The following is a 136,709-nucleotide window of genomic DNA, read 5'->3' on the forward strand; positions in this document are numbered from 1 at the left end:
TTTAGCAAACCATAATCCTTCACATTAAATTAATGATAATTTGAATTTTAGAATTCATATGGTTTTGTTTTTATTTCTTATATAAATCAATTTTTGTTCTTTAGTTGTATAAAAATTATAAGCAAAAGGAATTTATATATAGTTAAAGCTGATAATAGGGTACATATCATAATAAAAATAGGTAAGTCAATCCTGAAAAAGTCCTCACAAACTATTTCTATTAAAAGCATGCCTGTAATAATCAGATTTGAGAAACACTGCCTTCTACTTAGCAACCCACCAAGATAACCTGTCACCTGTTGCCTTTGGGTTAAGTCCAAACGCCTCTATAGGAAACGCGAGGTCCTTCACAATCCATCCCAAAAGTATCTTGATTTCTTTCTTCCCTTTATCCATTTGCCCCATGTTCTAGCCACCTTGAAGTTCTCCCCCATCTCTTCAGGAACTCCTCCTCTTCCTCAAACACCCATCTTAAATGCCATTTCTTCTGTGAAGTCTATCTGGATTCCCCAAAGAATTCTCTCCTCTGTGTTCCCACAGTGTATCAGTAGGGCCTGGCGGGAAACAGATGGCACAGTAAAAAGAATAATTTGAGGACATTTCCTGAAAGGAGCTGTGACCGGCCCACAGATGCAGGAAACCCCATGTGGAAGGAGCAGCGGGATTCAAAACCTCACCTCATGCTTATCCCTTCCTCTGATCTGCTGCTGGGGTCCCCACTGGCTGAGCTTAACCAGAAGCCAAAGGGCAAAGAAACCCATTGATATAGTCCATTCAGATCAGCCTCTCCAGGGAAAAATGCAAAGCAGAGAAGGAATATGGGGGTGAGGGAACAGAAGATATCCAGGTTTTTTATTTATACTTGAATGACATTCCATTGCTATGACCTGTTTTCATGAGCGCTTTCCCACTGGACTCTGACCCTGCCATTAATATCTCCATATTCTTTTCGCTTGCCAAACGATTTGGACCGCAGTAATCTCTTAATAAGTATTTATTGAATTGATGAATTAATAAGGGAATGACATAGATGAGAACGCTAAGAGCATCACTGGTGTTCTTGAATATACCTCAATTTTTATTTAAAATTTTTTTCTCTACAGTTGTTGTTTTATTTCCATCTTTTGGAATCCATTTTTTTTTTCCTAAAATAAGCTCTTGTGATTTTTTTTTTTCCTAAGTAAAGCAGCTATGTGTATTGTATTTTTGTTTGTTTGAATCTTGTTAGTGAGATTTTAGTGCTTTAAGCCAGTTAGGATTGTATCTTATAATAAAGCCCATTTTAATCTGCTTTATTTTTGTGTATATGATTGTGGAGCAATTTTAATTTATAAAACAGGACGCATTTATGGCACATGGTTTAAAAATTTCCCTTCAGTTTTGTACTGATTTCCTAAGTTCCTTTACACTATTTGTATGATCTTGTCAATCAAATTTATTCTGTATAAGAGATTAATAGAAGAATGCTACATTACAAGCCTTCCAGTTCCCTTGACTGGTTTTTAGTATTCTGTAACACTTTTTTGTAATTAAGATTTAAATACCCAATCCCTCAAGACTTGCCATACAGAGAGCTGTCAATCAAGGAATTGGCAAGCTCTATGAACCGCATGATGAAGTCTTTATCCCTACTCTCTGATGCCTTCAAGACCAGCTTTTGCGAGTTGATCCTTCATTTCACATGTCTTAGAACTCACTCACACTTCTTATGCTTGGAAATGTAACACACAGAGTGACAACGTAATCCACAGCTAATAAGTTAGCGGCTATAAAAATGAACATCCACGTTAACTTGCCAAGCATGGAGGATGGAGGTGTTATACCGTACTCGTGTATATATGTCTGCCAGGGCAATAGTACATATGCCTTTGAAGATGCTTCTAAGTTATGCAGAGAAGCTGACAATAATTCTTGAACTTTGCTGTCAGGATCCAGTTTCATTTAAGAGCCAAACCAACAGCATCAAAACACTTGGCCACGATTAGCCACAATCCAGCCGGCAAAGAAAACATATAAAACTAGCCCTTGGGTTGTAAATTTTGTGGAAATAAGGTTATCTCAGCATAGTCTGTTGTGAACTAGTTTAGGTTATGTGCTTTCACTGAAAAAATAATAACAGTGAAGGAGTTCAAAAATCTCTGCATAGCTCTTAAATCATTACACAGTCAAGTAAAATGAATAAATACTATTATTTAGAGAAGAATTTTGATCTAAAATTTATGTCACTATTACCAAGTATAAAAATACAATTCTATTGTCTTTTAAAATTTACATTCAAAATTTAAAATTTTAGGAGTTTATTCAGTTACAAACAATATTTAAAATAATGCACTGTAAAATTGAATAGCAGGCTAAAATTTGAGGCTCACACCAAAACTGAGCTCTGCCCATTAAAATCTAATTTTAAATTTACTTATCCTATACAGTAGGATAGGATATCTGACACACAGTGCTTTAAAACGTTTATAAATCCTCGATATATACATATTCTCTTAATGTGTTATACTTATGAATGTTTTGTAATAAATATAAACTCTCTTACCCTCTTCTCAATATGATTGTTTTAATCGTGTGAGCTTGTGCTCATACACGTGAGGGAGGAGCATCTTGAGTCCACTGGAAAGGTGAGCAGAGATTTATGTTAAATGGAAGCACAGCTGTGTGTTGGGAGAAAAGGGAAGCCAACATTATCCAGTACCAATTATGGTACATGTTTAATGTCTCTTATTTTATTACTTACAAGAACCCCATGAAGTAGACCTCTTTTATCACTATACTGATTCATGTGTTAAGTCTCAAGAAGGTTGGGTAAGTTATCCAAATTCACAGAGCTGGTAAATTGTAATGCTGGGATATAAATCCAGATCTCATTAAAAGTGTGTTCTTTTTGTTATTCCACATAGTCTTTCAATGTACAGAAATACTACAGACTACAAGCTCTTCAAAGACAGGAGCTCTGCACAAAGCACCACTGTGGATCTGTCAGTCTGTCTGCTTCCTTCATTTATTCAATAAGCATACATTCAGTGTCTACTCTAAGCCAGGTACTGTGCTTGGCCCTGGGAATACAATGGTGAACAAGACAGACAAGGGGTCCTGCCCTTAAGGAGCTTGCAGACTATAGAGGGTTCAGAAAAGCAGAAAGGCAATGGTGATATAGTGTGGTCACTGCTACAGGGAGAGGGGAGCAGACATGCGAGGGGGATTCACATTTGGGGGCTCTGGGAAGGCAACTTAGAGGAAGCAGCATCTAAGCAGAGACTTCACAAACAAGAAGGGATTACCCAGGTGCAGGAAATGGAAGATGCTGCTGCGGAGAGAGTGCCCGGAAATGGGTACTGAAAGACCAAAGGCCTGGAATGAATAACAGGGTCACACTGAGAAGGTGGCAGGAATGAAGGGGAAGGGAAGTGGTGTTACAAAGGAATTTATAGGCAATGTTCAAAGGATTGGAAGCGAAAGGACCAGTCTTGCATTTGAGGACAATCTCCCTGAGCTGAGTTTAGCCAGCTGGTGGAGAGGAGGGGGATGGGGGGCTGCCAGGAGAAGTGGTGGTGGCCTGCACTCTGAAGTGGTTCTGGGTACTGGAAAGTGAGAAGGCTGGAGTCTGAGGACTCGTGGGGAGGTAGGGAGAGGACCTCGTGGGCTGTCCATGAAGGTTTGTTAAATTTCTCAAGAATATTGAGAGGAAAGAACTAAGACAATTAATCTGGTCAACTCCCCTCACATGGAACTCCATAGGACACAATTATAAAAGAACACTCCCCATGGATGAAAGTGGAGACTTCTCAGGAGCTCTAAAGTATAACTCTTCCTTTAAAAACCTTAAACTGCAGCATCCAGAGGGAATATCTCTAATAATGAAAGACTCAAGAATTTTAAGGTGTTTATCTTTGAAGGGCCTAGAGGCCTTAATCTAACTTCCTATATTAGGAAAGGAGCAATTCTTCCCTCTCTAGTCAAGATGCAGTCTTTCTATGATTTTGAAACATTTTCTTGCTTTCCATATAAAAAGATGTACTCCACGATTAGTGAGCCTGTTAGTTTTTCCTCCTTCTGTTTACACTGCACCATGCCCTCAGATACTCATTATCTCCTTGGTTAAGACTGTCTATTCGATGCACACAAACAGAAGAAGAGCATTAGCTCTTTTGCATAATTCAGAGTTGCGAATTCTCATTGTACTGGGACCAAAATATAAAGGAGGGGATTTACTTTTGAACATTAGTCAGAACTTTTCAACCCCAAAATGTTTCATCTATTTCTTGAAATTCCCATTATTATAATTCATCAAAATTATCAATCATATTTGATTAATGTTACGTGGTAGCACATTGTATTCAGTACAGAGTAGTTAAAAAAACTGAAGCATTTTGAAAAAAACACATAGTCTTTAGTGAGATAAAGGAAGATTTCCCAAACGTCCTCAACGCAATTAACCTCTGACTCAAAGAACACAATAAAGAGTTTTTTCACGAAATGTTATTGACTTAAGGGTTTATAGTAAACTAATATATTTTTCATAATTATAAGGCTCATTTTTAATTACTGGGTATAAAATGACATAATTGTATCTTCTTTCATCCGCTACTGGTTTATTATCATATGGAATATGGTATCATGTTCCTATTTTGCAGCTGTATTTAGAACAATTTTTGAACTTTTGAATTTTTTTGAAGTGTACTCTATTACTATTAGAACGTCAGTTTTACATTGGACATAGTATAGAATGTATTGTTTTGTGAATAAGCCCTGGACATATTAAGTTATATTATGTAAAATCAGAATAACGTGGGTCAAAAATGGTCAAGGATCAGCAATATCATATGGTTCAAATCTAATCTTTCCATACCTGTTTTCTAACCCCTTTTCATTATCGGAGGAATTAGCAATAGTCACCCAATCATTAAGCGAATGCTCAAAGAAAGTCATATCTATACAGCACGTAGCTCATTAACCACTTGCTAAAAGTAGTTCACTCATCCATAAGAGTTCCCACAGGGAAAACTGGGTGGATGAGAGATCCAGAAATCTGATTCTGTGTATGTTTGAGTTAAGTTTATGATTTTCACTAAAATAATAAAGACTAATTTGTTTTATAGTAAATTCTGTGTTTGACTGAAACTTCAAAGGGCAATTGCTAAACATAAACGATCTCTTACTAGTGATCTCTTACAGCGCCTTTCAAAACAAAAGAGAGGAGAAAGGTACTGAAAGTTGTCCACCAGCAATGCCTTCAACAGAGTAGTGCAGGGAGAAACAGAGGCTCTTCTTGGGAAAACATGGACTTTAATCAGAGAACCTGTTTTTTCCAGGTTGATTTATTTCACTCCCTTCAAAAGTGAGAATGCCTTGGCCACACCTCTCTCAAAGCAGCTATAAGGCCTGAAGAGGATCGCAGGACCTCAGGGGTAGAGCGGCAGGCACACTGCATCCTTGAAACTCTGAGATCCAGGAAGGAGATTCCATCTGCAGGGTAGAGGTCTCTGCAGGGCTGAGGGGTGTTATATTTTGCCACCATGCGTGGTATACCAGGTGTTGCACAAAATTATTGGACAGAAAGAAACTCTTGACAATTATATCAAATTCTTGTCAAATATAATTTTATGAATTACATTTATATGAAATTCTACACATGTTTAGCAACACAAGTAACTTGAATTTCTGGATTTGGTTTATCAGTAAGTCCCTTCTTAGTTCCTCAAATCTCTGAGAAAGAAAAAGAAAGGTTATAAATACAAATTAGAAGACATTGTCCCTGCCCATAAAGTGTGTCCATTCTTCTTGGGCAGAAAAGATGAACTGTACTCAAAAGAATTAGAGAATACATCTTCTCATACAATTCCCTTCCTACCTTAGGGCATTAATTATTACAATACACTTATGGTACCTCCCTTCTCAAGAGCCCAAACACTGGCTGTGGAACAAACTTGAAAAACACACTTCTCACAATCCCCTTTTAGCCAGTGAGCCCACCTGGGAAACCAATTCAGTGTCTTCATTCTAATCATAAGCTCCTCTGATCTACCTTACTCAATTTTCCTCATGGTGAGGCAATACCTCAGAAACCTTAGCTGGAAAATTAAGAAAATAATGCTAGTCAAAAACAATACTAATGATAAACACACTCCCATTTGTGGAGCCTACCACTTGCCCTTTCGTAAGTGTGTTACTCATTTTCGATACCTCTTTAATCATCTTTGCAATACAGCTTGCAAAGTGCTGCTCAAAAGAAGACAAAGAGGGGCTTCCCTGGTGGTCCTGTGGTTAAGACTCTGCGCTCCCAATGTAGGGGGTGCGGGTTCCATCCCTGGTCCGGAAACTAAGATCCCACATGCCACGTGGTAAGGCCAAAACAAAAGAAATTAAAAAAAAAAAGACAAAGAGGCATATCCTGAGTAAGCCCTTGACCATTCTCTCACTATCCCAACTTGTCTTTCATATAATAACTACCAAATGAGCCGGAGATAAGACATGAAAATTGTTGGGGGTTTTTGGTGGCATGACCATGAAAGTCTGACCTGCTCCCCACCCCTATTCCACCCAAAGTTTTCAAAGTTTCTAGAGAAATTCTGCAATGCATGTAAAAAATCAATTGGAATCTTAAAGTGCTCATTTAGGGGGAAAAGTGCAAAATATACCTACTACCCAGGAAATACGATCATTACTTGTCACCTCCCTTCCTTCTGGGTAGGGTCACAAAGAACTCGAGGATATTCTTTTATAATGTTTTGCAGAAGCTCAGGTTGTCGTTCCCCTGGCAAAGTTGTTCCTTTCCCCCTGTCTCAGCCTCTCAAGGTCAGTCTAGGCCTGTTGCACAGTCCTCTCCTCCGCAAGGTCTGGGAACATCTGCTCAGCAGCTTTCAAATTGGAGCTCTCAGTCATGCATGGCCCCTCAGGGCACTGGAATGCTGACGCCAGCTTTCTTCTCTCCAAATTTGATTGCAACTATTTTTAGCTTGCAGATCATATTTTTCAACATTTAAATCCTTTTTATGTTTCTGCTTATTCTTTCCTATTTCTCCATGTCGTGTAATATTCCTTTGAGTTATCTTTTTCCAAGGAATTCAAAGAACTCAGTGATTCAGCCCTCCACCCACATACCCACACAAGGTAGGAGGTTCTCCCCGCCTGCTTCCCTTAGATACAAACTTGTTTGGCTCCAGTGTAGCTCTGTTTTTCCAGCTGTCAAGCAGCAGCTGACCAGATTTTTTTCTACACACTGAAAATTGACATGCAGCAAAGTGTGCTATGGCGTGGCAGGGTGGATGCAAGGTCTCAAAAAAGCACAAAGAAGTGGAATCTTGGAACTCTGAGTGGCAGTGAACCTATGCACAGAGACAAGCTTACTGATTTTCTTATGTAAGAGGTACCAGGCTAGCTGTTGGGAATACACAGAATGAAACCTAGTCCCTGGCCCTTCAGAAGGAAGAGACACAAATGAATTAGTATTTACTTATTCAGTGAGCCTGTAAACACTTTGTGAGCAGCTATTACATGCTAGACTTTATTCTTAGCCCTAGAATTACCTCAGTAAACAACATAGACAAAATCCTCAGAGATTATTGGATACAAAGATCCAGAGTGGATAATCATAGGGACTCTGGAGTCAGACCTCTTGGGTTCAAATGCTGGCTGTGTGATACTGAGAGAAATATTTACTTCTCTGTGCTTCCATGTCCTCATCTGCAAAGTGAGGATGATAACAGCACGTACTGCATAGGATTATCATGAGATTAAATGAGCTAATACAAGTAAAGTACTTAAAAGAACATCCAGCACATAACATAGTGTCCATAAATCTTAGCTATTATTACATTAGATAATTACATTATAGAGTGACAAGTGTTTTGTTAAAAAGAAGTGAGACACAAGCCTCTCTAGGAGCACAGAGGCAAAGCAACTCACTTGGACAGGTGGTAGACAAGGCTTCTTAGAAGAAATGACACTGGAGACTGGAAGGTTGATTGGAATTTAGCCAGATGAAAAACATGGGGAATGGAATACTAGGCAGAGGGAGTATTGTGTTTGAAGATCTGGAAGCAAAGGAGAGAAGGGCAATGCTTAGAAATGCAAGTCTCTTGGTGAAGCTGGGAGTTTGGGAAGGTGAGGTAAGAAGGAAGGTGAAGCAGAGACCAGCTCACAATAAGGAATTTGTACTTTATCCTGCAGCAGGAGAAGCCACTAATTTGAAACAAGAAAGTAATAGAGGCTGCACTGGAGTGAAATTACAAGAGGCCGTTCAGAGGATGCTGGTAGGGTGGTCTGAACCAGAAGAGAAGAAAGCCTAAAAAAAGGTGGAGTGAGCTTAGAGGGATGTGGACAAATAAAACAGATGCTAAAGAGGTCACTGTGTGGGGTAAGGAGTGAGTAGACATCAAGGAGGACCCCTAGGTTTCTGACTTGGGCAATATGGTGTCGATACCTCTCACTGAAATGGGGCATGAGGGAAAGGATGGAACTTTGTGGAGGGGGTCAGGGATGAGCTGGGGTAGCGCCAGCAATAATTAATAATTAACTTACTCTTGGCTAAATTACATTTGATAGGCCTCTGAGTCATCCGGGCGATGACTTCCAGGTGACTCAGAATCCAGCATAGAGATCCCAACTGAAGAGATACACCAGCATGTAGATAAATCTGAAAGCTTCGGGGAGTAGCCAAGATTACTCAGTTATTATCTCATTAAATCTCCACAACTCTCTGAAGTAGCTTTAAAGAAAAAAAGACCCAGGGCATATAGTAATTGGATGACAGACCCAGGCTTGTCAGACTTTAAAATATTTGCTCATTTCTCTTCTCCACGCTGCCTTCCAGGTCGTATGTTGATTGGCTGGGAGAAGCTGGTGTTTCTGTGTTTATAGCTTTGGTACTTTGCTGAGTTCATCCAAGTCCAACACTGTTGTAGTTTCTGGAAATACAAATATTAATAACACATGTCTGCCACAGTCAAAGCAGCGTAAGAGAGACAGAAAGTCAAGAGATCATTTCAATGTAATATGGTGTCGATGAAAAAACATTAGTTAGTTGATCTAAGAAAGAAATAGAGAATTTTACTCGAGCTAAATTGAGGGTTATAAACCAGGAACAGCCTCTCAGAAAGCTCCGAGAACTGTTCCTCCCATTAGAGGTCAAAGCACAGTTGTATTGCTTTTTGAGATAGAGGGCTATACATTAAATGTCGATAGTTTGCACAATCCAGATATGCAAGTACAAAGTGAGTAGTGGGTCATGGGTCATCATGGTCCCTTACAAGATTAAGAAGGTTATCTCCTAGGGAGTTATCTTACTGATGTTAGAAAATTGTTGCTCTTTATGGTTGAGCAGGTATTTTCTGGGGATGGGGAACTGTGGTTGATGCATATGCAGGTGTACAGTGCACAGTAGAGGGGAGAGAAGTGACCAAAGGACCGAGAAAACTATTATGCTTAAATTTTCCTTAACTTGCCTTAGAATGTGAATTTTTATTTCATCCACGGTAAGAGGAATGACAAAGGTATGCACCAGGTGTATCTGGCAAAACTTTTAAGAATCAAGTAAAGGCTTCTGACCTCAGAAGTCCTGATAAAATGCATATAGCTATCCTGTCAACTTCAGGTCAAAGCTGTTTACAGAATAGGTGGAATTTGAGAGAGGAGAAAGAGGTGGGGAGGCGGGGACTTCACCTCTGGGGACTGGTTTGAAAGAGATATTCCTGAAGGGGATACCGTGACACAGAAGAGACAGACAGTGGAAAAGAAGAGACAGCAAGACCTGGGAGGGAAACAGAAAGAAGGGTACTTACAGGAAGGAGCCAAGAGGACTGACTACCAAACTCCAAACATCAGATCCATAGCCCAGCGCATTCACGTGGCCCCTGGGAGGTCTAATCTCCCCCGCCTCCCCACCAGAATGCTTTTTGAGGGCCAGTAAAGCTTAATCATCTCTGACATTTGGTCTTAGTTTTGGTAGCAAGCTTGGATGGATTCGCAATGATCAACTTGTTTGTAAACACTGTGATCCCCCATTGGACCTGACTGTGATGTTCTCAGTACACTGCCTGGCAAAGTAGCATCTCAAGAAGTATGAACCTTGATTGAATTAAAGCTAAATGTAAATAATTAGTTACACTCAAAATAATTTTTTAAAAATCTGTAATAGAATAGTTTAGCATCCAATTAATGAAATAAAATTACAAAAAATAAGTCTAAAAGATCTGAACAAGTTTAGCAAATCTTTGATTTAGGTGACATTTTTAGAACAATATATTGGCTAACTAGAAAATACCCAATTTCTTTGAAGTTCCTAGTATATATTCACTAAAATAGACCACATGCTTGGCCATAGAATAAGTCTTAAAAACTGTTTTCTGATCATAACAAAATTAAAGTAGAAGTCAACAACGATATGAAAAAACTAAGTAAATAAGTAATGAAATAAAAATCTAAAATATATATTGTATTTTACATAATAGAATTGGCATATTGAAATTTTTTGGTCTTCCATTAGTAGAAGCCAGACTCATAAGTTACCCATTGAGGAGACTTTGATAAAGTTTTCTTCTCAATATTCATGGCCATCACCTAGTTTCTATCTAAAAGACTTTGGGTGGTCTTTGCATTGTTATTCAGAACCACATGACCTGATTTCAAATCAATCTTCTAAACATTCACAATTCATCTTTCTGTTACTGCTGAAATCTTTTTTAGTTTATCTGGCAACATATTAATGCTAATATACTGGTGGATGTGACAGAAAGTCTTAACTCTAAAGAGAAAACATTTGTAATAAAATCTTCAGGAAATAGTCACTTGAACACTGAGTCTTGGATTTTTTCAAAATCCAAGTTAACACATAACTATTCAAGAAACTAAGTAATAGAGTCTTTGTATGTATAAGACTCCTATTGAGTGATTTACCTAATTCTTTTGGCACCTGCCTACAGTTCCAGACATCTTTGAATGTTATCACTGCTGTAGCCAAATGGCCCCAAAAAAACCTTGAATTATTTAAATGGTGTGCTGATAAAGGAAAAGATAAAGAATGTTATAACAGCCTTTGGGGTGGTTGAAGAAAACAGAGACCAATGGATGAGCCATTCATGCTACTCAAACACTGGAATGGAGAAGTGGTTATTATCTATGGTGTCTTTTTAAGCATGTAAGGTCTTCCATGGCTGCAATCTTCATTCCATATAATGGAAATAAACAAAGATTATCCAAATGAGAACAAGCAAAGGCTATTTTTTCAGAGCTTAATATAGCAAGGGAGTCAGCCACCATAGCTTGACATTTGGACACAAAGGCTGGCAGGGGAGTGGAAATGCTTTACAGTGAAAAGAAGTGGGGCTTCCAGTATGCTCAAATTGGAGATTATTGGTATGGGAAAACAGGAGGCAGGCTAACTAGAAGTGGAGCATCTTATAAGATTGAATTATGGAGCATATTCATCTTTTTCTGAGTGGTTCTGTGTTGGAAGAAAGGGCAAAAATAGCAAAGCTGGCAATCATTGACCAAGTCCTGACCACTTTGGGCAGATTGTTGTAGAGGTTGTGAGTGAGAATCCAACTGTCTGGCCATTGTCTCTTTGCATGTTCAGTCTCTCAGCATTAAGATTACAGAGGTTAGCTTTCCCAGAGTGAACTCAGTATTTCTATCCTATGCTGGAACCAGTGCTCTAAAAGAGTAGTTATGGACTACAGGCCCTTTGGTGGGGCTAATGGCAGACTCTGGGAGGGTTCACACCAAGGAAGTACTTCCCAGAACTTCTGCTGCCAGTGCCCTTGTCCCTGCAGTGAGCCACAGCTGTCCCCCGCCTCTGCAGGTGACCCTCCATCACTAGCACAAGTTCCATATGCATTGAATTGAAAATACCTTCTTTCAGAAGCAAGAAAAACTACAATCCTGCAGCCTGTGGCAAAAAAACCACATTCACAGAAAGATAGACAAGATGAAAAGGCAAAGGGCTATGTACCAGATGAAGAAACAAGATAAAACCCCAGAAAAACAACTAAATGAGTGGAGATAGGCAACCTTCCAGAAAAAGAATTCAGAATAATGATAGTGAAGATGATCCAGGACCTCGGAAAAAGAAGGAGGCAAAGATCGAGAACATGCAAGAAATATTTAACAAAGACTTAAAAGAATTAAAGAACAAACAAACAGAGATGAACAATACAATAACTGAAATGAAAAATACACTAGAAAGAATCAGTAGCAGAATAACTGAGGCAGAAGAATGGATAAGTGGCCTGGAAGACAGACTGGAATTCGCTGCTGTGGAACAGAATAAAGAAAAAAGAATGAAAAGAAATGAAGACAGCCTAAGAGACTTACGGGACAACATTAAATGCAACAATATACACATTTTATGGGTCCCAGAAGGAGAAGAGGGAGAGAAAACAACCCAGAAAATATTTGAAGAGATTATAGTCGAAAACTCCCCTAACATGGGAAAGGAAATAGCCACCGCAGTCCAGGAAGCACAGAGAGTCCCATACAGGATAAATACAAGGAGAAACATGCCAAGACACACAGTAATCAAATTGGCAAAAATTAAAGACAAAGAAAAATTATTGAAAGCAGCAAGGGAAAAATGACAAATAACATATAACGGAAATTCCATAAGGTTAACAGCTGATTTTGATTTCTCAGCAGAAACTCTACAAGTCAGAAGGGAGTGGAATGATATACTTAAAGTGATGAAAGGGAAGAACCTACAACCAAGATTACTCTACCCAGCAAGGATCTCATTCAGATTTGATGGAGAAATCAAAAGCTTTACAGACAAGCAAAAGTTAAGAGAATTCAACACCAACAAACCAGCTCTACAACACATGCTGAAGGAACTTCTCTAAATGGGAAACACAAGAGAAGAAAAGGACCTACAAAAACAAACCCAAAACAATTAAGAAAATGGTAATGGGAACATACATATCGATAATTACCTTAAACGTGAATGGATTAAATGCGCCAACCGAAAGACACAGCCTCACTGAATGGATACAAAAACAAGACCCACATATATGCTGTCAACAACAGACCCACTTCAGATCTAGGGACACATATATACTGAAAGTGAGGGGTTGGAAAAGGATATTCCATGCAAATGGAAATCAAAAGAAAGCTGGAGTGGCAATACTCATATCAGATAAAATAGACTTTAAAATTAAAAATGTTGCAAAAGACAAGGAAGGACACTACATAATGATCGAGGGATCAATCCAAGAAGTGGGTATAACAACTATAAATATGTATGCACCCAACACAGGAGCACCTCAATACATAAGCCAACTGCTAACAGCTATAAGAGAGGTATCAACAGTAACACAGTAATACTGGGGGACTTTAACACCTCACTTACACCAATGGACAGATCATCCAAACAGAACATTAATAAGGAAACACAAGCTTTCAATGACACAATAGACCAGAGAGATTTAATTGATATTTATAGGACATTCTATCCAAAACAGCAGATTACACTTTATTCTCAAGTTAGCACAGAACATTCTCCAGGATAGATCACATCCTGGGTCACAAATCAAGCCTCAGTAACTTTAAGAAAATTGAAATCATATCAAGCATCTTTTCTGACCACAGCATTATGAGATTAGAAGTCAATTGCAGAGAAAAAAATGTAAAAACACAAACACATGGAAGCTAAAAAATACGTTACTAAATAACCAAGAGATCACTGAAGAAATCATAGAGGAAATCAAAAAATACCTAGAGACAAATGACAATGAGAACACGATGATCCAAAACCTATGGGATGAAGCAAAAGCAGTTCTAAGAGAGAAGTTTATAGCAATAAAATCCTACCTTAAGAAACAACAAACATCTCAAATAAACAATATAACCTTATACCTAAAAGAACCAGAGAAAGAAGAACAAACAAAACCCAAAGTTAGTAGAAGGAAAGAAATCATAAAGATCAGAGCAGAAATAAATGACATAGAAACAAAGAAAACAATAGCAAAGATCAATAAAACTAAAAGCTGGTTCTTTGAGAAGATAAACAAATTGCTAAACCATTAGCCAGACTCATCAAGAAAAAGAGGGAGAGGACTCAAATCAATAAAATTAGAAATGAAAAAGGAGAAGTTACAACAGACACCGCAGAAATACAAAGTATCCTAAGAGACTACTACAAGCAAATCTATGCCAACAAAATGGACAACCTGGAAGAAATGGACAAATTCTTAGAAAGCGATACCCTTCCAAGACTGAACCAGGAAGAAATAGAAAATATGCACAGACCAATCACAAGTAATGAAATTGAAACTGTGATTAAATTTCTTCCAACAAGCAAAAGTCCAGGACCAGATGGCTTCACAGGTGAATTCTATCAAACATTTAGAGATGAGCTAACACCCATCCTTCTCAAACTCTTCCAAAAAATTGTAGAGGAAGGAACACTCCCAAACTCATGCTATGAGACCACCATCATCCTGATATCAAAACCAGACAGAGATACTACAGAAAAAGAAAATTACAGACCAATATTACTCATGAATATAGATGCAAAAATCCTCAACAGGAAACCGAATCCAACAACACATTAAAAGTATCATACACCATCATCCAGTGGGATTTATCCCAGGGAAGCAACCATTCTTCAATATAGGCAAATCAATCAATGCGATACACCATATTAACAAATTGAAGAAGAAAAACCATATGATCATCTCAGGAGATGCAGAAAAAGTTTTTGACAAAATTCAACACCCATTTATGATAAAAACTCTCCAGAAAGTGGGTATAGAGGGAACCTAACTTAACATCATAAAGGGCGTATACGACAAACCTACAGCAAACATCATTCTCAATGGTGAAAAATGGAAAGCATTTCCTCTAAGATCAGGAACAAGACAAGGATGTCCACTCTCACCACTATTATTCAACATAACTTTGGATGTCCTAGACAAGGCAACCAGAGAAGAAAAAGAAATAAAAGGAATACAAATTGGAAAGGAAGCAGTAAAACTGGCACTGTTTGCAGATGACATGATACTATACATAGAGAGTCCTAAAGATGCCACCAGAAAACTACTAGAGATAATCAATGAATTTAGCAAAGTTGCAGGATACAAAATTAATGCACAGAAATCTCTTGCATTCCTATACACTAATGATGAAAAATCTGAAAGAGAAATTAAGGAAACTCTCATTTACCATTGCAACAAAAAGAATAAAATACCTAGGAATAAACCTACCTAGGGAGACAAAAGACCTGTATGCAGAAAACTATAAGACACTGATGAAAGAAATTAAAGATAAAACAGATGGAGAGATATACCATGTTCTTGGATTGGAAGAATCAATATTGTGAAAATGACTATACTACCGAAAGCAATCTACAGATACAATGCAATCCCTATCAAATTACCAATGGCATTTTTTACAGAACTAGAACAAACAATATTAAAATTTGTATGGAGACACAAAAGATCCAAATAGCCAAAGCAGTCTTGAGGGAAAAAAATGGAGCTGGAGGAATCAGACTCCCTGACTTCAGACTATACTGCAAAGCAACAGTAATCAAGACAATATGGTACTGACACAGAAACAGAAATATACATCAATGGAACAGGATAGAAAGCCCAGAGATAAACTCACGCAACTATGGTCAACTAATCTGTGACCAAGGAGGCAAAGGTATACAATGGAGAAAGGACAGTCTCTTCAATAAGTGGTGCTGAGAGAACTGGACAGCTACATGTAACTGAATGAAAGTAGAATGCTCCTTAACACCATATACAAAAATAAACTGAAAATGGATTAGAGACCTAAATTTAAGACCAGACACTATAAAACTTAGAGGAAAAGATAGGAAGAACACTCTTTGACATAAATCACAGCAAGATCTTTTTTGATCCACCTCCTAGAATAATGGGAAAAAACCCAAAGATAAACAAATGGGACCTAATGAAACTTAAAAGATTTTGCACAGCAAAGGAAACCATAAACAAGACCAAAAGACAACCCTCAGAATGGGAGAAAATATTTACAAATGAATCAATGGACAAAGGATTAATCTCCAAAATATATAAACAGCTCATGCAGTTCAATATTAAGAAAACAACAACCTAATCAAAAACTGGGCAGAAGATCTAAATAAACATTTCTCCAAAGAATATATACAGATGGCCAAGAAGCACATGAAAGCTGCTCAACATCACTAATTATTAGAGAAATGCAAATCAAAACTACAATGAGGTATCACCTCACACCAGTTAGAATGGGCATCATCAGAAAATCTACAAACAACAAATGCTGGAGAGGGTGTGGAGAAAAGGGAACCCTCTTGCATTGTTGGTGGGAATGTAAATTACTACAGCCATTCTGGAGAACAGTATGGAGGTTCCTTTAAAAACTAAAAATAGAATTACCATATGACCCAGCAATCCCACTACTGGTCATATACCCAGAGAAAACCATAATTCAAAAAGACACATACGCCAATGTTCATTGCAGCACTATTCACAATAGCCAGTTCATGGAAGCAACCTAAATGCCCATCGAGAGATGAATGGATAATGAAGATGTGGTACATATATACAGTGGAATATTACTCAGCCATAAAAAGGAATGAAATTGGGTCATTTGTAGAGACATGATTGGATCTAGAGACTGTCATACAGAGTGAAGTAAGTCAGAAAGAGAAAAATAAATATCATATATTAATGCATATATGTGGAACCTAGAAAAATGGTACAGATGAACTGGTTTGCAGGGCAGAAATTGAGACACAGATGCAGAGAACAAACGTACGGACACCAAGGGGGGAAAGTGGCGGGTGGTGGTGGTGGTGGTGGTGGTGGTGGTGGGATGAATTGGGAGATTGGGATTGACATGTATACACTGATGCGTATAAAATCTATAACTAATAAGAACCTTCTATATAAAAAAAAATAAAATTCAAAAAAATAAAGTAAAAGAAAAGAGTAGTTATATTCTGCTGAGTAATTGCCACCTTCATGTTGGAACCAGTGCAACTATAGAGCCTGCACTCTCAATGAGGGCAATATCTTCCCCTAGGGAGTGGTTCTTGGGGGCAAAAAAAAATATTTCTCTGATGTATAAAGCACAGATTTATATAGAACATATAATACATAAACAGATGTATAGTATATCTGTGGTATTCGAGTTGAATGTGGGTGTTGGTTAGGAAAAAAATATCTAAATAGAAGTGAGGGTGGGGGAACGTAGAGAATAAGGAAATAAAGCATTTGAGAAACAAGCTGTAGAGCCTAGGGAACTACTTCTACCTAAAACTGTGCTTTTCAGCCAGGGAGTTAAATAGCATTGGACCATCCCTCTTGGACTGCATTTAGCTTGTAATTTCTGGCTTTTCAAAGTTCTCCCTAGTTGTTTTAGTTTCTGTTTGAAATACTACAACTACTGTCCCTTCTCTTAAAGCACGAGGAATATCACCAGAATAAAGGTCTCTGTGTACACCCATAGCAAAGACTCCCATGTAGTATCACTAAAAAGATCCAATTCCCATGTAGTCCTTCTTTTCCATCCTATATCGCCTTTAAGAAGAGAAAATCAAGCCCCAGTAAACAGATGCTAATCTAAAAAATATACTATGAGAGTAGTCAAGTTTTATTCCACCATCTCGTCAAGAAAAAGGAGAATCCTACATAAATAATTTTAAGCTGTATGTTTAATCTGCTAAAATTACATTACAAACTTTGGACTATTCTAGATAAAAAAGAAATGACTGTATACTTTAAAATGGTTAAGATGTTAATTTTTTAAAATAAATTTATTTATTTACTTTTGGCTGCGTTGGATCTTCTTTGCTGCATGCAGGCTTTCTCTAGTTGTGGCGAGCGGGGGCTATTGCGGTGCACGCGCTTCTCATTTTGGTGGCCTCTCTTGTTGCCGAGTGCAGGCTCTAGGCGCGCGGGCTTCAGTAGTTGTGGCACACGGGCTCAGTAGTTGTGGTTTGCAGGTTCCAGAGCGCAGGCTCAGTAGTTGTTGTGCACGGGCTTAGTTGCTCCGAGACATGTGAGATCTTCCCGGACCAGGGCTCGAACCCGTGTCCCCTGCATTGGCAGGCGTATTCTTAACCACTGCGCCACCAGGGCAGTCCCAAGGTGGTAAATTTTATAGTATGTATATTTTACCACAATTTTAAAAAATGACAGCCTTATTTTTCACTCTAGTCCAATGCCAAGCATGAACCTTTTTTCCCCCTTATTATTGTTCTTAATAAAACAGCATCCAACGAATCTGAAGGCCCTTCCACATATAACTTTCTGATTCTGTGATCTACCATTCAAAAGAGAATAGGTTGTCCCCCCCCATGGCAAATTAGATCTCTCAGTTTAGTTAGAGGTCCCTAGCCTTGTTCTACTGGTCCTTGCTCCTTCTTTCCTTAAATTAGAGTAACCACTGTACAGCCTCTCCACTACTCCACTACTCCAACCTCATACACATACACCACCACCATCACATCACCTCACATTTACAGCTTGGAAAACACTAAAAAGGAGATGTCATCATAGCCACAGCCATTTTGTGAGAATCTAGCTCCAAGGATCTTAAACACATTTTCTCATAGAGTCGTACAATTATTTCTTAAGTCAGGAGCTAATATATGTAAATCAAGTAAATCATTGACATTTTTAAAAACCCACAGACTAGCCAAAGGATGCTAATCAAAGAAGAGCACAAAAGTCTCCTCTCTCTTTGGCTAATGTCTGTTCTAACAGGTAGCAAGAGAACTTTATTGGGTATTGAGCGTAAGAAGAACCCCTTACTTGGTATTACTGATCACTGGGGCAAGGAAAACACCCCAAACTACAGCTGGAAAACAGTTTTTAGAGATCTGTATGTAAACACATACAAATCAACATGATTTAAATTCTTTTATGACAAGCTCCACACAGAGAAGCACCTGCCCAATTAATTTTGCAACATAAAGTTTATGATTCTCATCCTATTTCTAGTTCTTTCATTTCTCAGCTATCCAGCCTATGCTATTGCCTGCTTCTCATATCTAAAGTTCAGTCTGATTGTGTTCCTTCCTCTGGAAAAAATTTTAAGTGGCTCCCTAGTACATACTGAATATTGAATTTAAGACTGAAGGATATGTCCAAGACCAACCCTATTTCCTGGTGAAACTAAACTAATAGATTTTCCCTAAAGATCTCCAGCTTTGTCAGACTTCGTGTAGCTATTTCTTGGGTCTGAAATCTCTTCTTTCCATACGTCTAAATCCATAGAATTATCTGTCTATCATCTCTGTATCATGTGGTAGAAATTAATTTTGTTGTAAATAACACAAGCAGAATAATCTTGCAAACACTGGTTGGTAGGGAAAGCAGAAAATGGAATGGAAACAGACGGGGCTATTTTTGAAGGTAATCTGAAAGAAGTGACTTTTGATCTGGACTCCAAAGGACGTGCTAAAAAAGTCATTTCCACACAGGTGGGCAGATTTCCCTGATTAGGTGGAGAGCAAGGAGGGCGCTGAGCAAAAGAATAAATACCTTTGTACTTCCTTTACTTATCCTGCAGAGCTGAGGGCAAAGAGTAAGATCTGTTCAGCTTCGTCCCACCCCCCCAGCCCTACCATCCTCCCTCTCTCCTTTCTTTCCACACGCAGCAAGATCCCGTTTTCCCCTCGCCTCCAGTTCCAGCAGGCAAGAAGGAAAAGATCTTATGTTACTTTTTCTTCATTTGATTTAATTTTTGCATTTATTCCACCAACACTTATTGACTACTGATGTGTTCCAGGCATTTTACTAGGCACTAGAGAGAGAAGGATGGAAGAGAAAGATAAAAGAATAAATGGGGGCTTCCCTGGTGGCGCAGTGGTTGAGAGTCCGCCTGCCGATACAGGGGACACGGGTTCGTGCCCCGGTCTGGGAAGATCCCACATGCCGCGGAGCGGCTGGGCCCGTGAGCCATGGCCGCTGAGCCTGCGCGTCCGGAGCCTGTGCTCTGCAACGGGAGAGGCCACAACAGTGAGAGGCCCGCATACCAAAAAAAAAAAAAAATTGGATAACCAACAAGGCCCTACTGTATAGCGCAGGGAACTCTGCTCAATATTCTGTGACAACCTAAATGGGAAAGGAATTTGAAAAAGAATAGATACATGTTGTTAGCCAACTACACTTCAATATAAAATAAAAATTAAAAAAAAAAAATCCCATGAGTAGTGAACTTAGACTCCATGGTGCTTCTCCCATTGTTCGGTGTCTCTCCCTCAACACACACATATAGCTACATAAGAGTTCGCCACAGCCAGGCAACAGAGGAGGGAAGAGGCAGCCTTATGCAAAGTAAGCTGGCACCTGTCAAAAGTGATGGCTGCTACCTTACGGCCCCTCTCAGGCATGCTCCGAAATCTAGTAGAAAGAGAAATCATCCTGACAGACAGAACTTGGAGTAGTACATCTGTTTTCCATTTTTCATGAAACAAGAGATGGCCTAATATAGGATTTACACTGACTCATAGGTGGCGGCTAATGTGTTGGCCAGCTGGTACCTTAGGGACTTGAAGAAAACAAGATTGAAAGACTAGTGACAAAGAGGTCGGGGGCGGTGGGGGTTGGATTTAGGAAAGAATCTCTTGAAGTTGGCAGTTGTGTTTTGTGGAATACTTTCCAGAGAACAAGATGATCTGCCCCCATGGATGCCAGCCATCTTCCCCCAGCTTCCTGGGGGCTTGCGGAAAGTATAGTGTCAACGGTGTAGGTATGGAGGTCAAGCATGCACTCAACTGTACTGACTTGCCTCCTGCATTTTGCTGAGTATAGAAACTGGTGAAAGCAGAGACCAACACTGAGCCCCCAGTGGCACCATTCCCTGTTGTCCTTGTCGGACAGCCTCTCTTCCCAGCTCACATGCTACAATAACACTATTGACTCACCTCCCCAGCAACTGTAAGAGGGAGGAGGAAATGGATTTGAGAAATACTTGTGAAGGCAGAAGAGAGGAATTGATGGTCACGTGAATGTAGCAGGAGAGTGGAGAAGAGAAACTGAGATGACTCAAGCCTTTAGTTTTTGTAACTGGTGAATGGGGTCACTTTTTTTTTTTTTTTTGAGCTGTGTTTTTATTTTTATTCTATTATTTTTTTAACATCTTTATTGGAGTATAATTGCTTTACAATGGTGTGCTAGTTTCTGCTTTATAACAAAGTGAATCAGCTATACAGATACATATATCCCCATATAATGAAGACAGAGAGGATCAGAGAAGGGGTGAGGCTGATGGAAAGGAGAAAGAGCTCAGTTCCAGCCTCTGGAGCTCGGTGTGAATGAGGGTGTGTGTCATAAGCAACTAGTAGCCAGAGGGGAAAAGATCCCTGAGCTCAGAAGCAATGTCTGGGTTGGATATAAAGGATGGAAACTGGAATTTATTCATAATCATGTGTTAATGTTCCATAGGACTTTGCACTTTTAACCTTTTACCTCTAACTTTGGACAGAGAGGTTTTGCAGCTGAGTGAGCAAGCAGAAGAGGCCTTTTAGGGAGTACTTAATCCACAAGAGAGGAAGTAAGCATAGAGGAAGAACCTAACTGCAAAGGTTCACCTGTGGTTTTCAGACTGAAAGTGCCAAGTGCACAAATATCATCTATCTTGGTCCCCCTTCTCTATCACCAGCATCTAGATGAGACTCTGACACTTTGTATCCACTCAGATATTTGTGGAATGGCTGAAATAAATAGGAGGGTGTGGGGATGAGTGAATGAAGAAAAAAAGGAAGGAGTGAAGGAACCTACAGGGCATCCTGGAGGAAGGGAGGAAGAAGCCACACCTGACCTTTTCCCTTTTCCCAAAAATCCTCTTTGCAGGACTGAAAGATGAAAGGCCCTGTGGAGTAGTGGTTAAGAACATGGACTCTGAATTCAGGCTCCACGACTTCCTAGCAGCCTGGACTTGGCCAAGTGACTTAACCTCCTGTGCCTAGGCTTCCTCCCTGTAAAATAAACACATAAATGCTTAGAGCAGCTCCTGGGAAAAAGTTAAGTTCCACATAAGTGTTAGTGTTATTATTTTTGGCATCTTGATGGGAAGGTAAGCCTGCAAGACAAGCCAGAAATCCCCTGCGGAGAATGAATCCAGACACAGCCTCTAAGTGCCACCCACAAGTGATCAATCACTTATTCTCTCTCTTGGCCTTCCAGAAGCTTTAAACACCCCAGAACTCCCCAGCATATCATTCACTGGCAAAGGACTGAGGCCTGGGTTTTAGCTTCAGCTGCCAGCAGTGAGCTGTGTGTTTGCAGAACCCCGTGCCCTCTCTGGGCTAGGTCCCCTTGCCTGCTCACGCGAGGTTGCGGGAACTGAGAGCAGGGGTCCCTTTCAGTTAAGGCCGACCATGGTCTCCCGCCGGGCGGCAGCAGGTCTGCAGCCTCAGGGCTCGGCATCGGATGCCAGGCGCTGGCTAGACGCTGCTCGGGCGGTCACACCCCTCCTGCGCGCCCAGCAGACATCCCGTGCCCGGCGCGCCCGTAGGGAGGTGCCTCTCGGGCGTCCCCCGGCCGGGACGCCACTGCCGGGGCCCGGCGTGCCTTCGCTCGCAGCCTGCCCGCGGCCCTTTATACCCAGCCGGACCGGCGCTCACTAATGTTTAACTCGGGGTTCAAACTTGGGAGCGCCGAGTGACTGCGCGCCCGGAGCTGCGGAGCCGCACGCGCGTCCGGGAGGCTCGCCTGACTTCTGCCTGCGCTCCCGCTCCGAAAGCTTAGCTCTGAGGAGACGCCGACCATGAAGGTGAGTGAGTAGCTGGCCTCCCCCCACCCACCCGTCCCAACAGCCCCAGGGGCGAGTTGTAGGTGCCTTTTCACCAAACTCTCCCCAGATTGCCCCCAAAGCTTCCGGGTCGAAACCAGGGGCTCTCATTAGGCGGAAGCTTCAGGGCCACGCTCTGACAGGTGAAGGGACGCCCCAGGGCTCTCGCCTGGCTCTCGGGCCCGCGGGCTTTCTGCTAGAACCCAGGCACCGAGCCTTGGAGAACCTGGAGGGCCACCCGCAAATCGCACGCCTGAACCCTCACTTGGCTTCTGAATTGTAGGCCTAGAGAAGCAAACAATTAAAGTGTCCAGAGGCCAAAAGTTCAAGGGAGACAGCTCTTGCAAGCTCCGACTCGCGCGCTCCAAACCCTCCCATCCCGCGGTGCCTCTCTCCCAGTGCGCGCCCGTCGGCAAACCCCGCTGCCTCGGGTGCAGCCCAGGCCCCGACCCTCTTACCCAGACCGGGGCCAAGCGGTTGGCTCTAACTGGACGTGATCTGCCCGGCTTGCAGACACCGTGGAAGGTGCTCCTGGGACTGCTGGGGATCGCTGCGCTCGTCACCGTCATCACCGTGCCTGTGGTTCTGCTGAACAAAGGCAGTAAGTTTAAAACATTTGAAAAAGATAAGACAGTTGGAGACCGGGATCAGGTTCTATTTTACCACACCAAGGAGACCTAGGGATTTTGCTGGGGACTGGGTGGGATCGGTGTGCCAGGTCGTCGCTGAGGCTTTGCTGGCGTGGTCGCCGCTAGATTCGCTTCGTTGGTCTCCAGTGTTTAGGCTACGAGAGCCTTGCACCTGCCACGTCTTGTGTATGGCAAATACATACTTCCTGAAAATAAAGAGCAGTTTTAAGATTTCTTTATGTTAAATTTGAATTTAGTACCTTTTGAATGTAAATTAAAAAAAAAACCAAAAACAACTTTCGTGGTTGTGATTTTCAAAGGAAAAAAGGCAGTGTTCAAAAATCCCAAACAGCAGTAAGGATGTCATAAGGGGAGGGAAAAAAATAAGAAAGCAAGTCCCCAAATAGTTTTGAGAAAAGATAGTGCTTGGGGAGCCCAGGGGGTTTTCCTTCAGGGATGATGGAAATCCATCAGTTGGAGAGTTGGGATGCCGGAAAATAACTATTTGACCACTTATAGAAGTAAGTATTTCAGAGTTAAATCATAAAGCTGGTATCCATGGTAATATTCAGAGGAGGTGGGATCAATGATGTTTGGTGGATTCTTTCATTTAAATCCACCTTGGTTCCTTTTAGCTTGCCTCACTGTTCCAGTTTAGTCCTAGCTCTTAATATAAAACATTCATATAATGAAATACACACCATTGGATGCAAACAAGTGAGAATAACTAGTTTGGGTCTCCACTGGCCCTACTTTCCTTTTAAATAGTAACTTTCATGTAAGTATTCACGTTCTAGTCAACCAACTGAGGTGTGTTCTCTGATGGTCTAGTCAACCAGGAAATGTGTAGACAGTGCTTATATACTGAGGGGTCTTATCTAGATTTCAGGTGACCATTCAGAATTAGTTTGTAGAACCATCAAAAATCACGTTTGGCCGGCAATTTCAGGGCCAGGGCAAAGGTGCCAGAGGTTAAATAACTGAGTGTGTTGACCTATTGATAATGATTTTCAGTTACTTAAGACAGCCATGGTTACCGCCAGTTTAGACTATTAAATGGCAGGCATCTGTCCACTCTTTTGACTCTTTGTTGTGAATTGTTAAAATATAACTGCTTTCATAAAGTGGTACTTTGTATATTTAAACAACCACACACACAAAGCCTTCCTGTGGAAAAAGGACGGGTCACCCATACAATCAGTAAATATTCACATGACCTACATTATGTTCCAGGAACTGAGCTAGTTGCTGCAAATCCAAAGATTAAATTTTATAAATAAAGAGAGCCCCGACCTCAGGAAGTTTATAATCTAGTGGGAAACAGATACGCAAACAAATCAGAGTAACCTGGATAATCCATTCGTCTCTAATACATTGCTGAGGCATCCTTGGAAGAAAGGGTAAAAGTGTAATTATCAGAACTTCCCTCCGGAAAGTTGAAAGGAACACTAAACTTGGATAAATAAGCCACTGAAGATGGCAATGTAATTGGTTAGGGGCCTGGGTCATCTATCTGCCTTCCATGGGGTTTGGTTAAGTTAACGACAGGGATTTAGTTTGGCTGGGTGGGGCATACAGACTTGGGAGGGGTTATCTTCCCATTTCCCTTAAACCATACTTAGCCTCTTCTCCAAAGGAAATTTGAACAAAGATTCCAAGGACATTCTCTTGACAGGGACTTCCAGAGAGGTTCACATGTCTAGGTCTAACTATTATTATGATTCAGTGAGAAAATTTAGGGAGGCTTAAGCAAACTTTCTCAGGGGTTAAAAGGATCACTTCTGGGAAAGTGTGGGAAGACTTCTCACAAGAGATTTTTTGTGTGTGTGGGGAGGCCTGAAAAGTTAGTATCAGTTCCTGGAGATAAGTTTTTCCAGAAAACGTGAATGAATTGTGAGTCATCATAGAGACACAAGATCACATCCTCTATCTGGGAACATAAGAGGACTCCTAGCAAGAGAGAAGTGTGAGCAGCAGGATGATGGATAACTCTAGCATGCCTGAACTGTGGGGTATGACAGTGGGAAGGTGGGCTGACATGGGGCAAGGCTGGAGAGGAAGGAAGGGAAGTATCCCAGGAGACTGATGGCACAGAGCAGCATTTGGAAGCTATAGAGCTACTCAGAAATGTGAATGATTAGACTTCCGTAATTGGAAACATAGGGAGTAAGGGGGTAGGGTGGCTAAGAACCACTCTTGGAATACTGGGTGGAGATGTGGTTTCACTGTGTGTTTTATTTACACTTACAAAATAAGTTATTTCTCTTCTCGCATTTCTTAATAGGAATGTATGTATATTTGAGGAGAAAAGGGAAATTATCTTGCTTCAACTCCAGCCTTATCATAAGGAACAAAGATAAAAGCTCAGGAATGCAGTATTTTTGCTAAATCAGCAATACCATTCCTGGGCTGTGCCACCATGAGGGACAATCTTTTTACAAAGGATCCAGAGTCATCACCCAAGAAGTGTCCTTCATATTGTCGACCTAGGTTTTCAAGTCAAACAAAACCAGAAAGGAAGAGAGGAAGGGAGGTGGGAGAGAGGAAATATAAATGGAAAGGAAAGGAAAGGGGGGGGGGGGGAAGAAGAGAAAGAAAGAAGGAGGAAAGGAAGAAAGATTTTGATAGAACAACAAAACAAAGTCTTAGATTGTGTGGAAAGCAAAGAAATAAAGAGCTAAGAAAAAAAGAGGAAGAAATGAGCAAACCCAGGCTCATCCCCTGAGAGGTTGGTTTAAAGGTTAAGTGTTTCCGTATGAAAAGCTGACTTTAGCAGGACTCTGGACACACCCAGAGTAGAGAGAGAGAGACCGAGACAGAGAGAGATGGAGGTGTAAGCTTAATACTGTTAATGAATTGTTTTAGAATAAAAACTCCTCGAGGTCAGGAATTATGCATTTCACAAAGCAAAATTAAAAGTTCATCTCCTTCTGTATATATGATAAAGGATCGTATTTTGTTTTAAATCCCTCAAGTATCCTAGTAGAGAAGGATATTGTGTATTTGGACATTCAGTTTCTCAGAGAATCAGCAATAAAATGTATAAAAATAATTTACTCACATTGGAATTGTAGAAATCTTCTTGGCCTAGAGGCAATAAAACCTTCTCAGTCAGCATTTGTGATCCCTTTAATTCCCTCTTTACATCATATTATAGGCTGAGTTTTTTGTTTGTTTGTTTGTTTTTTTTTGTGGTTCGCGGGCCTCGCACCGCTGTGGCCTCTCCCGTTGCAGAGCACAGGCTCCGGACGCGCAGGCTCAGCGGCCATGGCTCACGGGCCCAGCCGCTCCGCGGCATGTGGGATCTTCCCAGGCCGGGGCACGAACCCGTGTCCCCTGTATCGGCAGGCAGACTCTCAACCACTGCGCCACCAGGGAAGCCCTAGGCTGAGTTTTTAAAATAACTGTCAAATAGTTTCATTATTGAGTTTTGTCATTTGTCAAGAGAGTTTTCTTATTGGGTTTTGTTATGGGACAGAGACATATCTGTTCTTCTTGTGTTCTTTCCACTGCTGTAGCAGTAAATTTCCTCAATACCTTCTTTCAGCACATAGGAAATTTGACTGCTTAGCCATCCACCAGTAATAAAAGAAAACCCAAATGTGAAGGAGACAGGAATAATCAGAGAAAGAAAAGATAACATCTATGAAGTTTGCCTGAGGAAGTCCAGGATCTATTCCAGGTTTAAAAGCACAGAAATGAGCCTGAATGAAAGCTTTGTATATTTCAGAGGCCAGGTTCTAAACAGAGAGCCCTGTAAAAGCTCGAGTTGACTCCAGCTCGCTCAGTTATCAAGCTTTGCCGAGTGCTCCTGAGGTCAGTGGGTTGGTCTTTTTCAGGCCAGCTATTTTGGCTTTTGGTGCCCCAGCTATAGCATATCCTTAAATTTCTCTATCTTAGGCATCTTGCCTCTCATCTTAAAAGCGATCAGAGAGAAAAAGGGAAGACTCTTTGCCCAACTGATGCTTAGAGAAAAATGACATCAAGAGACTGGCTAGAGCTGCATCAGTGTACTTGAAATTTTAAGACTTAACAAAGTGCTGAGCCTAAGGAATGTAACTGTAAGTACCTGCAGGACCCCCTTCCTTGAGGAAGAGAAGGCACAAAGATGTAATAATAACCAACACAGATTCACTCTGTGCCAGGTATTGGGCTGAGGGCTTTCAATACACTTCTCCTTTGATCCTTATAGCAACGCTTTGAGAGAGGTTATTGTCTCCACTTTTACAGAAGATTTACAGAAACCTTGAGAGGGTGCTTTAGTTATTTATTACTGCATAATGAATTGTTCTCAGACTTAAAACAACAAATATGTGTTATCTCACAGTCTCTATGGGTCAGGAATCTGTCAGAGGCTTAGCTGGCTGTTTCTGGCTGAAGGTCCCTCATGCTGCTTCAGTCAAGATATCATCTGAAGGCTTGACTAGGGCTGGGGGATCTCCTTCCAAGCTCTCTCATGTGGCTGTTAGCCAGAGGCCTCAGTCCCCCGTAAAGGATGGGTTTTTCCAAAGGGTGCCAGGGCAGCTGTCTTCCCTTAGAATGAAGGATATAAGACAGCAACTGAGTAGGGAGCCTCAGAGCTTTTTTGACCTAGCCTCAGAGGTGATGTGCTATCACTTCTGCCGTATTCTATTGGTCACACAAAGCAACCCTGATACAAAGTGAGAGGGCGTTACACAAGGGCATGAATATCGGGGTGGAGATCATTGGGGCCATCTTGGAGGCTGGCTACCAAAGTTAAGGAACTTGCTCAAAGTTTCACAGAGTTGGCGTTTCACGCTAAGGCACCGTGCCTCTAGAGCTGGTACTTTGTGATCAGGTATAAAGTTAATGTGGCCATATTAGCATAAATGTTACAACTTCCTATTTATATGCCTATATTTAATTTCATGACCGCTAATCCCTGGGTGCCAGTGTTCTGGGAAAAAGTGTCTGCTGCTGCCTCTATTCCTACACAGAGCTGTAGAGGAGCAACAACTTCCAGCCCAGGACTGACATCCCACTCTTTTGACTGGTCTTATTAAGTGTTTTCAGTGGCAGTAGCAGATGCAGATTGAGTACTTGCACTGGATTACACTTGTTTTGTTTCCAGTGTATACTGTGTTATTTCATCTGATCCTCACAAAACAATCCACGTCAGAGGAGGTATTAATTTCCTGACTTGTTACCCTTAAGAAACTGAGGTATAAAAGTTTAGTGCTTTGTGAGGAAGTACTAGAACTTTGGGAATTCAAATCTTGTAACTTCTAGCCTTCCCTGAGTCTGCTGGTTTCCATGAATAACTGTTTTAGAGAAATGTTTTGGTGGAAACTTTTGTAACTTAAAGATTAATCAGGCTTCCCTGGTGGCGCAGCGGTTGAGAATCTGCCTGCTAATGCAGGGAACACGGGTTTGAGCCCTGGTCTGGAAGGATCCCACATGCCGCGGAGCCACTAGGCCTGTGAGCCACAACTACTGAGCCTGCGTGTCTGGAGCCTGTGCTCCTCAACAAGAGAGGCCGCGATAGTGAGAGGCCCGCGCACCGCGATGAAGAGTGGCCCCCGCTTGCCACAACTAGAGAAAGCCCTCTCGCAGAAACGAAGACCCAACACAGCAAAAATAAATAAATTAATTAATAAACTCCTACCCCCAACATCTTATAAAAAAAAAAAGGAACCTATTAAAAAAAAGATTAATCACTGCTTTATGGCTTGATGCTAACCCTTGCATTATTGTAAATCAATTATCTTGTAAATATTTTCACCTTTAGTCTTCACAGGTCCATTATGACTTCCCCAAAAGGGCGTGTCTCTCAGAGAGCAAACTGAAACCACAAAATTAGCACTTCTGTGTTAGCTGTTTTAGTTTTGCAGTTTTGTATGGTACTTCAAAATTATAACTTCCTAGGAGATTTCTTCAAACTTAATGATAAACCATTTGCTTTCGTTAACTGTCCACATTAATGAGCACATTTCTTCATTATTTGGTCCACTGGGGAAGCAAGTAGACCCATGAGCTTAGGTCACGTGTTTCAGCATCTAAGGTCCAGGAAGCCAAGGTAATTTAAGGCAGAGCCAAAGCCAGCAGGGACTTTGTTCCCAGCAACCTGAGGGCCAAGGTGGCTTAGGATGTGCAACAGAGAAAGAAGGGCAAGGGGGGTGAATATTAAGTGGGTAACACCACCCACCCCTTCCCTGACTTAACTGTGGGTCCCGCCAAACTGGCTGGGTGGCCCCTGCATCCTTAACACCGTCTCTGTGGGGCTGGGACCCCATCTTCTTATTTTCCTCAGTTGTTTTAAAGCCAGACCTGCTCAGGTCCATGAATATCATGGATGGCTCCCATTTCCCTATTATTTTCCTTTATTCTTTTATTCCAGGCAGGAAACTCTTGTTGTATGAGATTTAAAGCCTTTGAAGGGCTAAGGCCAGAGGCGATATTTGTGAACTTTCCTGTGTGTACTGAATGCTTACTGCATGGCAGCTGTTGTTGCAGGTACAAGGGATGAGGCTCTAAACAGTAGAGGCAAAGAGCCTGCTCCCATGGGCCTTTACAGTCCTGGGGCGGGCAGATAGTAGGCAAGCTGAGTACTGTCTGAGTACTTTCAGACAGTGATACAGGCTAGGACAAAAATAAAGTGTGGTCAAGAGGATGGAGGGACACAAGAAGGAGCTTCTCTGTTTCAAGCATGAGTGTGGCATGATCTTGTTTCTCTTTTAAAATGCCTCTGACTCTGGTATAGATAATGGTGGAGGGTGGGAAGTGGATTATCCAGGTGAGAGATGATGCCAGCTTGGACAGGGTGTTAGCACGGGAAGGAGCAGAGATAAGGATGACTCCTTGAACAGTTGGCTGGCTAGCCCAAGTGGAGACCTTTTTCTTGCCCTCATGGCTCTATCCTTCCCAGAAGAGCTAATCTGCAGTGGTCCCTCCAGTTCCCTCACCCTACTGGATACACTTCCTCTTTCCAAGGCAGGTCTCGGGGAGGGCCTTCTACATCATGCACCCAGCATGTCAGCAGAAGGTAATTCTCTAATTCAGCAAATATTTATTGAACATTTTCTACGTTAGGCACTTTGTTGGTCCCTGGAAATATAAAAATAATACGCATGGCCCTTGCCCTCAAATAATTCTTAATCTTAAAGGAAACATAAACATGAACTATAATAAAAAGAGCTAAGTGTCCTTCTAGTAAATGATCAAAGTGCTGTGGAAGCACTAAAGAGAACATGATAAATGCTGCCCAGGGAAGTTCATATATGGAAACCAACCAAGCTTAAAGGGTTAATAATTAATGGGCCTGAATACAACCTTTCCGATCTCGGAGCCATCAGACTGGCTCCCAGGCATGCAGTTCACCTACATGTTTAGCCCTCAACAGTTTACAGCCCCGACCCCCGATTCTGTATGCAGTTTACGTCAGAGAGAATACTTTTGGCTGCACGTAACAGAATACCTGGCCCAAAGTTGTTTAAACTATAGACTCTTATTGTTAACATCCGTAATTGGAAGTGCAGAGGTAGGGCAGTTCTAGAGTTTGTTAACGCAGTGGTCCCACAGCTTCCTCCAGCGCCCAGAGTCTGCGTCTTTCAGCTCTGCTGGTCTCACACTGTTACTTTCGTTCTCAAGCTTGCCCTCTCAGGTCGAGCATGACTGCTGCTGCAATGCCTCATTTGTCACACAGCCATTTCACAAGGCAGGGAGGATGCTGTTCCTCATTCATAGTCTGTTCTATCAGGGAGGAAAACTACTTCCACAAGTTCCCTGGCCCAAGGCAGACTTTCCCTCGTGTCTCCTTGGCCAGATTTGGGTCATTTGTCTATTCTAAACCCATCTCTGGCAAGGGGAAAGGATTACCAAGCTTGGACTAGATTAACCAAGACTCACCTTTCTGGGACCAGGAGGGAGCTCCTTCCTCAGCCCTTGGAAGGGGAAAGGGAATTACCTAAGTTGAACTGGAGATTCTAAAAGGAAGAGATGGGAGGTCTATGCAAGTGTATCAGATAGTTTATGATTGCTCATTTTTCATTACATTGGAAAAATTTAATTTACTAACAAAAGAAAATAGATGTCAAGCCAGCTCTGATCTCCAAAGAATCCAATCATATAACTCTCTCTCTCTCTTCTCACTTTCCTTCCTACCCAAACGAGTTTATTGTAAAGCAGGGTGTTTTGACGCTGCCTTTTTGGTCCTGAAGGCATTTTGAGCCCAGCACTTGCTTTCTGTTGTTATCCAAAATGATTGAGAATAGGGAAGAATTGAGTTTGCAACATTTAAGACACAAATCTGAGAAAATGGAGGGGGTCAGAAACATCTGAGGGAAACTGCTCTCAATTTTCTCATATAAACTGTTGTATTTTATCCAATTCATAATGGGAAAATGTGGCAGAAACAGTTAACATAAAACAAAACAGTCAACGTAAAGAAGTTTAAAAATACATGGTAAAAGTTAGACCTGTAAAAATTGACCCAGGAAAGTAGCATTTGAAATAATCTACATGGTAATCATTTCATTAAGATTAAAGTGGTTTGACTGGACTGAAAAGAAAATCCTGAACTCCACAAAAATCAAGCAGCCCCTTCGTACTAGCTGGTGATCCCCACGCCCCGACCCCTACCCCGTGCTCCCCGCTGCTCCCTCGGGTACTCATGTGTCTCCTTTCCCCAGACCTCCAGCACCTCCCCACGGTCATTCTCAGCTTACAGCCAACCTTGCTTTCTATTTTAAGGAGAAAACTAAGGCTATTAGGAGAGAAGGTCCTCAATTCCCACCAGCCCCCTCTCAGCACCTGCCCAAGGCCAAACCCTTCTTTGTACACTGACCTCATCCTCTTTCACTTACTAAGAGATGTGGCTGCAGCTATTTCCTCTGCCCACTGCACTGTCATTTCCCCCTCTCTATATAAATAAGCTGTAAATCTCTCACATCCTGAAAGAAAGGGAGGGAGGGAAGGAGGGAGGGAGGGAAGGAGGGAGAGAGGAAGATCCTCTCTGTACCCCACATCCCTGCCCACCTCCCAGTCCCTTGCCCTGCTCCCTTTACCAAAAAACTCCTGGAAGAGTTTTCTATTTTCTTTGTCTGCTGTTCCTCTCCCGCTCCCTCTTAAACTCACTGGCATGAGGTTTATCCTCACCCGTCACTAAAATGTTTGGCTCTGCTCGCGTCAAAGTCCCTAACCTCTGTGTTGCTGAGTCCAGGGCTCAGTTCTCCCTCTGAGTCTCCCATTCCCTGTCAGTTGATCATGCTTCTTCTCCCCTCCTCTGTGTTTCCACTCTCTCCTAGATTTTTCCTTCTGCACCTCCACATGCTCCCTCCCATTCTCTGTAGGGGCTCCTCCTCCTGTCTGACTTCTATTTTTAACATCTTTATTGGAGTATAGTTGCTTTACAATGGTGTGTTAGTTTCTGCTTTATAACAAAGTGAATCAGCTATACATATACATATATCCCCATATCTCCTCCCTCTTGCATCTCCCTCCCACCCCTCTAGGGGGTCACAAAGCACTGACCTGATCTCCCTGTGCTATGCAGTTGCTTCCCACTAGCTATCTATTTTACATTTGGTAGTGTATATATGTCCATGCCACTCTCTTACTTCGTCCCAGCTTACCCTTCCCCCTTCCCGTGTCATGTCTGACTTCTGACCTTGGACTCCAAGGCTTCATCCTAGAACCTCTTCCTTCTTTCCCCCAGGTGATCTCATCTACTCCCATGGCCTTAAACACCATCTATAACCTGACAACAACACCCAAATTTATATCTCCAGACCAGACCTCTTTCCTGAACTCTATATGCATACGTGCAACTATTAAGTGGACATCTCCATTTTGATGCTATTAGCATCTCAAAGTAACATCTCCCAAAACTTTTTAATCCCCTCAAACTTATTCCTCCCTTAATACATCTGGTCTCAGCAAATAGCAATTCATTTGTTTTTCAGTTACTGAGGCCAAAATGCATGCAGTTCTCAACTCCTCTCCCTTGTTCACACTCAACATCCAATCGGTCAGCAAATCCTATCACTTCTACCTTCATGTTCTTTCAGAATTTGGCCGTATCTCAGCACCTCCACTACTACCACCCTAGTCCAAGACGCCATCACCTTTCACCTGCATTATTGCAAAAATCTCCCTATTTCTCTTCTTACTCCCTGCAGTGTATTCTCAATACAGCTGGCAAGATAACTGTGATAGACAGAATTCTAAACTGATTCCCCAGATTTCCTCCCTGCCCCGTGTGCTAATCTCTACCTAATCTCTGAGATTGTGGATATAATGGATTTTATCCTGGTGGTTAGGTGACATTATATGATGGCATAATCAGCTTTAAGAAAGGAAGATGACCTGGCTGAGCCTGATCTAATCACATGAGCCCTTAAAAAGCAGAGTTTCTCTAGCACTTAACCGTGACACTTAACATCCTAACAAAGGCATTGTTTATTTACTGTTTGCTCCTATGTCTCCCCCCCATTAGAATGTAAGCTTCATGAGGGCAAGAATTTTTTGTTTTGTTCACTCATATCTCTAGTGCTCAGAACATTGAAGAACAGAGTGGGTGCTTTCCTAGAGCTGTCGTAACAAATACCATACACTGAGTGGCTTAAAACAACAAAAATTTATTCTTCCACAGTTATGAAGCCCAGAAGTCCAAAATCAAGGTGTCGTCAGGGCCACGCTCCCTCTGAAGGCTCCAGGGAAGAATGCTTCTTGGCTTCCTCCAGCTTCTGGTGGTTACTGGCAACCACCTTGACTTGTAGCTTTATGACTCCAATTTCTCCTTTCATTGTCACATAGCCTTCTTCCCCTTCTGTCTCCACATGGTCCTCTTCATTTTCCAAGTCAGCAAAAGCATATCTTTGCATGACCTTCTTATAAGGACACTCCCTAATCCCGTACGACCTCATCTTAACTAATTACATCTACAAAACCCCTATTTCCAAATAAGGTCACTTTCTGAGGTTCCCAGTGGACATGAATTTTGGGGGGTGGGGAAACCATTCAACCCAGTACAGCTTGACAAACATTTGGTGAATTAAAGAAATTATCTTAGAGCTCATGTAAAAACATATTTTTGATGAACATTTTTTAATGTTACTTTAATTCTGATTAAAATTCTTATATTCCTAACTATGGGGTCAAGTCATCCACTACTAGATCACGCATACCTATTTGTAGAGTATAGTGCCAGCAGCTGTTTGATAAAATAAATTCATCCTTTCAGCTTACTTACAGACCAGTGGAGACATGACTGTTCAGATTAAATATTTACCTAATGATAGAAGATTACTTGATTAATTGGCAAACTATATGGTATAGAAAATAAGCATTGAAGAAGATGTTGTTGTAGCAAAGTGTAGTGTACAGAGTGAGGGGTAGTTCCAGAGGCATGAGGAGGGACCATGAAAAACTGAAGGCCACAGATGCGGATTGTTTATTTGAGAAGTAGGCTGATAAATACAAGAAGAGAAATGGGAAGATGGCTGCCGGAGCCCACAGGGTCAGTAAGTATTTATTTGGTATGGGTACACCCTGTGCATGCTTATGGACGAAAGGAAGATACTGAGAAGAGATGGAGATGGAGGGAGAAGAGATGAAACAGAGCCCCTAAGAAATCAAGAGGGCCAGGATCTGAGGCCCGGGGCAGGTCCGCTTCTGCCACCGAGTGCTGAGGGAAGGGTTAGAGAGTGGAGGAAGGGACAGACAGGAGTGGAAAGCAGAGTAACAAACAAGCCCCTGTGGTGGCTCTAAAGGAGGAATCGCTGAATCTTTTCATCGGACAAGTTCCCACTCTTTTGAAAATGTGTACTGCAGGGCCTGAGTTATTCAAGATTTTATGTTTAAGATCTAGGAAACATGAAAAAAAAAAAAGGTGTGGGGGGAGAAAAGAAACCTATTATAAAGCTTGCATGGCTACTTTTTATGAGTGTAGGGAAAAGATGATGAGAGTTACCAGTTGTACCATGGAAGAGAGGAGGAGGGGAGTACAACCTTCTTTCTCAGAAAGTGTCACAGAGTTGCCATCCTTAATAACACTCCAGAGAGAAAATTCTAGGGTTTTCAGAAAGAATTGATGCCCCTCTGATTTCGGAACACTAGAACAAATTATGTAACCTACCAACTGTCCCAGGTCCAAATGATACTACCAAGCTGCCTGTTTAGATTATTTGCCAAGATTGAATCCAGACACTTCCAGAAAGTCTAATCCATCTATGCTAACTCACAAAAACTGCCAACAAGCATTTACCATGTACCTCACTCTGCTGCATACTTAGGTTGTTCAGAGCAGTGGTTATAACCGCAGGCTTCAGAACCCTATGGCCTAGGGCTTACTAGTCATGAGACTTGAGTCTGGTTACTATCTGCATCTCAGTTTCCTTACCTGTAAAATTGGGATGAAAATAAGTTAATAAGTGTACAATGCCTAGAATAGCCCAGCACATTGGAAGGTCTCTATAAGTATCTGTCATGACTACTTTTTATATATTTTTAATTAAAAAACATTTTGTTAACAGTCCCAGAGACAGGCATTATAATAATACTTGTTTCACACTCCTGAAAGTTCTGCTGGGTGAATGCTGGAAAGGGCAATTTCTATGGCAGTTTTGTTTTCCAGTGATCATTTTCCTCACCTCCTGGCAGACAAACAGTTGTCACAGAGAGTAGCCTTGTTGATAATGCCTGTAAATCTTTCTGGAAAGTTCTTCAGTGACTTGGTATTAGAGCTTTCAGCTTCCCCAAATGCTGATGTTCTCTAATCAGTTTTCTCTCCAAACTAATCATTTCTAGCTTGCACTGTGACCTCCCAGTGATGTCTCACTACAACTACTACTGCTAAAAACTAGCCCTTTGCTAAAATAGTTGCTTGTTTCACGGGCCTGTGGGTCATTTATTTATACAGTTAAGACGTTTCCACCTTTCAGCTGTTTCTCATCCCCTTGGATTACACTGGCTTAATGTCAGTGGACATAGTGGGGTGTAAAAGCCTTGTCAATAGTAATTATGGCCACTGTTATCCAGTCCTGATTATTCCCAGAAGAGTCCTAACAAGGGGTGAGGGAGTAACTATAATCAGAATAAAAAAACAGAGCAGGGCTTCCCTGGTGGCGCAGTGGTTGAGAGTCCGCCTGCCGATGTAGGGGACACGGGTTTGTGCTCCGGTCTGGGAAGATCCCACATGCCGTGGAGCGGCTGGACCCGTGAGCCATGGCCGCTGAGCCTGCGCGTCAGGAGCCTGTGCTCCGCAACGGGAGAGGCCACAACAGTGAGAGGCCCGTGTACCGGAAAAAAAAAAAATAGGGCAATTTCCATTTCAAAAAGGAATAAAGCCATCCTGATGCCCTGTTTAGTGCTGGCTTCCTATATGCGCTGAACCTCCTGGCTCTTCACTGGGGTGAGGGCAGGGTGAACTGGATTTAGTTCAGGCAGTCCCTTTGGCCTTGCATTTCTTCACCAGTGGCCGTAGACATCTTCATCTTGACCTGAAGTTTGAGACATGAATATTCTGCCCACTTTCACTTCTCTGCCGTATATATTGGAATCTTATGTTGATATTCATATTGTTTCAAGGCAGTTAGAATTTCAGTCTCAGCATCTGTCTTTCAAACTGGTCTTGGGAGCTTTTTGTTTTCGTGTTGCTGACCATTCTGAGGAATGTCTAGATGGGGTTGTCAAGCTACAGTCAGGGCTGGCTGCTTAATTTTGTAAATTGTTTTATTCGGAATACAGCCTTTTCTATTCATTTAGATGTTGTCTGTGGCTGTTTTCAGGCTACAATGGCCGACTTTAGGAGTTGCAAAGCTAAAATATTTACCATCTGGCCCTATAAGAAAAAGTTTGCCAACCCCAGGTCTAGATATTGTTATCTTACGGCCGAAAGAGACCTTCTTATTTTACAGGTAAGTTGTGTAAATCCTCACAGAGACGTGATGAACACTGAAATCACACTAGATGTTTCAGCAGAGAAATTTGATATAAAAATTGGTTACACAAATTAAAGAGCAAAAGAAAAAATTATGAGGTAAGTGAGAGACAGGAGCTGTAGGAATAAGCTATCTCTAGGGCTTGGGAAAAAGGAGAAGAGGGACATAGAAGTTCTGGGCTCTAAGCTCCAAGGTGTGTGAGGCATGCAACTGAGAGGCAGGATGCAACAGGTTCAGGTATAAAAAGAAAAGCAGGAGGCTGGGACAGGTGCTCCCTCGGGGCACCTGCTGACAGGACCAGCAAGATAAAGGGAGTCCCTCCTCCTGTCCTACTGACTACACTCCTCTGTGTTTCCCTATCGGCAGGACCTAACAGGAAGCCTACAGAGGAAGGGGTCTGGGAAACACAGCTGTAGACCCCCTTCCCAGCACTACTGAGCAAAGGATAGATGTGTGTGTTTGAGCTGATAGACAACAGGTAAATTACGGTCACAGGCGTAGAGAAGTGAGCATGCCTGGTGACAGCGAGTGGAAGTCTGGAGCCTGAGGCTCCTGTCCTCACTCTATTTAGACCCAGCTGGCCCAGTGCACTGCTTTCCTACTTACCAGTCTCTTGGAGTTCACGACGCTCACATCTAGAGCTGTGTTCCCGTGTTTGTGCTCTCCTGTTTATGTTGTCTGGCTTTTATCTTTTCATTTGACAAATATTTATGCCTTCTACAGCCAGGCACCATCTAGGCCGTGCTGAGATAACTAGCAAACAAAACGTAACAAAACACAATCCTCCTGGAGCTCACAGACAGTCAAGAGAGGCAGATGATAAACAGGTAAAAACTAGAGTACGTTAGATGGCATCACTGCTGAGGAAAAAAAATGTCAAGCCAGGAAGGGCGATACAAAGAGAATTTCTTAACCATGGGGTTGTAAATGTTAGTCCAGGAAAGGAAGGTGACATTTAAATAAAGACCTAAAGGAGGTAGGGAACAAGCTTTGGGCACATCGGAGGGGAAGAATATTCCAGGCAGAGGGTGTAGCAAATTCAAAGTCTCTGAGGCAGAAGTGGGCCCAGTGTGTCTGAGGAAGAGCGGGGAGGCCAGAGCAGATGGAGTGGAGGGAAAAGAGGAGAAGGAGGGCGGAGTCACGACACGGACAACCCCTCGTTGTTTCCTTTTTTCCAAATGTTTGCTATTCCGGAAAATGTGCATGGTACCAGTTGGTTGGCCTTTCAGAGTAGACCTTTGAAAATATAGCGATTACATCCCCAACAAAAGTTTGGTCATCTGACACTCTGATCTTTGAGTAAATGCTTAGAGCACACAGCCCCAGGTTCAAGGGCTCCAGCTCAATGGCAATGCATTTATCAGATGCACTTGATGTCCCTGGGATGTTTCTCTTATTGAGAAGGGAAATCTGGTGATAGTGATTATATTTTAATGTCTCCTGTGTATAGTAATCAGAGAAGTATCACTTTTCACAACTCCTCTAATTCCTCTCAAGTCCAACATGTTCCCTCCATGTGAACGCTGTGGATGGTATTAAACTTGTCGAAGGAGGAAGTGATGCTCGTCAGTACTTAGCAAATGATTCAATTGTACTTATCCTAGATGCTTTCTCAACGTGATGCTCTTATGCTTTCCTGTTAGGATCGTTTGGGATTTGAACACAGTGAAAGTTAATTAGCTATTATTTTATTGCAGTGAAATTCCTCATCTCAGCAGCACTGCTAGGTACTCCAAGGGAGAGACTCTTTCATCTTTGTATCCTGATTGCCTACCACGTGCTTGGAACAAAATAATAATAAACAGTTTGACCTATCTGGAGGGCTTCCTAAATTTTAAATCCTGAGCTAAGAACTTTGCATACGTTATCTCATTTCATCATGGCAGATCCCTAGGGGCTAGATAGTGCTATTATTATCATTTTATAGATTACAAAGTTGAGGTTTTGAAAGATTCAGTAACTTTCCTAAGGCTCCCGTGCAAGAATTAGGCCTGGGTTCAAATTCAGGCTCTCTGATTTCAAAGCCACCAGGGACCCAACCCCTTATTGGTATTTGTTGAATCATTGGTGATGGGTAGCAGCCCGCGTGTGCTGCTGCAGAATAAAGGATGTGAGCAGCTTTCCAGTCAATTTCTTCTTCTGCCTTCTTGATTTCTCTTCCTCTGTCCCAATGTCAAGGCTGCTATTTTGCTAGAGCAAATTGTAAAGTAACACTCATTTTATTTCCTTAGCATCAATATAAAATATTAACTGATTAGCATATGGAACACAAGAACTCTATAACCAGATATCTATTCCCCATGTTTAACAACTTTATGAGTTTATGAGCTATAAACAGCACTTCTCCTTTTAGTTGCATTTCATTAGCCATTTATTTCCCCAAACAGTTTCTCTCTCTGAGGTAGAAATATTTTATATCACAGTTTCATACAGACCAAAAAAGGTTATTATTAATGAATATAAAAAAATTCAAAATATCCTGTAATCATAAAATAACCATCGGTTAAAGCAAGACTATTCTGTGGAACGACACCACTCTCTTACTTAGAATTCTGGAATTCCTTTTATTCAGAAAAGAGTTTGATCCTACAACCAGGGCTCATTAAGATACCATACACTTTGATGAGAAATTATTGTTAAGTTGAACCATTTTAAAAGCTGTTATTCTGCCATTTTTGATTGATAAAAATGGCATTTTCATATGGTTCAACCTAATAGTTGGTCTCAGCAAAACAGTAAAGTATAAAGCTGTTAACCGTTTTTTGATTTTTAAATTCAAGGAGACATGAATCTAGGAGTTTCTGTGGAAACTGATGGGTAACATGATTAGCTGCTCTGCTTGGCTAGCATAATGCTTTAAACTGGTAAGTCAAATAAACGATATGTCCCAGGCCCACCAGGAAGACCACACTAGCAGCCCAAGACCTTCATCTGTTGTTGCACGGGTGCCCAGTCAGGGAGCAATCAGACAAGGAAAGGGAAATGTGGGCGTGTCCTCTGGTGTTTGACAGAATAGGTTGTAACTTGGCAGTAAACTATGAACTTGCTAAAGGTCAAAACCTGGACTTGGCACTCACGTCTCGCAGAACTCGCTTATCTAGATGTTTCGAAAGCATCTTCCAGTTTGCGCTGCTTTTCAAATGACAAGGCAAAAAACAAGGAACATTTATTGCTCTGCTTGTTCCAGTTTTGCAGTGGTGTTTGGGGTCTGGGGAGCCAGGATAGGGAACCCGGCTTGAAGGTCGTTGTAAAGGAGCTGAGAGAGGGTAACACAAGCCAAGGGTGGCCCGGGCCTTGCACCCATGTCCTGGGCCATAGCAAGAACACGGCCTGGCATCAGTATAGATATCTGAACATCAGCAGATGGATCGAAATCACGCTGAGCCCATTATGAGCAGAAGGGAGTCTGAATCTGGCAGAGATGATGGGTTTAGAAAGGCTGAGGCCTGATGAGAGGATGAGCCCAGTGACATTTGAGGCGAAGAGGCAGGAGAGGTAAGTGCCCAGCAAGGAAGAGCGGCATGCAGGGCAGCAGGTGACCTCACAGGGGATTTTTGTCTCCGTTATTTTATTATTCCAGATTGAAGTGTGTTGTCCTTTAAAACCTGGGCAAATACCCTCATGTGAGATAGCACTGTATCTGATCTATATTGGAGGTATGCAGTTCATTCTCACAAAATCAAGAGTCAGTGATAGACACTTTATGTTGATATGTCTGTCTTGTTATAGATATGTATGTCTTAGTATGTGTGGACTGCTGTTATAAAGATAGCAGAGATTGGGTGACTTAAACAACAAACATTTATTTCTCACGGTTCTGGAAGCTAGAAGTCCAAGATCAAGATGCCAGCAGATTCGGTGTTTAGTGTCTGGTGAGGACCCGTTTCCTGTGTCCTCACATAGCAGAAGTGGGGAGAGAGCTTTCTGGAGTCACTTTCTAAAGGGAACTAAACCCACTCATGAGGATTAGTACTCATGATCGAATTACCTACCAAGGGCTCCCCCTCCTAATACCATCATATGGCGGTTACGATTTCAACATGTGAATTTTGAGGGGACACAGACATTCAGTTGGTTGTAATATATGCGTGTGTGTATAAATTGATCTATTTCTATTTACAGATCTATCTAAACATCTACATCAGCAGATAATATTAGGATTGTGAATGTTTCTTACCACTGATACCTTGATTTGTACTAATTTGGGGATGTGTTTTATGTTCATTTTAGACTAATAGCTCTTGATAGCAGGGTATTTATCCTCAACAATGATACTCACTTTATAACTATTTTTATATAATAGGATGATTGGATGAATACAAACAACTGAGGGTGTTTAATGAACAAATCCAGATTTGTAATTTTGTAGTCCAACATGAGTTTCAAATATTATTTTCTGTAGCACAAGGCTTTACTTCTTATTTAAAGGTTAAACTCAAGGACTGGCTTTACTCACTTGCTATATTTTTGCTAATAAACACAAATATCTTATTAACTTTCAGGGGAGAAATGCAGGATTGAATTGAAAAACAAAAGTTTTTAAAAGAATATTTTACTTAACAAACTAGGCTTATACAAAATCAATAAAATAATAAAATAAAGGGTAGCAACTTTATCTATCGAAGCTGAAGTTTTTATAGGCAGAAACAAAACTATGTTATCAGATCAAATCCAAAGAAATAAAACCTTAAGAACACTTTTTTTCTTTTTGCGGTGCGCGGGCCTCTCACTGTTGCGGCCTCTCCCGTTGTGGAGCACAGGCTCTGGACGCGCAGGCTCAGCGGCCATGGCTCATGGGCCCAGCCGCTCCACGGCACATGGGATCCTCCCGGACCAGGGCATGAACCCACGTCCCCTGCATCAGCAGACGGACTCTCAACCACTGCGCCACCAGGGAAACCCAAGAACACTTTTTGAAAGAGCATTTCCTGTACGAGATCTACTTCTCCACAGGCTGTAAAAAATTAACACGAGAAGATACTGCTGGCTTTGAAATCCCTGAAAAGAGCTGCAGTTATAGGAGTGTTATGGTAGTGGCTGATTTTGTGAGTGTATGTTTACACGTACGTGGAAAATGTAGAGAGTTTGGAAAAAGACTTTAAGGTATTTGTCATCAGTGGAGGCTCTGGGATTGAGGAAGAGGAATCACACTGGCTTGACTGTGCTTATAGGATGATGCCCTACTCCAATCAACAAAAACTTTTTTTGTGTGTGTCTTTTATGCCATACAACTGTGCTGGATGCTAAGGTTGATGAAAAACAAAAACAAAAACCCCAAACCAATGAACAAAAACCCAAAGCCCTGTCTTCAAAAGAATACATGGCCCAGCTGAGCAGATTACACAGGCAGGCATGGAAAAATAGTTATCAACACAAGTTAGTAAGTGACAGGAGCCCAATGAGTAGCATGGGGGCAAAAGTCAGAGGCCGAATTGAGGTCTTCATGACAGAGGTGGGAAATGGAGGAGGGAGGCTTGTGACAGATGGGGAAGCCGTTGAGGACATGCCAGGAAGTGGCTTAGGACAAGGAGTAGAGTCAGACAAGCCTAAGAAGATCTGCTGGGTTCAGTAGGCAGATCAGTGTGACTAGGTTAGAAGGTTCTTGCAGGGATAGAGTGAAAATAAGCCTGGAAAGGTCTCACATCAGACTGTGGGGCTGCAACTGCCAGGCTAAGCAGTCTGAATATCCCTGTAGACAGTGGGGACTCATTGGAAGCTTTTGAGGAAGAGATCACCAGAATGATAGTGGCATTTTAGAAAGATCATTCCGGTGACGGTGCAGGGCAGGAATTGGATTGGGAGAACCTGATGGCAGGGATATCTGGAGAAGAGATTTCGTAGGAAGAGTCAATAGGGTTGATTGGTTGTAGGGGATGGTAAAAAAGAGGGAGACATCAAAATGATCTTCAGCCTTTGAATTGCCGTCTTCAGTAACAGAGTATAAAACCACACAAATTTCCTGTGGAAATCTAGTTTTGGAAGGAAGACAATTATTTTAGACAGGGTGTGTATAGGGTTAGAGTGGGGCAAGTCAACTAAGAAGCACTGGAAATGTAAGCGTGGGTGCGGTAGGCTAAGGTGGTGAGAGCAGATATTGTCATTCATCTAAATGGTAAGTATACCTGAAGCCCTGGAACTCACATTCTCTGGAGTTCCCTGGAAGGAAAACTGTAGAGAGAGAGGAGGAGAAAGCTGAAGACTAATATCAAAGCATTTCTGCCTTACAGGCCAGTGGAGAAAAATAGAGTCAAAGTAGGAGATGGAAAAATAATGGTCAGAGAGTTAGGAGAAGGACTGAGGCTGTCACAGAATCCAAGGGAAAGGCTTCACGTAAACTTTAATCAAATTCAAGGAAAAATGATGATAGAAACGAAGATCTCTGAACTGGGTGATCAGTATATCTTAAAGGTCTTTGCAGAGCAAGAGGGCTTAGAAGTGGACCTCAGGCCCTCACGAAAGGATAATCTAGCCTCGTGCCATCCACTGCATGATTGCATTGACTGGGAAGGTGCCCATTCAAATTGAGATACACTGTAATCATCAATTACATATCAGGTTTTAAAGACAGTATGAAAAGAAATAATGTGAAAGATCTATTAATAGCATATAAAGACCAATTACACACTGAAATGATAAAATATTTGATATACTGGCTAAATAAAATATGCAATTAGAATTAATTTCACCTTAAAAATTTTTAAATATGGCTACTAGAAAGTGTACTCACACTATATTTCCCTTGGACATTGTTGATCTAGACCTTCGAAATGAAGCTCACTAATGTAGCACCGTGAAAAACACACTCTCGCAAACACTTTAACAGCTAAATGCATTTTTACCCTTTTTCTCAGTCCGAACTCTTTCAAAATGTGTTTTGCATTTTGTCAGTGTATTTCTGTATTTTGTGACTAGTGTATATTATAGATATCCTTTTTTTTTTTTTTATATGCGAAACAGGTTATCCCGTCTTACTGAACATTTGGCTGTTTTTTCCAACCAGCAGGTGATGCTACAGCTGATAGTCGCAGAACCTACACTCTAACCGATTATTTAAAAAATACTTTTAGAGTGAAGTTCTACACCTTGCGATGGATTTCAGGTAAGGATTTTTGGTGGAGAGGGGGCTGATTTTTATGGTTATTTTCATTCTGGTTAGGTTGTGGGGCACTTTTATGGCACTGAGAAAATATTCTTATTTTTTTTTAACCGTATGGGAAAGTATTTTTTTTCTACTTAAGGGTGGAAAGGGGGATAAGACAGAAAGAAACTTGAGTATTTCTTTGATATGTACTATAAAAAGTTAAATGTAAATTGAACCCTTTACAATAATGATGGAAAAATGAAGGCATACTAGTGTAATATTCATCAGTTCATGTTTTTCCAACTTAGAAATGCCTTTTTAGTACTTGTGTGAATTTGTCTTAAATTTTTATTGCATGGTTTTTTAGCTTATGAAGATGTTTAAAAGCAACTTGAAATACTGATCTGGCCGTTTTCTCTCTTTAGATCATGAATATCTCTACAAACAAGAAAATAATATCTTGCTATTCAATGCTGAATATGGAAACAGCTCCATGTTCTTGGAGAACAGTACACTTGTATGTTTAATCACATAATTAATTCATGCTTTAAGGGAATTCTGGGGATTTTCTTTTTCATAACCTTTCAAATCATGAGTACTATCGTTTCTCATCCTGTTGGACTCTCTCTGCAGCATATGGCACAGTGGATCTTTCTCTTCTTCTTGGAATGCTCCCTGCCTTGGCTACTTTTTAGTCTCCTTTGACGATTCCTCCTCCTCTGCTCATACTCTTACGTGTAAGTGCTCTGCAGGGCCGTGTCTTCACTGCTACCCTCCCTCCTCACTTTGCATGCTCTCCTTCAGCGAATCCCATGCACTTCCACAGCACAGGTGCTTCTCAAATACATGCCTGTAATACTAACCTCCTCCCAAGATCTAGACCTCTGTTTCTGACAGCTTGCCGGTTCTGGCACACGGATGGCCTGCAGTCATTTTAAACTCAGTGTCCCAAGCTAAACTAGTTATTTCCCCTTCCCTCTCCTAGCAAACGGAAGGCATACTAGTCCTCTTCCTGAGTTCCCAATCTTGGTAAATAGCGCCCTCTTCAAAGTCACTTAAGCTAGAAACCTCAGAATCCTTGATTCCTCTGGCATTCCCCTTATTTAGCTACTCAACAGAACCTATCAGTCCTCCCTTGCAACGTCAAGTGTCTCTCGGATTTCCATTTCCACGGTATAGTCCTGGTTCGAAGCCTTGATTAATCTTGTGACAGTATTCTAACGAGTGTCCCTCTCTCCATTCTGTAAATCAGACCATGGCATTGCCCAAGTCCAGGGCTACTGTAACCCCTCCCCTCTCATCTCATCTCAGCCACTGGGTCACCAGAGCATCTTTGTAAAAGCCAGATAAGATTCTATCACATCCATGTGCAAAAAGTAGTTCAGGGCTTCCCTGGTGGCGCAGTGGTTGAGAGTCTGTCTGCCGATGCAGGGGACGCGGGTTCGTGCCCCGGTCCGGGAGGATCCCACATGCCGCGGAGAGGCTGGGCCCGTGAGCCATGGCCGCTGAGCCTGCACGTCCGGAGCCTGTGCTTTGCAACGGGAGATGCCACAATAGTGAGAGGCCCGCGTACCGCCAAAAAAAAAAAAAAAAAAAGTAGTTCATAGGTCTATTTCTTATATCTAGGCCTTGGCTATTTTTCTAATTTTATGTCTTCTCTTTGTCTGACACACCCTATACTGTATTCAGGTTACAACTAACCTTTAGGCAGTCTCTAAATATGCATGCCCTTTCTGCATCTGGGTTTTTACTCCTGCTGTTTCCCCTCCTGAGGAAGTTCTCTCTCTGTTCCTGATCCCCACCCACATAGCCATCTCTCCTTCATTAAAATAAATTCTTCCCTCCCTGATTCTCTAACCCTGATCACCACCCACCTTGCCTCATGGTCATTTGTGTGAGGGAGTGTGCCCCCTCTTCTAGACCGGAACCTCTCAAGCTACCAGCCACAAGTCTAGAACCGTACCCTCTACACAGTAAGTACTCAATAACGGCAGTTAAATGGAATCGTTCAATTGTTCTTTTTTCTACTTGATTGACAGGATGAATTTGGATTTTCTATGAATGATTATTCAGTATCTCCTGATAGACAATATGTTCTCTTCGAACACAACTATGTGAAGGTAAAAGAAATGCTTTTTTACTGTGACATTTAAAGAATCCTATGAGTTTGTTATTTTATAACTGATTTCAAGTCTGTGACTATTTAGGCTTGATACCTAAGTAAAAGAGTAGGCGCTAAAAACTCATTAATTCGGTATCAGAAGGAGAAATGGTCATTCTCATTCATAAAAGATAAGTCTAACGAATGTTTTAAAAGAAATTCATTTTCAGGGTTTTCAAATACTAAAAAGCTAAAGTAATATTATACATAGATACTAAAAACATAAGTTAATAAAATAGAACTTATAATTTAAAAGTATGTGTACATGTCTGACTTGTACATCCAGTAATAGAACCCTTTATTTCCTTTGTCTCAGTTCGACATATATTAAAACTCTCAAGCATTTGCTTTAAAAACAGTTAAACTTCTCATCCTCTAGAAGAGACTCTGCACGGTCCACCTCCCAGCCCCCAGGTCCCACCATATACAAACCGTTCCAAAGGGGCAGCCTCAGAACCGGTCACCAGTGCCCTGCAGGGAGCGCTCAGCTTCCTCCAGTTGCCCAGCCCAACATCAAATTCTCACACACTGAGGAAAGGTTACAGCCTAATCACACATCCTTCTCATGTTTAGGGTGGCTGCCGATCGCCAGTGACTTTCACTGCAGCTTTTTGATTATTCATGGATTTGACAACGGTTGTTGAGTATAGGAAGTTTTGAGACATACTGGAAAGATTAAAAACCTGTAGAGAGATTCTGCTTGAAAACAAAATACAAAGCTGGGGATCCCTACCTCTGCCTTTTTTCTCTAGAATAAATAGTAAATACTGAGTGACCTTATCCCACACACCAGCGCTCCTGTATTCAGGCCATGCCGACCAGCCCGTACTCCGTTTCCCATTTTGGGATGGTAACTCCCGCTCGTAATATTTGCCCTGATTCATTGTGCTGGGCTCCATTTCCTGGACATGAAGCCTTGCTGACTATATTCTGCTAAACCAATCCACCAGGAAGGAATCAGAAGCCTAAACCAACTTTAACACATCTGTTCCCAGTTGATGAATTAGTGTTTGTTTAATTCAGTGGTTCTTATTGCTGTCTACGGATTAAAATCATTTAAGGAGCTTTTAAAAATTCCTAGTGTCCAGGTCCAAGCCCCAGATAAATAAATTGAAGTCTCTGGGGTGAAGCTGTCATCAGTTTTCTTTTTTTGTTTTTGTTTTTTTAATACGTAGAGTATTTTAATGAGCAGCCAGGGTTGAGAACCACAGATTAACAATTTCCCAAGTTAAAGACAAACATATAAAGACTATGAGGTTAAGGTAGAAACAGCAAGGTAAATACCAGCTCAATTTGCTATTTAGCCAAGTTCAACAAGTGCCATATGGTGTGTACTAACGGATGTATTTCGCTGGTAGACCTTAGCTGGACAACCATCATTGGTAATTTGTATCTGTTGTATCACGGGAGTTTTCATGTGCGTTTAACTGCTTCTGCTGTTTTCATTCTGTCCCCTTCATCCTGCCACTCTGCCTTTCTGAACCCACCTCGCACCTCCCTCTCTGCACTCACCAAGCTTGGCCAGTGCTTCCCACCCCTGCCTGCTCCTTAGGATCAATCACCTGGGGAAGTTTTTTTTTAAATACAGATGCCTAGGGGCTTCCCTGGTGGCGCAGCCGTTGAGAGTCCTCCTGCCGATGCAGGGGACACGGGTTCGTGCCCCGGTCCGGGAAGATTCTACATGCCGCGGAGCGGCTGGGCCCGTGAGCCATGGCCGCTGAGCCTGCGCGTCCGGAGCCTGTGTTCCGCAACGGGAGAGGCCGCAACAGTGACAGGCCCGCGTACCGCAAAAAAGTATAAATAAATAATAAAATACAGATGCCTACAGCCTACTGCACACCAACTAACTCAGCATAGCTATGGATGGGGTCCAGGTGTGGGTAGTTTTAAGGACTCCCAAGTGATTCAGTGATCCAAAGTTAAGAACCTTTAAGTGCAAAGCTCTTCATATTTCTGAAGCATCACTTTCATTCCCATCTAAGGGCCAAAGCACTTGCTATTGCTTCATCCTGGCACCTTCTTCCCCTGCTCATCATATGCTCTCCCTTTTTAGTAATTCAGGTCCAGGCTTTGTTGATGCTACTCTGTCCCCCCCAACATTCACTCTCTATCACATTAGCTTACTTTCTTCATACGTTTTATTGCCGAGCATTAAATCAAAAGATTACTGAAATAGAGAACTCTATATTCTATTTTACTTCCCGGAGTATCCAGCAGAATTTTCTATACAGCGTAAATGTGTTGACTAATCAACTCTCAAGACACACATCAAGAACAAAGAAAAGTCTACTTTTATTCAATTTCCCTGGAGGTCTACTGCCAGTGCTCTTTAGATCCTACTGCATGGTTTCTCCATGACTGAGCTAGTCCATTCAGAAAGATCAATTCTTAATTTTAAGGTGTAGCTACAAAAAAAGGTAAGTGAGTCAGTGAACAAAACCAAATAATTTTTTAAAAATTAATTAATTAAAAAAAAAGAAAACATAAATAAGTAAGGACCATACAGCCTAGTATGGATGTTCTCATAGCATCTCGCCTCATCGCTTAATGCTGTACCGATGATAATAGTTGCATCGTCTGTGACTTGTTGACAATGTCCAGGAGTCCTGCTAAATACTTCACGTTCATTCTCGTGCCCCTGAGATTGTTTCTGTCACTATCCTCATCTTCCTAAAGAGAAAATTGAAGTCTAGAAAGAAACTTGCCTGATATTACATATTGGAGACTTGCCTTCGTCCATTTGGGTTGCTATAAACATCATAGACTGGGTGGCTTAACAACAGAAATTTATTTCTCAGAGTTCTGGAGGCTGAGAAGTCCAAGATCAAGGTGGCAGCAGATTCAGTATCTGTCAAGGTCTCACTTCCTGGATCATAGTTGACCGTCTTCTCCGTGTGTCCTCACATGGTAGAAGGGTCAAGGGATTTCTCTGGAGTCTCTTTTATAAGGAAACTAATCCCATTCATGAGAGCGTTCCCCCTCGTGACTTAGTCACTCCCCAGGGATCCCATCTCCAGAATACCATCACGTTGGGGGCTAGGATTTCAACATATGAATTGAGGGTAAGGGGGGAATACAAATATTCAGTCTAGAGCAAGACTTGAATCCAGGTTAGAAGACTCCAAAGTTTGTGCTCTTAAACATGATCTTTCCTATGTTCGTGCTTGAACCTCTTTCTGCTATGATGCTTTTTTTCCTTCTCTGTGTGGCAGTCCTCTGCCACTGAGACTCAGTCCAAGAGTCACCTTTTCCATAAGCCTCTCTCCCTCCCCAATTCCTAATTTATGATTCCTGCCTTTCCCCACCCACCTCCATTGCATGCTCTGTGATTCTTTTCTTGTAGTTTATGTCTCCATATCCCACATTCAACTATGAGCTCCTCAAAAAGAGGGAGCCTGTCTTATCCAGTAATGCCTAATCAAGAGGATAGGTGCCAATGTTTATAGCCTAAATAGACTGATGAGTCTGTTTCGGAAGATTCAGTGAATATACAAACATCTTGGATTTCCCTTTACAACCCATGATAGATCTGTCACCCTGAAATGATCTCAAAACTTCTTAAATCTCTTAATATTTTTAGCCTGTACCACAACTTTTGGCTCTAGTGAGTATTATACTCAGAGGTTTTCCAGAAACAAGCATGGAGTGTGTCAGAATAATTCAGGATTCAAAAAAGAATGTATGACTTGCAAAGAAGAGGAGACAATAAATATTTGTTGACATGAGAGGACAGGAGGGTGATGAATGATAAGTGGGAAATATTTTTCAAGATGAGGGACCTGACAGGTCTTAGCTCTGCTAATAGAGCTGGGGGTCTCGGGCTACCTATTTCATCTATTTCAGCCTCATAGGTAAACTTTGATTATTTTAGTTTGGTCTGTTTCTTGAATACCTACTATGTGGCTTGTACTAGACCAGACACTCCGGGTATTTAAAGATGAATAAGACACAATTTCTTATCTCTAGGAGTATGGTAGGGAAAACAGACATACAGACAAGTAATTTTGAAAAAAAAAATCTTTAATTTATATATGTATCCACATATAAACATAATATTTCATAAATGCAAATCTGTGATCATATATTTAAAAAATCTTCAGTCTTATTTTTTTACCATTTTTTCTTGACTCCCTACTCCTCACCCCTCTGCCTTTTCCCCAGGTATCCCATGTTGAGAATCTATTGTATACCCCTCCATATTTTATAGTTGTTTCTTTATTCATATAATTCTAGGAAGATAGAGATTCTTTTTAGTTATTGTTTATTTTATAAAAATAGAATCCTATTTTCCATACTTTTCTGTAAATTGCATTTCTCACTCAGTGGTACCATGTGGAACTTCTTCCAAGTCATCTGCTATGGCTCTAGCTCATTTATTTTTGAATTAATAGACTTTATTTTTTAGAGCAGCTTTAGGTTTACAGAAAATGAGTGGAAAGTACAGGGGGTTCCCGTATACTTCCTCACCACCACCCCCTGCCTCACCTCCACCCCTGTTATTTTCCCTATTATTAACATTTTGCATTAAATGTAGTAGTACGTTTGTTACAATTGATGAGCCAATATTGACGCATTATTATTAACTAAAGTTCATAGTTTACATTAGGGTTCACTCTCTGTGTTGTACATTTTATGGGTTTTGACACATGTAGAGTGTATAATGACTTTTATCTGTCATTATAGTGTCATGCAGAATATTTTCACTTTTCCTAAAAATCCCCTGTGCTCCACCTGTTCGTCCCTCCTTTCACCCGAACCCCTAGCAACCACTGATCTTTACTGTGTCTGTAATTTCGTCTTTTCTGGAATGTCATGTGGTTGGAATCATACAGTATGTTGCCTTTTCAGATTGGCTTCTCTCACTTGGCAATATGCATTTAAGTTTCCTCTATTTCTTTTCATGGCTTGGTAGGTCATTTCTTTTTATCACTGAATAATATTCCATAGTCTGCCTGGACCGTGGTTTGTTTATACATTCACCTGTTGAAGGACATCTTGGTTATGTCCAAGTTTTGGCAAACATGAATAAAGCTGCTGTAAACATTTGTGTGTAGGTTTTTCGTGTGGGTATAAGTTTTCAGCTCATTTGGATAAATGACAAGGAGTTTGCTGGTAAAATTATTTGAGCTGGGAGTTTTCTTTGTACAGAGGTTTTTTATGGATTCAGTTTTATATTAGATGTAAAACTATTCAGAATTCACTCTTTCGTCTCACTTTTGATAACTTGCTTTTAAAGGAATTTGTCCTTTTTTCTAACTTTTAAAATTTATAGGTAAAAAACATTTAAAATAAGGTCTTATAATCTTTTAATGTCTGTAGAGCCCATTGTGGTATCCCATTTTTCATTTCTGATATTATTCATTCATACTCTTTTTCTTACTCTGTGTTAGTAATTTTATTAGTCTTTTCAAAGAACCAGTTTTTAGCTTTGTTGGATTTTTCTCTATTGAATTTTTTTCTATTTGATTACTGCTTTGACCTTTATTACTTCTTTTCTTCTAATTTCTTTGGATTTGGTTGCTTTTCATGTTTTAGATTCTTGAGATGGTTATTTAAAATATTGATGGTATATGTATTTCAATTTTAAAACATATTGCCAGGTGGCTTTCAAAAAATCTGTAACACTTTATATTTTCATGATCAGTGTAGGAAAGTAAACATCTCTCCCCATCACTACCAGCAATAGAATTAGAGTTCTTTAAGATATTTTGCCAATAAGGTGGTTGAAAAGGGAAAATTTGCATTTTCTTAAACAGCTGAACTTAACATTACTGTGGTAAGTGCTGAGAATAATGTTTGCCACAGGAAACGGCACCTCAGCCCACTGTGGTCCTGGGAAGTCTCCTTTGCAGAGATGAGGCCAGAGAAAAGTTATAGGTAAAATCCAGAGGAGTTTGTACTAGATGATTTCTGAGATATTTTCTAATTCCAAAATTTTAAGAATCTAGATAGGGAATTATAAGATATAAAATTTGAGAATTATACAATGTTATACGGCTTTATCTCTCAGCTGGGCTCCTATAGCAAGTGGTCAAACTACCAAGAATCACAGAAGCCTGAAATGTTTGTTTTCTTTTGCAGCAATGGAGGCATTCCTACACAGCTTCGTATGACATTTATGACTTAAATAAAAGGTCAGCGACTTCCTCCCAAAATCTGTTATGCTTTTCTAGTATAATAATAATTTAAAAAGAAAAGAAATTCCACTGTGATTTATTCACTTGGAAATGTTTCTCTTTATCTTTTTCCAGGCAGCTAATTACAGAAGAGAGAATCCCAAACAACACACAGTGGGTCACATGGTCACCAGTGGGTCATAAATTGGTTAGTGAGTCTCTCCCCTTGTCAGAAAAATAATGGCTCAAATCTCTCACATGCAGAAGCTGCTAACCATGATACAGAGCAGATACTTAGGAAGCCAGTACATCACTATCAAACAGAGTTTTATTGCCTAAAATAATATTTTATTAGTCTAACAGAGTAAATACAATTCCTGAAAGTTTCTGAACTACTGTTAGGGAATTGTTTATTTACTGGGAAAATGTTCATTCAAGTCTTGAATTCTAATTCTGTTGCACTTTGGGTTTTGTTTTGTTTTGTTGAGGCATTCCTGCTTTCTGATAGTTCTGTGACTTTCTCTATGTTGTCACTCTAGATATACCTTCACGTGCTATAGTCTTAGGAGAATGTCAGAAGTCCAGAAGAATCTAAACAGGAAGACAGACTGTTTATCTGTAGTTGACTTCACCCTCTGGGCATGCAGCTGCCCAACATCTACTCACCTTCCCTGGAGAGAAATGCATAGCACACATCATGCTATAGAAGTGGTCAGTCTTCCCAGGCTTCGCATACACTTTAGTATCCAAATAGCGTGGTTGTGAGCTGCTTCTTGGGCTTCTGTATCTATACTTACAGTTTAAGAATGTGAGAGGAGGGAGTAAATGACTCTTCCTCCTGATCAATGGAATAAGCTTAGGTAATCATTACACTTGCATACCAATATTTTTTGAGGATAAAATAATTGGTAAGTTTTTTAAAATCCAGAATAAAATATATGATGTATCAATATTTTTTTCCAATCTTTCTAGGCGTACGTTTGGAAAAATGATATTTATGTCAAAAATGAACCAAATTTGCCAAGTCAGAGGGTCACATGGACTGGGAAAGAAGATGTAATCTATAATGGAATAACTGACTGGGTTTATGAAGGTAGAGACGTTAAAGCTTTTTCAAATCAGAAAATCTGTACGTTTTCAAAAACAGTTAAAATGGGGGGAAATTCAATGGCATTCAAAATAAGTTGCATTTTTAAAATGTCATCAAATCTCCTTTAGCACTCATAACACTAGGTATCTCATAGACCAAGAATCTCTTCACAGTGGCTACTGCTGCTACATCCTCACTGTCTCTTCAATGCTCCTATTGTCTTTGCTCTACTGCTACAAAAGGGCCTTTCTGTGTAGGTAGCTTTTCTGCTTTACTGGGGCATAAAAGCCTCCAGATTGATATCAGATGTTTCTTGAACCGGGCCTACCTAACCCAGAAGTTACTAAAGAAAACGAAATACTCCCAGAACATTCCAAAAGATGACAAACTATTGTCTGGAGATTGGGGAGTCAAGGGTAAGAAAATGCCTTTTTTTTTATAGAGGATTTGTGTTCATTGGAACTTGAACAAATTAGCATTTCCTGTTTCTAAAGAAGAAAAAAATAATTAGAAAGACTTAGGAAAAACTGGGTTCAAAAAACAGAACTGGAAAAGTTAAAAAGAATGATTCTCTCTTTAAGGATAAAGAGTTTTAGAAAATATTAGGAAAACATTATTCATGTCTGTAGTTGCCAAGGTAAAAAGCATTTTGAGGCTATTCCAAACCCTTCATAAGATTGTCTCATGCTTATTAAAGACTCATCCTTATTTTATCCTGTTATTTCTTCTTCATACTTATTAAAAAAAGGTTTTTCTTCATGACAATTTCGGTTCTTACTAGTTCAAATCGAGTTCAGTTAAGTGGATAACATTATAAGAACAGGAAACACTTTAAAAGAAAGATAAATTCCCATGGCCCAGAAACAAGTGTTTGATGAAAACGTACAATGAAATTTACTATCACTTGTCACTTAGATATTGAAAAACATCTTTAACGCTTGTTGGACAGCACAGCACAACCTCCAGGATCCCCAACGTGAGCTAGATAAAGCCTCTTCCCAAAGCTGTGACTGACCCTTCCTTGGAACAGCTGGGCAGCTCTAAGATAAAAACACTCCGACGCTAAGGTTCTTTCTAAGGTAGATAATAGCTGGAGGGATCTCATTTTGCCTGTTCATGACTAAGCCATTCACAAGCAGAAGAACGGCTTCACAGTTCCAATGTGGGCCTGTCTCTAAAAACGGGACTTTAGTCCCTACAGGGAAATTCCTACAATTGGTTTTGTACATTTACAAATGCTCCATACTTAGAAAAGGGCACACCTGCTTCTCCATACATGGGGTCACCTTCCTATTGGAGCCACCCTCTCCGCTGTAGCCATGAAGACCTGTTGGGATCAAAAGAGAGTCCATTTTGAGAATCTGTAGGTTCATAAGTAAATGGACAAACAAAGCTGCAAGGTCTAAACAGGGCCACATGCCACACTGAGGAGGGACACTCACAGAGGAGCCTATATTCTGGGACTTGGGCTGCCACCCCACCCTGGGTCCCCAAATAGCTTTCTCTCTCAAGTTTTCTCTTTTCACTTTATTTTATGATTTTCTAATTGATTATTATTTTACTTTAGTTAATAAGTGTTTTCTTTTTCCAAAAAAAAAGGATAATACTTTATCTCCTAGGATGAAGTTAATTACGTTACAGTCACTTTTGAGTATGAATGTAGTTTACCTAACCCAGAGCTGAAAATGCGGATTTTGGTGAGATGAGGGGATAGAGAAGGAAATAATTTAGGGAGATGGAGCATTTCTTACCCCCCTGAGGCAGTAGTGTTGACAGTGGCAGGGGTGGGGGCGGGGGTTGTGATTAATTCAGTGCAATTCACATTGAGTGCCAACCACCTACAAGGTGCTGTGCCAGGTGCTGGGGACACAGAGACAAATGCTACCCAACTGTTGCTCTCAGGGAATTCAGCCCAGAGAGAGACAAAGAAGCCAACAAAAACTGTCATGGAGTGAATTAAGTATCCTATTAGAGGGAGGAAACTAGGTCCCAGGGGTACCTAAGGAAATTCAGAGTAAGTGGCAGGATGGGAGTTATCACAGGATGGTGGTGGGAGTGCCATAGACACCCATCGTGTTCATAGCCAACTTCAGGAAGGGCTGGATATCTTTTCCTTCTTTCTTTGTTCTTCTTTCTCCTCACCCATGATCCCTTCATTCTTAGGACTTTGAGTTTGACCAGTGTAGTTTTATAATAATGGTTTTGACACATCATTGATATGGAAAAATGTGGTCAGTATTCTAGTAAGGCAGAAAGAGAAAGACAGATACCATATGCTATCACTTATATGTGAAATCTAAAATATGACACAAATGAACTTAGCTATGAAACATAAACAGACTCACAGACATAGAGAACAGACTTGTGGTCACCAAGGTTGGGGGGTGGGGGAGGGATGGATTGGGAGTTTGGGGTTAGCAGATACAAACTATTATAAATAGAATGGATAAACAACAAGGTCTTACTGTATAGCACAGGGAATTATATTCAATCTCCTGTGATAAGCCATAATGGAAAAGAAAAATAAATAAGTAAATAGATAGATAGATAAAGTGTTCAGTATTCTAAATAACTACTAATCCAAAACATAGACTCCTACCTGCCACCTGTACTTAAAAGTGATTTTACAAAGCATTACCTTGCTGTCATTGTATTCATTTTATGTAATTGCATCTTGATCTTAGATTAGAACCAATGGGTAGGAGCTATAAGGAATGAGACATGAACTCAGTATATGAAGAAGTTCTTAGTGAGAAACCTCCTTGGCTTAGAATCACAAGGCCTGCCTTCTTGTCTCTGTCAATTCACTCTATCTCTCTAAACCTTAGTTGTCCTCTCTGTAAAATAGCCTGTGAATAGACTTACCCAGGGTTCAATTAGATAAGTGGTTTGTAAATTCTAAATTGCTGCATAAATGTAACTCAGTGACATAGGTATAAAGCAGTCAAAGGGGGAGCAGGCTGCCTGATCAAGTAGAAGGTTTTCTGTTACTAGAAGTGCTGAAATAGGCAGGAAGGAACAGTAGAAGATGGACTCCAGCCAGACAAATCTGGATTCATTCTTGATTTTAGCAACTATTGGTCATGTGCTCCTGAGTAAATTGCTTACTCTCTTTAAGCCTGCCTGCCCCTTTGCTCATCTGCACAAGGAGTTACTGTGAGCATTAACCGAGATAATAGATGTCAGTTACTTATCAGTGTGTGGTCAGCAGGCATTAAATCGCAGCTGCTCATCATTATAATTATTATATTTTATTATTGTTGTTATTTTTATTACTGTTACTCCTACTACCATTACCATTGTCATAACTGAAAGCAAGCATTTGGAAGAAACTTGTCAAGAAGGCATAAGAATCAGAAAAGCGATTGGGATAAATGATTTCCTAACTCTAATATTCACGTTTTTATGCTTTTGCTTTTACCTTTCCTCTCGCAGCACAACATGAAATGTGTGGATTAACTCAAAGGATTAGGAGGCTCCATCAAGTCTACTTGAATCCTCTATTCCCAGTTGGTGAAAGAGGTTTTGGCATTTTAAGAGGCAGAGATGGGAAGTCCCATGAATGGACTCCATAATAAACATAGGAAGGAGCTACCTTTGCCAGAAATTGGGAACAAGTGCAACACTGTTCAAGAAAGAAAACCCTTTCCTTTCCTTTTGCTTCCATCTTACCGTCTTCCCTCACCCATCAGCTGATAGACCAGAGGAGGGTGTTAATCCAAGGGAGTCTTCAGTTTCTAGACTAGGCAAAGGAGATGTTTCTTGGTAGGGGTCTCATGGAGCTCCCTTCCATTCAAAATCCATCATTCTCAAGGCTTTTGTGCCAAGAGTAGTAAACTCTGGGCACCATATTGGTTCGATAGCCTGGAGCCACCCACCACCCACCAGTACCCTGCGGGCTCAGTACAAACTGAGCCCACTTGGGGAGCGTATGCTGGCATGGTGACTGTTTGAAAAATTAGAAAGGAGAATCAGCCCCTTGTGTGAAATTTACTTTTAGTATGTTTTGTGGCATAAATTTAGAGGATTGTAAGATAAGGGAAAAAATGTAGAGTTTATATTAAATATTGTGTGCTAAGATATTCAAAAATGGTCCAACGGGTTACTTATTTTTACAATCCAGCTCTATCCTTGAGGATTTTATTTTTATTCGTTTGTATTACTCTGATTTTGGAAGCCCAGCAAATGCAAAGTGGTTCATTAGTTGAACTCTACTGTAATTACTAAAGCTAATGAGAACAATATTTTGAATGCCAAAGCCAATTTATCAGCTACTTCTTGTAACAGAACAATTTCTGTCTTTTTTCAGAGGAAGTCTTCAGTGCTTACTCCGCTCTGTGGTGGTCTCCAAACGGTACTTTTTTAGCATATGCCCAATTTAACGATACAGAAGTCCCACTGATTGAATACTCCTTCTACTCTGATGAGTCACTGCAGTACCCAAAGACCATGCAGATTCCTTATCCAAAGGTCTGTGCTCCGTTTACATAGTGGTTCCGTGATTTGATGGGAAGAGAATGGTTTCATTTAATCCTTTCCTGCTAATGAAAATATTGTCAGTCTCTCTTCAACAGCTTGTGTGATTACTCTTGCTGAAGTCAACAGCATGTGGCAATTTTAAAGTATTTTTATTATCCCAGGAAAGAGTGTGATTTAAGGTTTTGTAATTTCTCCAAAAACTTTGAAGAATGACAAGCCGAAAAAGATGGGGAAAATGCTTTTGAAAGAAGTAGGGGGAATGAAAATGTTTGAAAGGAGGAAAAGAGAGGCTGTGACTGAATGACAAGCTCATCTCATTTGTAGACGTTGGATCGTGCCCTAGATAAAGTTGAAGAGCGGGGTTATATACCAGGTTGTATTACTAACTGATACAGGACGAGTTTTAGTAGTTCTATTATAGATTTGGCACTAATGTAAATTTCACCCGTCCTACATTTGGAATAATAGTGTCATGTCTTGGTTTTCAAGACTGTTTCCCCCTCTGGGATGCATGTTTATGAACACTGAAGAGCCTTATTAAGCAGTATAAGCCAAGGAAGAGGGAGGTTTAGGAGGGAACCAGGATTCTTCACTTCACTAGTGTCATAATAACAATGGCCACAGTATCATCTATAGGAAAATCTAATAGCAAAGTGTTTTTGCTGTAAGCAATTTGGGAGAAGGGGTTTTTATTTTTACTGACTCCCTCAATTTGCTTTATGAAGAGCTGCCATTTTAGGGAGACAGAGGAAGTTAAAAGAAAAAAAATCAGAGACTAAATATGGAGATGTATTTTCAGTGGAATGTTATTTTTTGAAGAGTGCAACTGGCAAAGAAATACCATAGAGTGTTCTCACTAAAAATATCATATTATTTCTAACTAATTTGTCAATTGAAAATCTATGTGTATATATAAAAAGATTTTATAGATTTCTGTCATAATATTGATTGTAAAACTCCAAAGTACTGAACCTGAATTTGGAGTGGAAGTGAAGGCTTCCTAATTAGCATTTTGGCTCTCGGCTCAGGTAAACTAATTTTCCTGGGGGATTGTGTCTTTGCCTGAACCCAGGGTATTCTTCCTAGTGGTCAGCCATCGGTCTTCTTGTCTTCGGGAGTCAGGGTATATTTACAAATTAAAAGAATTGATTTTAACAAGTTTATCCTTTTTTGCTCAAAGTGCATAAATTATGAGCATTCATTACTTAAACGGGAGTCATATATATATTTCTGCCTGAACATGAGAAGGCTGCATTTCATGACTCTCCCTTATGTTCATTTTATCTGTATTAAATTGTTTGAAAGTGTCTGATTGTTTATAAGTTTATGGCCATAATGCAGACATTTTTGTACAGCTCTAAACTTGTGTGATGTTGTTATGTATATATCTTTTGTCAATACCAATTCTGTGATTGTTTTTTTCCTAGGCAGGAGCTGTGAACCCAACTGTAAATTTCTTTGTTGTAAATACCAACACTCTCAGCCCAGACATCAATGCAACTTCCCAACAAATCATTCCTCCTGCTTCTGTGTTAATAGGGTAAGACTCTTGACCCAAATGCTTGTGTTGTAAACAGTTCCACAGCTCCCAGGGAGAACACTTTCAAAATGAATGGCAGAATCAATGGCAGTATCTCATGGTGTCACCTGGCCCTGCCCGTCATTCATTCTTCCATTCAACCACTCTGTTGGGCTGCACTTGCCCAGCTTTAAGACCAAAGAAAGAACCCAGAGTCAGCAACAAAGACATCCGTGGTTTAATGGGTGCGGGAGCTTACACATCTGAAGCAAGGTCCTGGAGTGACACCGCACAGTGTGCTGCTGTGGACAGTGGGCAGGACAAGGCAGCAGGCTTCGCTCCCAGGGGGAAGAGGAGATTGCCAGTTACAGGGAGGATTACATCAGGTTGGCTCATTATTTACCAAGGAAACCAGCGGAGAGGCACGCCCCTCACCTCCCTTTGTTAAGAATAGTCACTGGCTGGAGCCTGGGGCAAGTATGTAGGAAGGTTACTCAGGGGAGCAGGGGATGTACAGAGAGCAAGAGAACAGCCATCTTGGGGGGCCTGACCATACACACTCTGCTGAGTTCCAACTTCATGCCTTCATGCCGGGCATGGTTCCAGGGGTGAGGTTGCAGAATGAATAGAGCAGCCAGAGCCTCTGGTGTCCTGGAGCCTCCACTCAAGTAGGGGAGGCAGACAGCCACCAGGTAAACAAATAAAGTTACGTGAGATGTTGTGAAGACGATCAAAGGAGGGCAGCCGTGATGCTGATGGTTGGGGGGAGGCCAGGGAAGGTCTCTCTAATAAGAGGCCTGTGAGCAGTGATGTGAAGGAAGAGGGGAAGATCTAGCCACATGGAGAGCTGGGGGAGCAGTATCCGGGCAGAGGAAGAGCGGGTGCAAAGCCCCTGCAGAGGGAGCGTGCTTGGTGCAGTGGAGGCCCTGCGAGGAGGCCACAGAGTCTGGAGCGTCTGAGTGGAGAGGGGAGTGATGGGAGGAAGGTCAGATCACACGGGGCTTTGCGGGGCCTGGTAAGACCTAGAGTAATTCAGGGAAACCGTGGACTAATTTTAGGCACCCCCGCGACACCGATGTACCTCCAGACGTCCTTTGCTTGCATGATCCTTGGTGGTTTGAAACTCTCAGCCCCTCCTTTATCTTCCTGTAAACACCAAACTACATGAAACTTTTGGCCATCAGGTTGCTCTCTCTTCTTTTCCATTACTTGTGTTGGTTTTATCATTGCTTCTAAATGATGACTAGCCTCTATTGAGCACTCTCTGTGTGCCAGACACACGGCATCACGTGCTTTATCTTATTAGCCTTTAAGTAACTCTTTCCAGCAACTATTATTATATGGCTCTTTTACAGATAAGAAAATGAGGCCTAGAGGTTAAGAAAATGACCCGGTAGGGGGCTGTATTCAAATCTTTCTGACTTGAAAGAAGGAGCTCGTAAGCACTCTTCTTCGAGGTGCCTCTCTCTCCCTCTGTGTGAATTCAGCTGGTGCCCTCAGATGCCTGAAGTTATCATCAGAGCCATATGGAAGCATTTTCCTTCTCAGGGTTGCATTTACTACATCAGGCATGCTGGAGGCTTTGCTCTGTGGTTATTAATTCATTTACTTTCTCAGAAGTATCTATATTAACCTGTTTATTCCTAGGGAAAATTAATTATCAGTCAACTAAAAAGTATTTCTTTAGGTTCTAAAATCTGCTCTTTGGTCCCGTCCAGCCATCTCTTCCGTCAACATTGATTAAGCACCCGCTATTTACACTCATAGATGTCCTGTAGGGCTGAGTCTCCCTTCTGGCACTTATGATGCGGTGGGGGATATAAAACATGTCAATAAATGACTCCCAAAGCGCCTATGACAGAGGCATAAAAAAAAGGCTGGAGGCATTCTGAGGAGGGGGAGATGGGTTTTCTGTGACCCCGGGGATCAAAGAAAACATCCTGGAGGATGAGTGAATTGGACAGGGCATGGTGGGGCGGGGGGGGTGGGGAGGACTGCAGTGGAAGGATCACTGAGTGTGCACAAGCTCGGGGCTGCCCAGGGAAGAGAAGCAAGCCCTGCGTGCCCTCTTGGTATACGCCCAACATCTGTCCGAAGGGAGGATGAGCCGTGAGCTCCCACGCTGAAAGATTTTAGATCTGGAAGGGACTTTGGACCTTACAAATGTTTTTAAGGAGCGAGAAACCTTTGTGCAAGTGAGATACAACAGAGGTGGGGTGCCAGTAAGCCAATGGCAGATGGCTGCTCAGGTTCTAGGCCCAGCCCCTGTGCCTTCTCCTTCCCCCGTGCCTTCTCCTTCCCCCAGGCGTCTCACAATCGACAGAACCTACCGGGGTTCCAGAGCACACTGAGAACACCTCTGTGAGACACAGATGAGAGATCTGAGGCTCAGAGAAGTAGACCCATTTGCTTAAGATCACACAGCAACTTAGCATGGGAGCTTGGGAGTAGGACAGAGGCCCACACTTGCTGGGCCAGAGTAATAGAATAGTCGAATTAAAGTGTATTGGGTGCTTCCTATGTTGGGGACTGTGCCTGGTGCTCTGCTCACGTTGTCTCATTTATTACCCACATGCTGCCTATGGTGTCATTTTCACGGCCATTTCACAGATGAAGAGATGGCATCTTTCCCACTTAGAAATCACTTTCCAAGGCACAGTTGTGAATTTCGGAGCTCAGGAAACTTAAGCAGTTTAAGGACTTATTTTTCCCCCTATATGAATGAATCCTTAAGTCTTTGTTCTTTGCAGTTCTTTACGCCACACTCATGGTGAGGGTTGCCTTACTCACTGTGGGTATTTTCTGGGGAACGTATTTCACCAAAGAAGCATTTCTGGAAATGCTACAGGAATGTGCTGTGTATGAAACTGCAATCCCAGCTCTGGTCTCTGTTAGCACCAGTACAGCTGCAGCTTTGCTAAAACCAGGCCTGAGGGCCCCTCTGGAGAAAAATGTTCTCGTACACGGCGGTGCTTCGTTTTCTAGCCTCATGCAGAGCTCAGCAGGGCCAAGTTAATGCGGGCAAGTTATGCCTCTTCGGCTGCCCAGCACCTTCTGCTCTGTCCCGTAGTAATTCACTCGCTCCTGGAGCCAGGCCCTCCTCTGCCCGCGCACCCATCACTAATTTTCTCCTTAGGCCTCATCCTTTCATCACAGAGCATCCAGCAGCTGAAATCCTACAGGAAGATGAGGCTCTCCCCACACATGCACACGTTTTCCAAGGGTTGCTTTAGGAAAGTGGACTCCAAATAGCCTTCTTCTTTTCAAAGGGACCTAGTGGAAAGGGGCAGGTGAGGTGGGAAGAAAACCCTTTAACATGATTAGTGGGTCTCCTGGTACTAAATAACTTTATCTACTAAGAGCCAAGAATTATGCTTTAGGTTCAGCAATCAGCCATATAAAAGTAACTTTTCTCCATTCGAAAACATTGAGCGATGGAATTTGGGAAGCCTGCCAGGAAACTCACATGCATCTGGCATCTTCCCTGCCCATTTCTAGATCAAAGGTTCATGAACCTGTATCCTCCACTACCTTTGTCACTCTCCACAGCCCGAGGTGTACTCTGCACCCTGTGAGGGCTCCATAAAGGCGGTTCACCAGTGGAGCGGGCTCTAAATTTTGAATTCTTATATAAACACGCTCCTCTTCAATCAGTTTCTCTTTACGATTTGGAATTGAGGGGAGACAGAATGAGAGGGCATAACCCAGCCTGGAGCTGCGATCACACCAGGCCAGGATGTCAGTGAGTCATGAAAAAGATATAAGGAAACCAAGAGCTTAATTGTAGTTTTTACTGGAAGTTTTAAGTCCCCACTTAAGACCAGAAAAATCCAACAAGCAGGATCGTCAAGTATACTTTCCACAACACGCCAATTTTATTCTGTAAAAACAGAGAGGCACATACTGAATAGACTGGTTAGAGTGGTTGGGGGAGGGGTGGAAGAGGAACCAGGGACCATACGAGGCAGCCTGGCCTTCCCTTGAGACACTGACTGCCTTTCCCAGGTTAGGCACAGTGATTCAACAAGCTCTTCTAACTTCTGGAACAGGATTAGTCCAAGAGGAATACGATTGATTTTAATACTAAAGCAATGAAGTAATTTCTCTACATAAGGAGAGTTCACACCATGTGGAGTCTGCTCTGGGCCAGGAACTCATCTAAGTGCTGACATAAAGCTCATGATCACCTTATGCGGGAAGAATGTTAGAGTTCGTGTTTTGCAGACAAGTAAACAGAAGTGTAGAGAGGTTAGGTGACTCGTTCAAGGTCACACACTGGACAGGGTTGGAATCAGGATTCAAAATAAGCAGTTGGCTTCAGATTTCCTCCTCCCAGTCGTTCCCTCTGTAGAACCTCCACCCATCCCTCCGGTAAACATTCCTGGTTAGCTTCACCCTCTTAATTCTTTTCAGGATAAAGCTCCTCACTCTGTGAAATCTATTTATTCCTCGAGAGTGCATATAGACGGAATAACTGAATTTTATAAAGCAAATCATATTTGAATGCGCTGGGAGAGACTTGTGCTTGAGAGTCATATGACACAGGGTATCCCTTTGTAAACTGGCTGCTGCCTTGCAAAGAGTAGGCATGTAATAAAGGCCTGTTGTGTGATATTAATTCCCCTAATTTGTGTAAATGTTTCTTTGGGTATATTAAAGGTACTTAAAATAAGGTACCTATTACTACCTGGAAAGAAAACCACTACTAAGAGCAACTGCATACGGTGGAGTGATTAATTCAATGAACCACCCAGGGAAGAGGGCATCCTGCCGACGCTGGCCGCAGACTCCATGCTACCCTTTTTCCCCCTAGAGACAGGTACATAAAACAATAAGAACTACTGGTATAGAACAGGGCTTAGCACCCCTGGACCTGCCGGCCAAATCCTGCCCCCACCTATTTTTAGATGGTCCCCCAGGTAAGAACGGTTTTGACCTTTGTGCATGGTTGGGAAGAAGAATCATCAGAAGAGTAATACTGCATGACAGGTGAAATTTACATGAACTTCAAATCTCAGCATCTCGTTGGCACGCAGTCACACTCATACGTTACGCACTGTCTCTGGCTGCTTTGGTGCTGCCAAGGCAGTCGAGTAGCTGCGACAGAGAGCATGTAGCCCGCAAAGCTGGAACTATTTACTGGCTGGCCCTCTTCTGAAAAATTGTTCTGACCCCAGGTCTAGAGAGTTCATTTCAAAACCTTTTGTTTTCTATCTTGCGTTTCATTCTTCCATTCCCTTTGCAAGTATTTATCCCCTACCCCCCGGGATGACTGGTTTGCCTTTCCATTTTCTCACTTAACGCCTCTGCCTTGGGCTCAGTATCGGGCAGTTAGACTAGATGAGGCGCCCTTGCTCCTGGGCCGGTGAAGCAGCATTCACCCTCTCAGACTCCGCAGCCTGGCGGTTCGTGAAAAGCACCATGGGACCCGTGATAGTGGTGTAGAAGGAGGGGGTCTTCAAGAAAGCCTCACGGGCGGGGGATATTTGAGTAAATCCTGAAGAAGTTAAAGCATGACAGTCATTTCAGACGGAAGGGCAGGTTGACAAAGGGAGGCATGTGGAAAACCTCATAGGGTGTTCAGGGGACACCAGTCGTGCAGACTGGACAGTGTACAGTTCTTAATAAGCAAGAGAAAGGACTGAAATGGAGAGGAGTCCCTGTTTGTGTGAAGGTGGTGCTTTGCTGCTCGGTGAGGGGTTTTGGTCTTCTTTCAGTGCCTGTAGCGGAGACAGCCTGGAGGCCCGGGTACCCCTGGACGTATTAACACAGTAACTGTCCTGCCCCGCAAAGGGAGATAGTGAAGTGGTGAGGGGCTTAAAGTGCTTTATCCAGCACCTGATCCATCCTAAGCGCTCAAGAAATATTTGTTGTTTCGTTTAGTGTCTGTGAAGGGAGTGGGGACAGGAAGGGATCTGTGAATTCTGAGGAAGGACAGAGCTACTTAGGTCCCGAGGATGGGACAGGACTTCCCCTTCTGTTCAGTGCTACATTCCACAGAATTTTCGTGAGCACCTGCTTTGTGCCAGGTAGTCTGCTAGGCCCTGGAGATACCCTGTGAACCAGACAGCTGTGGCCCAGCCTCAGAGAGTTTGCAGTCAAGAAGGAGAGCATTGACAAGAGGAGGGGTGGGCACGGCCCGTGAATGAAAGAGCGAAGGAGCATGTTAGGGTGAACGGATAGGGTCAGATGGGAAGGGGTGGAACGAAAAATTTCCTTTGGAATTCTTCTGACCAAAGGGAGCAAGGTTTTGATCACACACTGGACAGGAATGATTTAAGAAGAGTCATACAAAAATCGCACTAGGGTGTGGGGAGCAAATAAAATAAAATAAATTATCCAGAGCAAATATTTAGGGAGGCTAGCAGAAAGGTAAATTAGGAATTCCATGCATCTCACTCATCTCTCAAAATGCAGTTCCAAACACTGTTAAAGGTTTTTGTTGGAGGAGGCTGTACTGCTCGAGATATCTCTATTTATATAAATTTATGTTAAAATACCAAAAGTTTCCTTAATTTCTTCACACGATTTATATTTTGACACTTGAGAAAAGATTTGTAGGATATAATTATTTGGTTTTCAAACTTTGCAGAGATGTGAGTCCATTTTTTCCCCTTTGAAAATGAAGTTGAGAAAAGGGTCAACTGTAGTTTCTCCCTAGTAGGAAGGATGTTTTAGAGAAACGTATCAAATTACCAGAAAAGAATAAAATCTCAACCAGTGTCCCTGGATTCCCTGTCATGGTCCCTCTAGACAGCAGAAAAGAGATAGGAAAATATCACCCCTGACACCCTGGCACCACCAAAGGCCAGTTGTGGACTTGCAAAGCCATGGTGAGGCATGGTGTGAGGCATGAGGCATGTATGTTACACCTCTGTGGGATGTTAGCTGTTGTTCTTCCTGTCAGATATATTTGCATTTCCATTCAAAATTAAATTACACTTTAAGCTTTAAGAAAGGGTAAAATACTATGGTGTTAAATGGCTTCAACAACTATTTACAATTGTATTCCTATTAAGATTGATTGCATTGAGCAGAATGTCTATTTGTACCAAGGTCTGGAAATAGTTATTCTCCTTCTCCCCTCCCTCCCTTTCCTCCTTGCCTCCCCTCCCTCCATCCCTCCATCCTTCCTTCCCTCCCTTCTTTCAGGGATTACTACTTGTGTGATGTGACATGGGTGACCAAAGAAAGGATTTCTTTGCAGTGGATCCGGAGGATTCAGAACTATTCAGTGATGGATATCTGTGACTACAATGAGACCACCGGAAGATGGATTTCCTCAGCGGTAAAGTTGAATCAGGATGTTCTGTTTCCAAAGCTACATGTGATCTGAGGGCTGTAGGAAAACAGGGAGAGTGTTATCAGGAAATACAGCTTGAATTTCTATTCTTTCTCTGTGTCTGACCCTGAGGCAGTGAGTAAATCTTGAGTGACTTTTAGATAACTTGATATTACCCGGTGGTACGTCTAGTTCATCTGCTCTCACTAGTCATACTGTTTTAGTTATGGAGACTATCACTTGGGAAAAGGGTGCTGGTGATTGGAAAGCCAGAAAATAGAATTTGATGTCAAAATTCACAAAGTCCGAGAAAGCCAGGGGCTGCAAGGTCAAGGAAGCGTGTTTCAGGAAATGAGGAGTGACTCGCTGAGTAGCAAAATAAATATCTAGAGGCCACAAATCTATTACCACACTGTGACTATCTTTCAGCAGTAAACAGCTTTAGAAAGTAAATAGATAACTTCCAGGCTGAGAGGGTGGCAACATTAAGGCAAAAGCAAGTGTTAATCTAACCTTGAAGTGCTGGGGGCGTTTCCAGCCCAGAGACCTCAAGGTATAGGTCGTGGATCAAAATTAAAGCCCCATTGGGACCAACAGCCTCAGGAGGGGTAGAGCCTGGGGGAGGCTTGCTGGCATATGTCAAGGACAGCTCTACAAGCCCTTTTCTGGTAATGGGCTCTGTGGCCACACGCCTCTTCTCCCTGCTCCACCCTGGTTGGGCACACGGCAGATTCTTGCCTCAGAAATCCTTCCCTCCGCCGCCTGCCCCTGTATCTTGATGCACTCATTCATTACTTATATAGCAATCATCGAATACCTATTTTGTTCCAAGTTCTGTGCATAGCTCTGGAGGGAAAAAAAAAAAAAAATTAGGCAGCATGCCTGTCCCTAAAATGTTTATTTTCTAGTAGGGAAGACTGTTATGAAAATCAATAATAATAGTTACCATTTCTTGAACACTCACAATAGCCAGACACTGTGGAGGTAGGTTCAGTAGGGTCAAGGAGCTTGCTTAGCTCACAGCGACAGCCAGAATCCAAAGTAAAACACCAGGCTCTTTGCTTCCTGCCAATTAGATCATCTCAATAGCACCATAATGTGCTCTAAAAGTGTATAAGCAAGGTACAAAGGAAATGTAGGACAAAAGAAGATAATCAACCTGCCTGGGGGGAGGCAGAAGGGGATGGGAGATGACATGGAGGAGACTAGAGCAGCCTGGGGTAAGTTGTCATATTCGGGGCAGCATGAAGGCAAGTGGACCCTATGAGCAGAGGCTGTGCAAAGGCATCTGGGGTGAAGAGCTTGGAGCCTGCAGGGTCTGGGGGTACACAGGACTAGGGGTTGAGGCGGAGGCACGATGATGAGAGCTGAGGTTTGAGGTATATGCTAAGGCCCAGGCACCATTCTGAGGAGCTTGACCTTACCTTGTAAGACACTCAGAGCTATTTCAAGGTTTTAAGTAGGAAAGAAATATAATGAGATAGAACTATCTGTTGCCTGATGAGGTCAGCTGTGGGTTGAGCAGGGTGGAGGGCAGACTGGAAGGAGAGCAGAGCAGCAGCATCTCCAACCAGGAGGTCAGGGCCATGGACCTGGGAAACCCGACAGGACACAAACTAAGGCAATAATGGTAGAGAAGAACAAGAGAAGTCAAAGGACTAGAAGACAGGGGCTGAGGGGGTTCGTGTGAGAAGAGCAGGGGTCTGGAGTGATTCCCAGGTCTCTGGCTTGGGTGAATGGTGCCACTAACCCAGAGAAGAACGAAGGAGTAAGAACAAGCTGGTGGGGATAAGGGAAAGATACTTCTGTACTTGCTGAATTGAAAATGTGGAGGAGCCTGCAGGACGGCTTACGTGGTACACATCCAGGACAGAGCTCTAGGCAAGAGAGGTAAATGTTCTAATGTAGCTATGTAAAAGGTACTATCATACATACAAATATGTGAATGGAGATAGCTTTCCTTTATTTTATTACAAGTACAATCTTGCTTATATTGCCACAAATTGCAGCTAAAGCGTAGAATTCATATCTCATTTCTCTCTGTATTTTTCCCTCCCTAGGAACAGCAGCACACTGAAATAAGTACCACTGGCTGGGTTGGAAGAGTAAGTTGTAAGAGTTACGGGGTTCTCTGTCGTATGGATCAGACACTCAGAGCTATTTAATATGCAGATATACCAAACGAGGCCTCTATGTTACTTGCTATTAATAGAGACAGCAGTTGACCTTTTATAACGTAATATTTTAATGTCCCCGGTAGAGATGTCTTTTTATAGAGAATATACAACATGCTTGGTTGGAAAAAGTAAAAGGACAAGTGAAAATTCAAGAGAAGAGCAGATAAAACAAAAGACATATTCTAGGCAAATTCTAGCTCCTGGAAAGTTAAAAAGCAACCGTTGCTGAAAGGCAGCCAAGATACCAGTTGTCTTCGTTGACCTCACGTTCGATGTTAGGCGCTTCGGCGGCAGAAAACATGGTTTCCGCCCTCAGCCTCTGCACAAACGCAGGGGACAGGACTTCCCCCGGCAGGGACACAGTGGCACTCACACCACACCCGCTATGCACCTCTCTCTGGAGGAATCATACACACGTGGGTTCACACTTTACTATACCCTGGATGCAGAACTTTCTCCAAGGAAGCACGTGACCCTCCGTGACTTCCCATGCCTCACGCTACACCTTGTGCAGACTTATACCAGCCACGTTGCTACAAGCCCGTGGAGTGAAGCAAACCGACGAAGGCACTGCAGCCATCATGGCACCTCGTGTGAAAGAGGAAGAATGAATCGCCCCTAATTTGTATGACCACTTCTATTAATCCCCTTTAAGAGGGAAACAAAGTGACATAAAAAAACGTAAGGATTTCTCGTCTCCCAAAACACAGAGGTGCAGCCCCCTGGTCCAGAAATGCGACCCCTTCCAGCTGGGCTCGGAGCCCCCTAGCATTCACACGTCCTTTTTGTTCAGGCATTGATTGGGCAGAGGGGAGAGGTTTGCCAACATGAAAAGTGGTTTCCTCCATGGCAAGAGACATGCTACACTTCCTCACGACTCTTTGAAAAAAATATGTTTTTTCCTCTCTGTATTTAACCAGACAGATGCCACTTTTCACACATTTCTACTAGGCACAACTCCATCCAGGGGAAACAGGGAAATGTATTAAAAAGATAAGGCTGTGAACACAGGTCTAGAGAGGGGAATGTGTTTCCGAGCTCTGTAATGAGAACACCAAGTGTACTGCACGCCTCGGCTTGCTCCATAAATGCATTCGTTTTGAATCACTAAATAGAAGAGGGAAGCATTTTTCTTCCCAAAATGGGAGCTGATGAGCGAGGAAACAGCGAGAGTGAAGTGAACCAACAGTTTTAAAAGACCATCTCCTACCTGCTCTCGAATGTAGTAAGGAAATCGAAGTCGTAAAGAGATATATTCCTTTCAGGCTGGGATAGATCCTCTTCTGCTTAAACGACATTATGTTCTGAGAACTATCTTTTATCGAACTGTAAAAAATGGAAATTTTGTTCTATATTTCCATACAACTATTTTTTTTGGGTAAATTGTTGATCCTATTTAGCAAAATGGAAAGGCTTATAATAGAGATGATAACTATATGAATGTTTCCGTATGAAATATACGACAGACATTCCTTATGGTATCTAGTCCAGAAATGATTAAAGAGTTTCTAAGTCTGACTTTCAAAAAAATTATGTATAAGAAACAGGGGGGAGGGGGAAATCCCTCAAATTACAAACCACCTCCAACTAGAAACAGTCAAAAATAATATTAGTCTGTTTCAAGAAAGCACATTGTGACATCGAGGAAATTGACTTCTTAGAACTGAAAGGCTAATGCTAATTTTCTCACACATATCAAGACACCATAGCGTTATCCTCCATAGACAGAAGATGCCTAAGGGTAACAATAACCACTGCTATGTGTTGAGTGTCCTGTGTAAACCTCTTCATGTTTATTCTTCCATTTACTCCCCATCAAAAATTCCCTAGGAGTTAGATCTTTTGTCTGCATTTTCTAGGAGGAGAATTTTCTATTGAGACCCTCTGATTGCAATCGGCAAGTAACTGAAATACGGGTTTTGAGCATAGGTGTTGGGAGGACTTTCTGAAGCTAAAGTTGTACTGAGATGAGGCTAATGTGCTTTAACATGTTTCGTGTTTCCTATTATTCTCTAGTTTAGGCCTGCAGAACCTCATTTTACCTCTGACGGGAATAGCTTCTACAAAATCATCAGCAACGAAGAGGGCTACAAACACATTTGTCACTTCCAAACAGATAAGAGAGTGAGTATTTTTAAATAATTTATTTCGGGTTGATCTCCTTTTTTTGAAACTAACTTGAAGTGGAAATCATTTGGTAAAGTCGATCACTGTACCAATAATCAGACTAATTCACATACCCCAGTGGTCTCTGCAGTAAGGTAGGATGGGGAAAAGAACCGAGATTATCCCAATTCCTGATGTAAATGATTTAATCCTCTCCTTAACTTTGATCAGAGAGAGAGTCTAATAAACCTCTTTTTTTAAAAATCCCATCAGAATTGCACATTTATTACAAAAGGAGCCTGGGAGGTCATTGGGATAGAAGCTCTTACCAGTGATTACCTGTAAGTATTCTAATAATCAGTAGTATATCAATATATTTGTCATAATCATGCCATTCGTTGCCCAGAAATAAGGAAAAATCTTCTACAAATAAAGAGTAGTCTATTTGGAATGTGTTCAGGACTTTTTTCTTTTTAACATACGGAAGCCTTAATGATTTTCACATATGCTCAGCAGACTTGATACCATGCCACCAAGCAGCTCTACCTCTTGCTCTTACCTGCTTTGCATTAGAAGAGCTGGAGCCTCTTTTTCTTAAACGTCTTGGAACACGGAACTAGCGTTCAGGGGCATTTTGTTAAATTTCAACTGATACTGGATTTTTGGAAGGCTTGGAGAGGCTATTGTATTTGTCCATGTCTCGGCCCTACTCTTTGGCGAATGGAAAGCTTTTCAGAGGCTGTCAGCTACCACGCATGAATTGATGGGATAGGGAGTGTTGTTTTTCATTAGAATCTTAGGCACTTTTTATAATTCTTTATTGGTTTCACCACGGAGGAGTTTTGCCATTGCTCAAAGCAGTTTTTGAAGGTCCTGTTTCGAAGTGGCTCTGCCACTCTTAGGAGGATGGGGCTCCTGCCACCGAGTGGTTTGTGTTGTGAAACAGAAAATATGGAAAACAGTGTAAATAAATGGGGTGTCAACTTTAGACTAGTTGTCCAGTCATATTATTCTGAAAGAAGACTTTCTTTGAGTTTTTCCTTGTCACTCTAATTAAGGGAATAATCCCCATATTCAGATATTTTAGTCTGTTAAAAAAAGAATCCCCTATTTAGAGATGATGGGGGACAAATGGTTTCTGAGGATGAGGGGCAGGGAAGAATGATAAAGGAAGGGCAAGCACAAAGGCACATGCACTTGTGTGAACGCTAGTGCTTGGTGTTGAGTTAAATGGAGTGTACTTGACTTTTGCTTAAAAACAGAATTAATATATTTCATTTGTTTTCTTCCCAGATACTACATTAGTAATGAACATAAAGGAATGCCAGGTGGAAGAAATCTTTATAAGTAAGAGTTTTATCGAGTTGTTGACTTGACCTTTTAGCTAATGAACAATTTCTGGCTCTTGTGTTTTTATTTTATTTTTTGCCTAGTCCTAATATATTAAATTGGAACTACTATCGAATGCTTTTATTCCTCGATAAACCAACCCACATGTCAACAAAAGAGCATGACTTTATTAGATGCTTTGTGATATTTCCAGACAACGGGAGGTTTGAGGTTAATATGAATTAATCCATGCATTTTTTTCACATTTTAAAAGTTTCTGAGTATTGCTTTGGCATTCTGATATCTTTGAAACTAGAATACAGCATTATTCAATTCCTTCTTTCATTTTCCCTTTCATCAAGTACTTAACTTCCACCATTGGTTTTACAGAATCCAACTTAATTACCCCACGAAAGTGACATGCCTTAGTTGTGAGCTGAATCCAGAAAGGTGTCAGTACTACTCTGTATCATTTAGTAAAGAGGCGAAGTACTATCAGCTGAGGTGCTCTGGTAAGTATGAATGAAGGACAGGGAGGGAGAGCAGGGGGTACCCCCAAAATTCCTCTTGAGTAGCTCCCTGCATGCCCTACCCTCTCTGGACAACCTTCTTACCACCCTCCTGGCTCAGTGTCTCCATCCCTGAAGGCTTCCCTTCAGTGCCCAGTTTCTGCCCTGCTCAGTTCTCTCCTATTGAATCTGAGTTCTTGATATCATATAAGTCCTATTCCCTTCACTCACGTATAAGTGGTGAGCTAACCATCTCTCCTTCCTCTTCTAACCAAGAGCCTTGCTTTAGACTGAAAGCACAGCCCAGAGCTTATGTATGACAGAGGCACTTCATCCTTATACACATACATGTTGTGCATTTTTTAACCCAAATTATAATTTTATGCACTTGCCCCTTGAAATGAGAAAAATGTATGTAGGTGGTGCCTGTGACTCAACCTGCTCACAGCTTCATCTTCTGTTGCTATTGTTATTATTGTTTTCTTTAATATAAGTGAAGAAATCTGGACAAGGAGAGACAATGTGATTTCACAGGTCATGCAGCTAATAAGAGGCCCAATGGGATTCAAACACAGGCCTCTGCTATTAACACTAAGATAGATTACTTCTCAAAATGAGAGAAAAAGTCTGGATATTCTGAAAAAGAACTGTGAATCGCCGAAAAGAGGTCTTCAACCCATTTATCTGAACCTTTTTTTCACTGGCACATTTTCTTTAATATATTTTCTTTGTAGTTCTTTACTATGGCTGTTTCCAGTCACCATTTCTTGGGCACCTGTTTTATATATACTAGGCACTGTGCTCAAGTTTTGTATTCATGATCTTGTTGATCCTTTAGAAAGAAAACTCTATAATGCAGATATTATTATCCTCATTTTACATGTGAGGAGATTGAAGCATAAATATGCTGTCTTACATCACAAAGCAGGAAAGCCAGGGATTCAAACCCAGGTCCCTATAATGCCTCCACTGTGGTTCTGATCAAATGTAAAAATTAATATCATGATCCAAATGTATCAAAATTAAATAGTTCACGAGATAGCTTTTTCTATACATTACCTTCCACTCTGCAACTACCACAGTTGGGATAAATAGTGACGATCTGAGTGTGTGCGAAAAAACACTTTTCTCATGCCAGGAAGGAATTGCTTATCCAAGTCAGGCACAGTGCAGATGTGCCGCCTGGTCCAGGACTCCGCAGTGGGGGCAGCAGCAGGGGGGAAATCTGCCCTTTGGGGGCCGGGGAACCTGGCTCTGGAGCTCCACCCTAAGGGGGCGGGGCCTGAGAGAGGTTGTGGTACTCGCTGGACCTCGGTGTTAAGAGTTGGGAAGGATAGCGGCTGTCGTTGGGTCTGGATGACTTAGTCCACAGATGAGGAAATTGGACTCAGGCATAGTAATGTGCGCAACGCGCCCAGCAGGGTCAGAGGTGCATTTTCTGTTTCATTCTCCAGAGCCCTGTGCCTCTCCGGTAATACTTCTTACACTCAAATTGCGTTCATTTTAAGGAAAAGGAGAATCAGCTAACACTTAGTAAGCTTCTTATCCACTGTGATATTCATTCTATCAAAGCTAAATGGTGTCAAAATTATATCAAAGTTAAATGGTAACAAACGCTATTTTTGAAAAGTATGTTATCTTCTTTAAAAAAAACCAAAACTCTAAAATATACTTTTCCCCGATTATGTTAACAGGCCCTGGTCTGCCCCTCTATACTCTGCATAGCAGCAGCAATGATAAAGGTACTTTCTCTTATTTCACCCTCGTTTGCTTTTCAGGAAAGCGTGTGTGAATAGAAGCAACATGTACTTAGCACAATGGGATTTTCTTTGGCTTTAGAGTGTCTTAACAATGACTTGAAAACAAGGCTTATAACCTGAAGTACGTGTAGTCCCATCAGTGAATCGCCCACTTGTTTGTATTGCTTTGCACAATCCATATTCTTCATGTTGTAGCAAATGACTGCTGTCTCAATTATTTGTTTAGAACTGAGAGTCCTGGAAGACAATTCAGCTTTGGATAAAATGCTGCAGGATGTCCAGATGCCCTCAAAAAAACTGGACTTCATTTATTTGCACAAAACAAGTAAGTTAAATTTCTGTTGGAACATAACTGTTCATGGAAACACCAGTAAAAATATAACTAAATATAAGTTTATCTGACAATATGTATTTTATTTTATACGTAAATCTAATGTAAGGTTATTTTTCCATGAAATGCTCTGTCACAAGAACCACTAGTCTTACTTTTCTTTTAATTAAAAAATACAGTACCATTCTATGTAACATATTATTCTAAGAGGAAAATATTTGGAGAAAATGCATTATTGCTAGTTCAGTCTCATCCCATTAGTAACTCTATTCTACTATTAAGTATTAATTGTGTTTTTAACTTAATGATATTCTAATATATTTTACCTTTAACCCAAACAGATTTAAAATAACTTGTATAAAAAAAAATAGGGTTGGCTATAAAATGTTGAAACTTCAGTCTCAGGACAGAAGTCTTGAATTTTCGCTAACCTCCTCCCCGTGATAGGCCCTGGCCTAGTGGCCTGATCATGGATTATGTTCAGGGACGACTAAGAACAAGGGGTTTCTTTGAGTAGGAAATCTTGTAATTTTGTTGTTGTTGTTTTTATTTGTTTGCTTGTCTTTTCTATTAAGGGCTCACAACTCATAGGGGAGGGGGAATCCATCAAGATTGATTTATTTTAGATTCTTTTTAAAATATAGGATCATAATGGAAGAAACTCAGGTCATCCAATTTTAAATGGCAGGAAAAGCACGGAGAGTAGAGGGTACTTTTGAAGAAGAGCTTAGAGCAGTGCTACTGAAACTGCAGGTGCTTGTGGATCACCTGGGACCTTATTAACATGCATATTTGGAGCCAGCAAGTCAGGGTAGGCCCAGGATTCTAAGTTTGTAATAAGCTCCTATGTGATGCCAGTGCTGCTGGACCTTGAATCTGGCTTAGGTGGCAAGGGCTTAGAGTTCTGGAGACAGTCCTGGAGAGCTATCTGGACCGCCTGGTACAGAAGGTGTTGAATCTTAAGATGTGACCTATTAAATATTAGGATGTGACACCCCCCACCAAAGGAGAGACGGTGCATCTTCCAAAAGACAGGAAGTAAAACATTTCCAATCAACCAGTGCTGATTCAAACAAAGGGGAGATCAAGTGTTGACTTTGGCATATTTATTAAAAACATCATTATCAACTGATAGTTTGACATTCTACTCAAATATAATAAAGATTAAAACTTTTGTTCTCATAAGCACATTTAGTCAGAAGGCATAAAATAACCAGCAAAATACAAATTGAAGAAAAATCTATCTATATAAAGATTTTACTCTTAAACTTTTAATTTTTCCTCAACTAAAATAATTATAATAAACAAAAAACAAAAGAAAGATAAACATAAGGAAGAACAGCTCTAGAGATAAGGATTTTTTTCCATACAGATTAAATCTACTGAAGGTGGAAATAATCTTATTAAAATATGAAACAACTCTTTCTCTTTCTCTCTCCCTCTCTCTCTTTAAAAAAAAAAAGATTAGTCTAACTAATTAGCCTGAATTTGGGAGCAAAGGTAACCGATTTATTATTTAGGAACAAATTTTATTAAACTGATGTTAAAGTTAAATCAAGCACAGAGAATTAAACAGACCTGCACAAGATCGTACAGAACAGTTTGCCCCACAAAAACCCGATTTCATTCTGTGAAACACAGAGCTGAAAATGGGAACTCAGCTTTACGGTCTGGGATGGCAATAAGAATTACACAAATGTTATTAAATCAGAATTTTAAGATAGAGTTAAGGCCAACTAAAAATCCTAAACATCTTCAAAGAAATTCAAGAAGAGGAAAACATTTTGGAGGAAAACTTAAAACATAAGCCATAAACAAACTAGATGAGTAGATCAGATGCCAAAGAACAGAATCATAAAAACGAAACATCAGCAATTCTAAGATGCCCTTTTATTTTACAAGGCACCAATGTATTTAATAGATCCATTAGAAACAACTTTATTGTTTTAACCTTAAACTAGTATTTTAACCTGAAAGAGAATATGTTTATATCTGAAAAACATGCTGGATCAAATCGGTTCATTTTCTTTTTCTATTCTAATTTAACAAACTGCTAAACTCTACATGTTATTTATCACTGACAAAGATAAGGAACCGAAATCACGTGCTAATAAGTGTTCTTAATTCACTAATTAACCTTTCTGTTTGTTTAGAATTCTGGTATCAGATGATCTTGCCTCCTCATTTTGATAAATCCAAGAAATATCCTCTGCTAATAGATGTGTAAGTATTCAAGATAAGGGAATAATTTAGAAGTTAACCATTGTCCATCTTTTGCCCGGTGCAGCTTACTGAAAAATAGAGCCAAATGCATCCTTTCTCTCTTCCTGAATCATTGTAGAGCAGTTTTAATATTTCTTCTTCCGTTCTGCAATTGCAAATCCAAACCTGTGTTTTCTACCATCTTTCTAATGGAGAAGGTAGACACTTTTCTTCTATCATAATGGCATATGGAGTTTGTTTTGATTTTTTTTTCCCCCCTGAACTCCAAGGGTATTCCAAAGAGATTCTCAAGTCCTTAAGTCTTAAGTCTCAAGTTTGTCCTTACCTCATGGACATTTTAACAAACAATAGATGGGTATTAACAGTCTTCACAGTTTCCTTATCTCCAAATTTGCCCAAACATCTCCCATTGGTAGCCTTTAATTCATTCCAATGTCAGGTTTCTCTTTCTTTAGTCCCTGAAATATGCCTGGTATTTTCCATTCCCTTTTTTGGTGAAGAGAAGATGTGATACAGGAAAGTATTCATTATAATTCAAACTTCTCCAAGTCCTAGAGAAAGTTCTGAAATTACAAGTCTTTGAGCAGTAAATAAGAGCTCATGTGAGGTCTAAATATGGCATCTTTGTAAAATATTTTTGTAAAATATTTTTGTAAATATTTTTGTAAAATAAATAAATAAAGGATAAATATTTGTAAAATATTTTTGATAATTACTAGGAACATATTTTACTTCAATATTTCCAAAATTGCCCTGACCTCACACAGAATGCCACAATGTCACTCTTCCTGTCCCAACTTGCCTCATTTCCTTTATTCAAAATGAAACAAACCAATAAAAGTTCTGGGTGCCTGCTGCATGCCAGGTAATTTGCCTTATTTTGTCCACACAGCAAGCCGATGTGGTAAGTTCTGTTGGGCCCATTATACAGAAAGGAAAACTGAAAACTCAGAGATACCTTCCTGTTGCTACTAGCAAAAAAAAAAAAAAAAAAAAGAAGGGATACAGATACTAGCATCAGACACGGCCTTGTTCCACTGTGTTTACAGTTCCATGTAAACCAAACATAGAAGCTCAAAGAAAGAGAAAGAGGTATTTTAAACTTCCAGATATGCTATTTGATTCTCATTACACCTAATTTAGTCAAATATTGACTACAGTAGCACTCACTTGCTTTGGGCCTTAGCCCCAATACTAAACAACAAGGATCCTTTACCTTTAAAAAAGAGTGATATTTTGACACAAGCGTTTGTTAGAAAACAAAAAAGTGATATTTTTATATTCTTGGACTCCCCAGTAAGTAATGACTAGATCTCCCCTTCATTAGGAAAGTTAAAAAAATATGGTAACTTTGGTGCCCATTCTTCTCAGTGACTTTCCTCTTCATTTTCATATATGTCTAAATCTTTGTTTTCTATTTTTAAAAATGACGTTTAATCTTACAGGGTTAGGTAACTTGATACATAGTTAATATTAAGGGAAGCTATTACTCTACCAAATATAAGACCATTGAAAGGACCAAGGCATTTCACATGTTAAAAAATGTTTACTTGCCCAAGAAATTCATGAATGCCTTCTTCTTTTTAAAGATAGAATGTTGCAAAATCTAGTGTAAAATTAAAGTCATATAATATTTTGTTTAAAACTAAAGTTCTTTTGACTGCCATCCCTAAGGAAAGGGAGGAAAATGTTAGCAAAGTGGTCCAAGCAGGACTTGTCCAGTCCTGTGGAGGGAAGAGCGAGCAGATGAATAGGAGAGACAGTCTGGGGAGGGAAGACTTATTGGAGAAGATCTGGGTCCAGGAGTCCTGTAGATGGTGCAAAGAAGACGTATTTACATGAGATCCAATGAGCTGTAGGGAGTGTCTCTTGATTAACAAATGAAAATGAGACGGCTTGATGGAGATTGTACACACAGCTGTGTATGGATAAGTTATAGCCTATATGAAGAATGCAGCTACGAGGGCGTTAAACTTGTTAATGAATAGAATGCCAAACAGTACACCCATCTTCCAATGTAGTCTCTTTGTTTCTCCTCTGAAGTTTTAAGGAATGGTGTTCATTCATACTTTGGCCCATTCGCAGTGCCTTGTGGAGCCTTAGTGAGCAGCACTGTCCTGGGCACTGAGGCACATGCGGCGCATATCCCACAGCAGTCAAAGTCCTTAAGGAAGTTCCAACCAAGGAAACTTGTAGTCTAGGAATGTTTGTAAGCTCAGTCAGAAAGATATATTCAAAGCTGTATTTATTGTCATCCTCACTGTTTTCTCATAACACAACTCCCCTATCCCAATTGTTAGAATATTTACTTCTTTGATCTCCAAGATATATATGACTTAGAAACCGTTGGCCTGTGAAGTCTGTGTTTGATAACAGTTTTCAAAGATAAAACTGATGGGCCTCTTTGGAGGAAACACACAGCCATTATAGTCATGTTGCCAAGTTTTAGAGGACCCATTGTGGACACCCCCGGTGGCTGGCACGATTTCAGGCTCATGAACAGGAAGACGTACACTTCCTGTCCACAGGGGATAGAAATGCAAGCACTCCTCATTTGATTCAGGAAAACCACAAAGGCTAACAGTTTGGGATTTTTCACAGATATGCAGGCCCCTGTAGTCAGAAAGCAGATGCTGTCTTCAGACTCAACTGGGCTACTTACCTTGCAAGCACAGAAAACATTATAGTAGCTAGCTTTGATGGCAGAGGAAGTGGTTACCAAGGAGATAAGATCATGCACGCAGTCAACAGAAGACTGGGAACATTTGAAGTTGAAGATCAAATTGAAGCAACCAGGTGAGTGACTAGGAGATGAATTCAAACGTCATTTGATTTCTTTCTCCCTCCATTTATATTTTAAAGTTGTGAAGTGTAAAGAATTTAAAGTGTCCTGGGATGAATCTTTCATTCTTGGGCTGGATTTTTAGTGAAGATATTATGTTTAGACTTAGAAAGAGAGTTGACCTATGTGCTACCACCTTCTAGGAATTGGGACTCAGAATTCATCAAACACATGGACAAACCGAGGAATAAATGTACCCCTGAGTAAACATCTAACTAAACAAGCAAGCCAACCTGTAGTCAAGGATAAGTAGAGGAGTTTGGTGTACATTTACCTTGGAGGAGGGTGACAGCTATGAAGTCCTAGGAGTGACTCCTACATTCTACTGAGCGAGGGTTACTCCCTCAATTTGGGAAAATTGTGGAACACGACCATTGTCACTCACAATTATAAGGGCTTTGTTAAGGATGAATGACATCAGTTATGAGAGTATAAATAGATGCGATATGGCTTAAGAAAGGTTTTAGTCATGAATGATGGTTACCCTGGAATGCACATGTAACATGCAGTGTTTTACCTGCATTCTCATTGAAGCTGCACAGCAACCCTGAGAGGTGGTTGTTCATACCTTACACTTCAGGTAAAGAAATGGAGGCTCTTAGGTTAGGTAATTTGCCAAGACTGGTCAGGATTTGAAACTAGGTCTCCCTCCAACTTACATTCAATTGCATTCGACTGGTAAATGGGAAATGTAGTCTTTGAGTTTCTATAACCAACTGCATAGATGTCTGGAAAGCAAAGTAAGTTAGTGATTTTAAATAATGTTGTGAAACCATAAGCTAGGAAATGGAGAAAAATTGTGAATGATTAAATGGACGGAGGAAAAGGCCTTTAAAAAGAGGAACAACCAAAGAGGAGAGAAGATGACAATGTATTAAGTATCCCTAAGTCTGTTACATCAAAGTTAATGATTAGCTATTATCCTTGAAAGTAAAAAAAAAAAAAGGTTAGATAAGAGAGAGGACAAATTGGTTCAGGAGTGAGGCTTTGATATTTTACAAACACATTTTTATTTATTCAGATTGGTCCTCTGTGAGAGAGCGCATGATTTCCAGGTCTTCTCAAGTCTAAAATGATTAGAATTGTGTTATCCACAATCTACAACTCCATTTAAAAAGTAATGAGTAGCTGCTTTTCAGCAACTAAAAGGAACTATACACAACAACACAGATGCATCTCGCAGACTGTTGAGTGAAAGAAGCCAGGAACAAAAGTGTATATCCTGCACGACCCAGTTTATATTGGTACAAATTCAGGTGAAATTTTTATGGAATCCAATAAAAGGAAGACATTTCTTTTTTTCTTTTTTCAAAGAGAGAAATGACACAGAGGCTTCTGGGTGATAGTAATGCCCAGTATTTTGGTTCAAGGTGTGCTCACTCTGTAAAGTTTACCAGCTTGTACAGGCATGATGTGGTGCACGTTTCTGTACATATGTGTTCTAAGTTTAAAAGGTTTGCGTGGAGAGGATAATGAGTTGAAAACTATTTACATTGAATTTTTTCTAATATTGCTTAACTCAGGGCAGTCTAAACATATATCATCAATTGAAAACAAAGCTTTTTAAAGTCACATATAAGTCAATGCAAGGGTGCCCTTCCTCCCTTGACACTGCAAAGTTAAGGGCCCCATTTGCTAGATTGTTTTTTTAAAGTAAACACATTACCTTTTGATATAAGGGTAAGATTAAGAAATAGACGCAAAGAACCTTTTTCTCCTTTCTTTACCTGGATTCCAATCCTGAACACAATTTAATGACAAAAAGACTTCTTCATCCATCAAGGAAAAATTGCTTCTTATTTAATAGTGCTGAGCTAACTAATCAACACCCATCATAAGAAGGGATGTATTTAGAGAATGATGTTTAAGTTCTCAGGTAGGGGGCCCAGAGACATTTCTAAGCCCTACCCAGATGTTCCACACACCTCTATACTTCTCCATTGCAGGGACGGCCTCTCTCAAACTGTAAAACATCTGGAGAGATTGAAATTCAATTATGTAAAGAAAAGTGCATCTGGGCTGCAAATTTTTATATAAAGCTGTGAAAAAAACAGCCAGGATTTGTTTTCTGTGAAACACACACACACACACACACACACACACACACACACACACACACACACACACACACACACACATTTTTTATGGACTCCAACACAAGTAAACCTTGTTCATCTGGCTCAAGTTAAAAATGATAGACATCGATCTCAGGTGTTTATTTGATTGCTGGCAGCAATGAATCTTTGTTTCTAATAGAATGAAATAGAGAACAAATGGCAGGGTTTCTCACATTTGTGCAGTTATCTTAGTTTTCTATACACAGTGTGATACTAATTCGTGGACTTGTTCCATGTATTTTAGACAATTTTCAAAAATGGGATTTGTGGATGACAAACGGATTGCAATTTGGGGCTGGGTGAGTAGTTTGGCTGATGAATCTGTACACCTTCCTTAGTGAATATAACCCAGAGCAGGATCATTTACTGTTGTTTGTACATATTTGGAGGTGAAAATCATGTCAATCATTTCAATCTAAGAAGGTCCAATGTCTTAGATTTCTGGGCGATGAGTCCCCCCAGGCTTACACTTTTGTTTATTACAATGGGATAGGGAGGTGAGGAAGGGAGAAAAAGAATAAAGGAGAGAAAGAGGGATAAAGGAAAAGAAGGATAGAAGGAGGGAGACTTTTTCTCATGGGTCCAAGTCAGTAAAGATTTAGTGTTTATTGCTTTTTTGGTTTTGGGAGGTTTTATTTTGGTTTTGGTTTTGGTTCATTTTTTGTCTTCAATTAGTACTACCCAGCAAATTTTCAATACTTTCCCCCTTACACCTGCCAAGAAGAGGGACCAGGGCTCTGAAAGTGTAGTCTTTAGCTACTACCCAACTAAGGCCAATTTAAACCTTCTCTACCATGCTTTCTATCTCAAAAGAGGCACAGTATATAAAGATGTGAGAAATGTGGAAACTGCGACTTGCTTACCATATGTCCTTAATTCCTTTACCTCCATAAAAATAACTGTTTCCATTTCTTAGTCATATGGAGGGTATGTAACCTCAATGGTCCTGGGAGCAGGAAGTGGCGTGTTCAAGTGTGGAATAGCCGTGGCGCCCGTGTCAAAGTGGGAGTACTATGGTAAGTGATCACTCACAGGTACAGAGTTACTGAGTGTGAACCTTCACATTCCAATGACAAAACCATTCCTTTTTGAGTTTCAGTGTTTCTACAGTAAATAAACGGATTCATCTTAGAAGTACTTTATGGATACCTGTAATGAAACAGTCTCACTTATTCTGCCATTGTGAAATGTTAGACGGTAGTAAATGCTATCTACACGCTTAGTTACCAACCAGTTTTGTTTTCTAAATGTCTTATCAACAAATTCAGTTTTCCACATTTTAAAACATCCCCAATGCTACAGTTCTTGAGATAAACCCTTCCTTCTTTTTATTCTAACTTGAGTTTGAAGCTTCGCATATTAGAACAATAAGAGAAGTATGTATCTCTTTCCCTTCAGGTAAAAGTCAAATATAAGTAGGACTTTGGGTGGAAAGAAGAGACTAGGGCAGGGGAATTCCTGGGGGTTTTGTTTGCACTGTCTCTGAGTAGGTGAAAGCCACTCTAGAATATCCTGTTCACTGCTGAGAAAGTATTGTTCTATCATACACATGTAAGGTATAATTCCCAAGTGAGAGCAGGTAAGCAGTGAAACACTAGGTAGGGGGGAAGAGCCAGAGGTGGTGAGAAGGTGAATTATTTTCCTGTATCTTTTCCTACCCCATCCCAAGTCTTTTATTCAGTATAAGGATAGAATCATTCATAATGAATATGCTCATTAAATATTTAATGTCCTAATATATCGCAGTACCAGTCCTGTGGAAAACTCTTCTTTAAAGCCTCTCCAAGTCAAGAGAAGCCAGTGTATAAAAGAGACAACACCGTCTTTTAGTTCCAAAAAAAACTGGAGAACATAGTTAGGATTGATCCTCACACAATAGATTTGCTTTCAGGTAATTCTTTCCTGCTTAATATTAATTGTTCTATTGGAAGCCTTGTTTTTGGAGACCTCTGGTGGTCAATAAAATAGAAACAACCTTTGTGAGTCTGGAACTACATAATGGTAAGAAGAGAACGTTATTAAACATATATGGACCAACCTAACACTTGGGAACTTTCTAGAATTCTTATATATGTGCAAATTTGAACAATATTACTCAAAAATCAAATTGAAGGAGTACATAAGTGGTATTGCAAGACGTACTTCTAAAAGTTTACAACCACAACACTAAGCATTTTTTAAATAGTATTTTTAAAATTTGAGACCTTCTTACACATGTAAACCTGGTTAGCATAATAAGAAAGGGGTATTATGTTCTAGGACAAGAAGAATTGTAGCTGTTTGGGGAAATTTTTATTTTGCCCTGAAAAGCTATTCCCCCACCCTCCTCCATTAAATGTATAACCTAAGTTATTTATATTTAAATGTTAAAAGATGAGCATTTTAGGAAAATCTTATACTTTAAAAGTGTACTTTAAGATACTATATTTTATATATTAGTGTCCTCTAGATATGTAAAGTTGCTTGTAGTCTGTATTCACTTTAATCAAAATGATAAAATATTGCTGTTACTCATTTTGGAGGAAAATATTTTGATTTCCATAGGAAAAGCATGAGCAATACACATGGAACAACTAACATTAGTTATCAATGTAGTTTTTAATCTCCAATTCCAGTCATTCACAAAGGGTTAGGATGTTGTTTAAGCTTGTTATTTTGATGATATATTTTTCTAAATAATTAATTAAATCAATATTGAAATACCGGTACAATTATAGTGAAATTCAAGCCATTAACCTATGTAGCAGAATGGAAACATATTATACTTATTTATTTACTGTAACCTGGTCATGTTTCAAAAACAGTTATTTCAGATTTTTAAAGTTATATTGGAATTCAGCCACAGTAAATTTTCTCACTGATATTTTAGGAAATACATACACACACACACACACACACACACACACACACACACATATATATACACACACACGTACATTTGATACATGATTTAATTTTTTAAAATTAGGTCAAAAATATGTTTAAATAACCAAACCAACAATGCATATGTTTTTCTGCCATATCTATAGATAAAACAGCTTATGTCACTTCAGCAAAGATACTAATGTAGTCTGTTTCTCAATACTCAATAGTTATAACATCAGAATTGAGGCCTCTCCACAAAATGAGAGAAAACAGATGTTTAACTTGCATTATGATGGAGTAGCTGAGACGTTATAGGGTTTTCCAGCAAATAAATGATAACTGATTTCTTTCCTTTTGATCTGTGTCCCCCCCCACCAAAAACAATATATGATTTAAGTAAGCAACTAGTAATTGAAAATTATGAGGAGTTTCCAGTAGGAAAGAGAGTATCCTAAAGTAGAGCATATACTGACTGATGTCAGGACCAAGAAATTCAAGACAATTGAGACATTACCTGACTTGCTAATCAAGATCTTTGAGAGGGTCAGAAGATAATGTAGAGTCCTCATCACTTAGCACTTCCCATTTGACTTTTCTACAGGCGGGTTGTTGATTGGGTTTTAGATCACCTGGTTTGGTCTCCCTCTGCCCTCACAGGAAGGGCTAAAGGGAATGGACTATAGGCTGAGTATGGAAAGGCAGGAGTCTGGCTGCTTTAAAAAGCCAAGTAGAGATGATCTGGAGGAGATATTCTGAGGGTAACACTATAGACCTTTGCACAAGTAAAGAATATGAAAGCATATAAAGTAACCCCCAAAAAAGGGAAAAAAGTTTTTATTGTATGAATTAAGTTTTTTTCTTTTCTCCATCACAGACTCAGTGTACACAGAACGTTACATGGGTCTTCCAATTCCAGAAGACAACCTTGACCATTACAGGGTAAGAGATGGTGAACTAGATCCATTTTATAACCTATTTATAAGTGGTATAAGAACATTTTTAAGTGGATCTATTCCAGAAAATATATATTTTTTTATTTCCAATGAAATTCTTGTTAAAAAGAAATAACACAGGTGGTTTAGAGATACTCCAATAGCTTCCCGTACTATATTCTGCATAATTACAGCCTTTATCGTACGCTATATAGGTCACAATATGCGTTCATTTGGAAATACAAAGCAACACCAGATAATTACTTTAATTATAAAAATTTCAGTTCAGAAAACATGTCAAATTCAACGTATTCCTTTAGAGCCCAGAAGACTCTCTAAACCTTTAACTACATATTAAAATTTCTCATGGTATTATCATAATTAAGTTGTATGGACAAGCCTATAATTTTCTTATTCATAGCCAAATATGTACAGTTTTTTTCACACAAGATTTGAGTAAAGCAGGTGAGGTGTAGGTACAGGAGGGTAATACTCTGAAAAGCCCTTGAACCCAAATTACTGAATAGCATCCACGGGCTGGTTGCCTGATGGAAGAGTCAGTGGGCAGGTTGCTGTGCAGATGGGCTACAGCATCTGAAATATGGTCTGTGTGTAGCCATCATTGGCGGCCCCCGTGTGCTAGTGTGGGTGCCACCGCAAAGCCAGGGTCCTCTCTTTGGTGGCAGCCTGCTGCAGCTGGAAGTGTCAGCCAAAGTACTAGGGATCCTTCCAACACATTGCCCCCCAACCAGAAAAAAACACAACTTTCCTGATTCTGTCATGTAAATTGAAAACCCTGAAACTTACAGATGACAAGGTCAATCATCTGATGTTTACATTCTCTGGAGGATATTCAAAACTCCTCCCAGGATAAAAAAAAAACAATAACCCATACAATTTAAGACCACAATTTCTCCTCATCTGCGCCACAGCTCTCAATGCCTTGGCCTCCTATTCATACATTGCTCTGAGCCATATTTGTACAGTTTTGTAAGATGTCATCATTATGATTGGTTCTGAAGCCATTTGATCAAAGCACAAGAAAATGCAAATAAAATGTCTAATTTTGCAAGATATGTACAGACAGTTTAGTTTTACCTCTTCCTTTCAGTTTTATTTAGCAAGGCTTGTGGGGCAGGGGCGGGGAGGTGTATGCGTGTGTTTGTGCCTGGGTGTGTGTGTGTTTTCATCTCTGTTTTCCAGTCAAGATAGAAAAGTAACAACCTGTAAAGTGTGACGTACCAATCATCTTCCACTACAAAGCAGTCCCGTAATCAGGTTGTCCTTATTTCTGCTGAGTGTCCCACATGATACTTTGGACTCAGTTTTTCTCATTCTTTCTCCTCCACATCCAATAAGCTGCTTTAGACATCCTTTCCCTGCTCCATAACCACATTGCTGCTGTCACATGACTACCTCCTTCTACAACAGTAACCCCATGGGTCCCCCCTTAGCTTATCTTTCTACACTCCAGCCTGTACCACACAGAGGTGTGAGGTTAAGCCTCACCCGTAACACTTTCATGGACTTTTCCTGTGCACTCAACTAGTCCAGCCCTCATTCTTTAACCAGGTGTTCAACACCTTTCTTAGAATGGCCCAGTCTACCTGGAATGTTCACTGAATATTTCTGGGCCTTCCCTTTTGTGCCTTTGTCCTCTGTTCCTCGACCTGGAATGTCATTCCCCCTCTGTCTTCATCCACTAGGAAATTTGTCCTGCTCGCCCAGAGGACTAGCATTTTCTCTTGACTCCCATGACATTTTCCTTGTATATCTTTTTTTTTTTTTTTGTGGTACGCGGGCCTCTCACTGTTGTGGCCTCTCCCGTTGCGGAGCACAGGCTCCGGACGCACAGGCTCAGTGGCCGTGGCTCACGGCCCCAGCCGCTCCGCGGCATGTGGGATCTTCCCGGACCGGGGCACGAACCCGTGTCCCCTGCATCGGCAGGCGGACCCTCAACAACTGCGCCACCAGGGAAGCCCCTCCTTGTATATCTTTAATCCTCAATTTATCCATCTTGGACCCATTGTTAGTGTGTACTCCTTTTTCTCCTCTGCAGTATTATTAGTCATTCAAGGCTTTGCTCAACATTGTATTCTTTGGATCACCCAGTATGAAATAGAAACGTTAAAACCTTTTTTGAGTTAATTTTAAAACTTTTTGAAGGGAAACATTGTTATAAAAATTATATGTCTCCATCATTTCTCTCATTTTACGGCTGGAATTTTCTTGCCAGTGACCCGACCAGGATCCCTCCTGTGGTGAGCCATATTTGGGGCATGGCTAAAGGGTGTTCTCAAATATCCTAAAGTACTAAAAACTCCCCAAAACATCAGAGGTGTACTGCCCGGGACCCTCATCCTGACTCTAGAACCTGGTGGATGAGGAGTCAAAAGTTCATTTTAAAAATCCCATTTTGAAAGCCTTTGAACCTAGAAGTACAGGGTCAAGTCTAAACCTTGACATCCAAGGAAGTCCGTAGCACCTACCCTACTGCACTTCAAGGACATCAGCCAACAGGGTGTTTCCTCTGCAACCAGCCCTCCCCCTAGAGGATAATTCGTTTTACTCTGCCATGTCAACCTGTATCTCTCTCCAGATTTTCCCATAGGCTTTTCCTTCCCACACCCATCCCCCTCTTCTCCAGCTCTACCCACCACTGCGGTGGCCATTTTCATCTCTCCCCTTAGATGGTCTCTGCCTGAGGTAGTCATGTAAATAGAAGTCTCTTCCTCCTACCGATGGCAATACACGAATGCTGGGAGCACAAAGTCACTGTCTCACTTCACTGCACAGATGGCACCCGAGGACTGTTTAATCCTTCCACGCCAGAAGTCGGTTTTTCTTGGCACAAAATTCATTGCTGGCAATGGACACATTAAAACTGCCAGTACCAGAGAGCTAAAGGTTCCCAATGTGTTACTCAGAGGAATTATTTGGGTGGGCGACAGTTAAGGTGGGTAGGAGAAAGTAAGGCAAATGCGTTCACTGTATTGTTTCTGCCCTGTAAGTTGCATCCTCAGAAAGTGGAGAACTGAATCTAAGTACCTATATTTGGTGCACAGCAGGCTTTAGAAGAAAGCTGCCTTCCTTTGTTTTTTAAATGAGCCTGTGCTTTTGTCTCTGGCAGGAACACATTCAAAGATTCTATTTTCCTCCAAGGCCCCAGCTGCCCCTCTGGACCCCTGTCTTCTTTTACTTCTCTTTCCCAGGTTGTTTTTATTTCCTCCCTTTCTCTCTCCTTCTCTCCCTCCCTCCTTCTGCCCTCTTGGAAAAGACAAAGGAGACAATTCCTTACTGGCTTTTCGCTGCTCTGTGCATTTCCGTAGGTCAGGAGGAAATAGTTTGAAAATGAGTCCCAGGTAGTCTAGACTATTGACTTTCTTCAGCACATCCAGAATAGGAATGATCGAAGTGTGTAATAAGCAAGGTCCTGTGATCGTTGTACACCTTTTCGGCTATAGAATCATTATCAGTAGCCAGAATTACAGCCTTTGGAAGAGAACGTAATTTTTAATAAAATTCAAATGAGGAGAGGATTCATTTTTAAGTCATTGATGACCCAGATTTGAAAGAATTTAGACAAGCACACCAAGAGAAGCACATTTTGTGAAATAAAGGTCCTACTTACTATTTAGGAAAGGAAGTTGAAGGAACCATTTATATATGCAAATGGAACAGGCAGGGATGTCCTGTATAGTTGTTCAGCTTGTGCACTGCTGGAAGCTAGTCTATGCTTCGTTCTCTAAGGCGTGCACCTCTGGGGCCGCATCCAACCGGAGGGAGTGCCTTTTCTTATTCTCACAAAGCTGCCATATAAGTTAGGAGACCCTGGGACTAAGGCTTGGACACAATGCAATGACACAAACAGTGATTCCATACGACCCTTTTTGTAGATAGTCACCTACCCACTGCCGAGTGGCAGGGCAGGAGCACGTTTAAAGGATACCAGGGACTCAAAGAGGAAGGAAGCTGTTCATCTACCTGAAACTCCGAGAAGCTGGTCCCAGAAGCTCTAAGTAGGCAGGCAGAGTGGAGGGATGACAGTGTGGCTAATAAGCAGTATAAGCAGACTCAGTGCCATGAGTCTCAGTCCACAGCCGACAGAAATGGCGACAGATTTGAGCAAAAGAATCAGATGGACAATGAGACAACCCTCACCCCCAATAGCGATAAGCAGATAGCAACCGTGGTCCCACCTTGAGGAGTGGGTTCCTGACTAACATTGATGAATGGTCTCTCTATGGTCAATCACAGGTCTTTTAGTCAAACCTGTAAAAAAAAATATTAACACCTGGTAGACTTTCATTCACCCATTCAAGGTGCCTGGTGTTTTAGTTGTTCAGAAGTTGATTACCTTGTTGGTGAGACAAAACATACAGGCAAAATTTTTGGAGAGAAATAAAAGAGTAGTAATAGGGTTTCCCTGGTGGCGCAGTCGTTGAGAATTTGCCTGCCAATGCAGGGGACATGGGTTCAAGCCCTGCTCTGGGAAGATCCCACATGCCGCGGAGCAACTGGGCCCGTGAGCCACAACTACTGACCCTGCGCGTCCGGAGCCTGTGCTCCGCAAGAGAGGCCACAACAGTGAGAGGCCCACACACCGCGATGAAGAGTAGCCCCCACTTGCCGCAACTAGAGAAAGCCCTCGCACAGAAACGAAGACCAAACACAGCCAAAAAATTAATAATAATAAATAAATTTAAAAAAAAAACAAAAGAGAGTAGTAATAAAGCATGAACTTGAACATGACAAAGTGCCCAGTATGTATGGAAAAGACTAGTAGTTCCAAATTGTGACTCTGGAGCCCCAGGAATTCTGTGCCTTCTGAGCATGTAGGGAGGGAAGGGAAGTGGCTGAGAAGTTAGGGTTTCACCTCCCCCCACTCCTCTCAACCGGGGGGGGGGATCTGGTTTCATTTATTTCATTCATTTTTTTAATTCACTTAGTAAGTGGTTGCTTCTATGGCCAGACACTGTTCTAAGCTCTTTCCATGGGTTATTAGGTTCAGTTCTCCCTCAGATTCTCTGAGATAAGTGCTCTAATTATCTCCATTTTATTGACCCAGAAACAGAGGCACAAAAAGTTATATAAGATGTAGCTACTGAGGGGTAGGAAAGGGAGAGGGCACTTATCTGGAGCCAGTTAAGGAAGACTTCTGGGAGATGCAGCGGAATAGCGTAGGTGCTCTCCACAGGCTGCCAGAGGGACCGACAAGGCAGGGGAGCACAGTAGACACACGAGTGGCAGCAAGCAGAGCTGGTTTTCTGGGGGTCTGTGAAGCAGGTTGGGTGAACCGAGGGATGACACAGAGCAGGGATGTGGGAGGAGCAGGCCACATGGTGGCTAATAAGGCAGGATGGGAGACCAGGGAGGGAATGGACTTCCAGAGAGCAGCGTCAGATCAAGGGCAAGAGAAACAGGGCCCAAGTCCTGAGCCTCGTTGCCAGGAGAAGAGGGCAGCCTGGAACACACAGAAGGGACTGATTTAACTTGTAGAGGAGATTTATTTTGCATTTTGCTCAGAATTTGATAGGCTTTTGGCAAGTGTATGAAACAGTCATAGATTTGGCAGTCTTCTGCTAGCAGATTTGAAATGTTCAATCCTTAAGAACTGCTGCATCGTTAGGTTATGCAAAACAGGGTGCAATTTTGTAAATATGCCATCTTGTACTGATTTGACATTTGTTCTATTATCCTAGAATATGCCAAAGGGAGAGAGACCTTCAGATTTAAGCCAAACCTTAACTTGTTTGTTGAGTGCTGATAAAATGTTGACTGCTGTGTGATCTTTAAAGAAGCCAGTGTTGCTGGGTGAGGCCTGAGGTAGGGCCCCCTGTAGGCGGATGGGAGCTCTTTCCTTGGCATCTCACCTGTACAGCTGTTTGATGGATACAGACAAGTAAAACATCTGATGTGGTGGGTTGAATTAATTTTTCCTTAAACATTTTCTTTGGCCTCTGTTGTGGCATTAATGGTGCTTCCCCAAACAGCCTCACTTAATATTACTTACGAGGCTTCGGTCACAAGTGGAAGAATGCACAGAGTGAGTCCGTACACTCGGGGCACTGTCTCACTGAAGTAATAGGGTGTCCATTACACCTGTGGCTGTTTGCTTTCTCTACCAGAGCTTGGAAATGACAATGCGTTGTTTGGCTGCGAGGTGAAGGGACACTAGAATATGACGTTAAGAGGCACGGACTTTTGAGTTTGACCTGTGCTAAAATTCTGTTTCCACCACCTATTAGCTAGGAGAGGCTACTAAACCTCTCTGAACCTCTGTTTCCTCATCTGAGTAATGGGGAGAATCAGAGCTACCTCATGGGATTATTGAAAGGATTAAACGAGACACCTATGCCTGCCATGAAATAAGCTTACAAAAACATGGAGGCTGCCACCATTATTCTCAGGAAGCAAATTGTCCGTATGGTTCCTGGATGGAGCAAGGGGTAGCTTAGAAATTGTCAGACCTTCTGTTTCTCACAGTACTTCCCCACTCTTATCAGCTCTCTCTTTTATTTCAAAAATACAAAGATTTATTTGCTGGAAGGTAACTGAGGAACCAGCACGATCCAATGAGCAGCTACAGATGGTTCTTCTTGGGGCTTGAAGGAAAAGCTCCTCGCAGAGATGCCGTGGATCAGCGCTGCCACTGGACCCATCCTTCCCACTTCACTTTGCCAGGCTGTTGCTGGCAGCGGGGCTCTCCGGAAGTTTCTAGCCTCGGGAGAGTGCCAACTGCACCACCATTGCATCCTTGCCCATTTATCACTCTAAACTTCCTTTTTAGGAGCTGGTGACAGACTATTCGGCTTCTAACTTAGTCATCCATTTCCTTTTTTATTTCTGTTTCCATCGATAGGCAAATGGGGATTATCCTGTTTTGGTGGGTTGAAATAGCACAATTGAATTATTTCTGGTCATTAATTCTCCCTTAACGTAGTGCATGCGTTTCTTTCACTGACTTTGGCTGTCTTTCATGGGTTAAAGTGTGCCGGACTGTCAAGAGTCTCTCTCGATTGAGAAGCCAGGATGTTCAGTCTAGTAGGGAATGATCGGTGGTTCCAGAGGCAAGGTGACACAGCTGCATCTTTCTAGGAGGGCAGAATGTTCTCAGGAGCCTGCGAGCCCTGAAATGGGTGCGTGCCTGAGGCTGCCTGGCTCCCGTGCACTGCGAGGTCCCTCTTGACGCAACTCCCAGCGAGCAGGGGGACGTGTGCATTGGAAATGACACACTTATCTTGTGGTTGCAGGGGAAGCTTTTGTTTTATTTTTCCCTTGCTGCATTAAAGTATTTGTCTTTCTTTCTTTGTAGTGTAATATTGTTAATGTAAAACAATTTGCATCATGACACTTTTATCACAGTTTTCGTCTTTTTCTCAGTATGTTGCATTTCTCACCATGTCTAGTTCATCACAGCTACAGTGTGTACATCACAACATTTATCTTAGGCTCAGGGTTTTACTTGTTTATAAAAATTGTCTTCTTTCAGCCTGTATTCACTCCATTTAAGAAAAAAAAGGCAGCCAGAAACTGTTTTGGTCCAAACTCCAGTAGTTATCACATTCCTTGCTAACTGTCCTGCGTATTTATATGTCTCCTAACTATTACTCTATGTTTCAGCGGCATTTCTCAGTCTCATGGCTCAGGGAGGTCGTGGAGCAGCTTTGGCTGTGCACTCTGCCACGCAAGGAAGGCCCGAGAGGCTTCTGGAGGGGAGGGGAGGTGACACAGCTGGATTTTTGGGCCACGTCTAGGTGCTAAAGTTGACTATCTTTGGCACGCGAAGAGCTGGGTTTCTTGTGGGGAGAAACAAGGTGGAGGAGACAGCCGTGTAGCCGCAGAAAGGATGGTGCAGGAGGACCCGGATGAGGGCGCCGGGTCTGGGGCTCAGACTGGCAACGTTCACCGTTGGTGGCTCAGCCCCAGCCTCTGCTGTCGCCAGCTTTGAATCCTGCACTGGCCTTTTGGGAGATTGATTTTGACCCTTTCCTCTCTCCAGGGCAGGACATCGCTCAGGGTTCTGTTGCTTCATTAGGCTCTACATCAACCACACAGTCCAAAACGCCTCACAAGTCTCGAAGGTCTGTGCGAGCCAGCTCTCTTCCAATGAATTCACTCTAAGAAGGCATGAGAACGCAGGGGGCAAAGAACACCCAGTGTGTTTGTGTACTGCAAATCCCAGAACAGTTCAGTAACAATTTCTTTCTCCCTGTATCTTTCCTGGAAGATCACATCGTGAGCAGCTTGGAAGTTTAGTGGAGACTCGGTACAGCATAGGAGGTAAAAGAGTTTCTGCCATCAGAGCTCCGACTTCTTCCTGATGTAACCTGGTGTACTTTATTGTCTCTGTGTAGGAGTGGGGTTGCTATAGACCTATCTTGCAGGAATGTCATGAGGATGAAATAGAACAGTGCTTTTATAAGTCCTTTAAGATGCTTAGCAGAGTGACCGGCACGGAGTACACAATAAGTATCGGCTCTCATTACTGATGGCATGGTGTGTGGATTGAAAGTGGGCAAAACATATCTTGGTAAATTTCAGAATGAGAATATTTTATTCCACCTCCCCTAGCTGTTCCCACTTGCCTCTGCAAAACTAGGACCGAATGTAGTGAAGAGTACAATATAATTGCCTACATTTCTTTGGTTTATTCCTTTAATTGATATTTAGCTCTCTGTTAAATGCTCAGGATAGAGTAATGAACAATATAAATTCCTCTTCTCATGGATCTTATTGTTTAGTTGGGTATATGACAAATAAATATTGATCGACTTGAAAGAATGAATGAATGGATGGAAGAATGAACGGAGTATAATGTTGGGATGGAGGGATGGATTCATCTGGGACATCTCACCGGATAACACGTTTCTTAAAGTAAAACAGAAGTGCGACTTTTAATGAGTCCTGGGCGTTTATTCTGAAAGTTCGTGGGTAAATTCTCAATTTGGGTCAGAAATGCCATATGGTCAGGACAAGTGGGACCCAGCCTGCACAAGGGTGGGAGGGCCTTTGCTCTAAGCTTTCCAGGAGAAGATCACCTTGATCGCCTCAGTCAACACAAATATGTTGGGTGACTTTGTCCTAAAGTTGTAGACAGAATGTCTTTTTTCCAGAAACACTGTGTCACACCATCCTCACATCACCATAATTTAACCTTAAAAAAAGCCATGTCTCTTGATTTCTATTTCAGTGAGAGCAAGAGTTAATCTTCCTCCCATTTCCAAGAAAACAACACTCAGCAGCATGTCTCTAGGTGCACAGCTCTCTGATGTTGAAGCTGGGGCTAGAGTACAAACGTTCAGACCTTAGCCCCATCCCCTTCCAGCCAGACCTTCAGGGTTCCCATCAAAATATTAAGCTGATGTTAGCTACAAAGATATCTGTAAAACACAAACCTTGCCTCTCATAAAGTTGACTTTGATTCACCAAGATGCTGCAGGATAAGCCGGCTGATTTTAAACCCATAGGGAGGCTACCGGCCCTTCCTCTGCCCAACAACAGAAGCAGAGTCCCGCTCACCCCTTCCCAAAGTTGCTACAATGTCTATGACATTCTTACCTTCATCCCAACTCTGCAAACATCTCCAAATTAAGACCAGATGACTAGTTCTATACTTTCAAAGCTTTTCCACCAAGGACTCCACCTTCATTCTAGAAGTCCTACCTGTCCAAGGTCATGAAACAGCCTTCAAAAAGCTGACCTCCCAGTTTTTTCTAATTCCCTGGCTTAATCCAAAAGCAGCACTTTCCCCAATGCAGAATGAGGCAGACAACCACCCACTGATTTTCTAAGGCCATACTTGATCTTTTTCACCCCTTTCCCCTCCCGTATGTTACATTTGCCTAGGTTTTAAACATCTGTTCCGAACAAGGTAATACTTGCTTCTCATTCAGAGCCTAGCAATGTAGACCAAAGTTCATATGACATATTGCAGAGTATGTTTAGTTGCAAATGCTATGTACAGGCTCTTTGAAATGTAGCATGTACGGCACCATGTGACACATGGTTGCCATGGCAATACACTTTTTGGCTGAACTACAGCATAAGCCCATGGAACATACATTGCTAATATGAGACTCTGCCCTGTGCTAATGCATAGGACACAGCCAATCTGGGATCTGGGACTCAAGGGGTTTCGCATGCAGCCTGGTGGGGGGGCGCAGATGCCCTCTTCTGCATGTACAGGGAAGATGTGGCATCCTCCCTTTCCGGTCCTGTCTCACAGGGACAGGGCATGCTGTACATTCTGCCATGCATGGAGACAGCATTTGCTTGAATATCGGTTTGCTATATTTTGTATCAAAGGGGGCCCCAGCTGAAAACATTTTATTTTGTAAACTGAAGTGAAAAATCAGTTTATGGCAGATCTTTTTTTGAATAATGACATTCTTTTTCCCAATTCCAGAATTCAACAGTCATGAGCAGAGCTGAAAATTTTAAACAAGTTGAGTACCTCCTTATTCATGGAACAGCAGATGGTGAGTTTCAGTTAATTAGACTTTTTAGTATCACAGACAGGTTTGCAATTTCACTACTGACAAAACAAAAGCATGAGGGGCAAGACTGTTACATTTACTTCAATAAAACAGTGTTGCTTTTCCACAACTCACTTGTCTTGGCCTAAATGGGATGCTGAATCCTAGAACTTCAAACAGTCCCTTTCTTCTTGTGCCTTTCCCACCCTTCCTACCAGAAAAGTGGAGCGGGCTTTTAGTTACTTTATGTTTCCTTTCTCTCCCTGCAGATAACGTTCACTTTCAGCAGTCAGCTCAGATCTCCAAAGCCCTGGTGGATGCTGGAGTGGATTTCCAGTCAATGGTATAGCAAAACTTCCTGCAAGGGGAGGGAACTTCCTGGTGGGGTCTGGTTCCCCTCTTGGAACTACTTCTCCTCACAGAGGTTCCAGGAGACGGGGGACGGAAGCAAAAGGAGTCATTTTTCCAATGAGAAGTTGAAGAAGTGATATCCTTGAGTCATAAAGAGAGTCATGTTCAATATCATACAGTTGGGGGTTGAGAAGCACAATACTGCATATCCTGAGAGGGTCAAAACCCTAGTCCTGTGATTGTCCCGTCTCTCCCTATTTTGATTAAAAAGTAATCACTTAGCCAGTGAACGTGTGGCAGAGTAATTCTAAAGTGAAACCAGCACGATAATAGCTCAGGTCAAATATGCAAATCCATCTATAGTATGTGTTACTAGCCCTTCTAACAACAGTGGGGTGTCAGTAATCAGTGCGCTTCAGTTTTTGCAACTTTCGTGTTATCTTCTGTTGAACACCACAGGTTATAAACAATTAGGCTGGTTTTATAAAGTCGGGAATGGCTAGAGCTGTTGTTGCCTATTCAGAGGATGTTTCTAGGTATTAAGTCAAGTTCATTTTATGCACTAGACCTTTTCAGAGTAAGAAGAAACAAAGATTATATATGTGTGTGTGTTGCACTAGATATTTTTGTGTTAAGTCCTTTCTTGTCTGTATTAGCTTAAAAAGCCTGCTCTCCCTCACTCTCTTTTAACGTACACATTTTGCTCCGTGCTCAGTTCAAACAGCGCCTACTGTGTAAAACTGGGACAGTCATTTGATACCACAAAACCTGGCATATATTTTGGGGGTTAGATTCTTATGAGGTTGGGGTGTATCCTTCCACTGTTCAAAGAAAAGACGTGATACATTAAGCCCTTTTTGAAAGTTAATTTATGTCTCCATAATATATGTTTGCCTGGCAGTGACGTCCCACTTGTTTCACGTGGTGGGATGAGTTGATAAATTTTTGCCTCAGGTCATCAACTCATCCTACATAAATGTCAGACATGCAGATAAGAGATTCCAGTGAAATTCCAGTGAAAAAGTGTTTGCAAATAATACATTTGACTTTTGACTTCATATGTTATGCTAAAAATATATATGGAATACTGAAATAGATTTTTTCTAGTGCCTTATTGATATATATTAGGAAAAATTGCTTTCTAAAAACTCATTTATTTTAATAGTTTATCTTACTGCAGTGTAGGAGAAATTTAACAGTTGATAACACTTAATTAAAGTGGGCTTTACAGGATAAACATTCCCTCCTATGCATGATGTGTTTCTAAGTGTCCTTTGAGTCAAATTGGAAAACGGACTTGGATATTTTAACTGTACATATCCTTAAAGCACTGTGCAGTGAAGCCAAATTCACAGTGAGTTGTCTCAGCACCTGCAAAGGACGATCAGAGACTCCTGCAGGACAGACCTACATGCCCTGGAAAAGCTCTGGGAGGAAATGAGAAACCCTCTTTGATCACATTTCAGTTTATAAACTGATTGAAGAATTAAAACATCCTGTTGTTCCATGTATGCTAATGAGAACTCACTTGGGTTTAAAAAAAAAAAAAAAAAGACAACTGACTTCCTAATTCTGACCTTTCTTCTTCTGTCTCCAGTGGTATACAGATGAAGACCATGGGATCGCCAGCAGCACGGCACACCAACACATCTACACCCACATGAGCCACTTCCTAAAGCAATGCTTCTCGCTACCTTAGCACCTTGGAACAGCATGCCATCTAAAGCTTCTGAAAAGCCACTTTTGCTCTCATTATCTCAAAACTGCACCATCAAGATGACGATGTTAAAAAAGTACCCTCAAATCAAGAAATGTAAGGTTACCTTTGTTCCCAAATTTCATATCTATAACCCGAGGTAGGGACTTCTGTCTTTGCAACCTTACGGAAGTTTGAATTATTCAGTCTGGTTTTGTTTATTATTTAAAATCACTTCCATCTCAGTTAGTGAAACAACAAATAAGAATTGTTTTTATGGGAGCTTTGCAGAGGTTCCCTGGGCAGCCTTTTTTTCTAACTGGACTAGACTTGTTCTCTTCTTGGAAGGAATGGCAGGATGTGGGCCGTGATATCACTGAGGCAGGGGTAAGAAAAGAAGGGGTAGGGAGAGAAGCTGGCAGGGCGAGGCTGTGAACCCCAGTCCAAGCCTGCTGACCCAACCAGGCTGCTATCAGCTCCTCGAAGAGCTGTTCACAGCCAGACTGGCACAGTTTTCTGAGAAAGACTATTCAAACAGTCTCAGGAAATCATATATGCAAAAGCACTGACTTCTGAATAAAACCACAGCAGTTGAATAGACTCCAAAGAAATGAGAGAGAAACTGCCAACAATGCAGGGCCCCCAGGTGCCAGTTATGGCTATAGGTGCTACAAAAACACAGCAAGGGTGATGGGAAAGCATTGTAAATGTGCTTTAAAAATACTGATGTTTCCTAGTGAGAGAGGCAGCTTGGAACGGAGATGTGAACACATCAGCTTGCCCTGTTAAGAGATGAAAATATTTGTATTGCAAATCCTAACTTGAAGGAGTCTTTGCATCAGTTTTTCTTATTTCATTTCTTTGAGCATCTAATTAAAAGAATATTTTAACTTCCTTGGACTTGTTTTTAAAAATTGAAAATTAGCTACAAATGTGTGTGATACGATTCCCATTCTACATACGGTGGAATTTCTCCTGGTCAGTAATAAATGTGCCTTCATTTTTTTCAGAGGTAATGAGTTCTGTGTCTTGAATCAGACCTAAACTGCATTGGCATATGGACACGCTTACTCAGAAAGGCTCTTGTTTATTTTGCTTGTTATCCCAAACTGCCTCGTAAACATGGAGAGGGTTCAGTTTTTGTAAGAAATAGATACATAGAAATGTGTTAAATTAAGCAATTCATAGCGATTTTATCTAATACATATACAATTACTGTTATCATACATATATATAAGCTTTTGAAAAATCAACTCAAAATAGTTTGGGTTATTTATATAATACATACTATATCATTTTATTCCGGGGAACTACGATGAGGCTCATAATATCAGATAATCTCGACAGTATCATCTCATCTTGGTAGCCCAGATGGCTCAGTAGAAGTTAAAAAAAAAAAAGTCAACAACTTAAGTGTTTAATTATTTTTGGTTGACATAACTATATTAATGAAACCATGCATTTAAGATGCTGAGATAACTGAGGACACATAATATTTTTGTTCAATTATTTGCAAAATGGCCTTATTTTTAAAAATTGATTTTAGGAACTCAAACATAGTTTCAAACATAGCTGGAAAAAGTTGTCCCAGACACAATGCGTTACAGCATAAAAATCTAAAAATGGAAGAATTGGAAAAAAATCTATCAATTCAACATGAGACTGGTGAGTCATGCACAGGAATGAACAGAAGATTGTGAAATTGTTTCAACTGTATTTTCAGCGCATGGCATTGAGTAATTGAGTCTCAAAATATCATTCATTCATTGGAACCATAAGTCTTAATTAAGTCTCAAATAGCATTCATTCATTGGAACCATAAGCCAACCTTCAAACCCTATAGGGCTCTTGTCATAATTCTAATAATAGAGTGCAATCATTGTGAGTACCTGGACCAATCTTTGCGGAGTTCTATATCCAGAAAGAGTAATCATAGGTCATATGTTCACATCCTGGATTGAATTAGTAATCATAAAGCAAATTAAGTAAAAATTCTCCTTTTATCTTAATTGAAACCAGACACTGTGCAATATCAGGTATTGTTCAGATATTAATAAGACAATTTTACAACAGGAGATGTACAATATCAGATACTATACAGATATTAAGAGGATTATATAATATCTGATACTGTACAACTATTGTACAATGTCAAAACTGTATGAATTTATTGTTTCTTTAGTTTCAAAATGTTGTCTCTGGAGCCCAGAGGTAATTAAAAAATCCCAGCACGTATTTTTCACATAATGAGGGTTGCAAATGGTGATGATGTGACTGAAGTTAAAGTAAATTTCATCTGACCCTCATAGGACAAGTTTTACTCTCCAGTAAGAGTTTTAAATTAGTTTATTGAGGAAGGAAGTTAAATTGACAAATTTGAGATAGACTTAGTCTGAGGGTAGGTTTGAAACACACAGGAACTAGTCATACCAGTAAGATGTGCAGACTTGCCTGCCTTTGACTGTCTCAGCTTCACCAGGCACCTGGATGCTAAGATCCTTTAGTAAACAACCTGTTAGAGTGCACCGGTGCCCGGGAACACAGGCGCCAAAGGAAAGGAGAAATTGTCACATCCCTTCTATGGATACAGTGTTTCTTTTTAAAGTTTTGATCAAGATTTTTAGAAAATCACTTTATAAATTATTTTTGAACTTTTTAAAATTGGAAATCTTGCCAGAAATGATTACATATCTCCATGCTTTCTTAAATAACCGGCATAGACCATAATTCAATGCATCGTGATGACTCAAGGCCACCACCATGAAGATCAATGATCACATCAGGCTGTATGTCATTCTGAGTGTTTTCTATTCACAGGTGGTCACTGAGGCTAGTAGTTTCACCATTTGGCATTTGTTGCTTTTGCTCTAAGTTGATGTGAGAATTCCAATTTATAAAAGTATTAGATTTGTACAATATTTAAGATTCAATAAGCTCTAAATGAAAAACAACACCAAAACAGAAGAAGGTTTTTTTCAGAGTAAAGTAAGAGAATTTTGTTCTTCCAACTTGGTGACAGCAGTGTCCGAGAACAGTATTACATACATCCGGAAAGATCTGGAGTGTGTATTCAGGATGTCTGAGGGACACGGATGGTTGAGAATGAGAGATGAATGTGGGTAATAAAGCATAATGTCACTACCGTTAAGAAAAGCTCAGAGCATGGGATTAATAAGACCAATGTCATGCTCAGTAGAAATGTATCATCTCTCTGAATGTCACCTTTCTGTGACAATATTAACATTTAAATTCAAGGCTTTGAATTAATAAAAAGAAAGATAATTTTCTTACTGCCAAATTGAGAAGGGTGTCTTTTCTGGAATTGAACTCCAGCAAACTCAGTCAAAATTCTTATCCTAAATAATCTTTCATCTGAGCAGTCACCCCAAGTTTGTCCGTGTATTTAAAACACATGTATGGTGAAAAGTGTGACCCATCAAACAACGAAAACTCTAATTGTTCCAATTAGTTTCTCCTATCCAAAGTCATGATATTTGTGACTTGTGAACAAAAATACTATTTCATTGAGTAGGTTTGGTTTCTAGTGTTAATCACAGAAGGATGAGTGACAAAGAAAATGTAACATACTGAGAAGAAATATTACTCAACCCAATTCTGGTTGCATGAGCCAGAATGACTGCCTGGTCAAGGAGGAAGGCGGCCACATCTTGCCTCCTGCTGGACAGTCAGTGCACTCCAGCCGAGGCTAGGCAGACATGGGTTAGAATCTCAGCATTGACACTCACAGTGAGGAACATTTTAAAGAACATTGCTTAGCCTCTTTGAACCCCAGTTACTTAATTTGAAAGAGATACCAAAATACCTACCTCCCATACCTGTTGCATTGCTGTGGAGGTTTATACACCATGCCTGGTTTGCTGATTCCATGGGTTACACCAGTTCTCCCCTTAGGCGTCTGGCGTCCACGGGTTTTGGGCATATGAAGGTGCTCAGTAAGCTTTTGCTTTTGTTCCGATGTTGCCATGTCAGTGAGAATCCTTTCTGGATCCTTAATGATTCTTAATAAACTGAGAGGCCACATCTTCGATATATTTTTCTTACGATTCTGTCTACAGCCTTTGCTGGCTGAATAAACAGCAAAGCACAGGAAGAACTAGGCTCCGGAGAGTTACAAAGAAGGGATAAAACACTATCCTTACCTTTAAGGAGCTTATAAACAAATGGAAGAAATCTATGACTCTACACATGCTTGAAGGTAAAAGTACCTAGCTCTAAAGCTAAGTCTATTGGACGGATGAGATAAGTGGGATGAAAAGGTGAGCAGGGGGAGGGTGGTTTCTGGACTCATATGAGCCAGCCATTGGCTGAATTTTGTATTACACTTAGATTTCTTTAATCATCTCAGGATTACTGCTGATACCATGTTTTTCTGAACATTTTTGAAAAATACAACCCAAAACATTATATAAAGGAATGCTCTATGTGAAAGGATTTATCATAAAGTTCTTGTGCCTGTAGTTACTTATTAAGTACCTACAGAATATGCTTGAGCCTGTTTTGTTTCAATCATAATAAAAGTTTATAGACCACTCAATGAGAGCTTGGTTTGAGCCTCTGAGAGTCATCCCGAGTACAGGATCCCTAAGGAAATAATTTCACTTTTCCCCCACTATGTTTTCTACCATGCTGCCAGACTAATGTTTCCCAAAATGCATGCCTCTCCATTACTCAAAACTCTTAATGGATAAAGTTGAAATACGCTAACATAAAATTTAACATCATTTATAATGTCTCCAACTTGTATTCCTACCTTTTCATACAGGTCCCGACCACACTCCTAACACTCCACCATATTGGGCTGTCTGCTGGATTTCAAATATGTCATACATCACATACGTCAGGCTCCTGTTATACCACATATATTTACTTTCTATTTTATTTTTTCAATACTGACATGTTTGAGAAATTTGCAGTTCTTGGAGTAGGTTTCCTTCCCCATATCCATCCTAATTCATACGCTACCTCTTATATAACATTTTCTTCAAACTTAGCCCTGCTCAAAATTCCATCCTTGAGTTACTCACTTTCATCATACAACCAACTCAGTACACATCACATTATGTTACAGGTATGTGTCTACCCTGCCCTTAGAAGCGAGGCTCACAGTCCTATTTTCAAAGTTCCAGCACAAAAAGTAGTGGCCATTACACCAATAGAAACTGTAATGAAGTGACAGCTGTGTCCGTGAGCTACAGTTTTCTAAGGAAAACACCAAAAGAGCTCTCTAAAAGTATTACGAGTAAGCCTTGAATATTGGGCTTCTCTAAAGGGACTGATTACAAGCAGACTTTCAAAGTAGATAGTTAGAGAATCATCATATTACCCAAATTACTCTCATAAAATGTTCAACTGGTTGTAATCTCATTTCATTGTATGAATATACAAGAGAGATATATTGGAAAATTTGGAGAGCAATATTGCAATTATAGTAAAATAGTCCCACACCTAGAAGCAAAGAGGCTAAATTTCAGTAGAAACAGAGGTAGATCAGTGTAGGTTACAAAAATAATGAGCCACGCTTTTAAAAGCCAAGAAAAATCCTAAAAGATTTAGGGGTTGTATTGAAATACAAGTTGCTAGTGAATCATCAGTGGAGAGTTTCTATAAGGCTAAACTACACCAAGGAGATACTCAAATTATATTTAGGAGAAACTTCCCAATATTGAAGGCTGTTAAGTGATAGCAATTACAAAGTAAACTCATGAGTCAAGAGGAGAATACTAACCAGTACATTACAGTTCTGAATGCAGTTACCTCCATAACATATTGCTAGATGGCTACAAAAGAATACTGGTCCCGTCTGATCTACTGTAACAAACAGGGAGGAGACAAATTTTAGAAAATGCTTTTCCCATGAGGGGTAAAAACCGAAGCCTAAGGAGTTCTAATAATGGGAAATCCTACTAACGATCTTAGAAGCTTTTACTAGTCATGGGTACAATGTCATCTGTATCTAAGTCACTGCTCTCCGGGAAACTGAAGAGGTACGTCCTAATATAGCTCTCATCATAGTTTGTTCATAAAGTTCAAATTGTTTGAATACTCTTGAAACGTCTACATCACCAAGTTTGCTTAACATCGGGGTGTGTCTAAATTTAAATATTACGTTCATTCAAAACGTTCTACATTGATAAGGAAAAAAAGACAAAACACTTTGCATCACAATTTAAAATTTGCAAGGAAATTAGTTAGGATAAATATTTATTTCCACATAACATTTCTTAGTTGTGAAAAACACAATATCCTAGTCACATTTACACGTTACTTAAACTTTGCAATAAATTACATTCAAGATATTCAGTAATTTTGACCAGGAATCTGAAATTAGGAGGAAATATATAACACTACATTTTTCTTATATTTTATATGATTTCAAAATATTAAGATTAACATAGGGATAGCATTAAAATTCACACAAGAACAAAATGCCTATAAAAATACTCAGAAATACAGAATTTCATTGGATATGAGTGCTTATTCAAACAGGTGATCATGTGAAGGTTTTAATTCACTATGATCATATTAAACAGAACAATTATTAATATATTAAAACACTAGGAGGCTGCTTTTGGGACTGACTGGCATGTACAGCTAGTCTAAGTCATAAAACAATGGGAATGGTTACATGTAGTATCTGTATTATAAAATACACAAAGGCAATGCATTTGGCATGTAAAGTTTCTGTATTTTTCCTTGGCATTTATAAACACAGACTTCATTAACTACAAACTCTTCTTATATTTTTTACGCTATGTTCCATAAACGAAATGGCTCCTTGAAAGATTGTGAGGGGGAATTTTACAGAAGGCATCAAAATGTTGAACCCAGTGGAGGCTTTGTTGTTTATTTCCTTCATAAGCTTAATCACAAGAGGATTTGTTTTGGTTTTTTTTTTTCACTTTTCATGTACACTTATACTCAGAATATTAATTCATAGTTTGGAAAAGCCACAGGGCTCTGAATTATTGTAAAACTGGACACTGACGATTATAAGGCTGACGATCATTGGTAATTCTTAGGAAACAAGAGCACTATGAGATTTCATCTTTATTAATTCACAGTCACTTGAAGTGAAATAAAATACTGTATTTTTAGTAATGCTCAAAAATTCTTAACTTTCCTTCCTCTTGTATAAACTTAGTAAAGATGGATTATTTCATATAGACTGAAATATCTACAGAAGCTTCTCAAACAGAATCTGAAATTTTCATTTAAAAGATTATTTTTCTACAGCATGCATTTAATTAAAATGTGGAAAAGAGCTCTGCAGAAGAAAAAATGACAATTGGGGACCTATCAGTCTAACATTAGAACATGATTCAGAAGCAGCATTAAGCAGTTCATGACCTTTAGCAGTGGAATAACTGTACAGGAGTGGAATTTCATGTACAATAACTCACCATGTGGCATTCCACAAGTATGTATATAATAGGTTTATTTGGAAAACACTTGTTGTCAATGGGAGGTAAATTTAACAGCATATTTCTGGTAAAGGTTTATATTGAAAATCTCACAAAACCTACGAAGTTTTTCTAAAGCATTTCATACAAGCCTAGTATTTGATCATGTAATCACAACCTGAATATTAAGCAAATACTACTTGACTCTTTGCATTAGTATCTGATTCGTTTAAACAAGTTGTGAATAGGTTTCCATATATATTTTTCAAAATGACTTTAAGTTTTAGTTACATACAAATTCTTAAGTATTAAATGTATCATATTAAATCAAGGAAATGCATAAATACAATTATTAAAAATGCTTTCAAACTAACTTTTCGATTTGGGTCTTTTGAAATAAGTCACTAATGCTAAGCTATAAAAAATAAAAAGAAGTAAGACTACCTTTCAAAATTCTTCTAAATGAAATTATCAGGTATCTTCAGGTCTCTAAGTAGGAAAATACAAACTAGGTAATATGACTTATCTCTTTAAGAAAGCTATTGCTCTCGTAAAACTGACAATGAGAATCTAGTGTTTACAAATGTCTAAAATACAGCAAGGAACAGAGATTCTTGCATTAGCTATTGTATATGCTCACAAGGGTGTCTCACCGTTCAGAAGTTTAAACACAGAAATGAAACGAGTATTGCACTACTTACAGTATGAAGGTGGATTTGGGATGAAAGACAGAATTTATAATACATGATCAAAGCAGTTTTCTGAATAATTGTGGCACTCCTCTCATATATATGTAAAAAATAAATTGAAGATCAAGTCATAGACAAGTCTCCCTGTCAACACCTTTCCCTGAGTCAGCTTTCTTCTCATTTCGGCTTTCAATGCTACAGGGGAAAAAGGAGAAATGCATTATTTCAATCCAGCATGGCTACTGGGAGGTCTGCTGGTTCAGACACAAAACCCATCAACCCCAAAGCACCACAAGGGCCCTTAGGCATTGCTCTTTCATGCTGCAAAGCATAGATAGATAGCAGCAATTAAAATCCTCTGCACTCAGTGAGACAGAAACCAAGAACTGCAGAAAAAGGGAAATTCAAGAAACAGAAACTAAAAAACAAAAACCAGACATTTTAAAAACTGTACCCAAAGCATGCAAGATTAATACCATGGTCCTCATTTGTGCAAATGAATCACTGATGATTGTTGAAAATGCCATTCATGCCCCTGTCTTAAGATAGCACTGACACTATGAATGACATAAACAAGATGGATGTCGCAGTAGGTATTTCTGGGCCCGGCTGCAAGTGGCGCATCCTTTGCGCACAGACTGGATTCTGATCTTTGGTGAGAACTGCGTTGTCGTCCAGAGGACAGACACGCCTCTGCTGGTCGGGAGGACCCGGTCACCCCACACACTGCCCTCCAAACACCTGTGCCGTCTCTTCACAGACAAACCCTCCTCCTGTCCATCAGAGGAAGCATGTTTCACCCCACTCCTTCCAGAATAAACTAATTCCCAAGTGGCTTCTGTTTTAACTGTTCTCCAATTAACTTTATCAATGGGCAAACTGGTAATGTGACTCTATCATTTTTTTAAAAATATTTTTCCGATGTTCACTTTTCCTACTCTCAAGTTGACAATTTTCACGCGAAATTCAAATAATGCGCTGACACGCGTGAAGCTCACACCAAGAGTACATGCAGGCTCCCGAGGGGCAGCTCTGCTCCCTCCCGGCCACGTCTGGCGCGGGCCAAGACGAACGCTGAGGCCCCTCCCGGGCCCCTGCTGCTGCCGACTCGAGGGCACCCCACACCCGGCCGCTGGGGCCCTGAGCTGCAAGAATCCACACATTTTTACTGTTAACTTTGGCTCTTAATATAACTATGAAATAGTTGATGGTGGGGAAACCCTTGGTTTTATATAACTCTTCTCCAAATAGGAAAGGGACAGTTAAAGCCCCCTTTTTCCTACAGGACCTCCTGTGCAGCTTTCGTAGTGGTCAATAACATAGACACATTCTAAGAGTGTGTTTTTTAAATTGTTTTTCCTCCGATTCAAGCTAGAAACAGCCCTTCTCAGTTGTCACCACCACCCGGCGCCATCAGGTAAGAAGCGCCGCAGCTTCTGCCATCTCTGGCGCGCCGCCAGCACTGAGAGCTGGTGTGAGCGGGTGTCGACGGCACCCGGGTTTGTGCCTGCCACACTTCTCAGCACACAGTACTTACAGGTCAGAGCAAAGCGACTTTTCCTCTTTTCTGTTCTCCTTCCATGAGAAGAGATGACAGTGTGCACGTGACGTGTTGAGAGGCTTAACTGTATTTTTAACTCCTCTATCTGCATGACTCACTTTCTTCTACTTTAAGTTCCTTTCAGATGACAAGTGTCTGCTACGCTACTTTCCAAATTTTTTCCCTGGGTGCTACCTGGCTCCCAGTGTCTTCTGCCAAACAAAGCCAATGAGAAAAGGCAGCGGCGGCAGGTGGAGGAAGCCCTGGGCTTGGAGTCGGAAGATGACATTCAGCTTCAGGAAGCTAAGAAGGAGCTGTGGGACCCTGGACTAGTTGTTTAATTTCTCTGGGGCTTGGTTTCCTCATCTGTACATTAGTTTTGGACTAAATGGCCTCTAAATTTTCTTGTAGCTTGAATGTCAGATTTCTGAGGTTGGAAGTCTCAATTCCACTAAGCTCTAACTTTTGAAAGATAGCAAAGCACATTCTATCTGTAGGAGACTGTGGGGACGGAGACATACTGGTCTCTACACATGCACAGTTCCTGTGTGCACAGTGCTCCATAACCTTTCCATGAGTGAGCAAATTCCCAGTGACACTATTAGCCACCAGGCAGTGAAAAAAAAAAGCGATTCAGGAAGTCAGTATCATTCACAGACATGCTTCCTCCTGATGTCCTACTTTGGTCATACTGGTTGTTTAGTTCCAAAACAATAACCAATTAAATGATTGGGCTTTCCCCCCCCACTCTTTAAAACTGGTGGTTCTGGTATCAGATCAGATTGCAGCAGTGAAGCAGAAATTTTATAACCAGCTCAAGACGTCTATGAAAAAATATTACTGACTTGAATCTTCTCAGTGCATGGCTATTACTCTCTTTATTCCCTGTTACATTCATTTTCAGGATGCCAATCAATTCTAAACTTCCATTGTAATCAATACATTATATCAATATATATTTCTTAAATGTATATCGTATCTACTACATGCTACTACAATAAACAAATATTGCATACCTATTGCATATATCTATTATACATATAGATATTGCATATCTATTGCATATCTATTATACACCAGGTACTTTGTAAGGACCAAGGGACACAAGATGGATGAGACAAAACATAAGGAAGTAATATTTCAAGAGAGGGCAAAATGTGACCCACTACCTTCATGCTGCCAGGCACTCTATGAAACTGTTATTTGTCAATGACACCATAGTAGTTGATATACACAACATTTACCAAGCAGTCATGAGAGGGCTGAGGCCTAGGAAATTAGAGCAAAGAAGTATCCAGCATGGAAGGGGGCAGGGGTGTGGGGACAGGAGAGCAGGGGCAGTGTCCCTAGACCCTAGCCTCTGCCACCAAGGCAAAGCCAAGTGCTGCCAGGTACCTGCCCAAGAAATGCTGGTCTTGGGTGTCAGCGTATCACAGCAGTTGCTCACCTATTCTGATGCGATGTGGTTTTTAATGTGACCTATTTCTGTCAATTCATTTAAATAAGCTGTGGAGGAGCTTGTCCCATGCATGTATAGTGCTGTTGAACTAGGATCAAATTAGACATCCTGCAGATGTGGTAAAGCCTGTAGTCAGTTCTTAGATCCTTCTTTCAGTTAAGCTGGGTAAATTTTTTATTTTTTATTTTTTTCTTTGCGGTACGCAGGCCTCTCACTGCTGTGGCCTCTCCCGTTGTGGAGCACAGGCTCCGGACACACAGGCTCAGAGGCCATGGCTCACGGGCCCAGACACTCCGTGGCATGTGGGATCCTCCCGGACCTGGGCACGAACCCGTGTCCCCTGCATCGGCAGGCGGACCCCCAACCACTGCGCCACCAGGGAAGCCCTAAGCTGGGTAAATTTTTTTGGACAACAGAAAGCGAATGAAATAATGGAGAAAATATAACTGCTATTCCAAATTCCACTCAGAAAAGGTATCTAGGCTTCTCTGATAGGCATTAGGGCCTATAGTGGGGGTTAGGATGAAAACATCTAGGGGTGGGGTGTCAGAGACTGCTGGGAAACCAGCTGAGGTCTCGAGAGAGAGACCCTGAGAACCTGGTCTTTAGGGCGTTTTTTGCCAATGGACACGCTAGCAGGTATAGCATTTTTACAGTTCCTGGTCATCACACTTCAATGCCTTCAACAGATACCAAGAGAAAGCGGTGGCTTGGGCAGAGTATTGCTGTTGTTAGTATTGGTGGTTTTAGGATTTCTGGAAGCCACATTCTTTCTGCCAGTTTCCTCTGTTATGAAGAAGAAAGACTAACCGAGAGATATTTTTCACGTGGAAAGCTACAGATTTTATCACACTTAAAAGTAAAGAAAACTGGGTAAACTTTCATTCCACAATAGTTTTGAATCTCATGTTAGTGGGAACATAGGTTCAAAGAATAAGAAAAAGGTGGTTATATGAAAATATAAAGGGTGATCTATTTAAAATTGCATCTGCTTTTAGGCACACTACATTGTTCACTAGAATTAGTCTACTGTGAGAAGTAATCTGACACATATTTTAAACAATTGAGTTTTTCTGGTGAAAAGCATCACTTGACTTATTTACTTTAAGGAGTACCTAAAATATCATGACATAAAACTGTTGCTTGAACCAAAGAAAAATAGAGAAAGAGTTTTCACTATGGATCTGTAGAGTACAGGAAGAAAAGCAATCTCTAAGTCTGATTGTCTCAAATTCTACACATATTCCCATGGCTGGCATTTTAATTTGAGCTCGTAAACCTAGAGTTCACATTTTTAAAAATCAGAGAAATGCCATATTTTTAATGAGAAAGGGTCCACAAGCATATATTTCAATAGGTTTGAGAAACTGCCCTTCTCATGACTGATTTTCTTCCAAGACGTCTAGCAAATCAGAGCTACTGTGAGGATGACTCTATCAGACTGTGGCAGGGATCTTTGGGAAAAGAAGATAAAGCACGCTTTAGAATAAAATATTACTTCTGCTTGAGCCAAGCAAAGAAATACATGAAGATTTTAAAGCCTTGTTAAAAGACAGAAAATATCAACCAAAAGTCTTTGAGAGAGCCTGTTGAGTAACTTACATTAACCTCCTTTTGGAGCAAGTGGTGGAGGTATTCGAAGGAGAGAAAGAGAGGGAGAGGGGGAGAAGAGGGAGAAGGAAGAGAGAGAACATGAAGTAATCCCCCAGCTTTATGGGGTGAAGACTCCTAGACTCTCTGCACATCCACTGCTGGTGTTGTTTATGCTGTTTAAGATAGATATGACACTGAAGCAGCATGCCATTTTGGGGTGACAAAATCCATCAATAAGAGATATCCTTGTCTAATATCGCCTCTTTTCCTAACCCATGTTTCCAGATAGTTCTCATGAAGATAAAGCTTGCAGTTTTGGAAGCATGCTGGTGCGTAAATGGAAGTTCCCAGCTTTGCAATTTCTTAATTCAAGGGATAAATTTTCTTTATCAAATATAGAAATTTGATGTTATTATTAAATACAGTTCTAAGAGGTTTGTTGATTTATATATGATGCATTTGTATAAGTCATGTGGGGAAAAATGTTTACTCAAGTTTCAAACCCTCTTAAAGAGCTGAGTGGTTATAGGAACACTGTAAACACTCAATGTGACACTGGATCTAAACCCAAGACTCTCCACGCCTTTTGCCTCCCCAAAACTCACACAAAGAACATAGGCTGACCAGGTTTCTAGAAGACACCATTTAACAAAAGGAAATGCAACCAAGGAATAGGTTTGAGGGAAAGGGTCTTACCTTTGGGGAATCAGCTTCTAGAGTGATTAGGAAGGGGAGCTTATGACAAAAATGTAATATAAAAATTAAGTAGAAAAAGTTAATTTAAGGTCATGAAAATAAAGGAAATTAATAATTAAACACCGTCCCAAATCCCTCAATCACTCTTTAATAAGAAGAAATATCGGCATAATACAGAGATTTTCTTCAGATCAACATCTAAGAAGACTGGATGGTTTGAACTCTTATTTATAAATTCTGGAAAATGCAGTTGGAAATCCTGCGATGACTCTTGATATTTAAGGACACACTCTTCCCACCTCATGCATTTAAAACTATCATCCACAACTGCAGGAGTTGTTTGTAATGTTTGCATACAGAGAAGAAAAAGTGGATAAAACTTTCTGGAACTGAAAGTTTTGGGGTAAAAAGGTTAGGGAAGGTTTTTCAGGGGGTTGGAATAAGGGACTGGAAATAATCTAAATACAAAATTACCATTGCATGTGCCATATGGGTTTTACAAAGGACAACAGGAGAATGAAAAACATGGTCAGACATCTAAGGGGGTCCTGAGAAGTGGGTGATGAGGGAATACACTAAAATCCTACTGCAAAGAGTATGCTAAAATGAATGTCCAAAAATGTCCTGCATTGGGACTCATTTATAGCACCATTTCTCCCCACTGTCATAGTTTTGGAGTGAGCTTTTAATTTGAAAGGGAGATGTTGAAAACATACCAACAAATGTGATAATTGCGATTTCTATCCACTTTTTAAAAGAATTTTCTGAAAGATTTTAGATCTAAGTTCAATGGAAACCAATGCTATTCTTTTAACGGATTCATGTCATTAAATGACTGGGATCATTATAAATTCACATTATTTTAGAATTCAAACCTTTTAGAAGGAAAGCTTGACTCCTTATCTTTTGAGTTATCGGCAGTAATCAGAAGGTTCCTCCACAAGGCAGTCTTTGACATTTCATCAGAAATATTGATCACAGATGGATCATCTCTAGATAGGAGTTTACCCAAAATGAAACAATAAACATTAAATAAGAAACTGCAGTTATCTAGCGATAGACACTAAATATAGGACAGTCTTATGCCTCTGTACAGTATTTTTGATAATTAAAAATTAAGTATTAAATAGTTCTCTCTCCAAAAATTATGAAGAATAAAAATCTAAATGAAAGATTCTAGTTATATAGAAACTGGTTTGGGGTACAGTTTTCCTAATCCATTTCAAATGACAGAGTTTAGGTTCTGCATGTTCATTGCTGGGCCTCTTGCCTCTACATTCATAGCCCAGCAGAACTCTTCACCCCTCTGCTCAGACTCGACAGTGGCTCCCACCCACTCAAAGTAAAAGCCCAGTGGATGGGCTGTAAGGCCCTGTCCCTACCCTTACCCTCTAACTTCACCTTCTGCTATTACACCCCTGGCTCCTTCCTCTCCAGCCACAATGCAATGGCCTCCTGACTGTCCTGGGACACTACAGGCTTTCTGCTCCCTCAGGGCCTTGTACTTGCTCTTCCCTCTGCCTATAACATTCCTTTATGTGGTATAACCCTTTCCTTCCTTAGTTCAAATGTCACCTGCTCAGATAGGCCTTTGCTGACTGCTCCATTTAAAATTTCTGTTTCCATCGTCTCATAGCAACCTCATCCCTCTTTTTTGCTTTAAGATTTTGTTGCACTTTTCACCATTTGAAATACTGTATTACATGACTTGTTCATTTGTTTATTTCCTGTCTCCCCCCACCTCTACTCTACTTGAATGTCAGCTTCATGAGAACAAGGATTCTTGCCCATTGGTCCACTGCTGTTCCCCCACGACCTAGACAGAGCCTGGCACTTGGTATCCACTCAATAAATATTCATTGAATAAATGAAGGCAGCCTGTGTACTTGACAGAGGTTTTTCCAAATGACTGGGGGAGCCTGTAATATCAGGGCCTGTGTACTAAGCTGTGTGCAGTTTTTACATTTTAAAACTGCACCAATTATAGGTGCCATTTAGAACTCTCTAAAACATTCCCAGGGCTAGAAAGGCAACCAAATATCAACAGAGATAAAACACAGGCCGAGTCAAAGAAAGTTTCATTGGGTGAGAAATCAGCGCTCTTCTTACCACACGTAAAAAAAGATTCTCTGCTGTGGAAAAAGTCATGTTCTACAGAAATTCTAAGCTGACCTCACATGCCGCTCATTGTGGACATTCACAAGAGGGCAACAAATTCAATTTTTAAGAGGAACACTGAGAGTCAAGCAAAACAGGTCTCACAGGCTCCTTCCTTGCCCAATCTGGACATGTGTTCTTTAATACCTCTAATTCATCCAGCCCTTGGTAACTCAAAGCATGAAATCAACTAGTTTCCAAAAGAGCGTCATGTAGAATATAAGTTTTTCATGATATTATGTGAAAAAGACTCTTGTGAGCAAAAGAGTTTAGAAAATGCTGGATACAACAAAGTTAAACTTTTTTTTTTAATGCCAGTACTAGAGTCTTTAATGTGCCAACGTGCATTATGAATCTCTAAATTAAAATGTGGTATGGAACATTTTTCAGACTAAACCACAAAATCCTTTTAAGAGGGGTACCACAAGAGACTAGGTAGATTTCTATAGAATACAGTTGGGAATATGCTGATTCAACTAAACAATCAACAGGATTTTAAAATTTAAATATTGTAAAAAAAAAAAACAAACAAGAAAGAGAGAGAGAAAGAAAGGAAAAATGCCTTCTAGACTTGTGCTCACTTAAGACTTGTGCTTAAGTGGTAGATGATAATTATATTTTTTTAATCTAGGGAATATGGTCTTACAGTCAGACCCTGAAGGTCCACTCCTATTTTTTTAACACTATGAAAAATCTCCTCAGACAAACGTCTTCTATGCTCTTTTACTGGTATGGCCCTATATTATCCTTAAGCACTTTGAGATCATATACATAATTTTTTGCCCAATACTTTCAAAAGTTTTATTATAACTTAGAGGAGTCTGCTTGTTTTCTCTTTTTGCTCTGTCTTTGTGCATAAAGAAGATTAGCACAATCTTCTTTATGGAGAGTGACATAAATATTTCCTAAAACGGCTGGTATCCCTGAATCCTTCAATTCAGGAAATGGCTTATCTCTTTGGAAGTGTCTTTTTGAAGGGGTGAACGTTGTTTTTCCCCGAGTTCATTTACATGTGATGAATTCAATAAATACCTAGCTCATTTATCCCAGAATTAAATCTTGACCTGTCTTCAGGTACTACTTTCACAGAAGATGAAAGAGAGCTTTCGTATTCATTATAAAATAGGAGAAGACATCAGACAACAGCTCCCTGCCTCGCTTCATTTTAAGCAACTTGGCTATAGTCAGCATCTAGTGGCAGAACTTAGTACTGGGACAGGGTAATCTAACACCTAGTTTCAGTTCTTTCTACTCTAACATAACCTCAACAAGCCTCTATAGTAATCCACACATACGAAATTCTTCAGTAGAGTGTATAACAACACATTCCAGTACTCATATTGGTGTGTTCTTACATTTATATCTTACCTATAGTGCCCCTCCAATGGGAGTTGTACTGTGCCCTCATCTTCCATAGCCAGCATACTTTGTTCTTCCTGGCAAGATAAGTGTAAAATATACAAAGTGAACCTGATGAGTCTCCACTTTACATTAAAGAAGAAACAGAGATTAATGGTTCACTATCTCATTAACCTCAGAACCTTCCACTTTGTTTGCATTTATTAATGCTAGCACAGGTCTTTTCAATAAAGCATCAGCTACCGAGAACATAAGTAATTAATGAGTCTTACACCACAAAGTAATTTAAATGCTAACAATAACCTCCCTCATGTCACTCAATGTAAAACATGGTTATTTTCCAAGAAGATTTTTTTTTAAAATAATCTAAATTTTACAAGGACAAACATATGGGTAATGTAATCGTTTTCATTGTTGAAATTACATTCCCAGAATGCTCTGTTAGAAAGGAATGAGAGATGTATTTAGGGCAGTGGTTTTCAAACTTTAGTTTATATCAGAATCACCTGGAGGGGTTATTAAAAATACAGATTACTGGGCCGCACCTCCAGAGTCTGATTCTGTCGGTTTGGAGCAGGGCCCAAGTAACACATCTAACAAGTTTCCAGGTGATGCTGATTATGCTGGTCTGAAGACAATACTTTGAGACTTGGAAATAGACAGTAGAAGGTATCTTTCTCTATGGACCAAAACACAGGAGTGCTTTCCACTTAGACTCCTCGTAAGCTTTTGTTTTAGATCTCAGATTTCTTCTTACAATGACAATATTCCACCCTCCCCCAAAGGATGGTAATGCTTCATACATTCATTTCTTCATATATAATGTTTTAAGAGTATATCTTTGGGATGAAGATAATCTTATGTAGCACTGACATGTCCTGGTTTAGTTTTCAATAATGTTATAGTTAACCTTTTTCCATGTACCAAAATATAAACAGAGTTATCTCCAGATTATAGCTCCTATTTAATGCATTTATTTTCAAGTGGGTCAATTAGGAATGTTCAAGTTTAGAGAACTATTTGGGGCCATTTAAAAATGTTAGAATTATTGGCTCTAGTTCCAGAACTGGAATTTTAAGTTGTGTAGAGATGAAGAGCTAGGTGACTTTCCTGACCAAATGGGAACTGAAGACGGAAAACAGGGAAGGCCCTGGAGCCTCATTGCTTTCCCTCTTTCAGTAGCTTAGCAGTAGCTTGGCTGGTCTAAAGCAGGTTCCAGAAACACATGACCTTTGGCTGATGTCATTATTCCTGGCATGCAAGACTGTTCCTAGGGTCCTCAACTTGCATGCTGCCTAGTCTAAAGAACCATTGCCATATTTCTTGTTACTTAAAGAAACAGTGTTTTCTACAGTCTCTTCAGCTAACCTATGAATATATAACGTAATGTGTGGGCAGGTCTCGTTTTTACTCTTGAAGTGCTCTCCCTACACATCCAACCTGTGACTAAGGCAGGCTCCCCTCTGCTGGGACCTTAGCCATGCTGCATACAGAAAATCTATGCTCAGCCTATGCTGTGAATAATGGAGAGGCCAGGGGACTAGTATGAGATCTGCCACTTCTCTGCTTATAAACTACACCCCCCCCCCGCCCAAACACAGTGTTATATTTATACTCTGCGGTGCTATGGGCATGTGTCTGTTACCCCTTTGCATTACAGGAATTCATTCTATTCTCTTTCCCTGTTACTTTTCAAGGAAAATTTTTCTTTTAAGACCTCTCAGATGTACATTATTTCTTATGTATTATGCCTATTCCCCATGTTATTTGGAGATACCATTAGTACTAATTCATGGTGAGTAGACAGTATCATTGGTTTGAAATTAAGCATTAGAGCAGAGCTAATCTGTAGTCTAAAATGATGCATGCCTTGCAAATGGGTTAGTCTCTCTATATGGAAATAATACATGTGCCATATTAATTTATATGCACATCATTGAGGCCATGGGCAGAACGTATATATCCTTTCAGGAAGAAAAGGTTATCTTAATGCACATGGAGGAACATAAAGAGAAAATATTCAGCAACCCCAAACACTATTTAAGTAAAACCAAATACAAACAAAATGTAATTCTTTCCTTGGTTGTCCACTGAAAGGTAAGCTTGGTATGTAGTATCTTTTCTGACCAACTTGGAATAAAATGTCAAGAAGTCAGGTAGAAAAGGTTTAATAAAGAGTAAAATTCTAAAAAAGCCATCAGTGCTTAGGTTACCTGGCAGCAGAAAACTAAGGCTCGAGATTCAATCTAACAGCAAAAAATTGGACCAAAGCTTTGGGAACAATTTTGGTTTCTTCCTCAGATGATTTTCCACTTTTCTCTCAAATTGCTTTCAATAATTATTTTGCACTCTGTGGCTTGTTAGCATGTGTGGGCTTTATACTAGTCATAATTCTATCCAAACAAAAACTCATCACCTCTAAAGATAGCATTTCCAAGCCATGCTTATCTGAAGAGAAGGGTGGCAGAGCAGCCGCTGCCTTCAGTGCCAGAAGGAAGCTGGGTGGGCCCCAGAGCTCGGGGATAGAGGGCCGGCTGCATCCTAGGCAGCACTGTGAGGAAGCCAAAAATTGAGACTTTCTGGGGAGGAGCAGTCAAACCAGGCACCAGCCGTCATGACAATCACAACCTAGTTTATCTCAATCATACAGGAAAAGAGAGAGAAAGCAAAAAAGCTTACTGGGTATCCTTCACTTTATAAGTCTGAAGTATCCTAAAATGAGTTCCATTCAGCATTTCATTTACACAGTGTCCATCAAAAAATATGCTGAGCTCTACAACATGGAGATTTTACAAAGGATGATGATCAAAATTTTCCCAAGAGCACCTGAGGGGTTTTGCCAATTTGACTGGAGGAATGTCCATATTCTGATTTGAACACCATCTTTTAATTGAGAGGGCCAAAGCATTGTTCGGATACTAAATAAGTGAAGGACAGTTAATGCTATATCCAGTAAAAGGCAGAAAAATAGAGGCTTAAAAACAAATCTATTCAATAGCACTCAAATATTTACTGAGCATGTATTATGTGCTAGGCACACAGTGAATAAAAAGAATAATCCAGGAGCTATTCATGAATCCATTCAGCAAATACGTATTAAGCATGATCTTCAAGACAGGTAATCTGCTAGGTACTGGGTATACAACAATGAAAAGAAAGCCATAAACTCTACTCTCAGAGGATGAGAAGGATAGGACCAGAGGCAGTGGTATCTGGGCCAGTCTTATCTGATCAGTTTGGTAATAGAAAGGAAGAAATTTAGGTGGGAAGATACAATATGGGTCAAGGATAAAAGGTAGGAATAAATAGGACATGTTTGCACGACAATGAACAACTAGCCTGGTTGGGGCCAAAGGCCTGTGCTGAGTAGAAAAGGAAAATAAAATCAGGGTTAAATCGTGGTGTGTTTTGATGAATACGATCTTACATATAAAATTACATCATGAATCTGAATTATAGTTTGTGACAGTGTAAAAGATACAATTCATATATTATGATACCTAACAAATGCTCTACCTAATGAAATAGGTAACATCTGTTACTGTATCCATTTCTCATGTAAAGTCTGTATCTGTGTAGGAGCCCTCAAATAGCTCAAAGTACAAACAACAGCAGCACAGAGCCAATGTTCATAAAGATGTCTATCGTATTAGAGAGAGATAACATTCAGCAGTTTTAGAATTCATAGATCTTAAAAAACGGAAGGGACTTCAGAAATCAAGTTTAACCCCTTTATTTTTACCCAAGAAGACAACAGGGCCTACAGAACCTAAGAAGTGTTTGATCATTTCCTTCCCCAATTACTAATAGAATTGATAATGCTACAAGCATCACACACACACACACACACACACACACACACACACACACACACACATACACATACATACACACTTATAATAATTTGTAAACCATAAAATGTTATATTTATAAGAGGTATTCCTTAAAATTTCTAATATGTACAAGAGCCAATACATACGACAACTCACTTTAACAATGAAAACTGAAAAGAAAAAATACGGAGGAGAAGTAGTCTATACAGAATTCATGGATGCAACATGTTTTTTCATCAGAATATTTGATTCAGTTTCTCTAACTGACTTATCTAAATTATTATAAAATACAAAAATTCTTGGATTTAGAAGACTATATTCTGGTGAGGTAAAGTCTGTGGGTTTAGGAAAGGTCTTGCCTTAAATGTTAGCACACCTCAGAATCACCTGGAGGTCTTGTTAACACAGAATCTGGCCCTATCTCCAGAGTTTTGACTCAGTAGGTTTAGAATTCAGATTGTAACAAGTTGACAGGTGTCGGCTGATACAGCAGAGGTCATGGGACTACACTTTGAAAACCACTGCTTGAGGAAGAAGAATATGCTTGCCTTGCTCTAAGATTCAATTAGAAATAACATTTGCCTGTGCAATCATTAGGCCATGCTTCCCAAATCCACAACCAATTCTGATCTTTCTGAGCAGTAAGACACATTCTCTAATTTGTTTAATGGCACTTGTTTTTAGATTGCTTTTCCATCTTCTTGGCCTTGCTCATGAGACTGCTTCATACAGATCACAAGTCCCACTTGCCCCCCCTCCTTTTTTTCCCTACAGCATATATGTTAGAGTGAACCTCCCACAAACCAAGAGGTGTCAATATCATGATCACTGCACAGAGTTGAATTTCCAGGATTTATCTAACGTTAACCTCCTTCTCCCTCACCGAGGAGCAAACATTCTGCTGGGGCTTACTGCTTTAACAGCAGCTCTTTTGTCAAATGTGTACAATGTCCTAGAGAATACTGAAGTAGGAAGGAAAGCGTGTTGGTACTCTGAGCACATTTGGACATCCAGAATTTGATTCTGCAGTCTTCCCTTTACACAGAGCAATGTGCAAAATGTCAGGGTTCCAATATTCATTTCTATCCTGATTATAATCCTTTCTTTCTAAAAACTGAAGCATATGCATATGCATATGCATGAAGTACATGAAAATTTGGAACAGAAGCTCTGCGACCTTGGACTGGCCTGTGTAGCTATTTATTCTGCTTAACTCATTATTGAATTTTAAGGTCAAACTAATGTTTTCTCAGTGCCATAAGACCAGAAGTGGGCTACTGATAGTAAAACCTTGGATGATAAAGGTACAAGCTTGTAACTATCATCAAAAGGACAAGAGGTGAGACTATTTTAAATTCAAGTCTCAGGGAGCTGAGACATTTCTGCTCTTTACCATCTTTCCAGATCACAATCAAAGTTATGCAATTAATTTGAGTAATTGCAGAAATGCAACACTTTTTGAAGAACTTGTTCATTTACCATGTTAATATACAATCTCTTGGAAGACTGAGCCTTGGTATAAGATGCCAAGTAAGAAGATCACATCCTTCGGTGGAGACCATAGCCTCAAGCAAATGGAATACCGAGATCTGGGTGACCAAGTAGAAATTCAACCAGAATCCAAGTTTTAGTGTAATCCTTCTTAAATCTTCCAACTCTCTATACTGATCATATTCTTTTAATACTAATTCCAAGTTAGAAAGTTAATATCTTTAATTTAACTTTTCTCTCTACACTTCTCAGACGGAAAATTTTCTTTCTTTGCACTGGTCAGACTATATTTTAATGTTCAATTATGGATTATTTCTTGACTGTATTATTTGTTTACTTGTTTCTTTCCATGTACTGAGGATCACATTAAAGTATCATCATATTAATCTATTTGAGAATTTAATGGTCTGTAAACCTGCCTGATTAATGTATTACAAGGCATTTTCCCTTACTTTTTCTCATACGCCGAACCGAAGGATACAGCTGTAACTTTGCCTCAATAAATCTTTAATCTCTTTTTGAATCCTTTTAGAAAACTTGAGTTCTAGGAATTTTGGTAATATTTAATTACTTCTAAAATCTTTATAACAATCAGAAAACAGTCAACACCCCATTGGCGTACAATGGGTTCATAATATAAAAAGGTTAGAAGCTCATTACATAGCATCTCTGCCTATCTGAAGTTAATAAATTCCAAAATGGACATATGGCACACATACATATAAGTACCATACATATGTAGCTATGTGAATGGTTCTGGGCAATGGAAACGGCAGATTCTAATACATTTATGATTACTGTCAAATTTGTTCTCTCCTATTTCACAGACATATAAAGGAAGAATCTGAAATTTTCTTTGAATGAAAAAAGGGAAGAATATTAAGCATAATATATTATATATACATATTATTTTTCTTTTTACAAAGTTTTAGAAGGGCAAGAATGTTCCACGGTATGGATATGGCCTAAGGAGAATGCTGTAAAAGGAATGATTGTATGCCTGGGGGTGTTGCTAGCTTATTCCTACAGAATTAGTCGAGATATTTGACAGGAAGTCAAAGCAGGAAAATAAAGCAAAATTACATTTGTAAGTTACTGCAACAGAATACTTAACATTCTCATTATCAGAAAGACTATGCGGAAGCTTGTGGTCAATGAGTTTTGTATTCAAAGTTGTCTTCCTTGGAATTTAAACCTTCTTAGAAATTGTTTTCAACCTGAATAAATTTTAATTATGTCAAGCATGGATACTTTAAGGCTTTAGTGTTTCTATATTCTTGTGTCTATTTATTTACATTTATCTTACACCAAATTCTGTCATATTCTTCTTGAACAGTACCTGAGGATGAGAGCATACCTTTCCTAAAGCCCTAAAAACAAACAGAAATTATCCAAATATCTTAGTTAAAGCACTATTAAAAAAAAACTCTCATACTTAAATGAGAATATATCAACTTGGAAAAATAGTTAAAGCACTATTTTTAAAAAATTCTCATACTTAAGAATATATCAAACTTACAAAAATAAAGAAACATGATAATTTTATAATGACATTTTTAACATTATATAAGTATTGCTAGAAGTATGATACTAAGTATGACTTCTACAACATTTGGGAAAATTGAAATAGTCATATAGAATTAAGATACACCATTACGATCAATCTTTAAATGTGGAATCCGTTGTCGGTAATAGGACAACATGGAAAAGTGAAGAAATGCCAGACAGTCACATATTATGTAGACTTATCTGTAATCCATTAGACTCTGTGGCCTAATCTGGACTCATCTAATGGCTAAGTAAAACCTAAGAGCATTGAAATGTTTGCAAACAAATTCCCCAAAGGAAAGAGGAATATACCTATGGTTTGAGAAAATACACCACAGGTAGGAAACTGAATACATTTACTGACTGCCGTATAGGAGAAGAAAAAATGGAAAGAATAATGCGTAAGTCTCACCAAGTATTTTCTTTCATATTTATTTCCAGTTACATGAAAATTTTATTCTTATATTTTACAATCTATGGACCCGATCATTCTGCTAAATGATGAACTTGTCATTTTTTTCATTTTTACTCTTTTTAGTTTTTACATACTTTAAAAATATTATGATTACTAGCCTTCAAAATAGACCCAGGCTTATACACTAATTTAAATAAGTCATAAAACTTAAAACCAATTGTTTTAACATATGAAACAGAATAGGATAAATCAGCAGTCTGTGAAAGTAATTAAATACCCAAAGTTTCTCTAACAACATTTACTCAAAGCACTTTGAAAGCAAATCAGATCAACGTGTTTTCCTCTTAAGTATTTCATCTATTTCAAGAATAACTAATTTAATCTTTTAATTAGAATTAGAATCTTTTTATTAAAACTTTGCTCCCTAGGAAAATACCAACAGTAATAATGTCTTTTTTTTTTCTTCTCACATATTCAACCAAAAAGCAATCATTGCATGACTATAATTTGGAAAAATTTAAGCATCAATAAGTTTCTGAAATCCTGAAGGGAGGAATCAGAAAAATAAACTTTGCAGTTATAAGGATAGTGAAGGACAAAGTATTTGCATATTTCATTAGGGTTTGGTTTACTCATGTAAGATTTGTCCTCTCTCTGTTCAAGTTCCAGCTTGATGATTTTAAACATCAATCTTCCAAAATAGTCCACCTGTGTTTGTTAGTAGTCACTATCTAAAGCTAAACACAAAAATTTAGCTTTGCAAAGAGCTATTACTGTGCAAGTGTTCCTTTTTCTTTTCTTTATAAGATACTGATTTTGCTCTGACTTACTTCTTTTTCAGCATCTTCTAGTTTCTTTTTCTTACTCTCAGGCATTAAATCATCCAACCAGCTGAGTTCCCGTTTGGTAAACAGCAAGTCCATCAACTTTCTTACAAATACCAGAGCTAACACCTGAAGTAAATAATAAAGCAGTTTAAAACAGGGAAAAAATATAAATGGAAGGTTTAGATTTGTTTGTTTTTTGGTACAAACAAGTCAACTTCAATTAGGGCTGACATTAAAGTGAAATCTGAAGATATGTGCGTATAAAAGATATTGAGTGTACTTTTGCTTCCTTCACTTCCTTTTCTTACCACATCTCCAGAATAATGGCTATCATTTTACCCATTATACAAGTCATTTAAAGAAGCAATGAAAAAAACTATATATTTGACTGTTTCCTTAAATACACATAGTTAATAGTTTACATTATTTTAAATGAACATTAAATCATTATTACCTATGCTGATGATATTTTAAATTACTTATAGTAATTCAAGTTCATTTTATTTTTGAAGTATTTGAAACTGGTTTAAAATAGTTAATAAAATTTGATTTTATATACTCCAATAAAGATGTTAAAAAAATTTAATTTCAAAAATCCCCTTACATTTTCAAATTTGCTAGTATATCTGTAAAGTTAAATTTTGAAAGTTTACGTCTTCCACCCAACTTCAATTAATTCAAACTACTGCTAATATTCAGAATGATAGAGATGAAGCTAGTATGAATCACTGAAATTCATATATAATCTGAAACCCAATCTTAGTTACTAGTTTTAGTGGCTAAAGTTTATACCAAGATTTCCAAAAATTGTTCAAAATTATTCTATTGATCCAGTTTGTTCATGGATTTTCAAAGAGAGCAGAAAATCAGAGGAGGAGAAAAAGAGTTGAGTTAGAAGTTTCATACCATCATGGGAAAGACAATAGCAGCTCTTGAAACTTTTATTATCCACAAAAGGCCAAGGCAACTCATCTGAATAACTGTGAAGAGATGGACTTTTCGAAGTGGTACATGCCTTAGATATATAAAATCTGGTTGATGTTTTGCAGGCATCCAGAAGAGCTTTATTCTATCGAAGAACTAGAAGATAAACAGACTAAATTGCTTTTTACAGACAGCAATAGAAGTAGGATAAGTAAATGTATAATATGGTCCAATATATGGTAGATCACACTTAAGTTGACATCAGGACAATACTATTGTTAAGCGTACACTCTGAAATAATACAGTTTCAGTTTTATAATATCCCACATTTTCTTGAATATGGACACATGTTATAATTTAAAAGAGTTTAATAACATTAAAGCCAATGCTAAATGTTGCTCCCTCAGAGGGTATAGCCTTGAAAGAAAACATTATCATCATCCTCTTCATCATCACATCACAATTTCTTCTTTTACCTGCCCCTTAAGCACTAGGGTTTCCTGGACTCTTCTTTCCTGAATAGCTCATCCGTTCCCATTGTTTCAATTTTCACGTACTTGCTAAAGACTTTCAGACCTCAACTCTACTTCAGCTCTGTCTGTCTTGAGCTCTCAACCCACAACCAGCTGCTGAGTAGGATGTCCTGACCTCCTTAGTTTGACTCTGCTGTTTTGGCCTTGCCACTTTGATCCCCAACAAGGTTTTGGTGCTGTTTCTAAAAATACAAACATCTTGGCCATAAAGATTTAACCTAGATGAATTATTGTTAATAAAGTATTTTTCAGAGCAAATTTTAACTCCGTTTAATTTCTTGATCAAATTTGATCTTCAATCACATTTTACTTATCAACAAACTGTACCGCATGTTAGCTTTATTTTATGTGGATCATTTTGTTTAATTTTTCTCAGGCCAAATTTTGCAGTTTTCAATATTTCCAACAAGAAGCGATGATTCAGAAAATGACAGTTTCAATCAGTCAGTTCTATATCATACCATTTCTACAGGAATATCTCCTATGCATTTTAAGAGTAATATCAGATTTAGTCCTTAGCTACTTTATATAAGAAAATTGTAAGCAATTCTCATCAAATATTCCAAAATTACTCTAATATGCCAAGGAACAAATGCCCATGAAGTCAAGTAAGTGTTAGTGGCAAAACATCATGTTTGTCCAATAAAGATGTTAAAAAAAAAATCATGTTTTACCAAAGCCTCCTAATATCCCAAATTCAACATAAACCCATCTTTCCTTCTGTGTGCAGCATGACCTTCCCTCAGGCTTCTAAACCAGAATCATACATAGTTTAGCCCATCCACTGTTCATTTATTCATTCATATTCATTTATACATTCCAAAAAATTTGTTGAAAACCTTCTATGCAGAGTACTAAGTGCTGAATTTGTTTCTGGTTTATCCATCTCTATATTGTTCACAAATATTTCACTGGGTCTTTTTATTTCTACCACCTAAATATGTCTTAAAATTACATGTCATTAAATAAATAAAACTCTGCGCGGTGGAGGTGGCAATAGGGAAGAAATAAAGTAAAATCCTTGGGGTTATAACCGAATGTTTCAATTTCTATAGAACTAATTTTTCCCAGCCACCATTTCTCCATTTGTGAAGTTATGTTATTGCATAAATGTACTTCAGTGTGTGAGTGCTTCACTTGTTATTGCTTAAATGGCACATTTGCTTTACTTTGGATTCCTGAAGTGCTGGAGTGAATATAAATGTGGTTATATATCAGAGTACAGAAACAGCATTCATGAGAACACGAATCTGTTTTTTCTGCCATGTTGCACAGTGAGAAGCCTAGATAAGTTTCTTAATATTACTGAACAGGTAACACATAGAGCCCTCCAACAAACAGGGTAACAAATTGACATGCTTCCTGAACGGTTGATATTCGGCACATTTTTAATTATTATTACTCAAGTAATGATAATCATGCTAAACGTATTCTGAGTTTTGCATTTGCCTTTGATCTTGTCCTAATATCAGTATCCCGTTTCCCCATCCAGTGAACCACAAAATACCAAATAGGAATTTCAACTCCCTGAGTTTGGGGCTCACTTAAATTTTCACTAACTCTGTTTCTCAGTGTGAAACCCTATTTGCTGTTTCATTGGTGCTACTTAGAACTCATTGTACTTTTCTCATGGGCCTTTGATAATGTTTTCCTCAATTTTCATTTGAAAGATTCACACCCCAAATAATTCCAAAATTTGACATTCTTGTTTAGTTCCAAACCTCACGGGTATAAAATCATGTGAGTGGAATTAGGGGGAAAAACCTGTTGCAGCCTATTAAAATGATTTTACTTTGTTTCTTAAACTTCTGCTGCTGTATTGATGTGAGCCCGAGGACTAAGAATAAATACTTTTCACTTACGGTTGAAATTAGTACTCATGGAACCTCTGCCAAAGGCAAAAAACACCTAAAAAAACCCAGCAAAACAAATAAACAAAACCTTTTCAATACTCTTCCCTATCTGCCTTACCAAACCAATTCTTTTAAAATATATTTTTCATACATGAAGTTACAGCTGAGCAAATTAAATGTAGTTTGAGTAAAATTAAATGCATAACACTTCTCAACCATCTCCTTCTCCCAAGTTAATTTTACCCAGTGGCAGGCTGAACAGAGTCATGCTATGTACTTTGGGTGTTCAGTGATCTTACAGTAACTTCATATTAAAGTTTTGCCTCGGTTCTGACATTCAGTAGTATCCTAAGGCTAAAGTGGTTTTCCTTCTCCCAAAGGCAGAAGCTGGTTAGTTGTTTATTCAGGAAAAGAGTTCCTGTGCTGCCTGTCCCTCAGTGTTGAGAGTTTAGCTAAGTTATTCCATAGTGTTGCTGCCTTATCATCCATTTTGTTTGATCAAGCAGCCTGAGGTGACCTTAAACTACCCTAACCCCTCATGCAAGTGTACGTCTTAGCTGCCTGTAGAGTCACAAATAGATATAAGTTCCTGACGTAGCTTCTCCAACGGCCCTTGTGATCAGCAACCACCCCTGCCCCCCACTGCCTTCTCCTTATACACCCCTTAGATAAGACTCCCACAAAGCTTACCAAAACCCTGCTCTTTCGATTTGAAGAGTCCAATTCGGCCTTAGCCCAGCAACCCCAAAGCACTCCACCCACTGACCCTAATAAAAGCATGTGTCCCAAGTCCTGTCTCCCTCTCTCTGTCTTCACTTTGTCTGGACCTCCCCATGCGGCCCCTCAAGGCCAGGTACTTCCTGTGTAGACCTGTGAGTGATAAACTTCTCTATTTCAGTTTCTCTTGTGGTCTGTTGTTGAACCGCAGTTCACCATCCAGCACCCTGTGCTCCACTTAAAAAGTGTTAATTTGACAAATTCATAGCACTTATTCAGATGACTGTTCCTCTGTAGGTCTCTGAATGGCAGTGAGTCTGGCTTGTCAAAGAAAACGTGGTACTTTATATTGACTTTTAGCCAACAAAAACAAACTATACGTTACAATAAATAATCCTCAAAAGTAGTCTCTTTTTCAAGAAAATTTAAGTGTTTTGGAACAATAATGTTGTTATAAAACAAGATGATTCAAAGGCAAATTTAAGTCGAAACCTGTGTTAGTTCCCTAGTGCTGCTGTGACAAATTACAACTTGGTGGCTTAAACAATAGAAATTTATTTTCTCACAGTGTGGAGGCCAGAATTCCAAAATCAGAGTGTTGGTGGGCCATGCTCCCTCTGAAGGCAGTAGGGAAGAAAATTTCCTTGCCTCTTCCAGCTTCTGTTGGTTCCTGATGTACCTTGGCTTGTAGTGGCAAAATTCCAATCTCTGCCTCCACCTTTATGTGGCTTTCTTCCCTATGTCTCTCTGTGTCCTCTCCTCTCCTCTTCTTATAAGGACCCCAGTCATTGGATTTAGGGTTCACCCTAAATCCAGGGTGAGCTCATTTTGAAATCCATAACTAATTACATCTGCAAAGACTCTATTTCCAAATAAGGTCACATTGTGAGATTCCAGGTGGATATGAATGGTGGAAAGAGGCACTATTCAACCCACTACAGTAACATAAGCAGGAATAATTTGTCAACAGCCTCCGTAAAAATTTAGAATAATCTTGTGGTACTTTTGAAATGTGTCCACAGATTCTTTGGTATTATTCTCTTCAAGAGATGGACTCTAATTTCCCTCCCTGTGCGTGCGAACTGGACACAATGACTTGCTTCTAACAAATAGAAAAAAAGTGGAAGTGACCGTGCGTAACTTTGGAGATTGTCAATAGGCACAGTGACTTTGCCCTCATTCTCTCTCTTGTATTGTTCACTGGGATGGAAGTTAGCTTCTCTAGTGTGAGGACATTTAAGTGTCTGATGGAGAGGCCTCCTACCAATAGCCAGAGAGGAACTAATGTCTCTTGCTCTCAGCTATATATGATAAGCCATCTTGGACATACACCTTCTAGTCCTATTCAAGCCTTCAAATGACTGCAGCTCTTGTCCACATCTTGATAGCAACCACGTGAGACATCTTGAGCCAGAATCACCCAGCTAGTAAGTTCCCAAATTCATGACCCACAGAAACCGTGAGATAATAAATGTTTACTGTTTTAAGCCACTAAGTTTTATAGCAATTTGTAATGTAGCAATGGGAAATTAATACAAAAACTATATTTATTTAACCAATACTTAAACAATTAATAAGGTTTTCCTTATTAATTTACAAAATAATTCTATAAAGACAATTGTAATAACAACAGGAAAACAAACATAAAAGGAAAAAATATCACCCAGGAGCTCATTACCTTAATAAATTGTCTTTATTTCTCTACCTTCCTTCTTAATCCACCCACACTCACAGTTTTATAAACCTATCATAGCTACAACTCATTTTTCCACTTTTTCACTTTGCATTTCACTTTGTCATAAGCATCTTTACTGTGTTATTTTTATAGTCATCATATTTATCAATTTTAAACTAATGTTCCTTAGATAGCTTAATTATTTTACTGCTGTTGAATAATTGGGTTGTTTCCAATATTTTGATAATATGTGTTACAAGGAACATCTTTGTGCAAAATTTTTTTTCTATTTTCATAGATAGGTGTCCACATACATGATCACAGTATCAAAGATCTAAAGTATTTGGATATATTTTTAAATGTACTGCTATCTTTTTCTAAAAGGATTATAAAGTCTAAACCTTTTACAGTTTTAATATACTCATAGTAAACAAAAGTATCCTCAGATTATGAACCAGTTTGAAGAAATTTAATTGTAGTCTGAAAGCTGCTCCTCAGATAATGGCATTTTTTTAGCTACCACATGACTCAGCATCAACAGACCTTAAGATAAGTCATCACAGATGTGCTTGTATTACTGTAATTTACCTGAATCCCTTTTAGCGATGAAGCACCCATATAAAGGAACACTCCATATAGCACTGGCATAGGAATAAACTGTAAAAGAACAATTAGAAAAAAGGCACAAGTTATTTTCAAATATAATGTGGTCAATATATTCTGCACTTCCAAAGAAAAACACAGAAAAATAAATAAATATTTTAGAAGCAGTATAGGGCAGAGCCAGAAGACATGGGTTAAAATCCCAGCTCTAAGCACTTTTTAGCTGCATTACCTTAGGTAAGTTACCTAAGCTCTCTGTGCCTTAGTTTCCCAATATCTAAAAAGGGATAATAATAGGTCTGTTATAAGTATTTAATAGGTCAAAACCAATAAAAACACATATGATACGTAATAAACAATAAATATTAACTATTATTATTATGCTGCTTTAGGGAAATTTGAATTTTGTTTCACAATGGTAAGATATTTAGATTAAAGGTGAAGGATGGAGCTAACATCTAGACATTGTTCCTACACTTTACCAGATACTTGTAAACATGTGGATTGTTCAATTTTTCTCTTTTTATTGGAATACCTCAGCATCATTTTTTTCTCTATAATTACTTATATAACATAGAAATTAGTTCTTGCAAATTGTGTAAATTATTAAATAAAGGTAAACTTGTATAAATTATTAAATAATTCAATTAGAATTTTCGAAGTATGGACAACTAAAATGAGTTATAATTTAAAATACAATGAACACACCTTTGAAGTACCTGTCAAAATTATAGGACAAAACAATTACTCTTTAATGCGCTTTAAAATGGATTCAACTATTTTATTTTATTTTATTTTATTTTTTTAAGGATAGAAGTGAGACATACTTTATTTCATAAATTGAGATGAATTTTATACACAGAAAAATAGCTGTTAGTAAAATTATGATGGGGTTTAATAAACCCAAATACATTCAGAAAGTTCAGGATTCAACTACTTGAAACACAAAAAATAAGTATGTATAATAATGATGTTCATGTAGTAGTTTTATGAAACATTTAAAATACAAAACTGCATATGTGGCCGTGACCATGGCATTGCTTATCTCTGTACCTCCACCTTATATTAAGTAATATTAATTGCAAATATATCTGTCCACTGACAAGAAAATAGAAACTTTATTTTGTGTAGGCCTACAGTAAACTCAGGTCACAAGTCAGTCAGAGATGAGTGACTCTTTCCCATAACCTGATTTTCATTTCAAAATTACAATAATAATTTCCACAAATTTTACTCTGCCAGATTTAATTTTTTTATGTATTTAAGGATTCTAAAATATAGCACATAATTTCCCTTGTTAAGAAGCTATATAAACATGGTAAAAATTCATCACTTTCATCACATGCCGTACAATATGATGGCTTAGATTCAAATGAAATTTCTTAAACAATAATAAATATATTCTTCCTTCTCTCAAATTCATAAAGGCAGATTTCATTACCTTCAGAATACTGGTCATAAAGACTGATGAACCCATAAGAATAAAAATCATAAGCCCAGTAACCCTTTGCTCCCGAATGCCAAGAAATTTGGGTTGTTCTCCTGGAGCTGAACATTCTGATTCCAGTTTTAGGCTGTTGACATGAGTGATGGAGAGGACAGTGGCAGCCACAAACCACGGCAGGCCCATGATGGAGCACACACCAAGCATGACAGCCACCATTAATAGATCCAGATGGTACCCACAACCTTTCTGTTAAGAGAAAGAAAAGAGGATTCTCATACTACCTGAATTTGGCATAGAGACCAATGACACCACCACCATAGAATAGTAAAGAATAGAAAAGAGATACTATCTTGAATCTTGTATAACTGATTCTAAAATGCAAAATAAATTAAAAAGATAACAGTCTCAAAATATATAATCCACTTAAAGAAAAGTTGCAGGTGTTCCTACTGTAGTCATGATTATAGTGGCTTCTACATATTTTAATAGGTTTAATGTAATTCTGGCTTAATGGTACATTAGTTTCCATTCTACTTCTATTGAATAGGTAGTCATTATCAAATACAGTCACTTCACTTTGGTTCCTTAAATGGGCAGGTTAATTTGCAATTCATATGTCTAGTCTTTCATCATTAATTCATATGAAGAATATTGAGCATCAATTATATACCAGGCATCAGGCTGAGAAAACAAAGTATGGGCTGTGTCCACAGCAGAGCTAAGAATGGCTTGGTTGTGACTAGAAACCACTTCCTGACAATACCCAAGAAGCCTTTCTGCTAATATCTCCTGAAGAAAAACTCTTCTTAAACCCTCAGTTTCCAATTGCCCTGTTTTGTCTCAATGGCTGACTTCTACTGGGAAAAATAATATCATAGAACCTAAACTTCCATATATACTCATTTTTATCTTAATATATTACTACTGGGCTTCCCTGGTGGTGCAGTGGTTGAGAGTCCACCTGCCAATGCAGGGGACACGGGTTCGTGCCCTGGTCCGGGAAGATCCCACATGCTGCGGAGCGGCTGGGCCCGTGAGCCATGGCTGCTGAGCCTGCGCGTCCGGAGCCTGTGCTCTGCAACGGGAGAGGCCACAACAGTGAGAAGCCCGCGTACCGCAAAAAAAAAAAAAAAAAAAAAAAAAAAAAAAATATATATATATATATATATATATATATATATATATCACTACTGCATCTTGTTCTCATCTGTTTCAGTTTCAGCACTGGAAAAATTTGGCCTCTCCTTAAAGTGATAGTTTTTGTGTTTTCTATCTCCTCTATGATCCTCCTGTGCTATCACTGGCCTCCAGAGGATTTCTTGAACCAGGCGGGAAATGTAAATGAGGAAAAATGGGTGCAAGGGACATGTGGAGGTGTGGGGACCTGGAGACTGCTCCCTAGCGGAGGGTGATTAGCTAAGAGTTCTCTGAGGAGACAAACTGAAGAATGGAGAAGAACCGAGTTACCCTCTTCCTCCATCCCCCGTAGGAAATTGACAGTGTAAAGTCTCAGAGGCAGCAAATGGTACTTTAAGTTCCAACTCTTAATGACTACTTCATGAGAGGTGCTGTAATAAAATGCTTAAGGGTATAAGTTCTGGAGACAGGTGGCCTGGAATCAAATGCTGGCTCAACCAATGATCTTGGGCAAATCATTTAACTTCTTGTGCCTCTGTTTCCCTGTCTGAAAAATGGTGATGATAACAGGAGACATCTTGCTGGGTTGTTGTGAGAATTAAATAATTTGCAAATGATTTTGCACATCATTTAGAACAATGTCTGATATTTTAGTAAGTACCCAGTAAATGTTAGGGGCTATTATATTCTAGCAGTTGAACAATACATTTTTCTTTTGTACTCACTTGTTTCAAGGATCCTCAATAAAAATATATAAATGTTTCTTAAGGGCAGGTAAACTTGTCATACAATTTCTCAGTATATCTCAGTTTTTAGTGCAATCATTGACGTACAATAAGCAATCATAAAGTTACAGATTGACTTTTTTAAAAGGAAATATGCATTATTGAAACAGTTTTTAGAATCAAACAGGTATAATTTTAAAATAAATATAGCTGCTAAAATTAGTATTATGAACACGAGCAAAATTTACCAATTATTCTAGAGGAATAATTTTGGCTTTTCTTACAGGCAGTTTTACCAAGCTGCAAGCAGTTTCCAGCTAATCTGAAAGCTATTAGAGCCTGGAGGGTGAAACATACCGAGTATCTGACATGTATTTGTCATGGCAGTGTTTTCTTTCTGCTATTTTATTTTGTTGTTTTATTAAGAAAAACACCCTTAAAATCGGTTGTACTTCCTTCCCTTTCTGCTTATCCCTGACAAATTATAAAAGTGTAGGAGATGACAGCGAGGAGAAAATGAGAGATGCCACATAAGGACCTTTTCCTCCTGCATTGTCACCAATTCCGTGGCACCCCTCCTTGGGTCAGCTGAGCTGGGGCAATGCTCCAGTTCACCCAAATGCCTAACCTCAATTTCCCTTGTGAATATGACTCTAGAAACCTTTTTTTGCTAGTAACTCAGGAGAGGTTTTCATTATTAAGAGATGGAGGGTGGGAAGAGAAACACCCTGGTGTCAGCATGACCAAAAAGGTGTAACCAGCTTCACTAGGGCCATACTCTGGTCCCCTGGCCCTTTTGCAGAACATTTTGGAAAATGTAGTTGCGTAGAACTCAAATTTTAGTCCCATTAAAGGACCACATCTTAACCAGTTAGAGGAGTGTCTTGTCCTGGGACCTCTGGAGTGTGAAGAATATAGAACAGCGAAGGACCTGACCCTTAAGCCTCCATCGCTGAGGCAATACAATGTGAATGGTGCCCCCTGGGCAGTTTTGCAAAGTTGTGGTACTGCTAAGAGAGAATGGAAGAGGTGCTAGTAGCTGAGAGGTACACATTAGAGGAGGGCAAAGGACACGGGGCCTTGAGAGTCAGGCTTGTGCGTTCAGCACACCCTGGACTCTCCCAGGGTCCATGCTCCCTATGGCTTAATAACATGAGGAAGGCCTTCATGAGAGTGATTTCCTACAGCTCTTGTCTTAGTGTTTTAAAAATATGATACAAATGTAAACAGTGGGATTCTAGATTGCAGGAAGCAGACAAAATAATGCTTTCCGAGGGAATAATTTCCTTTTTAAACTTAGAAAGCAAGCTTTGTAAAGTCCAAGTAGATAATAAAAACAAAAATACAATTTCCCCCGATTATGTTATACAACAATGGGAGCATCTTAATTTAATGTGAATCAAAGGAAATAAAGCAGTTCTGGCACTTCCACTAATTAGTCATTATCCTTCTTCTTGCCTTTCATTTAAAATGTCTTTAAAAACATGGTCTTTGTAACCATATTATTAGCTGATAGGCATGCCAGCCAAAGGGGAGTATCCCTTTGTCAGAGAGAGAACTGTGCACCTTCTAACATATTTCTGTAGATTTTTTTTCTGAAATAAAGACAGAACCAGAGCTTCTATTCTCACATTCATCCATGAATCACGGGAAATGGACATATGGGAGGAAAAGGGAGCATAGCAACAGGTGATGCTGCACCAGACCCCACTAAAACCAACATGCAGCAAGACAAGAGGCCAGCCAAGAGGACCATCTGATACCCAGATGCCACTGCTGAAAAAATTCGTCTCAAAGCTTGGCAGCAACTTCCTGCATCTGTCAAGTTAACCACATAAAAGACTATAGATTGACATGAAGAACCAGGCTGACAAAGAGGGCAAAAAAGAACATATCAAATGCCATAATCATCAAGAGAATGTAGTGCCAAATGAATGTTGCAAATGCATCCATTTACTCAAGTGATCTGGAATTGTATTGCTGTTTATTAAAAATGATGTCAAAAGAAGGCTGAACTGTCTACAGAAACATGTAGAAAAGCCCACGGTTGTATCTTAACAGAAACTTTCTTTTCTGAAAGATAATATCTAACTATCCACTTTTAGAGAATGTACTTTTTTTAAAAAAAAGTGGATATTTTTAATGCTTTTCAAAGGGATTCAGTTAACCAATGCTTATTCCACTTCTCTAGGGAAGAAAGAAACAAATGAGAAATGCTAGAGAGAGTATGAATTGACGTCTATATACAATATAGATGAAATCTGCATTCTCAAGTGTTTACATTTGCAACTTCTGATACGTTTGAATGACCCAAAGGATCATGAGGTGCAGTGAGTTAGAGTTTTGCTAATCTTGAAATTCTTCGTTCTGAGGGAGGAGTTAGTCACTTAGCCTGTGAGTTGGGGCTAGACTCCTCATCTCAACACAGCTTTATTACGTATACAGTAACACTCACAAAACGATAAAGAGATTTTTACTGGCAGGAAAAAATCCTCTAAAAGAAAACCAACTACTGGATTTGGTAATGGAAGTGAAGAAAAAGTGAAAAGATCTAAAATATAAGTTTGAGAGAGATAAAGAATGAAATGATGAATTTCTAGGTGACTCGGATATGTGATGTAGACTTAGATACATGATGTGGCCTCTACCAGGTGCTTGATACAGAAGCTAGAGATCATCATTCATTAAACTATCTCAGGGAATGCTCCAACCAAGGCAAAAATGGGTTTTCAAGGGAGAAAAAAAAAATAAGTAAAAGCTGAAAATGTGGTTAACTTGTGGTCTGGGGATATATTCAAGAAACATGTGTCTTTTTGTGACAATGTGGTTCAAGTTAAAGCCAGAGACTGTGCAAACACTTCAGGGAAGCAACAGGCGGGAGAGCGGCTATGGAACAAACCATTACTCTGAGTAAAGAACATTCTGAGAAAGTGATTTTTTGCTGTTATTAACAGGAAAATCAGTAGCAGCAGACCACACTGTAGCGAAGCTTAGAGAAGACAAGGGTTAAAGGCCAAAAAAAAAAAAAAGTGTTCGGTGTAGATAAAATATGTCTTCACTGGAAGGAACTTACTTTGCAAATATCCATATCCAAGGAGGAGAATGGGGTGTTCAGACTCACAGTGGCCAAGAAAAGTCTAACTCTTCTGCTTGCGGCAATGTAGCAAATTTATGATTAAGCCAGATTTGCTGTTTACTAAATCCAGGCTATTAAGGGGTAAAATATGAATCTTTTGATTACATAGTCATTTGTACAATAAAAAGTAATGTACAAATAATGTAATATAGTTTAATAATATAGTCTCAAGTTTGTCTCAGTGACAAAAATATTAAATGCTTTAGTTCTACATTTAACTTTA

General features: G+C 40.0%; 2 protein-coding genes and 1 pseudogene across 5 annotated transcripts in view; 1 reads left to right on the forward strand and 2 right to left on the reverse strand.

Moving 5' to 3' along the window:
• Positions 1 to 10,653: 10,653 nt before the first annotated feature.
• Positions 10,654 to 20,335, reverse strand: LOC132427878 (eukaryotic translation initiation factor 3 subunit E-like; annotated as a pseudogene).
• Positions 20,336 to 22,467: 2,132 nt separating this feature from the next.
• On the forward strand, positions 22,468 to 99,719 carry DPP4 (dipeptidyl peptidase 4). Of its 2 annotated transcripts, none has more exons than XM_060016680.1 (26): positions 22,468 to 22,719; positions 23,251 to 23,338; positions 44,265 to 44,363; positions 44,771 to 44,862; positions 46,385 to 46,465; positions 52,588 to 52,640; positions 52,758 to 52,830; positions 53,595 to 53,715; positions 58,022 to 58,182; positions 59,619 to 59,731; positions 66,863 to 66,998; positions 69,053 to 69,097; positions 71,186 to 71,293; positions 71,549 to 71,616; positions 72,569 to 72,622; positions 72,995 to 73,116; positions 74,808 to 74,855; positions 75,100 to 75,198; positions 77,358 to 77,427; positions 80,029 to 80,223; positions 82,631 to 82,685; positions 83,303 to 83,402; positions 86,126 to 86,190; positions 96,592 to 96,664; positions 96,931 to 97,004; positions 98,610 to 99,719. In XM_060016680.1, exons 1-26 carry the CDS (start codon positions 22,714 to 22,716, stop codon positions 98,709 to 98,711), a joined length of 2,301 nt encoding a protein of 766 aa, XP_059872663.1. In that variant the 5' UTR covers positions 22,468 to 22,713; the 3' UTR covers positions 98,712 to 99,719. The 2 variants fall into 2 exon arrangements, with proteins under 2 accessions (XP_059872663.1, XP_059872664.1); XM_060016681.1 differs by having other exon boundaries at positions 44,268 to 44,363.
• Positions 99,720 to 104,913: 5,194 nt separating this feature from the next.
• SLC4A10 (solute carrier family 4 member 10) overlaps positions 104,914 to 136,709 on the reverse strand; it is a 317,528-nt gene continuing 285,732 nt past the window's right edge. For all 3 annotated transcript variants that reach the window (XM_060016683.1, XM_060016684.1, XM_060016685.1), the window contains 7 exons: positions 131,483 to 131,736; positions 130,027 to 130,095; positions 124,643 to 124,816; positions 123,740 to 123,862; positions 115,632 to 115,699; positions 112,982 to 113,098; positions 104,914 to 107,013 (listed from right to left, as the gene is read on the reverse strand). In XM_060016683.1, coding sequence (XP_059872666.1) covers positions 106,947 to 107,013; positions 112,982 to 113,098; positions 115,632 to 115,699; positions 123,740 to 123,862; positions 124,643 to 124,816; positions 130,027 to 130,095; positions 131,483 to 131,736 — 872 coding nt within the window. In that variant the 3' untranslated portion in view covers positions 104,914 to 106,946. The remainder of the gene's footprint in view (positions 107,014 to 112,981; positions 113,099 to 115,631; positions 115,700 to 123,739; positions 123,863 to 124,642; positions 124,817 to 130,026; positions 130,096 to 131,482; positions 131,737 to 136,709) is intronic.

The sequence above is a fragment of the Delphinus delphis genome, chromosome 7 (assembly GCF_949987515.2).
Source record: "Delphinus delphis chromosome 7, mDelDel1.2, whole genome shotgun sequence".
NCBI lineage: Eukaryota > Metazoa > Chordata > Mammalia > Artiodactyla > Delphinidae > Delphinus > Delphinus delphis.

Coding starts and splice junctions, on each gene's coding strand:
- DPP4 (XM_060016680.1), top strand. Junction 72,623..72,994: donor GGTGGAAGAAATCTTTATAA/GTAAGAGTTTTA, acceptor TTGGTTTTACAG/AATCCAACTTAATTACCCCA. Junction 96,665..96,930: donor TATTCATGGAACAGCAGATG/GTGAGTTTCAGT, acceptor CTCTCCCTGCAG/ATAACGTTCACTTTCAGCAG.